At 45.1% G+C, this 144,179-nt stretch overlaps 1 protein-coding gene across 1 annotated transcript; it reads left to right on the top strand.

Annotated features, from left to right (window-relative positions):
• Positions 1-26,883: 26,883 nt before the first annotated feature.
• On the top strand, positions 26,884-138,811 carry LOC126184079 (tubulin beta-3 chain-like). The gene is made up of 8 exons (XM_049926439.1): positions 26,884-26,940; positions 61,859-61,967; positions 96,231-96,477; positions 109,334-109,460; positions 112,064-112,263; positions 113,973-114,225; positions 120,502-120,651; positions 138,686-138,811. Exons 1-8 carry the CDS (start codon positions 26,884-26,886, stop codon positions 138,809-138,811), a joined length of 1,269 nt encoding a protein of 422 aa, XP_049782396.1.
• Positions 138,812-144,179: the final 5,368 nt, after the last annotated feature.

Raw genomic sequence — 144,179 nt, 5'->3', positions numbered from 1 at the left:
AGTCATATCCAACAACTCCATACAAAATTTCATCAAAGAAACAGAAAATGACAGAATGTTAAATACACGAAAATAACACCAATTCTCCATAAGCACGAAACTCACCACCACTAACACAAGTATACACAAACTAGCTGGTTTCCGATACATGCTGTGCAGACTGAACGAAACTCCTCTCAGTGAAGACAATTTCAAAAAAGAATTACAAATAACCAAATATACTATAGAAAACGATATGACATAGACGCACAAAGTTATAACATATATATAGAGGGCACCTATCACACAAAAACAGTGTTCATCACCAAGACACAAACACACAACATAAATACACTTAACACACACTAAGGCACACATAAACGATAAACGCACACAATAATAAGTAAATGGTACACTCTCACTTTAAACAACCAAGCAGCCAAAGCATAGGCAATGTACTCAAAGAAACAAGAAATAATAATAGCCTGGAGAACAGGTAACTCAATAAACAGAAAACTAAAGGCAGCTAGTACAAATACAAACACAACACATCCGGTATTTACCATTTGACGAAGCAGGACTGCAAATCAAATTGTATTGGACAAAGAAGCAGAAACTTTAATAGCATATACACATAAGACAGAAAAGTATTAAAAGAATCAACTGTCATTTAACGGTTATCTGTACAGAAAAGCACTGAAAAGTAATAACTGTAATTTTACAATTTGCTGGACATCCTATGCACATGAAGCATAACCTAACAGACATCAACACCAACTTGAAACTTCTCAAGTACAGCAACAGCCCCCATGAAAACTAATAACGGAAAAAATACCTAATACAAAAAGCCAAAGTCAAAAGAAAAATAATAAACGAATACACTGCTCTGTGCAACGGAACTCTATTCTCTGCCCTCAAACAACTATCAGATAGCACACCCACCCACCCACACACACACACAATATTTCATATACAGTTAATTTGACCTTACCACAAAATTCCCAGTCGTAAAATTTCGAGGTAAATAACTGTCTACATGGGTTTCTATACGTTTGCAGATGGCAGACTGAGAAAGGAACACAGCTGTAACAAACAAAAACCCAGGGAAACTACGGCATCTGGTACCAAAGTATACGTACAAAATATTATTTGTCTTTCAAATTTGAAAATGTTTTCTTAACAACTCGAATTTATTTGTGTTCAAGTAGTAAAGAGCATTTTTCCTATTGTTTAATAGAAAGGAAGTTAAAGACTTAGAACTACTTAAACCTAACTAATCTAAGGACATCACACACATCCATGCCCAAGACAGGATTCGAACCTGCGACCGTAGCAGACGAGCGGTTCCGGACTGAAGCGCCTGGAACCGCCCGACCACAGCAGCCGGCTAGATAATAGAAGAAATGAAGTGTTTTGTTCAAGGCGGACACTTTTAAAAAGTGATAAAGTAATTAAACCGTATTTAATAACTTGATACGCTCTCTATCTAGTCTAGATAAGAAACTTATGGAAAATACGTTTAGACCATAATGAGCCATTTTGTAGGTGGAAATACCAGGTACTTTTAGACCATACCGAGACATTTTGTACGTGAAAATACCAGATCTCATTCGAATGATTGAATTTTGTTCCTCATGTTTTCTGAACCATTTTGTCACTGCTCAAAAATGGCTCTGAGCACTATGCGACTTAACTTCTGAGGTCATCAGTCGCCTAGAACTCAGAACTAATTAAACCTAACTAACCTAAGGACATCACACACATCCATGCCCGAGGCAGGATTCGAATCTGCGACCGTAGCGGTCACGCGGTTCCAGACTGAAGCGCCTTTATTCGCACGGCCACACCGGCCGGCTGTCACTGCTCAAAAGCAGTCATCCTTTGCGTGCTGGTATCTCTGTCAAATGTTGCCATAGCTCTTCAGTAACGCGAAATGCGTGAGGTATGCAATTGCTAACAATTTGCCTGCTGACAGCTCATGCATGCACAACGTTTTTAGCCTTACGGAGCTCTTAAACTTCTCAATATTCACATTTACCGTTAATTATTCTGGCAAAGTTCACAAATAGTGGTACAGTAAAATCCATTCGGTCATTTGGTAAAAGTTTTCACTGGCCCTTTGAAGCTCAAATTCTAATACTTTAAGAAGTGCAAATATCTGACTCCTCTGTCATGAGTACAATATTCCGAAATACACTCCTGGAAATTGAAATAAGAACACCGTGAATTCATTGTCCCAGGAAGGGGAAACTTTATTGACACATTCCTGGGGTCAGATACATCACATGATCACACTGACAGAACCACAGGCACATAGACACAGGCAACAGAGCATGCACAATGTCGGCACTAGTACAGTGCATATCCACCTTTCGCAGCAATGCAGGCTGCTATTCTCCCATGGAGACGATCGTAGAGATGCTGGATGTAGTCCTGTGGAACGGCTTGCCATGCCATTTCCACCTGGCGCCTCAGTTGGACCAGCGTTCGTGCTGGACGTGCAGACCGCGTGAGACGACGCTTCATCCAGTCCCAAACATGCTCAATGGGGAACAGATCCGGAGATCTTGCTGGCCAGGATAGTTGACTTACACCTTCTAGAGCACGTTGGGTGGCACGGGATACATACGGACGTGCATTGTCCTGTTGGAAGAGCAAGTTCCCTTGCCGGTCTAGGAATGGTAGAACGATGGGTTCGATGACGGTTTGGATGTACCGTGCACTATTCAGTGTCCCCTCGACGATCACCAGTGGTGTACGGCCAGTGTAGGAGATCACTCCCCACACCATGAGGCCGGGTGTTGGCCCTGTGTGCCTCGGTCGTATGCAGTCCTGATTGTGACGCTCACCTGCACGGCGCCAAACACGCATACGACCATCATTGGCACCAAGGCAGAAGCGACTCTCATCGCTGAAGACGACACGTCTCCATTCGTCCCTCCATTCACGCCTGTCGCGACACCACTGGAGGAGGGCTGCACGATGTTGGGGCGTGAGCGGAAGACGGCCTAACGGTGTGCGGGACCGTAGCCCAGCTTCATGGAGACGGTTGCGAATGGTCCTCGCCGATACCCCAGGAGCAACAGTGTCCCTAATTTGCTGGGAAGTGGCGGTGCGGTCCCCTACGGCACTTCGTAGGATCCTACGGTCTTGGCGTGCATCCGTGCGTCGCTGCGGTCCGGTCCCAGGTCGACGGGCACGTGCACCTTCCGCCGACCACTGGCGACAACATCGATGTACTGTGGAGACCTCACGCCCCACGTGTTGAGCAATTCGGCGGTACGTCCACCCGGCCTCCCGCATGCCCACTATACGCCCTCGCTCAAAGTCCGTCAACTGCACATACGGTTCACGTCCACGCTGTCGCGGCATGCTACCAGTGTTAAAGACTGCGATGGAGCTCCGTATGCCACGGCAAACTGGCTGACACTGACGGCGGCGGTGCACAAATGCTGCGCAGCTAGCGCCATTCGACGGCCAACACCGCGGTTCCTGGTGTGTCCGCTGTGCCGTGCGTGTGATCATTGCTTGTACAGCCCTCTCGCAGTGTCCGGAGCAACAAGTGTGGTGGGTCTGACACAGCGGTGTCAATGTGTTCTTTTTTCCATTTCCAGGAGTGTATTTCGAATATTTGTGTTTCGGTTTTAGGCAACACTGTGGACATGCTGCACCTTTTCTGTATTTCACAGCTATTACGTACCTCCAGTTGGGTGTATACATCTCTTTTCTTCTCATTCATGGCTAGACGTCGTACTGACTGCATTTTTATTTACACGGAATATTCTAAGTCCTGCTTCCATACTTCTGCTGTGTCAGTGGCACGCAGTTCTCACTGAGAAGGTGAGACATACGTGTGTGGTAACTGCCCTATAAAATCTTATGCAGAAACTGAAACTTCTCATGTGTAGTTTCTGCACTAGGTGGTATTACATCAAGATGGAAGCAACCGTAGTTTATTAACGGTGTCTTATTTTTCAAGACTACATCTCAAGAACACAATTATAATTTCCTTCGAATTTGAGACTCTTGGTGTGAATGTTCATTGTGTAGTGTCTGATATGAGAGGCCAAAATCAAGTTGTACGGGCAGAACTCGGAGTTACGGTAGGTAGGTTTTAAATTAGCTAACTCTTGTAAAGTATTTGTATGGAGTGTAGCCATGTATGGAAGTGAGACATGGACGATAACTAGTTTGGACAAGAAGAGAATAGAAGCTTTCGAAATGTGGTGCTACAGAAGAATGCTGAAGATAAGGTGGGTAGATCACGTAACTAATGAGGAGGTATTGAATAGGATTGGGGAGAAGAGAAGTTTGTGGCACAACTTGACTAGAAGAAGGGATCGGTTGGTAGGACATGTTCTGAGGCATCGAGGGATCACAAATTTAGCATTGGAGGGCAGCGTGGAGGGTAAAAATCGTAGAGGGAGACCAAGAGATGAATACACTAAGCAGATTCAGAAGGATGTAGGTTGCAGTAGGTACTGGGAGATGAAGAAGCTTGCACAGGATAGAGTAGCATGGAGAGCTGCATCAAACCAGTCTCAGGACTGAAGACCACAACAACAACAACAACTCTTGTCAGCATCCTTTTGATGATAAGAGGAAGCTAATTTTCCTACCTGATACACTAAATATTTATAAAAATGTGTGATATCACTTGAAGAATGGGCTTTCAGTCTTGCTTCCCAATCAAAAAATATGTCCCTCCATGTAACGTAGTACAACTTAGTCATTTGAAACGTTTATTTAAGACAGACTACGTTTAAGGCTTGAAGGTGACACCAGAACTGTGCGATGGGTTTTGATGCCAATGAACCGAGACAAAATGAAATATGGTTTGACTACTGTGCTAATTAACAACCAAACTGCTATAGCTGCTGCTGCTCAGTGTGCTGTCGAGACAGTGAAACTTCCAAGAAATGCTTTCACCACAGCATGACTCGTTGAGCCTCATGGTATCTAGAGCTGTAGCTATGGCTCTGAGTGGTACTAATAATCAAATCTACAGTGAGTCACTTTCCAATCTGAAGGACATAATTTCAGTATTCGAAAATCTCGAGATGGGATGGAAGGGCAATTGGAAACCGCTCCATTCGGGTGTGCTTTTTACCATCTGCAGAATTTCAAGCCTCTTTTCTGAACGACAATGGGCTTAAAGCTGTACTGACAGAGCTTAGAAAACCTTTTTTCAGTGGTCCACTTGAAAAATCCTGTTTCAACGCCACGTGAATTTCAGTTAGCAAGTAGAATTAGTACTCTCACTAAGTTTTTTACAGCTAGTTGTAATTATAGTGAAAAGCTGATAACAGTAGTTTCTCGGCAAGACTGATGGTGGAGACTATAAGTGAAAATGAGGAGAAATATGGTGAGGAAATTGATGAGCCACATTGTGGCCTTGTATGTGATGATGTGCATCAGTCTTTTGGGCAAGTTATGAAATGTTATTTACTTTGAAAATCATGCCAAAACAGCCTTCTAGCATCAGAGGAAAATCCTCATGTACCTATTAAAATGATTTTACATATGATGTCATTTACAGAAATCTCACTTTCTTATACGTCGAATACTGTTTTCAATCTCTGGCAGACAGGAGAGCTGTATGTGAGAGGCAACGAGTAAAAATTACTGGTCAGTGAAATGTTGCTAGCAGGTTTAGCACTTGCATTAAGTCAGTGAAGGAAAATCAATCTTCCCAGCCTTCCACATTGTGCAGGAGACGATAATTCAAAGCTTTTTGACACTGAAGATTCATCTACTTCCAAGAGAGTAAAATATTGTGGTTTAGAGGCACAGGGGAATAGAAGCACGGCTACGAGGAAAAGGGAACGGAAGTCATGACTGTCAAAACAATTTTTGTTTAGGATCTGAAACAATGCATTAATTCTTTTGAATTGTGAAATTTATTCTGTCATATCACTTCCATCACTAAGACGTGCATATGTGCTGTGTTCATGTACTGTATTATCCCTCCTAATGCAAGACTTCAAATATCCTGACTTTAGTATTGTTCAAGACTTTGCTGTAATATTTTGTATCATATTTATTTCAGTAAGGTTTGCTATGACATTCGTGACTTCGTAAATACACTCCTGGAAATGGAAAAAAGAACACATTGACACCGCTGTGTCAGACCCACCACACTTGTTGCTCCGGACACTGCGAGAGGGCTGTACAAGCAATGATCACACGCACGGCACAGCGGACACACCAGGAACCGCGGTGTTGGCCGTCGAATGGCGCTAGCTGCGCAGCATTTGTGCACCGCCGCCGTCAGTGTCAGCCAGTTTGCCGTGGCATACGGAGCTCCATCGCAGTCTTTAACACTGGTAGCATGCCGCGACAGCGTGGACGTGAACCGTATGTGCAGTTGACGGACTTTGAGCGAGGGCGTATAGTGGGCATGCGGGAGGCCGGGTAGACGTACCGCCGAATTGCTCAACACGTGGGGCGTGAGGTCTCCACAGTACATCGATGTTGTCGCCAGTGGTCGGCGGGAGGTGCACGTGCCCGTCGACCTGGGACCGGACCGCAGCGACGCACGGATGCACGCCAAGACCGTAGGATCCTACGCAGTGCCGTAGGGGACCGCACCACCACTTCCCAGCAAATTAGGGACACTGTTGCTCCTGGGGTATCGGCGAGGACCATTCGCAACCGTCTCCATGAAGCTGGGCTACGGTCCCGCACACCATTAGGCCGTCTTCCGCTCACGATCCAACATTGTGCACCCCGCCTCCAGTGGTGTCGCGACAGGCGTGAATGGAGGGACGAATGGAGACGTGTCGTCTGCAGCGATGAGAGTCGCTTCTGCCTTGGTGCCAATGATGGTCGTATGCGTGTTTGGCGCCGTGCAGGTGAGTGCCACAATGAGGACTGCATACGACCGAGGCACACAGGGCCAACACCCGGCATCATGGTGTGGGGAGCGATCTCCTACACTGGCCGTACACCACTGGTGATCGTCGAGGAGACACTGAATAGTGCACGGTGCATCCAAACCGTCATCGAACCCATCGTTCTACCATTCCTAGCCCGGCTAGGGAACTTGCTGTTCCAACAGGACAATGCACGTCCGCATGTATCCCGTGGCACCCAACGTGCTCTAGAAGGTGTAAGTCAACTACCCTGGCCAGCAAGATCTCCGGATCTGTCCCCCACTGAGCATGTTTGGGACTGGATGAAGCGTCGTCTCACGCGGTCTGCACGTCCAGCACGAACGCTGGTCCAACTGAGGCGCCAGGTGGAAATGGCATGGCAAGCCGTTCCACAGGACTACATCCAGCATCTCTACGATCGTCTCCATGGGAGAATAGCAGCCTGCATTGCTGCGAAAGGTGGATATACACTGTACTAGTGCCCACATTGTGCATGCTCTGTTGCCTGTGTCTATGTGCCTGTGGTTCTGTCAGTGTGATCATGTGATGTATCTGACCCCAGGAATGTGTCAATAAAGTTTCCCCTTCCTGGGACAATGAATTCACGGTGTTCTTATTTCAATTTCCAGGAGTGTATTTTTATCTCACTTTCTGTTTACATCACTCCACAAACATTCTGTTGACTGTATCACTAAATAGTGTATTCTTACAGCGAATGTACAAGTTTGCTCATTGTACTTTACCACCATCCCTGTCCCTTCCATATGTTTTGTTTCCCTTCTGTGCATTTGCTCTCTGGATTACAAGACACTTTTTACTGACAGTCCGTTATGCTATACTCTAGACACACACAAAATAAATAAATTCTTCGAGAATGGTTCAAATGGCTCTGAGAACTATGGGACTTAACGTCTGAGGTCATCAGTCCCCTAGAACTTAGAACTACTTAAACCTAACTAACCTAAGGACATCACACACATCCATGCCCGAGGCAGAATTCTAACCTGCGACCGTAGCGGTCGCGCTGTTCCAGACTGAAGCGCCTAGAACTGCTCGGCCACTCCGGCCGGCTAAATTCTTCCAGTACAGACTTCAGCCTTGCTAATATGAATATATCATAGATCACAAAGAAACAAGTCTCACTCAAAATCTGCAGAATTACAGTGTCCAGGCAGGTGCACAGTCTTTAAACAGTACAAATAATTTCTGGTAAAGAGCATTGCTCTTTTCTGATGTAACTGCAGTATCCATGTCAGTTCACAACGCATCCGTTTTATATATATATACCCCTTGTGCACTAATGGTAAGGAAGAAATAGCTTATAGCTGGTGTTCAAGTGGGTGCACAGTTTTTTTAATTGCACAGGTAATTTCTGGTAAATAGGTCTGATCTTCTGCAGTGTAACTGCTGTTTCTGTCAGGTCATGATATACCAGTTTCATCTGAGAAGCATGACTGTGATTTCTGAACAAATGCCGGGGGCAAAAGACGTCACAGACAAGATCGGAAGAGTTTTGGTGTTCGAGTAAGTGCAGCGTTTCCAATAATTTAGGTTTGCCATCATTGTAAATTGCGAAGATAATTACTGGTATACAACACTGTTCCATGCATAAATAATTGCTAGTTCTATTTTGTTCACGGGCTAGTAATTTGTGTAAAAGAGCATATTTATGAGATACATCATGAAGGCAAGTATCAGAAATGCTATATTTTTTACAGATGCAACATTTACGCTTTTGTTACTACTTTTATACCTACTTGGCCCTCCGTGTGTGCATGCTGCGTCCAGAAACAGGATGAGCTTGCTGTAGCTCTCGAACAGCTGAAGCCGGTGTTGGCCGCGATCAGCCGTCTGCAGGGGTGTTGCATGGGACACCTCAGGTTTCACTCATTTCGCCCACCGACTATTGCACCTTACAGTGACACAACGCAGATGATCCGCTCTCACAGCAGGATGACTGGCGGACTGTAACATGTTCGCGTCGCTCAAACAGTCAATATGGTAACTGGGGAGCCAGTTCACCCTGCAGGTGGACAGGTGGCGCTCCTTCAGCAGAGTTCGAGCAAGCACAGCGTGGGTTCAGGGCGCAGTTATCTGCAGGTTGTAGCTCAGGTCGGCACGAATGACCCCTGCCGCTTGCGTTCTGAGGCCATCGTTGGTTAGTAAAGGCGGCTGGCGAAAGTGGTGATGGCTAGCAGCCTCGCTCACAAGCAGAGCTCGGGAGATGCGTTGCCGTTCCAAGGGGGTGGGGGGTTTCTTCGGTTCGGAGTAGAAATGATGACCTCAATAAGAAACTCCATCGATTGTGTCACTTTCTTGGCTGTAGCCTTTTGGACATGCATTATGGTTTGGGGAACTGCAGGTTTTCCTTTGGTAGGTCAGTGGTGCATTACACCCACAAAGCAGCTACGAGGGTAGCACGGTACTTGTGGAGTGCACAAGGTCTTTTTTTTCTAGGTGATAGTCTGAGATCCGTTAATGAGTGCTCACGAGTCGATACGTAAAAAACGAAATTAGACAGCGTATAAAGTAAAGACACCCCAACTGTCAAAATTTTTAACAGTAAATTGCATCAGTATTCGAAACGAAGTTCCTGGATTTTGTGCCCTCTTGGAAACCTGTCACACTAAAATTATTCTCGGAACCGAGAGCTGGACGGAACTTGAAGTAGAAAGCTCCAAATTATTTGACGAGGCATGGATCGAACGAGTATATCGGAAAGATAGGTTAAACAAAGTAGGAGTGGGTGCACTCATTGTAGGCGACAAATACGTTGAATGTGTTGAGGTTGAAATCGAGTCTAAATGTGAAATTACTGGGTAACAATTATTCAACTATATGAAATAATTGTCATAACTTCTGAACGGTTTGCGTTAAGACTTTCAAACTGCACGGTTGTCCGAGGGACATGATGGGAATTAGTATGCGCATGCGTAGTTTGGTTTAGCGACGAAGCCCACTTTCATTTGGAAGGGTTCGTCAATGACCGAAATTCGCGCATTTGTGGGACTAAGGATCCTCATTTCGCGATAGATAAGTGTCTTCATCCTCAACGGGTGCCTGTGTGGTGTGCATTGTCCAGTCAGAGAATAAGCGGTGCGATATTCCTTAATGGCACGGTGACTACTGAACGGCACGTGGAGATTTTACAAGATGATTTCATCCCCATTATCCAAAGTGATCCTGATTTCGACAAGATGTGGATCATGCAAGATGAAGCTCGACCCCATCGAAGCAGGAAAGTGTTTGATATCCTGAAGGAGCACTTTGGGGACCGCATTCTGGCTCTGGGGTAACCAGAGACCACTGACATGGACCTCGATTGGCCACCATATTCTCCGGATCTGAACACATGCGACTCCTTTTTCTGTTGCTATGTTAAAGACAGGGTGTACGGCAATAACCTCCAAACCATTGCTGAGCTGAAAACATACATTCAGGAGGTCATCGACAGCATCGATATTCCGACACTACAGAAGATCACGCATAATTTCGCTATTCGTCTGTGCCACATGATAGCAGGTCTATCGAACATGTCATAACGTAGATCCGAATATCTGTAGTGACGTTTACATGTTGAATAAAGTGTGCACGCGCCGTATTTTGTAACTAATTTACGTTTTTTTTTCATATAGTTCAATATTTGTCATCCTGTATCTGGAAAAAAGTAACAGAATTAGGTGAGCTCAAGATAATTATCGAATGTTTTTACCGGTCACCCGATTCCGTCACGATGGTTATAGACTCGGTGAAAGGAATTCTAAGCTCAATAGTGCTGATGCATCCTGACTGTGCATTATTAGTTGTAGCCAACTTTAACCTACCAAGTACTTTGTATTGGCAGGGACGTCTATGGGTCCACTGCAGTTGTTCTGAACACAGTTTCTGAAAACTGTCTTGAGTAGCTATTTTGCTAGCCCATAGACAATGGAAATATTCTAGAATGTGTAACTATAAACAGGCCTGACTCTATCGACAGTGTAAGTATAGAAAGGGAATTACTGGTCATGATGTCATCATAGCGATGATGGTTGCTAATGTTAAAAAATCCATCAGGAAGGCTAGGAGTGTATTTATTGTTCAAAGAGGAGATAAGCAGTTGTTAGCATCCTATTTAGACAATGAATGAACACCATTTGGTTCCTGTATGATAGACGTAGAGAAATTACTGGCAAAGTTAAAACTGATTGTAAATCGCGCTCTGATGAAATATGTGCTAATTAAGTGGATTAAGGACGAAGAAGATCCACGGTGGTTTTAATAACAACATTAAGATAATGATGCGACAACAAAGATTGTTGTACTCCCTGGTCAAAAAAGGATGTGGAAATCACGGCAGGTAAAAGTTAGTACAAAGGTTTATGAAAAGATCAATGCGCGAAGCGTACAACAACTTCCACCGTCATACTTTAGAGAAGTATCTTGCCGAGAACCCGACAAAATCCTGATCCTAGCTAAAATCATTAAGCACGTCGACTCCTTCTATCCAGTCACTTGTCGACCAGTCTGATACGGCAGCAGATGACAGCAAATGGAAAGGTGAAGTTTCAAGTTTCGCGTTTAAAAAGCCATTCACCCAGGAGGATCGTACAGACATGTCATCGTTTGAATGTTGCACAGACTCCTGTATGGACGACTTAGAAACAGATATCGCTGGCGTTGAGAAGGAACTGAAAGAGTTGAAAACGAATTAGTCACCAGATCCTAACAGAATTCCAGTTCCGTTTTAGAGAGAGTCCTCTACGACACTTGTCCCTTATTTAGCTTACATTTATCGCCAAAATCTCGCTCAGCGCAAAATGCCAAACGACTGGGGAAAAAACCAGGTCACTCCTGTATGTAAAAAGGGAAAGATAACGGACCCGCAGGATTACAAATTCATTGAATTAAAGTCGGAAGGCTGTAGAATTCCAAAAAATGTTCTAAGTTGGAATATAATAAATTTTACTGAGACGGAAAAGTCCTGCCCGCAAATCAGCACGGATCCAGAAAGCATCGCTTGTGTGAAACTCTGCTTGCGATTTTCTCACATGGTATGCAGCGAACCACGGATGTAGGGCAACAGGTAGATCCCACACACTTAAATTTCCGGAAAGAGTTTGATGCGGTGCCTCACTGCAGGTTATTAACAAAGGTACGAGCACACGGAAATGGTTCCCAGACATGTTAGTGGCCTGAATACTTCTCAAGTAATAGAAATGGTTCAAATGGCTCTAAGCACTATGGGACTTAACATCTGAGGTCATCAGTCCCCTAGACTTAGAACTACTTAAACCTAACTAACCTAAGGACCTCACACACATCCATGCCCGAGGCAGAATTCGAACCTGCGACCGTAGCAGCAGCGCGGTTCCGGACTGAAGTGCCTAGAACCGCTCGGCCACCACGGCTGGCTCATGTAATAGAAGCCAGTACGCGGTCTTCGACGGCGATTGTTCACCAGAAGCAAGGGTATCGCCAGGAGTGCCCCCACAGAAAATTAATAGCACCTCTCTTGTTCTTTGTATACGCAAATGATCTTATGGACAGGGTGAGCAGTAGAACATACAACCATGTTGTCTATTCGCGTGGCTCGCACGGACCTGTAGTGTGCGAGTGAGAGCGCTAATACGTTTCGCGAACATTGGCAGAAATTACCAGAGATTACCGATGCTAATAACAGTTGGGTATTCGAAACATTATACAATTACACGAATAAAAACACTTATTCGCCATCTGTGAATAAAAAGCGTTAAGGATAATAGAGAAATTGGAAAGCCAGCTGCATTTATAGAGCCAATTATTTGCCGTTTATAAGAGAAATGCACTTTTCGTTTCTTTGAAATTAGTTTTTAGAACAAATCTTTTTTGAAGCGTCTCATCAGAAATATTATTCGATTTACATAGATTTAACATTGTGACACTAAAGAAAATACGATCCATACGTGCAATGCACTCATGTGATAATGATGATGAGGTCTCATACTCCGAGGAGAGTAGGAAACGATGCGGGAGGCCCACACCGCCGACTAGGCAAGGTCGTAGCGGAGGTGGTTTGCCATTGCCTTTCTCCGATCGTAATGGGGATGAATGATGATGAAGACATCACAACAACACCGAGTCATGTCGAGGCAGGGAAAATCCCTGACCCCGCCGGGAATCGAACCCGGGACCCCGTGCGCGGAAAGCGAGAACGCTACCGCAAGACCACGAGCTGTATTCGTCTTTAATCATGACATACATGATCAATTTTCAGCTCAAAATTGTCTACAGCAAAAACTGAGAAATCATCAGTTCTCCTGTAGTTTTTGCCTAATAATTCGTTGTGATTCCACTTTAACTTCACTTCTCAGATCACTCTCCTAATAAAATCTTCTTACCCCATAGTGTCATTCGAAACTCGTGACCCGATTTCTTTGGCTGTTACATGTCTGAAGTTTGTTGTAAGTCTTCCTTGCTCATGGACAGCAATAGATGTATAATATTTATTTTTAAATTGAGGACAAGGCTTTGCTAAGATAACTGCAGTTGGTACAGAAAGGCGAAAAACGTCTTGCAGTAGTCTCTTGACACTTTCACGATTCCCAAGTTCCATGTGTGGAACTCTTTTATATAGTAGGGCCAAGTGTCTGTTCCGAATTTTTTTAATCTCAGAGCTCTACATAATTGCATTGACGGATGTTGGACAGAAAAACTGTTCCATATTTTAAACGGCTAGCTCACTCAGATTTAATCCTAAAACACTTTGGATGACACTGGATGTACTGCAGCATTCCCTAAAGGATTTAGGAGAGTTCAGAGAGCTCAAATTAAAAGTCTGGTATTGTTAATCGTTAGGATACACCGAATTCTTGCTTGCTTCATTCATTTTTCATTACTAACGACGAATCCCCCCCCCCCCCCCCCCATGAACCATGGACCTTGCCGTTGGTGGGGAGGCTTGCGTGCCTCAGCGATACAGATCGCCATACCGTAGGTACAACCACAACGGAGGGATATCTGTTGAAAGGCCAGACAAACGTGTGGTTCCTGAAGAGGGGCAGCAGCCTTTTCAGTAGTTGCAAGGGCAACAGTCTGGATGATCGACTGATCTGGCCTTGTAACAATAACCAAAACGGCCTTGCTGTGCTGGTACTGCGAACGGCTGAAAGCAAGGGGAAACTACGGCCATAATTTTTCCCGAGGGCATGCAGCTTTACTGTATAATTAAATGATGATGGCATCCTCTTGGGTAAAATATTCCGGAGGTAAAATAGTCCCCCATTCGGATCTCCGGGCGGGGACTACTGAAGAGGATGTCGTTATCAGGAGAAAGAAAACTGGTGTTCTACGGATCGGAGCGCGGAATGTCAGATCCCTTAGTCGGGCATGTAGGTTAGAAAATTTAAAAAGGGAAATGGATAGGTTAAAGTTAGATATAGTGGGAATTAGTGAAGTTCGGTGGCAGGAGGAACAAGACTTCTGGTCAGGTGACTACAGGGTTATAAACACAAAGTCAAATAGGGGTAATGGAGGAGTAGGTTTAATAATGAATAGGAAAATAGGAATGCGGGTAAGCTACTACAAACAGCATAGTGAACGCATTATTGTGGCCAAGATAGATACGAAGCCCACACCTACTACAGTAGTACAAGTTTATATGCCGACTAGCTCTGCAGATGACGGAGAAATTGAAGAAATGTATGATGATATAAAAGAAATTATTCAGATAGTGAAGGGAGACGAAAATTTATTAGTCATGGGTGACTGGAATTCGAGTGTGGGAAAAGGGAGAGAAGGAAACGTAGTAGGTGAATATGGATTGGGGCTAAGAAATGAAAGAGAAAGCCGCCTGGTAGAATTTTGCACAGAGCACAACTTAATCATAGCTAACACTTGGTTTAAGAATCATGATAGAAGGTTGTATACATGGAAGAACCCTGGAGATACTAAAAGGTGTCAGATAGATTACATAATGGTAAGACAGAGATTTAGGAACCAGGTTTTAAATTGTAAGACATTTCCAGGGGCAGATGTGGACTCTGACCACAATCTATTGGTTATGACCTGTAGATTAAAACTGAAGAAACTGCAAAAAGGTGGGAATTTAGGGAGATGGGACCTGGATAAACTGAAAGAACCAGTGGTTGTACAGAGTTTCAGGGAGAGCATAAGGGAACAATTGACAGGAATGGGGGAAAGACATACAGTAGAAGAAGAATGGGTAGCTTTGAGGGATAAAGTAGTGAAGGCAGCAGAGGATCAAGTAAGTAAAAAGACGAGGGCTAGTAGAAATCCTTGGGTAACAGAAGAAATATTGAATTTAATTGATGAAAGGAGAAAATATAAAAATGCAGTAAATGAAGCAGGCAAAAAGGAATACAAACGTCTCAAAAATGAGATCGACAGGAAGTGCAAAATGGCTAAGCAGGGATGGCTAGAGGACAAATGTAAGGATGTAGAGGCTTATCTCACTAGGGGTAAGGTAGATACTGCCTACAGGAAAATTAAAGAGACCTTTGGAGATAAGAGAACCACTTGTATGAACATCAAGAGCTCAGATGGAAACCCAGTTCTAAGCAAAGAAGGGAAAGCAGAAAGGTGGAAGGAGTATATAGAGGGTCTATACAAGGGCGATGTACCTGAGGACAATATTATGGAAATGGAAGAGGATGTAGATGAAGATGAAATGGGAGATACGATACTGCGTGAAGAGATTGACAGAGCACTGAAAGACCTGAGTCGAAACAAGGCCCCCGGAGTAGACAACATTCCATTGGAACTACTGACGGCCTTGGGAGAGCCAGTACTGACAAAACTCTACCATCTGGTGAGCAAGATGTATGAAACAGGCGAAATACCCGTAGACTTCAAGAAGAATATAATAATTCCAATCCCAAAGAAATCAGAGGTTGACAGATGTGAAAATTACCGAACAATAACTATAATAAGCCATAGCTGCAAAATACTTACACGAATTCTTTACAGACGAATGGAAAAATTAGTAGAAGCCGACCTCGGGGAAGATCAGTTTGGATTCCGTAGAAATACTGGAACACGTGAGGCAATACTGACCTTACGACTTATCTTAGAAGAAAGATTAAGGAAAGGCAAACCTACGTTTCTAGCATTTGTAGACTTAGAGAAAGCTTTTGACAATGTTGACTGGAATACTCTCTTTCAAATTCTAAAGGTGGCAGGGGTAAAATACAGGGAGCGAAAGGCTATTTACAATTTGTACAGAAACCAGATGGCAGTTATAAGAGTCGAGGGACATGAAAGGGAAGCAGTGGTTGGGAAGGGAGTAAGACAGGGTTGTAGCCTCTCCCCGATGTTATTCAATCTGTATATTGAGCAAGCAGTAAAGGAAACAAAAGAAAAATCCGGTGTAGGTATTAAAATCCATGGATAAGAAATAAAAACTTTGAGGTTCGCCGATGACATTGTAATTCTGTCAGAGACAGCAAAGGACTTGGAAGAGCAGTTGAACGGAATGGATGGTGTCTTGAAGGGAGGATATAAGATGAACATCAACAAAAGCAAAACGAGGATAATGGAATGTAGTCGAATTAAGTCGGGTGATGTTGAGGGTATTAGATTAGGAAATGAGACACTTAAAGTAGTAAATGAGTTTTGCTATTTGGGGAGCAAAATAACTGATGATGGTCGAAGTAGAGAGGATATAAAATGTAGACTGGCAATGGCAAGGAAAGCGTTTCTGAAGAAGAGAAATTTGTTAACATCGAGTATAGATTTAAGTGTCATTTCTGGAAGTATTTGTATGGAGTGTAGCCATGTATGGAAGGGAAACATGGACGGTAAATAGTTTGGACAAGAAGAGAATAGAAGCTTTCGAAATGTAGTGCTACAGAAGAATGCTGAAGATTAGATCGGTAGATCACATAACTAATGAGGAAATATTGAATAGGATTGGGGAGAAGAGAAGTTTGTGGCACAACTTGACCAGAAGAAGGGATCGGTTGGTAGGACATGTTCTGAGGCATCAAGGGTAATGTTCGCAATTTAAGAAGGGATTGGAGATTTACAGTTTCTGTCGATTGCATTCTCATCGCTGGCTGCTTACGTAGAGTTCTTGCACCATGTTACCAGTGGGAGAGGGAGACATATGGGTAGGTCCAGAAACAGATTAATGTTGCCGAGTCGGTAGTGTAGTAGGACTGTAATGCACTGGATAGGCCGTGTGCGGCAACTAACAAAAAAATTACATACAGTGTAGCCAGCGTTCTGGGCCGTTGCGACAGCCAGCTGGGTCCACGTTGACAGTTGTGAGCAGGCTGTCTCATGTAGAACTTAACAGTGTCCTGCACTTGACGAAGCAGTCAGACCTCCGTTGCATCCAGAATTAAATTTGATGGTGGCTTTCGACAGCTTGAAGGACTCTGGACGGACGTACAATTTCTCTTCAAACTTACAGCCATCTCTTTCTGACACATTATTTTGTAAAACACAGCACGCTTTTATTACGGCAATTGCAAATTCATTTCGAAGATCCATTGGACGATGAAAATTCTCGTTCTCCGCCTCTTTGCCAGAGTGTATTCTATAAACCACTTAGTCCGAGACAGTTGGTTTTTAAAAGTTCTTCTATTGTTTGTTAAACTCCTTCCTCCATAAGGATGCCTTAAATTTTCAGATATACTAAATGCCTCATCTACGACAATGACAGATGGCATCGTTACCCTCTTGTTTGATATGTGGTTTTTCTCTGATGTTTGTAAATTTTTACAAACGAGGTTTTCATGCAGAATTGATTGCGTAATATCAACTGAGTCACTGTATTTTCCGTATGCTCTAACATTTTTGTAAATGTACTTATAATCCATAGCGCATAAATCAAATAAAACGACGGAAAAATAATTTTTATAATTATCGTAAAGTACGTTTGTGTTGAGAAAAATGGCATAACATATTCCACGTCCATCTCGCTCAGCTGATCAGTCATCACTGACCGTCAGCTGGCTTACTTAATTGGCTGCTTAGTGTTGCGTCTGACTAGTGCGTTATAGCCCAGCCTGCTGAGGCCGACCGCCTCAAAGCATTTTCATGTTTCATTTGTTATTCTGTAAATCAAGTAAAGCTGTGCTCAACTTGAAGAGTGGTTTCAGCACTGCAGTGCTTTAGTAGGCATGGTGGTCCGCCCTTGACTTCCTCCCAATTCTGATCAGACGTATATAGCCAGTTAAAGGGGATCTACATTTCAACACGTACTCCAAAGTATGGTGCCAAATGATTGGGCATTATTTTCATTGTTACAGGTGAAAGAAGCGTTAAATAAAAGAAAATCGTGGGACCAAATGGGGATCGAACCCTCAGCCTAAGTTTTATAGTGTGAAACTTAACTGAACCACAGAGGTACATTTTTGGACAAACCATTAATAAAATATTTATCAAACAGAAACTGTGCTGAGCTAGGGGAACAAATAATACTACTGTAGAAGAAGTAAACAAAGAAAGTATGGTGACATTATATGTTATGCCTTATTTAATTAGCAGATAATTTATTGGTGAATAAATTTCTTTGAATGACCTACTTATTAAAATACTTACGCAGACAGAAATTCATTCGAATAATACCCATCTCTTCTCACCACTACATCTTGTGCTTCCTTTCTCTTTATGTTCATATTATCAAATGTAATGTCATACCAGTTCATTTGCTCGATTTACTAACGAAAGACTATGGTTTAGCTGGACTGAATTTTTCTGTTAATTATGAACAAAGTTGAAAATTATGGTCTGGTGGCACACTTCTCAATGTCAATCTCTTTAATTTGTTCTGTTAAAATATGTCCAAAAGTTAGTGCGATTTTAGCTCCTGACTGAAAGCGAGCATTAATTCATAAGCTATTGTTTCACAGAAATATTTCAACAACATTCAATATTCGGTTACCACATTAATTTTCGTAACACCATTGCATCTCGGGTATACAGGGCACACCTTCTACATAGAAAACATGGAAAGTCGACAGATTAAACGAAATTCTAAATCTAGATGTATTTAAACGTTTGGTAGGCCCGCCAGTGCCCTACGTTGTGTCGACGTTGTATAGGTAGCGTCTACATTTTCTTACCCGCATGGCAAGGTCACGCGGCTGGTGCCCGTCCCTCTGTGAGTGATCGCCGCGTGATACCGAGTGAGCAAACTGCCAGCCGTTTGCGTGTGCATAGCGAGTGATGTAGACGAGCGCTATTCACGTGTATTCGCCATGTAGCTGCAGTGCTCTAGTGTACACATGGCTGACGCAGCCACGTGAGCCACGTGGATTTCTCGTACCTGCAGTCACACACACACACACACACTGCGAATCTGCAGAGTGCACATGCACTGTGCGCTTTGCTTAGCGTCAGACTTGGGCGAAATTTAAGTGATGACAAATGAAGAATACATATATAAATTACTATTCGTTTTCGTAAGTAACAAATATTATGTGAAACATTATTCACTTACACGAATAAAAACACTTGTTCATCATCTGGGAATAAAAAGTGTTAAGGATACCAGATAAATTGGAAATCTAATTGCATTTACAGCTCCAATTATTTGCCATTTATTAAAGAAATGTAATTTTCGTTTCTTTTAAATTAGTTTTCAGGACATCTCTTTTTTCGAAACGTCTCATCAGAAACTTTATTTGATTTACAGAGATTTACCATTGTGGCACAAAAGAAAATACGTTCTACACAAGCAGTGCACTAATACAATGATCTTTAATCATGACTCAGATGATTGAGTTTCAACTCATAATTTTCTTCAGCTTAAACTGAGAAATCATCAGTTCCACTGCAGGTTTTACCAAATAATTTGTTGTGATTCCACTTTAACTTCACTTCTATAAATCACTCTCCTAATGAAATGTTCTTTTTACGCCATAGTGTCATTCGAAACTCGTGACCAGATTTATTTGACATTTTTTTGTCTGTTATATGTCTGAAGTTTGTTGTAAGTCTTCCTTGGTCATAGACAGTAGTAGATGTGATCTACATGTATAAGACTTTGGTGCAATAATAGCAGTTGGTATAGAAAGGCGAAAAACGTCTTACAACCGTCTCTCAGCACTTTGACGATGAACAAGTTCCAAGTGTGCTACAATATTACGAACTTTCACTTACATTCGAAACCAGTGTCTGTTCCGAAATTTTTGAATCTCAGAGCTCTACATAATTGCATTGACGGATATCGGATCGAAAAACTATTCCACATCCTGACGGCAAGCTCACTCATAGTTAATCCTAAAACACTTTGGACAACTCTGGACGTCCAGCAGCATTCTATAAACGTTTTAGGACACAGATTAAAATTCTGGTGACGTTAATCGTTAGGAACCACTGAGTTATTGCTTGGTTCACTCATTTTGCAGCACTACAAGAACGAACTGCGTAATTATTCTAAAGAGACAAGCATATCCGATACTGTTAACAGCCTAAAAAAGGTTTGGAAGATTGCGGGTTTTTGTCGGCTGCATTCTCATCGTTGGATGCTTGGCTGCTTACGTAGCTTGTGCCATGTTAGCATTGGGGAGTGGGGGGGGACGTATTGGCAGGTACTGGAGACAAATGAAAGGGGCCGAGTCGGTAGTGTGATAGGGTTCTAACGCGCTAGGCAGGCCGTCTGCGGCAACCAATAAAAAAACGACGTGCAGTGTAGCCCGCGTACTGGGCCCTTGTTTAGTAGGGAGCTTTTCTCCAATATTTGTAAATTTTTTCTAACGAGATATTCATACAAAACTGATACAAATAGATGAGTCATTATAATTTCCCTATATTCCAACATTCGTGTAAGTGAAGTTACAATCCGCAGCGCATAAAGCCAGTAAACGAAGGGAAAATAATTTTATAACTGTAATAAAATATGTTTGTTATGACAGAGAAGGCATGAAATATACCATGTCCATCTCGTTCAGGTGATAAATCATGACTGACAGCCAGCTAACTGAGTAAATTGACTGCTTAACATTGCAGCTGCCTGGTGCTTTATAACCTAAACTGTTGAGGCTATCCACCTGCAAGCGTTTATGTTTCATTTGTCACGTTGTAAATCAAGTAAAGCTGTGCTCAATTTGAAGACGATTTCAGCGCTGCAGCGTTTTACTAGGCATGGTGGTGTGCCCTTGACTTCCTCCCAGCTCTGGACAGATAGAGACAGTTAGAGGAGGATCTACATTTCAACACGTACTCCAAAAGACGGTGCACTTGACTTGGCATTATTGTCATTGTTGTGGTCTGGAACTGCGCTATCGCTACGGTCGCAGGTTCGAATCCTGCCTCGGGCATGGATGTGTGTGATGTCCTTAGGTTAGTTAGGTTTAAGTAATTCTACGTTATAGGGGACTGATGACCTCAGAAGTTAAGTTCCATAGTGCTCAGAGCCATTTGAACCATTTTGTTATAGGTGAAACAAGCGATGAGAATAGAGAAAAATCACATAACCAACTCAGGGTCGAAACCTAAGCCGAATTTTTGTAGTGTGGAATTCAAGTCACTGAGCCACAAAGGCACATTTCTGGACAAACCAGTAATAAGTTATGTATAAAATAGAAACTGCACTGAGCCAAGGAAACAACTAATTTTATACAAGAAGTAAACAAGGAAAATACAGTGGTATTATGTGTTATTCGTTATTTAATTTACAGATAATTAATTGGCGAATAAAGTTGTTTGAATGATTTACGTATTCGAATAATTATTCAGATAGAAATCTATTCGATTAATACTCATCTCTTTCCACCAGTACACGTTACGCTTCATTTGTGTAACAAGTTCTAATAGTCCACTTGTTCTATTTACTCATGTAAGCCTACGGTGTAGCTAGATTGAAGTTTTATAGTTAATCATAAGCAAAGTTGGCGATTATAGTCTGTTGTCACACTCAACGTAAATCTTTCTAATTTGTTCTGTTCAAAATATGTCTAAATGCCAGTGCGATTTTAGCAGCTGACTGAAAGCGATCATTAGTTCATCAGCTATTATTTCACGGGAACATACAGTTCCACAACTGAAACAATGACCTTCAGTAACATTCAGTGTTCGGTTATAACTTTAATTTTCGTTAGATTGTGGTAAAATTTGGTGAATACCATGTATACAGCGCCCACCTTCTCCATAGAAAACATGGAAAATGAACAGCTAAAAAGAAATTCTAATTCTAAATTCATTTGAACGCTTGCCGGGCTCGTTAGTGCCACTGCGTTGTGTCGAAGCTGTAAACGAAGAGTCTGTGATTCCTTACTCTCATGGAAAGGCCGTACGGCTGTTGCCCGTCACTCGGTGAGTGAGCGCCACGTGATGCTAGTGAGTGAACTGGCAGCAGCGTGCTTCCGTGTGGGTGTGTATAGCGAGCGCTAGTCACGCGGATTGGCCACGCGGCAGGAGTGCTCTAGTGAGCAGCAATCCGGGACTGTTTGCTGCTGACACTGTGGTATACTGGAAAGTATCGTCGTTGGGTGTCTGTAGAAGGGTACAGGGTGACTTTGGATTCCTATTTGGTGTGTTGAATGAGAACTTGCTGTAAATGTAGGAAAATGTAAGTTAATGCAGATGAGCAGGAAAAAGAATCCTGTGATTTTCGAGTACAGCATCAATACAGCATTAATAGCTGCTTCATACAGTCACGTCGGTTAAATATCTAGGCGCTGCGTTTCAAAGCGATATGAAATGGAACGTGCACTTAATGACGGTATTAGGGAAGGCGAATGTACACGAAGGTTATCACGTGTAGAACATTTGTGCGACCCATTCTTTAGTACTGCTCGAGTTGTTTGCGATCTCCACCATGTCACGTTAAAGGAAGACATCGAATCGCTTCAGAGGCGTACTGCTAGATTTGTTACCAGTAGGTTCAGTCAACACAAGTCTTACGGAGATGCTTCGCAAACTCAAATGGAAATCTCTTGAGCGAATACGACGTTCTTTTCGCAATACACTGTTGAGACAATTTAGAGAACCGACATTTGAATCTGATACCAGAACGATTCTACGGTCACCAACGTATATTCTACATACCTCGAATTCAAGATAAGAGAAATTAGGATCGAACAAAGACACATGGACACAAGTTTTTCCCTCGCCTCATTTGTGAGTGGAGTACGTATATAAATGTAGAAAGGTGCAGATATACCTTCATATTTCGTGTATGAGTAGCATCATATCGTCAGAAAATTCAGAAGCTAAGCGTGGCTACAGTGGTCGGTGTACGACATTCATATCAATTAAACAATAGTCGAGATATGTATTTCTAGTTTGCTAGTTAAAGCGTAGATACCTCAAACTCTTCATGCCTAGGTGATACGTCTGTAAGGAGGTTATTGTCCGGTATTTTCCTCATTACGGACATTGCATTTATTTGGCTTCAATAAAATTTTTTTCCAACAATATAGTAGTATTACTACATACAACAGTATTTGATATACTGTGATCCTTCCTTGATAATAAATTAGTGAGCGTGAAAGTTGTGTAATAAAGTCAACCTTGCAAGACGAGACTTACAATCTCGTCTCTTATTTAAACTTTACTGAAGGAGGAACATTGCTTTTATACTAGCACATGGTTTGTTTTGAGTGATTACTTTTCAAGTGTCACGCAAACTGCTTTAGAATCCTGGTGTTTGTCATGCAGATTTGAATTTTCCTTGTAAAACCATGTTTTGTGACATACATTGGTTACCTTTTTCTGCTCCTCAGGAACTGAAATGATCAGTTGAAAGCAACACTAAGTATTTTAGCTTGTTGCTCTATCAGGAACTATAAAATCTATCGCTGTCGCTGTTGATGGGTCTTAACATAACTAAAACAAGTTTTACCTAATCAGAAAATGTATTTTTCCGACACATAATGCTACAATTTTTTTCACCTGAAGATTCAGACGTTCGCTTTGCCGCTTATACTTTTCCTTAGTAGAGTGTTACGTCCGTGTGCGCGCTTCTCTAACAAAAAACAAAAAAAAAGGCTAAAGACCCCCAGAAAACGCACCAAGTTATCGGCTGACCGACCAATTTCGTGGCAACCTACACACGTCCCGATCGATTTCACTGAGGGATTACAGCGCTGCCCTGTTTCTATCGCTGATAGCGAATAGGTTATGGTAAGTTCATAAGGTTATGTTAAACGAGATGCCGCCTGATTATACACAGAAACAAAACCTGGGATTTGCGTTGGCTGCTTCAGAGGTAAGAATGCCAAAAAAGTCGAAAGAAAGCTATGGGAAAAGAAGTGGCTAATGCATAGAATGTGATTCACTGACACTCTGTTACGTTAGGAGATGAGAGCCAATGATTTGCATAATTACATAAGAAAAGATGGAACATGCTTTTAGGAGCTGCTGAACATCATCAAACTATTCTTAAAGGGAAAGAATACAGTCATGACAGAGGTGGTAGGCTGCGAAGAGAGACTGTTAACTACATTTCGGTTTCTAACCACAATCAGGAGCTACGAGGACCTCAAATTCAATGCAGTTGTATCACCACAATTATTATTTAAAATGATACCTGAAACCTGCAATGTGATTTATAGTTGTATGAAGAAATACATCGCGCTAAAGCAAAGAAAAATAAAATATTCAGGTGAAAGTTATTAATTTATACAGATATGTAGAATAAAAGACGTTCCTGCAAGATTAATGAATTCGTTTCAGATTAGAAGAAAGGAAGACTACAGATTTCGCAATGTCTAAAATCAAACAAATACAACAGAAACAAAAGAATGAAGCATTTAGGAACAGTTATTACTGTAAAAGAAGTCACAGACATCGCTCTTCATAGCAGAACGCTTGGATATAGGTTGAACTTTTTAACACTTCTAACAACAAAGAAAATATATCTCATGAATACAAGATCTAATTTATATATATTTACATTTTTTAGATTTCCTCTCCCTTAAGCATCGTAAATAAAACCTAAAAATCGAAATACAGGCGGTCGAGGGGCTTTTATTCGTAAAATGTATACAATAGTTCCGTTACTTCCTCCATGTGTTATATGAAACCAATCTCCATTCGTTAAAAGTGAAACGAGTGCTTAATTTCTTGCATTGCTGTTGGTATAATCCTCACACGACGTGTCCTACAAACATATGCAGTCTTTAAATTTCATCAGAAACTGCCATTAAACTTTTGTCCCCATCGCACTCCGTCAAGTATGTTAGAAAAGCATTTAATTCCGCGCACATTGACAAAAGACGAACTTTTGTCGGCAGGTTGGCACGACAACGCTATGCAATGAAGTTGGGGGGGAGGGGCAGGGGTGTCTGCTGTCGAGTGATCATACCCAAGCAACAACTCGTCAAGAAAAGTCGGTCGGTTGGTGCATTTCTTCTTTTTTTTTTTTTTTCTTTGGTGATTTTCAATTCCCCCCGAAGAGGGCGGGCTCGCAGCAGCTTAGTACGCTGCTCTACAGCCTACAGACTTTTTTAAAAACGGAAGAAGAAAAACAAGAAAAATAGGCGATAAAACGGTGACTTAAAGTGTAAAATGGCGGGAAAATGCGGAAAGTTGTCGGTTGGTGCGTGTGTAGGGCCCTTAAATAACCTATAGCGGTCAGTGTATACCCAGCAGCACGACAGGCCAAGTACTGCCGCCGCCGGCAGGTTGGCCATACTTTCCCTATAGGCGCCTACATACGCTCCAAATTCATCGGCCGACCGACCGACCAATTTCGTGGCAGCCTACAGACGTGCCGACTGATTACACTCAGCGAGTACAGCGAAACCCTGTTGTTTTGATTTGTTTATCTTAAGTTCATTGAGTGTATATTCTACAAGACCCCGCACGGTTTTAGAGAGGCACAGAAACAGTGGTTTGCCTTGTTAGATTTAGAGGTAACAAGATAAAAAAAATCCGAGAGAAAGCTCTGGGTGAAGAAGCGGCTAATGCAAGGAAAAATATTCGCCTCGTCCTGTTACTTAGGGAGCTGATGATTTTCGTAATAATCTAAGAATGCATGAATCATTCGTTTCAGAGCTCTGGAACATCATCAAACAATTCTTACCGAAAAAGAATAGTCATGAGAGAGGCTATAAGCTGCGAGGTGAGCCTCTTAGCTACATTACGATTTCTAGCCGTTGGCAGAAGTTAAGAGAACCTCAAATTCAATGCTCTTATATCCCCACGAGTATTAACTAAAATTATTCCTGAAACTTACAATAAAAGACTTTCACCTAATTTATTTATGTATGTAACATAAAAGATGACCGGCAAGTAAGAGAAACTCACTTCAAATCCGAATAACAAGGACCACACATGTTGTCGCGCACAACACCTAATATACACAACAGATACATAAGAAATGAAGCATTTAGCGACTGTTATAACTGTTAGAAAGTCACACACTTTGATTTTCATAGAAGAGGCCTTGGATATAGACTGGACTTTTTTAACACTTACAACAATGAAGCAAATATAATATATAAATTAAAGTTCATTGATCGTCGATATTTCGGTTCTTAGCTTTTATTTCCGACAAGTACCGGAAATAAAGCGTAAAAAGAGAGATGCAAAAAAATCGATGGACTTTTATTCTCTATATACGCCACACGAAACCATTATGGATTCGTTAAAAAAATGAAAAAAGTGCTTCACTTCTTGCATATCTGTATTTCCTATACTCCTCGCATGACACGTCCCACAGACATCTGCAGCTATTAAATTTTTTCAGAAACTCTGTCCTTATTGTGTCGTCCGTCTCTCACTCTGTCACGTATTTCAGAACAACATTTAATCCCACAAGCATTGTCAAAAGTAAGATTTTGTCGGGCAGTTGGCACTACAGCGGTACACACTGTACAGTTTGTTGGGTGGAGTGGAGTGCTCGGAAAGGTCGCGGGGGCGGTCGGCTGTCTGGTGGTCCTTCCTGCCCGACATCCCGACAACAGGAAAGTTTGTCGGTCGGTCAGAACACCTACACACATCCAATTTGTCCGTCGGTGGATGTGCATGAGCCGATCAGAGCTTTGCCATCCCTCAGCAGTTTAGCCGGCGTGTCTTCAGCCAGCAGTTGGTTTCCGGCATCGCCTCAATAGGAACTAAACCTGGAAGTGTTTGTTTACGCAGCCAAATAAGTATGCGGGAAATTCTGCACATACAGTGTGGTCAGTGTGGAAATCAAATTGGCAGCAAGGTAAGCCGGCTCAGAATTACGTCTGAATTTTTCTTCGCGGTCACTATGGGAGAAATACGTGGTGAGGTTGTAGTACATTCCTCGGTTCCTCAGTACATACTGGATTTTGGAAACCTTTTGTGGAGAATTTCGCGTCATAGTTGGCATCTACCTTAAACTGTATGCCAGGTCAGGGTTTCCAGCGTTCTCTCTCGGGGGGGGGGTCTCAAAGTTACTGAGCTGCGAGTTCGTGTTCATACTATTTGCTGTAGCAGTATGGAAGACAGTTGGTTAAATTTTAGCTAAAACCTGTCGACGAAACGAACATTACTTCATTTGCTCTTTCTGTACATTGGACGATGTAAATTTCAGTGCTACTGTGTTTAGTAAACGTTGTTCGTTGGCTTCCCGCTTTCAGATATACTACGTACAAATAATGTATACCGATATCTCAGTACTAAGGGTTTGAAACGTCTTTTTTGCTACCGACCTGTGTAATGGAGTCAAATAATTTCCACCTACTTTTTAGATTCTCGTGGAAGCAGCTAATGTCGAAGCTCTGATAATTGGAAGTGTAAAGATGTTTGTAACCAGTGCAAGGTTTCCAAGAGTGACAAGTAATATAGTAAATAGTCGCTGTATCATATTAGCGAAAAACCACACTTGTTAAAGAAAAAAGGTCAAATGCTTTGTGTATGATTTGTTTAAAAGTAAGAAATAAAAATCAATAATGCTCGAAGTTATGCACAACAAATGAGGTGCTGATTGAGAATGCCCAATCCCTCTCCTGGTATCTGAATGACTCTCTCATATTTTAAACCGAAGAATCGTTGCAACTCTTACACCTTCGGGCACAGATGATAGAACTGTTCAGGCCACATAACAAAAGGTTTCGCGGTCCACACAGTACACCAAATATAAAGTATTCAAATTCTAATGTCAGATGCGTACCTTTAAACTATCAATCGGCTCCGCAATTGCTATACATAATGCTGAGCGACATTAGAGAGGGTCGCCAAATGTGTATCTAACCTGTTTTATTTCTTACATTTAAATTACACTCCTGGAAATTGAAATAAGAATACCGTGAATTCATTGTCCCAGGAAGGGGAAACTTTATTGACACATTCCTGGGGTCAGATACATCACATGATCACACTGACAGAACCACAGGCACATAGACACAGGCAACAGAGCATGCACAATGTCGGCACTAGTACAGTGTATATCCACCTTTCGCAGCAATGCAGGCTGCTATTCTCCCATGGAGACGATCGTAGAGATGCTGGATGTAGTCCTGTGGAACGGCTTGCCATGCCATTTCCACCTGGCGCCTCAGTTGGACCAGCGTTCGTGCTGGACGTGCACACCGCGTGAGACGACGCTTCATCCAGTTCCAAACATGCTCAATGGGGGACAGATCCGGAGATCTTGCTGGCCAGGGTAGTTGACTTACACCTTCTAGAGCACGTTGGGTGGCACGGGATACATGCGGACGTGCATTGTCCTGTTGGAACAGCAAGTTCCCTAGCCGGTCTAGGAATGGTAGAACGATGGGTTCGATGACGGTTTGGATGTACCGTGCACTATTCAGTGTCCCCTCGACGATCACCAGTGGTGTACGGCCAGTGTAGGAGATCGCTCCCCACACCATGATGCCGGGTGTTGGCCCTGTGTGCCTCGGTCGTATGCAGTCCTGATTGTGGCGCTCACCTGCACGGCGCCAAACACGCATACGACCATCATTGGCACCAAGGCAGAAGCGACTCTCATCGCTGAAGACGACACGTCTCCATTCGTCCCTCCATTCACGCCTGTCGCGACACCACTGGAGGCGGGCTGCACGATGTTGGGGCGTGAGCGGAAGACGGCCTAACGGTGTGCGGGACCGTAGCCCAGCTTCATGGAGACGGTTGCGAATGGTCCTCGCCGATACCCCAGGAGCAACAGTGTCCCTAATTTGCTGGGAAGTGGCGGTGCGGTCCCCTACGGCACTGCGTAGGATCCTACGGTCTTGGCGTGCATCCGTGCGTCGCTGCGGTCCGGTCCCAGGTCGACGGGCACGTGCACCTCCCGCCGACCACTGGCGACAACATCGATGTACTGTGGAGACCTCACGCCCCACGTGTTGAGCAATTCGGCGGTACGTCCACCCGGCCTCCCGCATGCCCACTATACGCCCTCGCTCAAAGTCCGTCAACTGCACATACGGTTCACGTCCACGCTGTCGCGGCATGCTACCAGTGTTAAAGACTGCGATGGAGCTCCGTAAGCCACGGCAAACCGGCTGACACTGACGGCGGCGGTGCACAAATGCTGCGCAGCTAGCGCCATTCGACGGCCAACACCGCGGTTCCTGGTGTGTCCGCTGTGCCGTGCGTGTGATCATTGCTTGTACAGCCCTCTCGCAGTGTCCGGAGCAAGTATGGTGGGTCTGACACACCGGTGTCAATGTGTTCTTTTTTCCATTTCCAGGAGTGTATTTGGCAAAACATTTGATACCGGTAGTTTTTCAAAAATTCTTAGTTTGTTGAGCAAGGATGGTCCTTTCGGCAGCGCACTTGCTTTCCTACTGTCTTGTCATCGAACTGTCTCGAATATAGTACGTGAGGTGAAGGAAGCAGTTTTTCATACGTAAATATCACACCAATGCAGCTCTTAATACCTGAAAGTGCTAGGACCTGAAGAGATTAACTTTTTGACACTCCATTTACATAACTATAAATAGTTAAAATTTCCTTCAAAGTTTTCATAATTAGCCTTCAGCAGTAATTAAACTTTTTTGTGTGTTTGTACTCTGTAGGATTACCAGCAGGAAGGGCTAGTGGATTGCGAAAATTTTCTGGCAAGCCTCGTTCCGCAGCAGAAAATACCCTTTCGCCTACGATCACAGCTGTTTCATTCACCGGCTCAGACCCGAAACTGAGTAAAACGAAATGTTTAATCGAAACTATTAAATGATCTAATGGATTAATTAAGCTTCACTGAAAATTTTTGGAGATAGGTTTCGCTAAATGACATCAAAAGTTTGTAGTGTGAACACAAGACAGTAACAGGAAGTACGTTGCGGAAATTTCAGTCTCCATTACCTAGCTTAATCATGCCTCAATAGACCTATGAGTAAACTACCCATTCTGACATGGGTATGAGCCGATGTAAAAGTAACGGTCCTAGGTAACCGGACAGTTTAGAATACTGGTTCCCGAGTAATAATTAGGACGTTCATCGAAAAGCTTTACTGTTTTCCACTCAGTGGAGTTTCTCCATCTTGTCGGCCTAATTTAGAAACGAATTCAGAATTTTTCTTTCCCCAGGAAAGCAGGTGTTGACAGATGTGAAAATTACCGAACTATCAGTTTAATAAGTCACAGCTGCAAAATAGAACGCGAACTCTTTTCAGACGAATGGAAAAACTGGTAGAAGCCGACCTCGGGGAAGATCAGTTTGGATTCCGTAGAAATATTGGAACACGCGTGGCAATACTGACCTTACGACTTACCCTAGAAGAAAGATTAAGGAAAGGGAAACCTATGTTTCTAGAATTTCTAGATTTAGAGAAAGCTTTTGACAATGTTGACTGGAATACTCTCTTTCAAATTCTAAAGGTGGCAGGGGTAAAATACAGGGAGCGAAAGGTTATTTACAATTTGTACAGAAACCAGATGGCAGTTTTAAGAGTCGAGGGGCATGAAAGGGAAGCAGTGGTTGGGAAGGGAGGGAGACAGGGTTGTAGCCTATCCCCGATGTTATTCAATCTGTATATTAAGCAAGCAGTAAAGGAAACAAAAGAAAAATTCGGAGTAGGTATTAAAACCCATGGAGAAGAAATAAAAGCTTTGAGGTTTGCCGATGACATTGTAATTCTGTCGGGGACAGCAAAGGGCTTGGAAGAGCAGTTTAACATATTGGACAGTGTCTTGAAAGGAGGATATAAGATGAACATCAACAAAAGCTAAACGAGGCTAATGGAAACTAGTCTTAAGTCGGGTGATGCTGAGGGAATTAGATTAGGAAATGAGACACTTAAAGTAATAAAGGAGTTTTGCTATTTGGGGAGCAAAATAACTGATGATGGTCGAAGTAGAGAGGATATAAAATGTAGACTGGCAATGGCAAGGAAAGCGTTTCTAAAGAAGAGAAATTTAACATAGAGTATAGATTTAAGCGTCAGGAAGTCGATTCTGAAAGTATTTGGAGTGTAGCCATGTATGGAAGTGCATGGACGATAAATAGTTTGGACAATAAGAGAATAGCTTTCGAAATGTGGTGCTACAGAAGAATGCTGAAGATTAGATGGGTAGATCACATAACTAATGAGGAGGTATTGAATAGAATTGGCGAGAAGAGGAATTTGTGGCACAACTTGACAAGAAGGGATCGGTTGGTAGGATATGTTCCGAGGCATCAGGGGATCACAAATTTAGCATTGGAGGGCAGCGTGGAGGGTAAAAATCGTAGAGGGAGACCAAGAGATGAATACACTAAGCAGATTCAGAAGGATGTAGGTTGCAGTAAGTACTGGGAGATGAAGCAGCTAGCACAGGATAGAGTAGCATGGAGAGTTGCATCAAACAGGTTTCAGGACTGAAAACACCACACATTTTTTAGTTCTCAGACGTGGAGATATAGATTAATTTTCCGCGAAGTAATATTTTCACTGCTGGGAATATACTGCATGTCGTGCTAGAAGTAAAAGTGAAAATATTCTGTTGATATTTGACGTATTAAACAGGGTGAAGTAGAAAGGCATGTGGGCCGTCGGCCATGTGTGCGGAGTGGACAGTGTTCACTGGCTAGATGTCGCCAAAACGAGAAATATTTTTATCCGTGACATTATATCCAGTCAGCTCTTCCAGGTTAATATCGAAAGAGCGGCCAGTGGGGTCAGTACCTTCATATGCTCTGATATTTTCAGTAAGCAGTGCCCCCTTACCACTGCACTAAAAGACGCAGTCGTTAGTGTCTGTCAGTTCGGATGACAATATGTAATGTTTATCTATCCCCAGATATACGTTTCCATTATCATGAACTGTTAGTGGCACAGCTCCCTGTCCCCTTCCTCTTGTTGGGGGACTTTAATGCCCATGATCCCCAGTGGGCTAGCGACGCTCTCTCTCACAGAGTACTAGAACACCACCTTTAAGAATTGGACGTCCACCTACTCAACACTGCAGCTGCAACCCATTTCAGTGTGGCCCACAGAACGTTTTCAGCTATTGATCTCGCAGTTTGCAGCCCGAGTATCTTACCCCTGATTCAGTGGCACGCCCATGGCGATCTTTGTGACAGCGACCATTTTATTGTTCTCTCATTTTCCGCTCGGACATCTAGATCATGTTCCACGTTGGTCGCTTAGGAAAGCTGATTGGCAGGCTTTCTCCTCTGCAGCTACTTTTGTAGCTTGTCGTGTGATGAATATCGACAAATTGGTACAGGATACTATTGATACTACTAATCATGCTACAGCAGCAGCGATATACTTCTCCAGCTCATCCCGACGGCCACCGGTGCAATGGTGGTCTCAAGATACAGCCACAGCTATCAGGGGACACCGCTTTAACAACACATGCGCAATCCCTCTATGAATGGTTTAACAGCATTCAAGAGACTGCGTGCGAAATGCGGTTTTTAATAAGGAAAAGGGAGCTGTCGTGTTGGGAGCAATATGCCTCAACTATGTGATCCAGCACCCCATCGTCCCAAGTATGAACTAAGCTCCGCCGCACTTGGGGCTATCCATCACCCATGGCAGTTCCTGGCATCCTTGTCAATGGTAACATCTGCACTGATCCCGTGGTACTTGCCGAATGTTTTGTAGCACACTTTGGTGAAGTTTCCGCTTTCAGTAATTACCATCCTCATTTCCTGGCCCTGAAACACCTTACTGTGTGCCGCCCGCTATCTTTCCATGCACATGGCTCTCTATTATACAATGTCCGTTTTAGTGAACGGGAGCTTCGCAGTGCTTTGGCAGTGTGTGGCAATATGGGACCTGGACGCAACAAAATTGACAGCTAAATGCTCAAACATCTTCATGCCGACAGCATGAAACATATCCTATGTCTTTTTAATTGCAATTGGCAGAAAGAAATATTTCCCTCCCATTTACGGTAAAGTATTGTTATTCCTGTCCCGAAACTGGGTAAGTACCCACATATTTTAACTAATTACCGACCATTCTCGTTAGCGAATGGGCTGTGTAAGCTATTCAAACAAATTGTCAGGGGCCATCATTGTTGGTGCCTTGAAGTCTGAGGGCATATACCGATTCCAAAGCGTTTCTGGTCCACCATAAATCATCTGGTTCGTTTGGAATCGGCAATGCTTTCGCGTATCGCCAACATCTGATAGCTGTGTTCTTTGACCTACAGAAGGCATACTATACCACCTGGGCGACATCACACTGCATTAGTGGAGTTTATGGGCCAGTTTACCCATTTTTATGCAGAATTTCCTATCTGTTTTTTTTTTCCAAATACTGTTAGCAACCTCTATGTGCAGGAAACTGGAGTCCCTCAGGGATCGGTTCTGAACGTAACGATGTTTGCTATCGCCATCAGTGGTATTGTAAATGCAGTGGGTCCCGCAGTTCCTCTGTCACTGTACATGGATCTCTGCCTGCGCTATGCCTCTGCGTCACTGTGCACCACTGAGCGCCAGCTTCAGGGGGCTGTCTGGAGAGTCCATGACTGGGTCCTGAAACACAACCACCAATATTCCCCTGCACAATCACTAGTTATGCATTTTTGTTGACTCCAAATTGTGCACCCACACCCAGAAATTTATTTTGGTGACCAGTTACTAGAAATGGTTAACTTTTGCCAATTCGTAGGCATTTCGACTACACGCTAACTTGGCCCTCGCATGTCAGCCAGCTTAACTTGCATTAAGAAGCTGAATGCTCTCCGTTTTCTTAGTCAATCCTCATAGGGCGCGGACTGTACAGTTCTTCTGAGATTTTACAAAGCACTTATTTATCCTGCTTGGACTATGGATGCGTTGCCTGTGGGTCGGCAGCATTGTCGGTACTGAGCTTGCTGGAGGCTGTTAACCACGCTGGCTAGCGGTTGGAGTTCCATACGAGCCCTGTGGAAGCCGGTATCACATCACAATGGGTTAGGAGACAGTAGCTTCTGGCAAGTTACACAGTCACGGTCTGTGAGATGCCTACCCACCCATGTCACTCAACACTGTTCCACAATCCCCACAGGAGACACATCACTCTTCAGCGGGTTCGTACTTGGCTACCGCGGGGCCTCAGCTTTTGCAACATTTTTCCCTTCCGTACAGCGTGTCTGTCGTCCTGCTATTCTTTTTCCCCTCCCTTGGGAAATATGTCTGGGGAATTCTCTACAATGTTCTGCATTCTGTCGCTGGTGTACGACCAGTCTCACCTTTATTTTTGGCTCCCTTTTCCTTTCTTTGTTTCCCTTCTCTCGTTCCTCCGCTTCAGCGTTAGAGAATGCTCTTTTTTTCTCTTTCCTCCCTGTGCGCTTCTGAAGGCTGGCCCACGGGTCTGACACGTAACGGATGACTAGGTAACGTGTAATTTAAAGCCCCAGGTCGACAGGTAGGGTTCACATGTACCGCCTGGTACAGGCCAGGCACAGGGAGGGGTAATTGCCTGAGCTGCAACCTTCCCAAATTGCAGATTAGTCGCTGTGTCAGATGTTCGGGAGGTGTGACCTGAGGTGTAAACAATCATCTAAGGCGGGTGCTCCCCCTTGTGGAGGGAGCCCCCAGTTGGAAGGAGCGCACCATCGGAGACGCTGCCAACCATGGGGATATTCTTGCAATGAGTCACTCATCTTCCCAATCAACGTCTACAAAACGTAAACGTAATGAAGCTATTGATTCGAAGACCCTTCCTGCTGCACTACAGTTCCGGTCAGTCCTTCACCACGGTCAATCCGTTTATTATTGAGGAAGGTGTTGATGCAATTGCTGGCCCTGTGAAATCCTGATCTCGTTTACAAACTGGCACTTTGCTTTTGGAGACTGCTTCTGATTCTCAAACACAACTTCTGCTTGCTGCCTCGCTTCTCCACAGCTACCCTGTTGATGTCAAGGCCAACAAAGCTTTGAATTCTTCCTGTGGTGTAATTAACACCAGGCTGTTCGACGGTCTAACCGAGGCCGAAACACAGTCTTAACCCTCTGGTCAGGGTGTCATCGCCATCCATTGTGTAATGAAAAAGGTAGATTATTCCTTAGAGCCCACGCATACTCTTTTCCTCACCTTTGATAGAGTGGTGCTGCCGTCAAAGATGAAAGCAGGCTATGAAATTATCACAGTCCGGCCATACATTCAGAACCCGATGTGCTGCTGTCAGTGTCATCGTTTTAACCACACTAGAATATCTTGTTGACACCAGCCAAATGTGTAACCTGCGGCAGGGATACACACGCGGACGATTGTCCACCTCCTCTTCCCCACTGTATCAACTGAATGGCGGCCATGCCGCCTCCTCTGGATTGTCCCATGTACCTAGATGAGTGGGTTGTCAAAGAGGTTCAGGTAATGGAAAAAGTGCCTTACCTAGTAGATCGCAAGTTACTGGCTTGTCGCAAACCCTGTGTTCTCCCGTCTGGCACCTACAGTTCTGTTCTTCTTACCCTCGATCCATGAAGGACATGGCCACGCAAACATGCGACCTGAAATTCGGCTCTGAGGTTGTGAAGTCGCCCAGTGTCAAGGTAGCATCGCCATCCCCCCGTCCTGCTGTGCAAAAAACGGTCAAACTCTCGCCTCAAGGGGCGAAGCGGCCAACTACACAATCAGTAGGCAGGAAAAGACAGAAGTAGTACTCCCATGACGACTTCCTCCGTCCCTCCAGCCAAACGCTCGAGACTTCCTCTAACCAGAAAGGCTCGAAGAAGTCTGCCAAAGGGAAACGGTCTTCCCCTTCACCAACTTGAAGATTCTGTTCGATGGTGTCGCCACGTGGTACTTAACCCAGCCACCCTCTGTCTCGTCGGTGCGCACCACCAACCGTTTTACAGCATTTGACTCTACAGACCGACGGCACGAGCAAGCCGATGCTTCTGTGGACCTCGTGGAGCAGGATCCTCCTGCTCCTGTGCCCTGTAGTAGCGACTCCACACCGGCTATCACTCGGCAACCACCGAGTTTACACGCCTCCATCTCTTCCTCCTCATGAATGTCCTCCAATGGAACGTCCACGGCCTTTGGTCCCACAGAGGATTAACGGCTGCTTTTAGCATCGCAGCATTCCCTTGTACTCTATCAGGAAACGAAATTTCGCCCTCACAACCACTTTGAGCTTTCACATTACTTACCGATTCGTTTTGACCTTCCCCTTGAGGTCGGCATTCAGTCCCAGTGGGGTGTCATGCTGCTCTTATGGAATGACATTCATAGTCAACCCATCTCCCTGACTACCTGTCTTCAAGCTGCTGCAGTTCGCCTTTTTCCTTCCCTGCCTGCCTTTCTCCTTTGAACCATTTATGTACCTTCGTCCTTCGATGTCACCAGGACAGACTTCCTTCAGCTTATTTGGCAGCTACATCCCCCGTTTTTGCTACTCGGTGACTAATGCGCATCATCCACTCTGGGATTCTCTCAGGACCTGTCAGAGGTGCCCTCTTTGCTGACCTCCTTAACTAACTCATCCTCTTTTGCCTTAACACTGGAGCACCCACTTTACTTTGACTCCTCGCACACCTATTCTCATTTTGACATTCTTCTTCACTGCCCATTTTTCCTATCGTCTTGAGTGGTCCGTTCTGACACTTTCTCGAGCGACCATTTCCTGTGTTCTCTCTGTTTGCTGACTCCTACCCTATCCACATGCACCCCCCAATGGTAGCTTACTAAGGCTGACTGGCAGCTTTACTACTCCCTGGCGACCTTCGAAGAACAAGATTTCCCCAGTTGTGATGACCAGGTGGATTATCTCACCAATGTTATCTTTACTGCTGCAGAACTTTCCATTCCTCGCACTTCCCCTATACCACGTCGTGTTCCTGTCCCTTGGTGGGCTTGGGCATGCCGCGATGCAATTCGCGCATGGAGACGAGCTCTCCACGTTTTTCACCGTCATCCTATGATGGAAAACTGCATTCATTGTAAACAGATGCGTGCAAAGTGTCGCCGCATCCTTCGGGTTAGGAAACGAGATAGCTGGATTTCATTCACTAGTTCTTTTAACAGTTCCACCACTTCCTCTGTCGTGTGGGCCAACCTCCAACAGCTCGCTGGCACAAAGATCCATTCTCCAATTTCCGGCCTGACAGTAGCAGACGATGTTATCTTGGACCCTCTTCCTGTCTCCAACACCTTGGTCCACCATTTTGCCGAAGTTTCGAGCTCTTCCCATTATCACCCTGCCTTCCTCCATTGGAAACGAAGAGGACCTGGCTTGGGCGGTACCCTTCTCTTCTACGAATAGTGAGTACTTCAATGCCGCCTTTACGATGAGTGGCCAGATCATGCTCTCAGTTTATCCTGATCCTCTGCCCCAGGGCCAGACGCCATCCGCATTCAGATGTGTAGCACCTTTCTCTTGCAGGGAAGCAATTTCTGCTTAACACATACAACTGCGTCTGGTTAGAGGGCACATTTTCCAGACGCTGGCCTGAAGCCACCGTCGTACCCAACCTAAGCCCAGCTAGGACAAAAATCTTCCTTCTAGCTACCGCCCCATCTCTCTTACCAGCTGCGTTTGCAAGGTGATGGCACGTACGATTCATGCCTGGCTGGTAATTTTGCTAGAATCTCGCAATTTACTGACGAATGTACAGTGTGTATTTCGAGCACGACGTTCGGAAGTTGACCATCTAGTTACTCTGTCCACCTGTGTCATGAATGGCTTTCTGCGGAAATCAGACACCGGCCGTGTTTTTCCATTTGGAGAAGGCCTATGACACCTGCTGAAGTACTGGTATCCTCCATACTCTTTACACGTGGGGTTTCCGTGGGCACCTGCCATGTTTTCTTCAGGCATTTTTACAAGAGCGAGATTTCAGGGTGCGAGTGGGTTCTGCCTTGTTGGACACATTTATCCAGGAAAACAGTGTGCCTCAGGGTTCTGCCCTGAGTGTCGACCTCTTTGCTATTACTATTAACCCTATAATGGCCTTTCTCCCACTGGGCATCTCTGGCTCCCATTTTGTTGACGATTTTGCCATCTATTGCAGTTCTCCATGGACCTCTCTCTCTGAGTGACGTCTTCAGCGCTGTCTTGATCGTCTTTACTCCTGGAGCATCGACAATGGGTTTCGCTTTTCCACTGACAAAATAGTCTGTATGAATTACTGGCAGCGCAAATGGTTCCTCCCACCATCACTACATCTTGGGCGTCTTGCCCTTCCATTCCTTGAAACTACTAAATTCCTGGGTCTCGTGCTCGATAGGAAGCTCTTGGTCCTCCCATGTGTCTTACCTGGCAGCCCGCTTTACATGGTTTCTCAATGCCCTACGTGTTCTCAATGTTACTTCCTGGGGTGCCGATCGAACCATCCTACACTGTTTGTGCCAGTCCTTTGTCCGTTCGAAACTAGACTATGGGTGCTTTGTTTATGCATCTGTACGCCCATCCCTCTTAGCCCGTCTCAACACCATCCACCATCATGGCATACATTTGGCCATGGGCGCCTTCTACACCAGCCCAGTTGAGAGTCCGTATGCTGAAGCTGCTGAACTACCACTGTCCTGAATGAGATTTTCACTCTGCAGCGGATTGTGCGCTGATATGAAACTTCCTGACATATTAAAACTGTGTGCTGGACCGAGACTCTAACTCGGGACCTTTGCCTTTCGCGGGCAAGTGCTCTACCAACTGAGCTACCCAAGCATGGCTCACGCCCCGTCCTCACAGCTTTACTTCTGCCAGGTTCGCAGGCGAGCTTCTGTAAAGTTTGGAAGGTAGGAGACAAGGAACTGGCAGAAAAGCTGTGAGGATGGGTCGTGAGTCGTGCTTTGGTAGCTCAGTTGGTAGAGCACTTGCCCGCGAAAGGCAAAGGTCCCGAGTTCGAGTCTTGGTCCGGCACACAGTTTTAATCTGCCAGGAAGTTTCATACCACATTGCTGGAACTTCCTCCTCAGCTGGTATGCGTACCGTTGGTCTGCCATTCATGGCCACTCGTCCTATGCCACCTTTGATGATTCCTTTGACCATCACTATGGGGCTCGTCGTTTTTATCTGTTCCCTCCTGGATTCCACTTTCGGCACTTGCTACGGCGGTTTAACGTCACGCTACCTGCACCTTTCCCGGTGGGTGTGAACCCTTCACCACCTTGGCTTCGTGAAGTGGCCCCCTGTTAACCTTGGCCTTCATTCGCTTCCTAAGGACACTACGGCAGCCTCGATCTATCGCCTCCAATTTCATGACCTTCACATGAAACTTCGCCATAGTACTCTTGTCTACACTGATGGCTCTCGGACTGGCCATGGGGTCGGGTGTACCTTCGTCATTGGCACCTGTGTCTTTCGATATCAGCTTCCTGCACACTCCTCAGTATTTACAGCCGAGCTCTTTGCCTTGTATCAGGCCACGCAGTACATCTGGCGACACAGCCTTTTCAATTGTGACTCACTCAGTGCCCTCCAAAGGCTATGTGCACTGTACACTGCTCATCCCTTAGTGCAGCAGGTACAGGAAACCTGTCACTTGCTCACTATTGTGGAGCCAGTGTCACGTTTCTGTGGGTCCCTGGTCATGTCGGTCTGCCAGGAAACGATGCTGCTGATGTAGCTACCAAGGCTGTGGTCCTTGTACCTCAGCCCGCGAGTACCTATATTCTCTCCGATGTTATCTGCGTTGCTGTCGGGAGGTGGAGTCCCTTTGGCATCGCCAATGGTCCTCTCTTCACGGGAATAAGCTTATTAAGCCTCTCCAAGCGCTTTGGACGACCACCTCTCGGCCCTCCCTCTGGGAGGAGATTATTTTAACTCGGCTGTGTATTGGGAACTTCCTTTCTAGCTATCGTCATTTGCTAAGTGGCGCTACCCCACCACTTTGTGAATATAGCGCCTAAATTTTAACTATCCGCCGCTTTCTCTTGAATGCCCTTTTGTAACAATTTACATTACAGCTCGTGATTACCATCTGATTTATGAGCCTTTTTAGTGAATGACCCGCGGGCGCAGTTGTTTTTGCGCTCTAAAGCAAAACAAAACACCTGTTCCACAATCTGCTGTTCAGACTGTTTGTGCATAGGCCAAAACTGGAAAGACCAACTGGGATCAGACTGTTTCCCACTGAAGAACCTCCTACAGCGTCTGTTAGCCTCTGTTAGTCTGTGTTCCTACAGTTCCCTCTAGACACCCCCCATGGGCCGTACTGTCTCCTGCGATGGGGATGGACCTCTTGTTGCCCCAAGAAGGATGTTAATTCTACCCTTCTCAGACAAGTTTCTTTCAATCCTCCACTATTTTAATTCGGTATGCATTTACACAAATGGATCGAAAGTTAACAACAGTCGGTTACTTTTGCACATGCAGGTAGACACGAGAAAAACACTCTGCTGAGTGCCTGCAGTGTGTACGCTGTAAAGTTGATTGCCGTATCTCAGGCTTTCCAGTATGTCCAATGCCACGTCACGACGATATTTCTGATCTGCAGTGATTCCATGAGTTACTTAAAAGGCATAACCATGTGCTATCCCATAAATCATTTGGTCACAAACATCTGGAAGCTACTGCCTGACATCTACGGCTCTGGACAGATGGTGAGCTGCATCTGGACGCAGTCACATAGGCATTCCAGCAAATGAACTCGCCGATCGTCTATCTAAATACGCAGCTGCAGGAGATCTGCTGGACATCGGGATATCAGGCCCAGACGTCAGATTACAACTCCAAGGCAATAATTTGCGGCTCTGGGAATTGGAATGGCAGGCTGCTACGACCCAAAACAAATTGAGAGCGATTGAAGGCTCCAGTAAGGCTCTCGGAAAGATGCCATTGTGTCGTGCCGACTACACATTGACCATACGACTCACCCACAAGTTCCTTCTGTGTCAGGATGGTGGTCCTCACTGCAGCTGCGGTAGCATACTGACGATGGCGCATGTTCTTGTTGAACAACCATTCTGGTTGATCTGCGGCATGGTCTCAGCTTGCCTATCTCACTACCTAAGGTGCTTATGGATGCCGTGCAACCACTGCCAAAGTGTTGCATTTCCTGAGGGAGAGTGGATTTTATCCTAACATATAATACTCTTCCACTTCCAATGTTTAAGAGCGGTTGTCGGGGCGACTGCCTTCCCCTTTGGCGGGCACCCATCGCGCAACCACAGATTCCTTTCCCCCCCCAGGGGGTCAACAACTCTGTTGTGGATACGTGCGTAGCGAGCACGGGACCCTGAGCTAATGTGGCCCTCCTTCCTTTCCGGGCTGCATACCTTCCCTTTCCTCATCCTTCCCCCTCCCCCATCTTCGCCCCCCCCTCCCCTCTGGCTCTTTCCTTCCCTTTCTCCCCCTCTGGGAGTATGGTTTGTGCCTACGTCCAGAGACGGACGCTCTAAACTATTACAAATTCCTTGCTTTCTATACTTGCAAGTCTTCGTCCTTCCTCTGTCCTTCTCTTTTCCTTCCCGCTTCTCTCTGCACTTTTCTCCACTGCGGCGTTTGAGACCCCTCTTCTTTCCTTTCCCTTTCTCTTTTTTCCTCCCTGTGCGTGTCTGAAGGCCGACCCACGCACATCAATGCGTAGCCGGTGACGGGGTAACGCGTAATTCCCCGCCCCGGGTAGAGAGGTAGGACACGTACGTACCTCCTGGTAACGGCCAGGCCCAGGGAGGGGTGATTACCTGAGCTGATACCTTCCGAAAGTGCCGATTGGTCCCTCTGTCCGTTTGTCGGGAGGTGTGACCTGAGGTGTGAACAACCACCTAAGGCGGGAGTGCCCTCAGAGAGGGCCCCCACAAGGGAGGAGCGCGCCATCGGAGTCGCTGGTAATCATGGGGGATTCTTGTGCAATGGTTTCCTCACCTTCCACTATGTCTGCTCACAAACGTAAGTATACTGAGTCTCAGCCACAGACAGTTCTTCCATCGTTGCCACAGTTCCTTGTTGTTTCTCGGTCTGACGAAGGTCACGACTTCTCCACGGTCAACCCTTTCATTATTCAGAAAGGTGTCGACGCAATTGCAGGTCCTGTAAAGTCTTGTTCCAGACTACGGAATGGCACCCTGTTGTTAGAAACAGTCAGTGCTCTCCAGGCACAAAAATTGCTGCGTACTTCTCTGCTCCACACCTTCCCTGTCCGGGTGGAACCACACTGTACCTTAAATTCCTTGCATGGAGTCGTTTATACACGCTCCCTCGATGGTTAGTCTGACGAAGAAATTCAGCACTACCTGTCTGACCAGGGCGTAACGGCTGTTCATAGAGTTATGAAAAGGGTTGACACGAACATCATTCCAACCCGCACTGTCTTCTTGACATTTGACAAAGTTCAACTCCCATCGAAAATCAAAGCAGGCTATGAGATAATTTACGTTCGCCCTTATGTCCCAAACCCTAGGCGTTGCTATCGGTGTCAGCGGTTCAATCACACCAGCCAGTCCTGTTCCAATCCGGCCAAATGTGTTACGTGTGGCAAGGATGCCCATGAGGGTGCTTGTCCACCTCCATCCCCTCACTGCATCAACTGTATGGGTGACCACGCTGCTTCCTCTCGAGATTGCCCCGTTTTTAAGGACGAAAAGCTAATCCAGGAAATAAGAGTGAAGGAAAAGGTGTCGACCTTTGCTGCTCGAAAATTATTCGCCAGTCGACAGCCCACCGTGCCTCAGGCAGGAAAATACAGCACTGTCCTTGCTTCTCCTCGGCCAACAAAGGTGGCGGCCACGCAGACTTGCGACCTCACCCTTAGTGCCACGGTCGTCAGATCGGCCAGCGCAAAGATCGCCCGTTCAACCTCACCACTTTCGCCTGCCCACTCTATGGGTCACCCTTCATCAGGTTCTGCTAAATCTCGAGCCCAAAAGTCAGACACAAAGTCTTCGAAAAAAGAGCATACTCGTGAAGAGTTTTTATGTTCCGCAACTTCACAACCATCGGTTCCTCCTTCCTCTAAACATCATACTTCCAAGAAGGCTACAAAGAAACCCAGTTCCTCTCCTTCTCCGCCAAGGCGTGTCCCATCTACAGCACCACCTGGCGGAAATCGCCCTCGGCCGTCTTCTGTGTCGCCGAGGCGCACTGCTGGTGGCTTGTCAACCGGCCGATCGCTGGTGGCAGGAGCTATTCCTGACCAACCTATGGATCAGGATCTTCTGCCTTCGGCTGAATGCCACTCCATGCTGTCGGTCGCAAGCTCTGAGCAGTCGTTCACTTGACAGCACCCTTGGTCACATTCCTCCATTTTCTGTTCACCCTATGTCCATTATCCACTGGAATATCCGCGGCATTCGAGACAATCGGGATGAATTGTCGGTCCTCTTACGATCCTACTCGCCGGTCATCTTCTGTCTTCAGGAAACAAAGCTGCGTCCCCATGACCGCTTTGTTCTCCCTCATTTTCAGTCCGTCTGATACGACCTCCCTCTGTTGAAGGCACTCCAGCCCATGGAGGACTCATGATTCTTCTCCATGATACTCTCCATTATCACCCAATCCCCTTAAACACTTCCTTCCAAGCTGTCGCCATCCGTCTTTCCCTTTCCGGTTACACGTTCTCTCTTTGTACTGTATACATTCCATCGTCCACACCAATGGCACGAGCTGATCTCCTTCATCTTCTTGGTCAGCTTCCACCCCCCTATTTGCTGGTTGGGGACTTCAATGCCCACCACCTGTTTTGGGGATCTCCACATCCTTGTCCACGTGGCTCCCTATTGCTAGACGTCTTCCACCAAGTGGATCTAGTTTGCCTCAACACTGGGGTCCCCACATTTTTGTCTGCCTCCACAACAAATTTATCTCATTTGGACCTTGCGGTCGGTACTGTTCCGCTAGCTCGGTGCTTCGAATGGTTCGCCCTTGATGATACACACTCGAGTGACCACTTTCCATGTGTCCTTAGACTGCAGCCTCAACTGCCATATATGCCCTCGCGACGCTGGAAGTTTGCCCAAGCCGATTGGACACTTTTCTCGTCTCTAGCGACATTCGATGACCGTCGCTTTCCCAGCGTCGACGCTGAGGTCACACATATTACCGACGTTATTCTTACAGCTGCGGAACGTTCAATACCACGCACCTCCGAATTGCCCCGGCGCCCCCCAGTTCCTTGGTGGAACGAGGCATGCCGTGACGCAATACGTGAGCGGCGACGTGCTCTTCGCATTTTCCGTCACCATCCTACTTTGGCCAACTGTATCCGCTATAAGCGGCTCCGTGCGCGATGCCGTCGCGTCATCCGCGATAGCAAGAAGGCAAGCTGGAAATTCTTTATTAGCTCATTTAACACCTTCACTCCCTCCTCAGAAGTTTGGAGTGGGCTTCGACGGTTCTCAGGCGCGCCTAGTTTCTCCCCGGTCTCTGGGCTCACTGTTCCTCATGATACATTAGTGGACCCCGTCGCAATTTCTAACTCATTGGTTCAGCACTTTGCTGAGATTTCGAGCTCTTCCAATTACCCGCCAGCGTTTCTCCCGAAGAAACGTGCAGCGGAAGCGCGACCTCTTGCTTTCTCCTCTCCAATTCGCGAAAGCTACAATACTGTTTTCTCCATGCGGGAACTCCAACATGCACTCTCTTCTTCTCGCTCCTCCGCCCCAGGACCGGATGGTATCCACGTCCAAATGTTGCTGCATTTATCAACCCATAGTCTGCGTTACCTCCTTCGCCTTTATAATCGAATTTGGACCGACAGTACTTTTCCCCGACGATGGCGGGAAGCTGTCGTCGTTCCTATTCCGAAACCTGGAAAGGACAAACATCTCCCCTCTAGCTATCGCCCCATTTCTCTCACGAGTAGTGTCTGTAAGGTTTTGGAGCGTATGGTGAATTACCGTTTAGCTTGGTGGCTGGAATCCCGCAGTCTTTTAACACCAGCCCAATGCGGATTTCGGAAGCATTGTTCTGCAGTTGACCATCTTGTTGCTCTCTCCACTTCTATCATGAACAATTTTCTCCGGAAACGCCAAATGGTAGCAATATTTTTTGATCTGGAGAGAGCATACGATACCTGTTGGAGGACAGGCATCCTCCGTACACTGTTCTCTTGGGGCTTTCGAGGCCGGCTGCCCCTTTTTCTTCGCGAATTTATGGCAGAGCGCACATTTAGGGTGCGGGTGAACACTACTCTCTCCCGTACTTTCTCCCAAGAAAACGGGGTACCCCAGGGATCCGTGGTGAGTGTTGTACTGTTTGCCATCGCCATAAATCCAATTATGGATTGTCTCCTTCCTGATGTCTCTGGCTCCCTCTTTGTGGACGATTTTGCGATCTACTACAGCTCTCAACGGACCAGCCCCCCTGCGGGTCCGGGGATTAGAATAGGCCCGAGGTATTCCTGCCTGTCGTAAGAGAGGACTACAAGAGTTCATCCCCCTCACGGGGGTAGTTAGCGCCTGCGTCCGGAGACGGACGGTTCCACGACCTATAACTGTGGTCTTTTTGGTTTTTCACTTCTCGTTTCTTCCTTCCTTTAGTTGGTTCCTTTCTTTGCTCTTCTCCACCTCACTGTCTTCCTTACTCTTTCCCTTGACTTCTCCTTGCCTTCTCATTGCCTTCTTCTCCTTGCCTTCTCATTGCCTTCTTCTCCTTGCCTTCTCATTGCCTTCTGTCTCCTTGCCTTCTCATTGCCTTCTTCTCCTTGCCTGCTCATTGCCTTCTTCTCCTTGCCCGCTCATTGCCTTCTCCTCCTTGCCTTCTCATTGCCTTCTCCTCCTAGCCTTCTCATTGCCTTCTTCTCCTTGCCTTCTCATTGCCTTCTTCTCCTTGCCTTCTCATTGCCTTCTTCTCCTTGCCTTCTCATTGCCTTCTTCTCCTTGCCTTCTTCTCCTTGCCTTCTAATTGCCTTCTTCTCCTTGCCTTCTCTACCGAGCGGGGTGGCGCAGTGGTTAGACACTGGACTCGCATTCGGGAGGACGACGGTTCAATCCCGCGTCCGGCCATCCTGATTTAGGTTTTCCGTGATTTCCCTAAATCACTTCAGGCAAATGCCGGGATGGTTCCTCTGAAAGGGCACGGCCGACTTCCTTCCTAATCCTTCCCTAATCCGATGAGACCGATGACCACGCTGTCTGGTCTCCTTCCCCAAACCAACCAACAACCTTGCCTTCTCTGGTCTCCGCCTCGGCGTTTGAGACAGTCTGTCCTCTTTCACCCTCTCTCTCTTCTTTTTCCTCTTCTTCCTTCCTCCCTGTGCGTGCCTGAAGGCCGACCCACACGTTCGCACGCGTAGCCGGTGACGGGGTAACGCGTAATTCCCCGCCCTGGGTGGACATGTAAGGCACCTGCGTACCCCCTGGTAAAGGCCAGGCCCGGGGAGGGGTGATTGCCTGAGCTGATACCTTCTGACCATGCCGATTGGTCCCTCCGTCTGTTTCTCGGGAGGTGTGACCTGAGGTGTAAACATTCACCTAAGGCGGGAGTGCCCTCTGTGAGGGTCCCCACAAGGAAGGAGCGCGCCATCGGAGACGCTGGCAATCATGGGGGATTCCTCCGCAATGGATTCTACTCCGTCTCTCTCGTCTTCTGCCCAAAAACGGAAACGTGACCAGCCACCAGTGACAAAAGTACTACCGCCTGCCCCACAGTTCCTCGTCGTTTCTCGATCTGAGGACGGAAAGGATTTTTCCTCTGTCAACCCTTTCGTTATCCAGAAGGGCGTAGATGCCATAGCCGGATCTGTCAAATCTTGTACCAGGTTGCGTAACGGTACCTTATTACTAGAAACTGAGAGTGCCTTTCAGGCACAAAAACTGCTTCGGGCCACACTCCTGTACACGTTCCCTGTCCGGGTGGAGGCCCACCGAACTTTGAATTCGTCTCGTGGTGTAGTCTATACTAGCTCCCTCGACGGATTGACTGACGAGGAGATTCAATCTTTCCTCGCTGAGCAGGGCGTGACGGCTGTCCATAGGGTCATGAAAAAGGTCAACAATGACCTTGTACCGACCCGGACACTTTTCTTCACCTTCGATAGTGTTAAGCTGCCATCGCGCATCAAGGCGGGCTACGAGGTTATTTCTGTTCGCCCCTATGTCCCGACACCTACGCGCTGCTACCAGCGTCAGCGTTTCAATCACACTCGACAGTCTTGTTCCAATGCGGCTAAATGTGTCACTTGTGGCAGGGATGCCCATGAGGGTGACTGTCCCCCTCCGTCTTCTCGTTGTGTGAACTGTCAGGGTGACCATGCCGCATCCTCCCGCGACTGTCCTGTCTATAAGGAAGAACGCTGTATCCAAGAAATTCGGGTCAAAGAGAAAGTGTCCACCTTGGTTGCTCGCAAGCTATTGGCTAGTAGGAAGCCCGCGCTGCTCCCAGCGGGGAAATACAGTACTGTCCTCGCCTCTCCTCGGACTACCAGGGAGGTAGCAACCCAGACATGCGGTCTGACCTTCAGCACCACGGTCGTCCGTTCGGCCAGTGCTAAGATCGCGCGGTCGACGTCTCCTCTTCCTCCCATCACCCCACAGACACCAGCCCCTTCATCAGCTTCTGCTAAGACGAAGACCTCGAAGTCAGATGCACGGGCCTTCAAGAAGGAACCATCCCGTGCAGAATTCCTACGTACCTCGACCTCCCAGCCTTCGACCAGTACTTCCACCAAACGTCCTTCCAAAAAGGCTCATAGGAAGCACAGTTCTCCTTCTCCGCCACGGCGCATTTCTTCTCCTGCGCCACCCAGCGGTTGCCGCCCCAGGCCGTCATCCGTTTCGCCTGGCCGCACCGCTGGTAGCCGAACATCTGGCCGTTCACCGGCGGAGGAAGCTCCCCCTCCCGGCCATCCTCCCGAGATGGCCGATGAACCTATCGACCCAATGGACGATGACTGTCCGCCTACTGATAGCGGCGGCAGTGCTCGCTCGAAGCCAGGCCCTCAGCGGCCTTCGAGGTGACCCCTTCTTTCATCTTCCTTTTCTTACGATGGCACTTATTCACTGGAATATTCGCAGCATTCGCTCCAACCGAGAGGACTTGAAGTTGCTGCTCCGCTTGCACCGTCCGCTCGTCGTAGCCCTCCAGGAAACGAAGCTACGCCCATGCGATCAAATTGCCTTGGCACACTACACCTCTGTGCGTTTTGACCTACCCCCTATGGTAGGTATCCCAGCTCATGGAGGGGTTATGTTGCTGGTCCGGGATGATATTTACTACGATCCCATCACGTTGCACACCGGCCTGCAGGCAGTTGCCATCCGCATTACTCTCCCCACTTTTACGTTTTCCTTTTGTACCGTTTACACTCCATCGTCAACTGCCGTTACCAGGGCAGACATGATGCAACTTGTTGCTCAGCTACCTGCACCATTTTTGTTAACTGGAGACTTCAATGCCCACCATCCCCTTTGGGGCTCTCCAGCATCCTGCCCGAGGGGCTCCCTGTTAGCAGACCTTTTCAACCAGCTCACTCTTGTCTGCCTCAATACTGGCGCCCCTACTTTTCTTTCGGACACATCTCACACCTATTCCCATTTAGACCTCTCTATATGTACTCCCCAACTTGCACGCCGGTTTGAGTGGTATGCACTTTCTGATACATATTCGAGCGACCACTTCCCGTGTGTTATCCATCTCCTGCAGCATACCCCCCTCTCCGTGCTCCTCTAGTGGGACCATCTCCAAGGCAGACTGGGGGCTCTTCTCTTCCAGGGCGACCTTTCAGGATCAAACCTTCACAAGCTTCGATCGTCAGGTCGCACACCTCATGGAAGTCATTCTCGCTGCTGCTGAATATTCCATCCCTCACCCTACTTCTTCTCCACGTCGCGTACCGGTCCCCTGGTGGACCGCAGCATGTAGAGACGCTTTACGTGCTCGTCGACGTGCTTTACGCACATTTCAACGCAACCCTACAGTGGCGAATTGCATCAATTATAAACGATTACGTGCTCAGTGTCGTCGTATTATCAAAGAAAGCAAGAAAGCCAGCTAGGCTGCTTTCACAAGCACCTTCAACAGTTTTACTCCTTCTTCTGTTGTCTGGGGTAGCCTGCGCCGGCTATCTGGCACTAAGGTCAACTCACCAGTTTCTGGCTTGAAGGTCGCGAATGACGTCCTTGTGGCCCCTGAGGCTGTCTCCAATGCCTTCGGCCGCTTTTTCGCAGAGGTTTCGAACTCCGCTCATTACCACCCTGCCTTCCTCCCCCGCAAACAGGCAGAGGAGGCTAGGCCACCTAACTTCCGCTCCTCGAATCGTGAAAGTTATAATGCCCCATTCACCATGCGGGAACTCGAAAACGCACTTGGCCGATCACGCTCCAGGGCCTGATTCTATTCATATTCAGATGCTGAAGAACCTTTCTCCTGCGGGTAAAGGTTTTCTTCTTCGTACATACAATCGCATGTGGATTGAGGGACTTGTTCCCGCATGCTGGCGCGAGTCTATTGTTGTCCCAATTCCTAAGCCGGGGAAGGACAAGCATTTGCCTTCCAGTTATCGACCTATCTCGCTTACCAGCTGTGTCTGTAAAGTGATGGAGCGAATGGTTAACTCTCGATTGGTTTGGCTGCTCGAGTCTCGACGCCTACTTACCAATGTACAATGTGGATTTCGTAGGCGCCGCTCTGCTGTTGACCATCTGGTTACCTTGTCGACCTTCATTAAGAATAACTTCTTGCGGAAGCTCCCGACCGCGGCTGTGTTCTTTGATTTGGAGAAGGCTTACGACACCTGTTGGAGGGCTGGCATTCTCCGCACCATGCATACATGGGGCCTTCGCGGTCGCCTCCCTCTTTTTATTCGTTCCTTTTTAATGGATCGACAGTTCAGGGTACGTGTGGGTTCTGTCCTGTCCGACACCTTTCGCCAGGAGAATGGGGTGCCACAGGGCTCAGTTTTGAGCGTCGCTCTCTTCGCCATCGCGATCAATCCGATAATGGATTGCCTCCCAGCTGATGTATCAGGCTCCCTTTTCGTGGACGATTTTACCATCTATTGCAGCGCGCAGTGTACACGTGTCCTGGAGCGCTGTCTTCAGCGTTCTCTTGACCGTCTTTCCTCCTGGAGTGTCGCCAATGGCTTCCGTTTTTCTGCCGAGAAGACGGTCTGTATTAACTTCTGGCGCTACAAAGAGTTTCTCCCACCGTCCTTACGACTCGGTCCCGTTGCTCTCCCAATCGTGGAGACAACCAAATTTTTAGGCCTTACATTTGACAGGAAACTTAGCTGGTCTCCACATGTGTCATATTTGGCCGCCCGTTGTACCCGTTCTTTAAATGTCCTCCGTGTTCTCAGTGGTATGTCGTGGGGAGCGGATCGAACCGTCCTACTTCGTCTATATCGGTCGATCGTCCGCTCCAAGCTGGATTATGGGAGCTTCGTATACTCCTCTGCACGGCCATGCATCTTACGCCGCCTCAACTCCATACAACATCGGGGTTTACGACTTGCGATCGGAGCATTTTATACTCGTCCCGTAGAGAGTCTTCATGCTGACGCTGGCGAATGCCACTCACCTACCTGCGCGATATACTGCTTTGTCGGTTTGCCTGTCGGCTACTGTCAATGCCCGACCATCCGTCTTATCGTTCCTTTTTTGACGACTCTCTCGACCGTCAATACGGGTTGTATGTCTCTGCCCTGCTACCCCCTGGAGTTCGCTTTCGTCGCCTCCTTCAACACCTTCATTTTTCACTCCCTGCAACCTTTCGAGTGGGCGAGAGCCACACGCCACCTTGGCTCCAGGCTCATGTCCGCGTTCACCTTGACCTCAGCTCGCTCCCAAAAGAGGCTACCCCCGGTTCGGTCTACCACTCCCGTTTTTTGGAACTTCGTTCGAAGTTCATCAACATGACTTTCATTTATACAGATGGCTCTAAGACCAATGACGGGGTCGGGTGTTCCTTTATTGTCGGGGCACAAAGTTTCAAATACCGGCTCCATGGCCTTTGTTCGGTCTTCACAGCTGAGCTCTTTGCCCTCTACCAGGCTGTTCTTTACATCTGCCGCCACCGACATTCTGCTTATGTCATCTGCTCCGACTCCCTGAGCGCCATCCAGAGCCTCAGTGATCCGTACCCGGTTCACCCTTTTGTACACCGGATCCAACGCTCTCTTCAGCAGCTGGTGGACGTCGGTTCTCCGGTTAGCTTTATGTGGGTTCCTGGCCATGTCGGTATCCCTGGGAACGAAGCTGCAGATGCTGCGGCCAAGGCTGCGGTCCTCCAGCCTCGGACAGCTTCTTGTTGTGTCCCTTCGTCCGATTTTAGCAGGGTCATTTGTCGGCGCATTTTATCGCTGTGGCATGCCGATTGGGCTGCACTTACAGACAACAAGCTTCGGGCCTTAAAACCTCTTCCCGTGGCTTGGACGTCCTCCTCACACCCTTCTCGGCGGGAGGAGGTAGTTTTGGCCCGGTTACGAATTGGACACTGCCGGTTCAGCCATCGCCATCTGCTGACGGCTGCGTCGGCGCCGTTCTGCCCATGTGGGCACTTGCTGACGGTTCGACACATTTTAATGTCCTGTCCAGATTTTAACACACTGCGTCTAGATCTTTACCTGCCAAGTACTTTCGATGCCATTTTAGCGGATGACCCACGAGCAGTTGCTCGTGTTCTTCGTTTTATCAATTTGACAAACCTCTCTAAGGACATTTGATGATGCTGTTTTTTAATCCTATGCCTGTCAGTCTGTCTTTTATCGTGTTTTCCCTTTTAGTTGTTGTCAACTTGTGCCTCGCGGTGCATTCTTAGAGTAGTCAGGGCGCTAATGACCATTGAAGTTGTGCGCCCTAAAACCACAAAAAAAATAACAACGGACCAGCCTTCTTGCACGACGTCTTCAAGGATGTCTCGATCGCCTCCACTCGTGGAGCATCGAAACCGGCTTCCGTTTCTCACCTAGTAAAACCGTTTGTGTCAATTTTTGGCGACGTAAGGAGTTTCTTCCGCCCTCCTTACATCTAGGTCCTGTCAACCTTCCGTTTTCAGACGTCGCTAAATTCTTGGGTCTTATGTTTGACAGAAAACTGTGCTGGTCCTCCCACGTTTCCTATCTTTCGGCTCGCTGTCTGTGATCGCTTAACACCCTCCGTGTCCTGAATGGTACCTCCTGGGGAGCGGACCGAGTGGTCCTTCTCCGCCTCTATCGCGCCTTAGTGCGCTCGAAATTGGATTAGGAAGCATAGTCTACTCCTCTGCTCGGCCGTCTATTCTTCGGCGTCTCGACTCTATCCACCACCGTGGATTACGTTTAGTGTCTGGAGCTTTTTACACTATCTCTGTGGAAAGCCTTTATGCTGAGACTGCTGAACCTCCGCTGTCCAATCGGCGAGCAGTCCTCCTGAGTCGTTATGATAGCTATCTGTCTTCCATGCCTGCTAATCCAGCCCATGACCTTTTTTTCGACGCCTCCTTTGATGTAGGGTATGCAGGCCGCTCCTCCTCCCTACTACCCCCGGGAGTCCGCTTCCGTCAACTGCTCCATTCTCTTTCCTGCCGCTTTCCTAAAACCTTCTTGACAACTTGGGGTACAGCACCGCCTTGGCTCCGTCCCCGGATCTGCCTGCTCCGTGACCTTTGTCAATTTCCCAAGGATGGTACCCCTACACTTGTTTATCGTCGGGCATTTGCTGCTCTATGTGCAGAAATGACGGACGCCACATTTATTTACACCGATGGCTCGAAAACATCGTTAGGTGTAGGGAGTGCCTATATTGTTGGCGACACCCCAAATCGCTTTCGGCTTCCCGACCAGTGTTCGGTTCATACTGCGGAGCTTTACGCTGTTCTCCAGGCTGTCCACTACATCCGCCGCCATCAGCGGATACAGTACGTTATCTGCTCAGATTCTCTCAGCTCTCTCCTCAGTCTCCAAGCTCTTTACCCTGTGCACCCTCTGGTCCACCGGATTCAGGACTGTCTGCGCATGCTCCACCTGGAGGGCGTCTCGGTGGCGTTCCTCTGGCTCCCGGGACACGCTGGTATCTGTGGGAATGAGGCGGCCGATATAGCGGCCAAGGCTGCAGTCTCTCTTCCTCGGCCAGCTATTCAGTCGCTTCCCTTCACTGATCTACGGAGCGGTTTATGTCGCAAAGTTGCTCATTTATGGCATGCGCATTGGTCAACACTTCCCCGTAATAAATTGCGGGAAGTGAAAGCCCTTCCTTGCGCTTGGACCTCTTCCTCCCGAACGCGTCGTCGGGAGGAGGTAATTTTAGCTAGACTCCGGATAGGGCACTGTCTTTTTAGCCATCGACATCTTTTAAGCGGTGATCCTCCCCCACTCTGTCCCCACTGCTCTCAGCTGTGGACGGTAAGACACCTTTTAATTGAATGCCCCTATTTTAATCCGTTACGCTCCCGTCTACAGCTATCGCCTGATCTATCGTTGATTTTAGCAGATGACACGCGCTCAGCCGACCGCGTTCTCCAGTTTATTAGTGACAGTAAAATGACGTCAGTCATTTGAACCTTTTTTTTGGGACAACCACCCCCTTTCTGTAGTGGATTTTAAGCATTCCTTCTACTTTTAGTTTCTCCAATTTTATGACTTTGTTCCCATTGCTGCTGGTTTTCAATTTCGGTTTTTTACAGTCTTAAGTCACGGGCTGGGCGCTAATGACCATAGAAGTTTTGCGCCCTAAAACCACAAACAAACAAAAAATTCGGCTTTGTTGCGTAATCATCTCCTTTTGGCATTCCTTGGTCCCCCTCTGGGTTTTGACCTCCATTACTAAATTTCTCCTCCGTAGTGAGAAGAAGGGATCGGTTGGAAGGACATGGTCTGAGACATCGAGGGATCACCAATTTAGTACTGGAGGGCAGTGCGGAGGGTAAAAATCGTAGAGGGAGACCAAGAGATGAATACACCAAGCAGATTCAGAAGGATGTGGGCTGCAGTAGGTACTGGGAAATGAAGAAGCTTGCACAGGATAGAGTAGCATGGAGAGCTGTATCAAACCAGTCTCAGGACTGAAGACAACAGCAACAACAGTGTGAGCCATTTGGGGAGGAGCACCTTACCTAGTTTCTCCGACGTGCGCCCTCCTAGTACATTCCACCTTCTCTTTCACGTCGTTGTCTGATGCTAGGGTGCATAGCCAGCACGGTAGCCAGCCCGTGTGGTGGGGTCGCTATGTACCCTTTTGGTTGAGCCCCCTGAATACAGGGATTACACTTCTGATACCTGAGCTGTGACCTCCTCATGCATGCCTTGGAGTAGTTGCTCGTCATCCTGGAGCATCGGAACTCCCGGCAATGGCCGCCGTGCCAGACTGTTGTGGCTGGGAGAGCCCCTGATCGGAGTGGGTGGTATAAGGGCGGGACACTATGTGAATGAAAAGCATACGGGTCCAGAACTCTGGCCGTTCTTCTGCGGTCGTCTCTCTGCGTGGAACTGATTCTTCAAGTGCTGCTTCTCTTGCCCTTTGGGCCTTCCCTTCCATGGCTACCCCCTGGGAAGAGGGTCAGGCCCGTCGGCTAGGGGCGAAACCTTTCCCACGTTATCTAGTTTGCACCAGGACTGATGGAGATACTTTCACCAATACCAAACCTTTATTCTTTGTGGAACGTATTGAAGACAAGTTTGGCGAAGTGGACTCCCTGAGCAAGATGCGACCGGGTTCGTGGCTGATCAAAACTGCTTCAGCTGCCCAATCTGCGGCCCTTCGTGCCTGTACCCATCTTGGCACAATTCCTGTGTCTATTACCCCCCCCCCCCACCAGTCTCTAAATATGGTACAAGGTGCGATTTTTCATAGGGACCTCATCCTTCAAACTGATGAACTTCGGGAAAATCTCGGACGGCGGGGTGTTCACTTTGTTCGGCGTGTTCAGAAGGGTACTAAAGACAATCGCATTGATGCTGGTGCCTTTATCCTGGCCTTTGAAGGGGATACCCTCCCTGAGAAAGTTAAGATTATGGTTTATCGATGTGATGTGGAGCCGTAAATCCCACCTCCCATGAGCTGTTTTAAGTGCTTGCATTTTGGACACATCTTCCCGATGTTCACAGGCCCCTCTGTGGTGACTGTGGACCTGTGGACGTCCACTCCATGAGGGGAGTCCCTGTGTTCCCCCTCTTGTGTGTGTAAATTGTCATTGTAGTCATTCTCCACGTTCACCAGATTGCCCAGTATATAAGAAGGAAAAGAAGATACAGGAGTATAATTCCCTCGATCGTTTAACCTACACAGAGGCCCCGTAAGAGATCTACACGTCTGTGTCCATGACATCTAGTTACGCCTTGGTTACATCTTCACCCCTTCCTCCCTCTTCCTTACCCCCATCCCGGAACCCTCTCCTCCCTCCCTCCCTCTCCTGCGGCTCCCACACCTTCTCCTATGGGCGCTGCTCCCCCTCCCCAGCTGGAGAAGTGTCCCACTCCTTCAGTGTCTGCCGGTCAAAGGCGCCTCTCCCGTATGCCCCTTCCCAGCACCTTCCAGGCCAAAGGTCTGCTGCCACGCGACGACCGCGAGAGCCGCGGTCTGTCGGCCCCCAGGTCGCCCGGTCTCTTTCTGTTCTTGATCTTGCTGCAGCTGGCTCCTTTATGCCACATAGCCCTCCTCGATCTCAGCCTCAAAAGAAGAATAAACATAAGTCCCGGGACAAAGAGCCTCTGGTGTCACCAGAGGTCCCTTCCCCGACTTTACAACCGAATTCTGACCTGTCGTTCATGGATGTCGCCCCCTCCTTGTCGGTGACGGGTGGGGACCCGGCGGTATGACTGGCTTTAGCGTGTTCAGCCCCCATTTAAATCATCGTTCTATAGTTCTCCAATGGAATTGTAATGGATACTATCGTCACCTTCTGGAATTGAAATCCCTTCTTTCGTCTTACTCTGCAGCTTGGGTGGTTCTCCAGGAATCTCATTTTACTGATTCTCACTCACAGACCCTCCGTGGGTTCCATGTTTTCTGTCGAAATCGGGTCGGACCTCTATGGGCTTCTGGAGGAGTTTGCACGTTGGTCCGTACAGACATTGCTTGCACGTGGATTCCTCTTCAAACTAAATTGGAAGTGGTTGCTGTTAGGGTCCACCTAGACTCTGCGGTCACAGTTTGCAATCTTTATCTCCCTCCTGACAGGACTCTTACACCTGCTGCCTTAACTGCCCTTCTTCAGCAACTTCCTCCTCCCTTCCTCCTCCTTGGGGGATTTTCATGCTCATCATCCCTTGTGGGGCAGTGCCTTTTCATCTAGACGAGGTCTTTTTATAGACCAGTTTATTGCAGACCACGACTTGTGCCTTCTTAATGATGGCTCCCCTACTCATTTCAGTTCCGGTCATGGTACCTTTTCTGCCATTTATCTTTCTCTTTCTTCTCCCTCTCTCCTCCCTTCATTACACTGGTCGCCACACGAAGACCTTTGTGATAGCGACCATTTCCCGTTGATTATCTCGCTCCCTTCCCGCTCCCCGATGGACGGATTACCTCGTTGGTCTTTCCAACGCGCCGATTGGCCTCTATATACTGCACAGGTCGTTTTTTCTCCCTCTTTGTCGGGTTGTATTGATGACTTCCTACGTGACGTGTCTGATGCGATTGTTCGCGCTGCTAAACTTGCTGTCCCGCGCTCATCTGGACCTTCTCGTCGCCGGCAAGTCCCATGGTGGAGTACAGCCATTGCCATTGCCATCAGAGATCGCCGTCGAGCTTTGCAACACTTCAAGAGGCACCCATCCATAGCCAGCCTTACTACCTTTAAACGCCTCCACGCTATAGCCCGTTATTTAATCAGAGCAAGTGGATATGTTGGGAACGATTCGTTTCTTCCCTTGGTTCTACTGTCCCTCTGTCACGGGTATGGGCTACACTTCGCTCTCTCTCCAAGGTTGCCATCGGTAGTCCACCCTCCCAGGCCTTCACCTCCCAGATGGCCTTTGTACGGACCCATTAGTTCTTGCAGAACATCTTGCGACCCATTTTGCAGTGGCCTGAGCATCAGCCTCCTATCCAGCTGCTTTCCTTCACCAGAAACAGCGGGCTGAAGCTTCCACCTTATGTCTTACCCCTTGTGAGTCAGAATCTTACAACGAACCTTTTACTGAATGGGAGTTTCCTTCTGCTCTATCTTCTTCTCATGATACGGCCCCTGGCCCAGATTCCATTCATAACCAACTGTTTCAACATCTCAGTGCTCCACAACGGCAACATCTTCTTCGGGTGTTTAACCATATCTGGCTCTAGGGTGACTTCCCTTCTGAGTGGAGGGATAGCATTGTGATTCCTGTCCTTAAGCCTGGTAAGAACCCCCTATCTGTTGACAGCTATCGGCCAATTAGTTTGACCAGTGTTGTTTGTAAGTTACTTGAACGGATAGTAGCCCGTCGGCTCAATCAGGTCCTCGAATATCGGGATCTATTGTCCCCTTACCAGTGTGGCTTTCAAGAGGGACAGTCTCCAATCGATCATTTCCTTCGCTTGGAATCCGCAGTTCGGCAGGCTTTTTCCCAGCGCTGCCATTTGGTTGCAGTGTTTTTTGACCTTCGCGAGGCCTATGACACGGCCTGGCGCCATCACATCTTACTTACCCTTCATCAGTGGGGTCTTCGGGGACCACTCCCGATTTTTATCCGCCAGTTCCTGATCCATCGGTCATTCAGTGTTCGAGTTGGTACTGTTTTTAGTTCTCCACGGACCCAGGAGACGGGCATCCCACAGGGATCTGTCTTGAGTGTCCTTTTCCTCATTGTTATCGATGGACTTGTGGCTTCTGTCGGTCCTTTGGTCGCCCCTGCCCTGTATGTGGATGATTTCTGCAGCTGGGTTAGTTCCTCTTCGATGGCATCTGCAGAGCGGCAGCTCCAGGGAGCTATACGGCGTGCCTCTCCATGGACCCTCTCACATAGGTTTCAATTCTCTCCTTTAAAATCGCGGGTGGTCCACTTCTGTCGCTGTACAACGATCCACTCTGATACAGAGCTCTATCCGATGCCAAACGATTGCCTGTGGTCCCACAGTTTCGTTTCCTGGATCTTCTTTTTGACAACAAGCTTACTTAGCTGCCCCATATCAGACATCTGAAGGTAGGATGTTTTCGTAAACTCAATGTCCTTCGCTTCCTTGCCCACTCCTCTTGGGGTGTGGACCGTTCCCTCCTTCTCTGTCTTTATTGTGCTCTAGTTCTGTCTCGCTTGGACTATGGTTGTCAAGTTTATGGTTCAGCTGCTCCTTCCACACTGCATGTGCTGGATCCAGTCCACCATCGTGGTACCTGTTTGGCCATCGGTGCCTTCCCTACTAGCCCTGTTGATAGTCTCCTGGTTGAAGCTGGGATCCCCCCCCCCTTTCTGTTCGGCGGTCCCAGCTTCTGGTGTCTTATGCACTCGCTATCCGTTCCTCTCCCACTCATTCTTCCTATTCTATCCTGTTCCCAGACCATGGACGTCGCCCACCCGACTCCCGCCCTCGGGCGTGTTTACTGGTTGGGCTCCGCCTTGCGTCTCTTTGCCGTGATTTTCAGCTTCCTTCTTTGTCCTGCCTTCCTCGCTCCCTCCCCTCCACCCCCCCCCCTTGGTTAGTTCCTCGGCCTCGAATTTGGATGGATCTCCGCCGAGGTCCAAAAGATTCCATTCCCCCAGTGGTTTTCCGTTTCTTTTTCCGCCAAATTTTATGGGAGTTTCGGGATGCTGTTGTTTTTTACACTGATGGCTCTAAATCTGCTGATCATGTGGGGTATGCCTTCACGTCCTCTGTCGGAACGGAAAATCATCTGCTGCCACCTACATGTGGGTTGTTTACTGCGGAATTGATGACAATTTCCCAGCCCTTTACCTTCATTAAACAGTCCCAACACAACCGCGTTTTGTTATGTACGGACTCGATGAGTGGCCTTCTTGCTATTGACCGGTGTTTTTCGCGCCATCCCTTGGTCTCTGCCATCCATGACCATCTCGCTGATATTCACCGTGCTGCTTGTTCCATTGACTTCCTTTGGGTCCCTGGCCATATGGGTATCCCAGGTAATGAGCTCGCTGATCGTTTGGCTGGGGGAGCAGTCACTTGCCCCCGTTTTCTGTAACCTCTCATGCAGCGGATTTTCGGCTTCACATCAAATCCCACTTCGCACAGTCATGGGCCAATTCTTGGGAGGCTACTCCCCTGTCTAATAAACTTCGTGCGATTTAGGTGACACCAGGCCCGTGGCGTTCTTCCTTTCGCCTCTCCCGAAAGGACTCGACCACACTGTGTCGTCTCCGCATTGGCCATACCAGGCTGACCCATGGTTTTCTTTTGCGTGATGAGCCACCCCCACTTTGTGGGTGTGAACCCTTTCAGTCAGTAGCCCACATTTTGGTTGAATGCCCCCTTCTTTGGCTCTGCGTGCTAAGTACAGACTCCCCCACACTTTACCTTTGATGTTGGCTGACGATTCCTGGATGGTCTCTCTGGTTCTCGGTTTCCTTCGGGAAAGTGGTTTTTATTCTCAGTTTTAAGGTTTTTAATCTCTCTGGTATTGGGGGAGGGCGGTGAGTGTTTGGGTGTCTCCCACTGTAAGCAGTGTTCGGAGATTCCCGATTCACCTCCCTGACCGAAATCCTCTTTTCTTCCCCTTTTACTTTGGTTTTACCTTTTTTAAGGATTGGTTAGTCTCCTTTTCCCATACGTACTTCTACATTCCAGCGGTTGTACCTTTTAAGTCACAGGTGGTCTTGCCTATGATGCTTCAGCATAGCGTTGCGTTCGTTCTCTTGCTGACTTCCCTCGTTTTGTTTTTACCATTGACAACATGACTGCCCCTTTACGATTTTAGCCTTTTCCCTTTTATTGTTCTGACTTTCCTGAGATGTCACATTGGCGGAATGGACCACATTTGAAACAAGGGACTGATGACCTTGCTGTTTGATCCCTTAAACCTCAAACAACCAACCAACCAACCAACCGATTCCTTTCTTCCCCCCTCACCTTTTTGTGCTCTTAGCCCCCCTTGTGCAAGATGCTAAGTGGTTTTTCTCTTTTCTTTTACCTGTTTTGGTACAACTACTGTCATGACGTTTTAAACTCTGACTTGCTTATTTAGTTTTAGCAGCCTAGTCACATTGTTTTCGATTCTTAACTATGAAATGTTTCTCTCGTAGTGAGGAGGGACGGGTGGCCCCGTTGTTTAGCCCCTTAAACACACAACCATCGACAACAACATTGTACCGTCAACGGGAAAGTGTATCATCTCGACTGAGGATATTATGCGTGACATGACTCATAGACTTTGGTTATAGTAGCATTGTTTGTAAAGGCATTTGCTGATTAGATCCATAAGTTAGTTTTATGTGGGATCGGTTCAAAGTACTTGGTTTCTAGACCATTTCCTGAAACCCGAGTCTTGGGTTGTCAGTGTGCATGCACGAAGATACGCTGTAAAATAGGAATCAGCCAGGAAAATGCTTTATACCGGCTTTCATTCGCGGAGCTCCATCTGAATGCGGCTTCGGGAAACGTAATTCTCGTTGATCAGAAGGTGTTTTCCAGCAGCTACGACGATCGAAGAATAGTTTACAGACCGCTACGGACTAGACATCGTGAAGAATACGTAGGAACGACAAGGAGTTGGTGGCTATCTGTCTCAAGCTAGGGATGGGTTTCTGGGAAGGTGCTAAGAGTGATTCAGAATTGAGGGAACTGTAGAAAAATATATTGACGTAATTGATACTGTCTTCAATGGAAATACTAAACAATGAACGAGAATTCACATTACGAGATCATCATTGTCTTTTTGTATAAACCGCATTCGTTCGGCAACAGCTGTCCAACATGGGCATTAATGTTATGAACTCTCAACGACACTAGCTGTCGATTCGAATCGCATGGAGAAACTGTGTGCTGAGGTATCTTAATCACTGTCAGATAACTAAGATACCAATTGGCTACAGCTAATGCCCATTGACACTGCATTCTTGAAGCCTGGGATGAAGTAGACATCTATGACTATCCTCCAAAAACAATGCAAAAGATATCTTCTAATATTTACTCACCTTGAATTTCCACTTCCACCTCTTTCTCTTACACTCTCGTCTCACTTGCCTGTCACTCCATCCTCCGAAGATTAATAAAAAAATGTTTTCGTTGAAATTATATTTTCTTGTAATGTCTGCCTCACGTCTCACTTTTTTCCTTACTATCCTCTATCAATCCTACCGGTACCTATGAAATAGTTCTTTTAAATCCCCATTTGGTTACTGATTCTTCGTTCTGAAAATATCCTTTCCGTTCCCATTTTCTCTCTCCCCTCTAAGTTAAAAGACACTGTGACATACTTTCCTAAACGATCTTTTATTCATGTGTCATTTATTTTGCTCTTCTACCCTCCAGCCTGTTCCTTGCTCATTCAATCGTAATGATTTTGCTACAGATCTTTCTTGACGTTCACCATCTGAGAACAGAACAGAGTGGGAGGAGGGTAGAAAATAGTGATACTCGATATACCCTCTACCACACAACGTCTAGAGACTTAATGAGTACCTCTGTATGTGTAGAGGTGCTCTTACGTGTCTCGTGAGAAATTTCTGCTCAGCAGAAGGCGCGCCGATGAAAGTTTAGACACTGATCCAATGATGGAAACTAATTATTATTTCAGTCTAATTTGGTGGGGGGAATTGACTGACAAATGTACTAGCAACTTTCCACGTGTTTGACATCGTGATGCAGCTATCGAAATAACTGTGCTTCCTCTCTTCATTGGCAACGTAACTGAGTTAAATTACTGTATGGGCCTGTATCGACAGTTCCTCTACAGGTGCAAACAAGGGCCAAATGACGGACACAGTCTCTAGTCTCTGTTCTCCGCCACGTACCACTCCATGGCCCGCAAATTAAATACATAGATGTGAAAGTAAGTGTAAATGCGGTAAAATCACACTGTTACTTATGACAATTTTTACAGTGTGACGTGTTTTGCCCGTATTTCAGTTCTGGGAAACGATATCTGAAGAGCATGGCATAGACTCCAATGGTGTCTACGTCGGTAACTCCGACCTGCAGCTGGAGCGAATCACTGTTTACTACAATGAGGCCTCAGGTGAGTTTTTAGATTTTTTAGCAGCCGATACCAGGTATAGCACAATGAAAATTATAAATTCTTCGATGTAACGAGGGGGCAGCATGTGTAGGGATATATCAGTAACTCCAGGGTTTCAGAATACATACGGAAAATATCCACTTCAGTGGATAGAGAATCTCTCGAAGGTTTTAGCACGCCCTACAGGGGCTCAATGAGGGCACTGTTTGTGACGTGGAACCATCAATACGTGCATGAAATTGACGTCGGTGCTGCTTTTGCTGGAAAGGCGAAAAGACGGCAAATCACTTTGCTTATCTGCAGGCGAGATCTAATTAGATGTGGCAGTATAGAGCTGATTCAGGGTGACAATTATTGAACTACACTCCTGGAAATGGAAAAAAGAACACATTGACACCGGTGTGTCAGACCCACCATAATTGCTCCGGACACTGCGAGAGGGCTGTACAAGCAATGATCACACGCACGGCACAGCGGACACACCAGGAACCGCGGTGTTGGCCGTCGAATGGCGCTAGCTGCGCAGCATTTGTGCACCGCCGCCGTCAGTGTCAGCCAGTTTGCCGTGGCATACGGAGCTCCATCGCTGTCTTTAACACTGGTAGCATGCCGCGACAGCGTGGACGTGAACCGTATGTGCAGTTGACGGACTTTGAGCGAGGGCGTATAGTGGGCATGCGGGAGGCCGGGTGGACGTACCGCCGAATTTCTCAACACGTGGGGCGTGAGGTCTCCACAGTACATCGATGTTGTCGCCAGTGGTCGGCGGAAGGTGCACGTGCCCGTCGACCTGGGACCGGACCGCAGCGACGCACGGATGCACGCCAAGACCGTAGGATCCTACGCAGTGCCGTAGCGGCCGCCGCTCGTGGTCTCGCGGTAGCGTTCATGCTTCCCGAGCACGGGGTCCCGGGTTCGATTCCCGGCGGGGTCAGGGATTTTCACCTGCCTCGAGATGACTGGGTGTTTGTGTTGTCCTCATCATTTCATCATCATCCCGTAAAGTGGCGAAATTGGACTGAGCAAATATTGGGTAATTGTACGGGCGCTGATAACCACGCTGTTGAGCGCCCCACAAACCAAACATCATCATCATCATCAGTGCCGTAGCGGACCGCACCGCCACTTCCCAGCAAATTAGGGACACTGTTGCTCCTGGGGTATCGGCGAGGACCATTCGCAACCGTCTCCATGAAGCTGGGCTACGGTCCCGCACACCGTTAGGCCGTCTTCCGCTCACGCCCCAACATCGTGCAGCCCGCCTCCAGTGGTGTCGCGACAGGCGTGAATGGAGGGACGAATGGAGACGTGTCGTCTTCAGCGATGAGAGTCGCTTCTGCCTTGGTGCCAATGATGGTCGTATGCGTGTTTGGCGCCGTGCAGGTGAGCGCCACAATCAGGACTGCATACGACCGAGGCACACAGGGCCAACACCCGGCATCATGGTGTGGGGAGCGATCTCCTACACTGGCCGTACACCACTGGTGATCGTCGAGGGGACACTGAATAGTGCACGGTACATCCAAACCGTCATCGAACCCATCGTTCTACCATTACTAGACCAGCAAGGGAACTTGCTGTTCCAACAGGACAATGCACGTCCGCATGTATCCCGTGCCACCCAACGTGCTCTAGAAAGTGTAAGTCAACTACCCTGGCCAGCAAGATCTCCGGATCTGTCCCCCATTGAGCATGTTTGGGAGTGGATGAAGCGTCGTCTCACGCGGTCTGCACGTCCAGCACGAACGCTGGTCCAACTGAGGCGCCAGGTGGAAATGGCATGGCAAGCCGTTCCACAGGACTACATCCAGCATCTCTACGATCGTCTCCATGGGAGAATAACAGCCTGCATTGCTGCGAAAGGTGGATATACACTGTACTAGTGCCGACATTGTGCATGTTCTGTTGCCTGTGTCTATGTGCCTGTGGTTCTGTCAGTGTGATCATGTGATGTATCTGACCCCAGGAATGTGTCAATAAAGTTTCCCCTTCCTGGGACAATGAATTCACGGTGTTCTTATTTCAATTTCCAGGAGTGTATATGAAAAAAAATTAGAAACTACGGCATGCACACTTTATTCAACGTATACGTGTCACTACAGATATTCGGATCTAAGGTGTTATATGTCCGATACGCCTGACATCATTGGCGATGATGCGGCTCAGACGAATAGCGAAATTCTGCATGACCCGCTGACGTGTCGGAACATCGATGCTGTCGATGACCGACCTCCTGAATGAATGACTTTTTTCAGCTCAGTAAAGGTTTCGGAATTATTGCTGATCATCTTGTGTTGAATACAATCCCACAAAAAGAAGTCACTTGTGTTCAGATCCGGAGCATATGGTGGCCAATCTAGGCCCATGCCAGTGGCCTCTGGGTACCCCAGAGCCAGACTGCGGTGCCCAAAGTGCTCCTCCAGGACACCAAACACTCTACTGCTTTGATGGGGTCAAGCTCAGTCTTGCACGACCCACATCTTGTCGAAATCAGGATCACTTTGGGTAATGGGGACGAAATTATCTTGTAAAACCTTCACGTACCGTTCGGTAGTCACCGTGCCATCAAGAAATATCGCACAGATTATTCCGTGACTGGACATTGCACACCACACAGGCACCCGTTAAAGGAAAAGAGACTTCCCAATCGCGAAATGCGGATTGTCAGTCCCCCAAATGAGCCAATTTTGCTTATTGACGAACCCATCCAATGACCCCCCAGGGGGTCCACAACTCTTTTGTGGATACGTGCGTAGCGAGCACGGGACCCCGAGCTAATGTGGCCTTCCTTCCTTTCAGGGCTGCATACCTTCCCTTTCTGCATCCTTCCCCATCCCTCTCTTCGCCCCTCCTCCCCTCACCTCTGGCTCTTTCCTTCCCTTTCTCCCCATCTGGGAGTATGGTTTGTGCCTATGTCCGGAGACGGACGCTCGTAAATGTACTGCATTCTTCGCCTTCCTTGACTTTATGTCTTCTTCCTTCCTTTGTCCTTCTCCTTTCGTTACCTCTTCTCTTTACCCTTTTCTCCGCTGCGGCGTTTGAGACCTCTCTTCTTTCCTTTCCCTTTCTCTTTCTTCCTCCCTGTGCGTGTCTGAAGGCCGACCCACGCCCTTTGTGCGTAGCCAGTGACGGGGTAACGCGTAATTCCCCACCCCGGGTAGACAGGTAGGACACGTACGTACCCCCTGGTAACGGCCAGGCCCAGGGAGGGGTGATTACCCGATCTGATACCTTCCGAAAGTGCCGATTGGTCCCTCCGTCCGTTTGTCGGGAGGTGTGACCTGAGGTGTGAACAATCATCTAAGGCGGGAGTGCCCTCAGAGAGGGCCCCCACAAGGGAGGAGCGCGCCATCGGAGACGCCGGTAATCATGGGGGATTCTTCCGCAATGGTTTCCTTACCTTCCACTATGTCTGCTCACAAACGTAAGTATACTGAGTCTCAGCCACAGATGGTTCTTCCATCGTTGCCACAGTTCCTTGTTGTTTCTCGGTCTGACGAAGGTCACGACTTCTCCACGGTCAACCCTTTCATTATTCAGAAAGGAGTTGACGCAATTGCAGGTCCTGTAAAGTCTTGTTCCAGATTACGGAATGGCACCCTGTTGTTAGAAACACACAGTGCCCTCCAGGCACAAAAATTGCTGCGTACTTCTCTGCTCCACACCTTCCCTGTCCGGGTGGAACCGCACCGTACCTTAAATTCCTTGCGTGGAGTCGTTTATACACGCTCCCTCGATGGATTGTCTGACGATGAAATTCAGCACTACCTGTCTGACCAGGGCGTAACGGCTGTTCATAGAGTTATGAAAAGGGTTGACACGAACATCATTCCAACCCGCACTGTCTTCTTGACATTTGACAAAGTTCAACTCCCATCGAAAATCAAAGCAGGCTATGAGATAATTTCCGTTCGCCCTTATGTCCCCAACCCTACGCGTTGCTATCGATGTCAGCGGTTCAATCACACCAGCCAGTCCTGTTCCAATCCGGCCAAATGTGTTACGTGTGGCAAGGATGCCCATGAGGGTGCTTGTCCACCTCCATCCCCTCACTGCATCAACTGTATGGGTGACCACCCTGCTTCATCTCGAGATTGCCCCGTTTTTAAGGACGAAAAGCTCATCCAGGAAATAAGAGTGAAGGAAAAGGTGTCGACCTTTGCTGCTTGAATATTATTCGCCAGTCGACAGCCCACCGTGCCTCCGACAGGAAAATACAGCACTGTCCTTGCTTCTCCTCGGCCAACAAAGGAGGCGGCCACGCAGACTTGCGACCTCACCTTTAGTACCAAGATCGCCCGTTCAACCTCACCACTTTCGCCTGCCCACTCTATGGCTCACCCTTCGTCGGGTACTGCTAAATCTCGAGCCCAAAAGTCAGACACAAAGTCTTCGAAAAAAGAGCATACTCGTGAAGAGCTTTTACATACCGCAACTTCACAACCATCGGTTCCTCCTTCATCTAAACATCATACTTCCAAGAAGGCTACAAAGAAACCCAGTTCCTCTCCTTCTCCGCCAAGGCGTTTCCCATCTACAGCACCACCTGGCGGAAATCGCCCTCGGCCGTCTTCTGTATCGCCGAGGCGCACTGCTGGTGGCCGGTCAACCGGCCGATCGCTGGTGGCAGGAGCTGCTCCTGACCAACCTATGGATCAGGATCTTCTGCCTTCGGCTGAATGCCATTCCATGCTGTCGGTCGCTAGCTCCGAGCAGTCTTTGAGTTGACAGCAACTTTGGTCACATTCCTCCATTTTCTGTTCACCCCATGTCCATTGTCCACTGGAATATCCACGGCATTCGAGCCAATAGGGATGAATTGTCGGACCTCTTACGATCCTACTCGCCAGTCATCTTCTGTCTTCAGGAAACAAAGCTGCGTCCCCATGACCGCTATGTTCTCCCTCATTTTCAGTCCGTCCGATATGATCTCCCCTCTGTTGAAGGCACTCCAGCGCATGGAGGACTCGTGATTCTTCTCCACGATGCTCTCCATTATCACCCAATCACCTTACACACTTCCTTCCAAGCTGTCGCCGTCCGTCTTTCTCTTTCCGGTTACACGTTCTCTCTTTGTACTGTATACATTCCATCGTCCACACCAATGGCACGAGGTGATCTCCTTCATCTTCTTGGTCAGCTTCCACCCCCCTATTTGCTGGTTGGGGACTTCAATGCCCACCACCCGCTTTGGGGATCTCCACATCCTTGTCCACGTGGCTCTCTATTGCTAGACGTCTTCCACCAAGCGGATCTAGTTTGCCTCAATACTGGGGTCCCCACATTTTTGTCTACCTCCACGACACATTTATCTCATTTGGACCTTGCGGCCGGTACTGTTCCGCTAGCTCGGCGCTTCGAATGGTTCGCCCTTGATGATACACACTCGAGTGACCACTTTCCATGTATCCTTAGACTGCAGCCTCCACTGCCATCTATGCGCTCGCGACGCTGGAAATTTGCCCAAGCCGATTGGACACTTTTTTCGTCTCTAGCGACATTCGATGACCGTCGCTTTCCCAGCGTCGACGCTGAGGTCACACATATTACCGACGTTATTCTTACAGCTGTGAAACGTTCAATACCACGCACCTCCGAATTGCCCTGGCGCCCCCCAGTTCCTTGGTGGAACGAGGCATGCCGTGACGCAATACGTGAGCGGCGACGTGCTCTTCGCATTTTCCGTCACCATCCTACTTTGGCCAACTGTATCCGCTATAAGCAGCTCCGTGCGCGATGCCGTCGCGTCATCCGCGATAGCAAGAAGGCAAGCTGGAAATTCTTTATTAGCTCATTTAACACCTTCACTCCCTCCTCGGAAGTTCGGAGTGGGCTTCGGCGGTTCTCAGGCGCGCCAAGTTTCTCCCCGGTCTCTGGGCTCACTGTCGCGCATGATACCTTAGTGGACCCCGTCGCAATTTCTAACTCGTTGGGTCAGCACTTTGCTGAGATTTCGAGCTCTTCCAATTACCCGCCAGCGTTTCTCCCGAAGAAACGTGCAGCGGAAGAGCGACATCTTGCTTTCTCCTCTCAAAATCACGAAAGCTACAATACTGTTTTCTCCATGCGGGAACTCCAACATGCCCTCTCTTCTTCTCGCTTCTCCGCCCCAGGACCGGATGGTATCCATGTCCAAATGTTGCTGCTTTTATCAAACCATAGTCTGCGTTACCTCCTTCGCCTTTATAATCGAATTTGGACCGACAGTACCTTTCCCAGACGGTGGCGGGAAGCTGTTGTCGTTCCCGTTCCGAAACCTGGAAAGGACAAACATCTCCCCTCTAGCTATCGCCCCATTTCTCTCACGAGTAGTGTCTGTAAGGTTTTGGAGCGTATGGTGAATTACCGTTTAGCTTGGTGGCTGGAATCCCGCAGTCTTTTAACACCAGCCCAATGCGGATTTCGGAAGCATCGTTCTGCAGTTGACCATCTTGTTGCTCACTCCACTTCTGTCATGAACAATTTTCTCCGGAAACGCAAACGGTAGCAATATTTTTTGATCTGGAGAGAGCATACGATACCTGTTGGAGGACAGGCATCCTCCGCACACTGTTCTCTTGGGGCTTTCGCGGCCGGCTGCCCCTTTTTCTTCGCGAATTTATGGCAGAGCGCACTTTAGGGTGCGTGTGAACACTACTCTCTCCCGTACTTTCTCCCAAGAAAACGGGGTACCCCAGGGATCCGTGGTGAGTGTTGTACTGTTTGCCATCGCCATAAATCCAATTATGGATTGTCTCCTTCCTGATGTCTCTGGCTCCCTCTTTGTGGACGATTTTGCGATCTACTACAGCTCTCAACGGACCAGCCTACTTGAACGGCGTCTTCAAGGATGTCTCGATCGCCTCCACTGGTGGAGCATCGAAACCGGCTTCCGTTTCTCACCTAGTAAAACCGTTTGTGTCAATTTTTGGCGACGTAAGGAGTTTCTTCCGCACTCCTTACATCTAGGTCCTGTCAACCTTCCGTTTTCAGACGTCGCTAAATTCTTAGGTCTTATGTTTGACAGAAAACTGTGCTGGTCCTCCCACGTTTCCTATCTTTCGGCTCGCTGTCTGCGATCGCTTAACACCCTCCGTGTCCTGAATGGTACCTCCTGGGGAGCGGACCGAGTGGTCCTTCTCCGCCTCTATCGCGCCTTAGTGCGTTCGAAATTGGATTACGGAAGCATAGTCTACTCCTCTGCTCGGGCGTCTATTCTTCGGCGTCTCGACTCTATCCACTACCGTGGATTACGTTTAGTGTCTGGAGCTTTTTACACTATCCCTGTGGAAAGCCTTTATGCTGAGACTGCTGAACCTCCGCTGTCCAATCGGCGAGCAGTCCTCCTGAGTCATTATGATAGCCATCTGTCTTCCATGCCTGCTAATCCAGCCCATGACATATTTTTCGACGCCTCCTTTGATGTAGGGTATGCAGGCCGCTCCTCCTCCCTACTACTCCCGGGAGTCCGCTTCCGTCAACTGCTCCATTCTCTTTCCTTCCGCTTTCCTAAAACGTTTTTGACAACTTGGGGTACAGCACCGCCTTGGCTCCGTCCCCGGATCTGCCTGCTCCGTGACCTTTGTCAATTTCCCAAGGATGGTACCCCTACACTTGTTTATCGTCGGGCATTTGCTGCTCTATGTGCAGAAATGACGGACGCCACATTTATTTACACCGACGGCTCGAAAACATCGTTAGGTGTAGGGAGTGCCTATATTGTTGGCGACACCCCAAATCGCTTTCGGCTTCCCGACCAGTGTTCGGTTCATACTGCGGAGCTTTACGCTGTTCTCCAGGCTGTCCACTACATCCGCCGCCATCAGCGGATACAGTACGTTATCTGCTCAGATTCTCTCAGCTCTCTCCTCAGTCTCCAAGCTCTTTACCCTGTGCACCCTCTGGTCCACCGGATTCAGGACTGTCTGCGCTTGCTCCGCCTGGGGGGCGTCTCGGTGGCGTTCCTCTGGCTCCCGGGACACGCTGGTATCTGTGGGAATGAGGCGGCCGATATAGCGGCCAAGGCTGCAGTCTCTCTTCCTCGGCCAGTTATTCAGTCGCTTCCCTTCACCGATCTACGGAGCGGTTTATGTCGCAAAGTTGCTCATTTATGGCATGCGCATTGGTCAACACTTTCCCGGAATAAATTGCGTGAAGTAAGAGCCCCTCCTTGCGCTTGGACCTCTTCCTCCCGAATACGTCATCGGGAGGAGGTAATTTTAGCTAGACTCCGGATAGGGCACTGTCTTTTTAGCCATCGACATCTTTTAAGCGGTGATCCTCCCCCACTCTGTCCCCACTGCTCTCAGCTGTGGACGGTTAGACACCTTTTAATTGAGTGCCCCTATTTTAATCCGTTACGCTCCCGTCTACAGCTATCGCCTGATCTATCGTCGATTTTAGTAGATGACACGCGCTCAGCCGACCGCGTTCTCCAGTTTATTAGTGACAGTGAAATGACGTCAGTCATTTGAAGCTTTTTTGGGGACAACCACCCCCTTTCTGTAGTGGATTTTTAAACATTCCTTTTATTTTTAGTTTCTCCAATTTTATGTCTTTGTTCCCATTGCTGCTGGTTTTCAATTTCGGTTTTTTACTGTCTTAAGTCACGGGCTGGGCGCTAATGACCATAGAAGTTTTGCGCCCTAGAACCACACAAAAAAAGAAAAATCCATCCAAATGAAAGTGGGCTTCGTCTCTAAACCAGACCATCCTAATTCGCATCATGCCCCATGTACAATCGTGCAGTTTTAACGTCCTGACGTAAACTGTTCAGAAGTTATGACGATTGCATTTCATATAGTTCAATAAATGACATCCTGCATTTGTCTAAATGTGCTGACAGGCCTGCCTGCTGTATCCTCTAGAGTCCTGATTGTTGTTACAAGGGCCGGCCGGAGTGGCCGAGCGGTTAAAGGCGCTACAGTCTGGAACCGCACAACCGTTACGGTAGCAGGTTCGAATCCTGCCTCGGGCATGGATGTGTGTGATGTCCTTCGGTTAGTTAGGTTTAAGTAGTTCTAAGTTCTAGGGGACTTACGACCACAGCAGTTGAGCCCCATAGTGCTCAGAGCCCTTTGTTGTTCCAAGGTTTGATTTTATTGAAGCTGATATTCACAAGCGATAAGGACACAAATAAGACAAAAATAAGGAGGAGAAAATTTATTTTCATTTTTCCATACTTTTAAGGTTTTTTCAGTTGGTATCATAGATCGAAGATCACTGTGGATGGAGACATCTGTATGAAGTTTCAACTGCGTAAGAATGAATGAGGCAATGAGGTCAAGACACTAAGCAATGAGTAAAATGATTAATGAATCATATGTGATACCCGCGGCCTAAGTTAATACAAAGAAATACATATGAGCGTTAAAACAAAATTTTTAACATATAAAATAATCCTAATTTTGAAACTTCCTGGCAGATTAAAGCTGGGTGCCGGACCGAGACTCGAACTCGGGACCTTTGCCTTTTGCGGGCAAGTGCTCTAGCTCTAGGATTCTGTGAATCCTATTTTTGTCTGAAAAACGTAACATAGGTTCAAATTCAATTCTTGTGAACAAGAAAAAACAATTTCTTTTAGACGTAAAGCACAGGAACATTTGACACGTGCTACATCGTACAAACTTTAGACCTCTACAACCCTCTAATCAGCATTTTGATCTATTTTCCTATGTTGTTCATCTGAGGCATGTGCTTAGCATTTGATACCCTGAATGAATGGCAGAGATGGTAAAGTTTTTGGTACTCTTGCACGTTTTGCTGGTAGACCTTCATCACCACCACCCTCATCATAATCATCGATTGAGTCTGATCTTTGCTCTTGCTGACAAACTGTAGAAAATAAGACTTTGTGCAAACAGCAAGCTTGAAAGCTTAATATTGCATGATGTCCGTTCTCATAAATTTATTACTTTGCGTTGTTTGGCTATATTCTAGCCAAACTGCTGCAACAGCAAAATCTATGAAGTTGTGGATCACGTGTACTGTCCATTTGTCAGTTCTGCTTGTCATTGGGTATTTTCCCTCCAATATCAAGGTTGTCAGGTACTAGAATTTTTCCAGACACGATATCTTTACCCTTTCTTGGTATATCAAAAAGTAGTATACCGTTAGATGTAGATAGCACAGCGTTCTTAAAGCCAACTGGGTGAGGTTTGACCCTTACATACTGTCTCTTTCTTACTTGACCTTTAAACTGTACCATCTGCTCATCTATACGTGCATGAATTGGTCGGGTATGATTTCGAAATGCGTTTCTTAGTCGGTCAAGGAGTGGTCGTATCTTCCAATAACTGCCAATTTGTTTGATTTCCTCTGATACAGCATTATCATTAACTAGTTTGAGATTATTTCTTACCAGGTAAAACGTGTCCCTGATAATTGTATCTGCAATCAATGGATGTGTTCTCCTTTCCCAAGACATTCTCAATCTAGGGAACCCCAGTAATGCAATCAGCATACTAACCACTCAAAACTTTAATTCTGCTCCAGTACCGTTCATTGAGTCTACTGTTAGTGTAACATGACGTAAATTTATTTAATAAGCCATATCATCAAATAATCTTTGGTCAATATATTGCATGAAATATTCAAATGGTGACTTCACAGTTGGAATTTCAGGTGTTGCAAATTCTGGTACTTCAGGATTAAACCTAGAAATTAAAGTAAAATAACGTAGTATTTTCAAACTATACGTTAAATATGACATAAAAATTTGTATCTAGCAACTAATTACTGTCATGTCTCTCCATTTTGCACCTCTGTTGAATCTCACTCAAAGGTACTCCATTGTTATCTGATTCGGATGATGACTCATCAGCTGCTGGAGTTAGTGATCTGACAGATATATCACGCTCATCTTCAGACAAATCAAAGTGAGAAATATTTGGATCTTCGACTGCCAAAAGTTCATCTGTTAGGTCTACAGCAAGGAAAATTGGGATTACTGGGTTCATTATTTTCATTAAAGTAACACAATAAATACCCAATATATTTACATGTAAGAGAAACACACAATTTAATACAGGATAACGACAGCAAAGAGAACAACATTTAGCAAAAAATGAAGATACAAACACACGCGCCACCATAAGCAAGTAAACAATGGCAGGAGATCTATAGTAATAGTCCCGAGGTATCAGGGATGATACCTGCAATTAAGGAGAACATTTTGTTCATGAAGAGTAGTTTCTTGGTAGTGATATTTATTTACAGGTTAAATGAAACCATTTGCGAATAAAAGTATCCTTCTAAATGTGTGAAATTGCAAAAGATAAGAATACTTACCTTTTTTAATTCCCGACATGCTGCATGCCATTGTAACACTCACTTTCCTGATGCTGCTACTGCTGCTGCCACTGCTGCTGCCACCTGTTGATGGCGTGAAGAAGTTTAAACAAATGACGAACAGCATGAGCTGAATGTATACCCTGTGATACCGGCAGGAGCTCTCGCTAAAGCGGTCGAAAAAAAGAGTAAAAATATATTTTAGACTATAGGCATCTCCCATACCTACGGACGCTAGAGGATATAGGAAGGTGAGTATTGGGCCAGGGCCAGCTGAATAGACAATCTGCACTAATAGTGGAACAGACAGTTCAAAGACAAGATCACAATGCAACCCATCGATACATCTAAAGCAATCGTATGTGGTGAATTCGACATCACGATACAAGCTAATACCTATAACGAGTCAAGGTAAGGATGCCCTTTCTGCCATTCATGTATGTAGGCCAGTTCTACGACCTAACTAATGGTGTGAAAATAGTCATCCATCACACTGAACATACGAAGACAGAGTTGATCATCCTTCCATTGATCTAGGCCAGTAGGATGACATAAAAACGGCGCGAAAACAAATTCCTTCCCTTCACTTACCCTAAAAGCTATGGCAAATACTTAATACCACCAATTATCCAAAGTGGCCACCTTAAAGCTTCTAGATCAGCACACTTGGCAGGAGAGTATTCGTCATTATCTGTAAATACTCAAACGTAAGATCACTTGCCATTGCTATTTACAGTTTTGTGATAATTTGCTATATTTTTGACCTTGTCCCACTTTCGAGAATGGTCAGCCCAGAATCCACGTAAATACTAGACCGAGGGGTATCTGTTGAGAGGCCAGACAAACGTGTGGTTCCTGAAGAGAGGCAGCAGACTTTTCAGTAGTTGCGGGGGCAACAGTATGGATGATTGACTGATCTGGCCTTGCAACACTAACCAAAACGGCCTTGCTGTGTTGTACTGCGAACAGCAGAAAGCAAGGGGAAACTATAGCCGTAATTTTTCCCGAGGGCATGCAGCTTTACTGTATGACATTGTAATTCTGTCAGAGACAGCAAAGGACCTGGAAGAGCAGCTGAACGGAATGGACAGTGTCTTGAAAGGAGTATATAAGATGAACATCAACAACAGCAAAACGAAGATAATGGAATGTAGCCGAATTAAATCGGGTGATGCTGCGGGAATTAGAGTAGGAAATAAGACGCTGAAAGTAGTAAATGAGTTTTGCTATTTGGGGAGCAAAATAACTGATGATGGTCAAAGTAGAGAGGATATAAAATGTAGACTGGCAATGGCAAGGAAAGCTTTTCTGAAAGTATTTGTGTGGAGTGTAGCCATGTATGGAAGTGAAACATGGACGATAAATAGTTAAGACAAGAAGAAAATAGCTTTCGAAATGTGGTGCTAGAGAAGAATGCTGAAGGTTAGATGGTTAGACAATGTAATTAATGAGGTATTGAATAGAATTGGAGAGAAGAGAAATTTGTGGCACAACTTGACTAGAAGAAGGGATCGGTTGGTAGGGCATATTCTGAAGCATCAAGGGAATACCAATTTAGTATTGGAAGGCAGCGTGTAGGGTAAAAATCGTAGAGGGAGACAAAGAGATACACTAAACAGATTCACAAGGATGAAGGTCGCAGTAGCATGGAGAGCTGCATGAAACCAGTCTCTGGGCAGAAGATAACAACAAGTGTTTAATGATTACAATATTGTAATATTGTAACAAATACACAGATATTCCCCTATAAACAATTTTCAAACGTCAACAAATACGCTCTTGCTACGTACTAAGTTCGTTTCACTGTAAAGATCATATTCCTGCAGGTAAGAGATATTTAAAAATTGCACTCGAAAAAATTTCCTGTCCTTGTGCTGCTACTATCACTACTAGGGACAGTATCAGAATAGGATAGGGACGTAATTTATTTCAAACCACCTAAAATACAATGTAATAGTCCAAATCATGTTCATAAAGTCTGTTATCACGAATTGCTCTACACATAGTCTGCAGTGTCTAAACTGTCGCCACCCCAGCCTCTCGTGTGTGCTAACAGCATGTGGCAAGAGGAACTACAGCTCGCCTAGAGAGATAGATCTGTGCTGAGACGCTGCCCCGACTGCTCAGTTCAGAAAACGGGGCCAGCATCTCTGTGCCTCACACGAGAATGACTCTTGCAATGATTGGCCAGCATCCATACTGAACTAAAGTGTAAGTCCTACCTCCAGCCGCGATAAGGCTGACTTGACAGGTGCATGGAACATTCAGCAGAGGAGAACGTAATGACTATAATCTTAAATTGCTCTAATATTTTTATTATATGTCTAATTTTCGAGGCTATTTCCAGTAATGAGTCATTAACATTCAATCACTTTAACGTAATATCAATGCTAGCAAAGTTCTCCTGTACCGTAACAATTTTTTCAAGTCGACTGTTCTAAAAAATGTACTAGTAGCAGTCCCAAATGAGTCTAGTTAGATACTCATTTGTTCGCTATGTATTAACAGGGACATCAGAAACACGAACAATCGCCAGTACTCACAGGGAATAACTATCTATCCTTGTCAGCTTCCCAATTTGATTGTCCTTATACAGCGCCTCCACCTACAAGTCTTCCTCGTTTCTAACCTTAGCATTTCCTAGTATAGCATCTCATAATGCTCCACGTTTTTTTCTTTCTTAATAGATTACTTTCTTGAAGTTACTCTAATATTATGGCTGCCGATGTCATGTGTGGAGTTTTGAGGTATCAAGTACCCTCCATGTACAGGTGTACTGTCGAACGATCGCGAAATTGTGCTGTGACAGTCTGAGATAAAAGCACTTCATATCTCAAGGCCAGCAGTTTTTGATGGCAATAATATAAGGAAGGCTGATTAACAGTTTTCTAGAGCAATAATCAAATAAGCATCATTTCTGCGACTTTAATTAAACATTACTTAGTTTCCTGTCACTGTTGCACATTTTGCTTCGTATGTAGTAGTAGTACTATTCTTATCCTGACTTCATGTTTCACAGAGAAAAGGCAAACAATTGCCCTAGGCTCTACGAACTGACGTTACATTACTGTTAGTCACCATCCAAATACCACATGTAGATCACTGTAAGTAGCAGACTTTTTAGAATCTCTTCTTATGGCAGGGTAAACTATGTATTTTGCATATATAGTCACACACAGTGTTTGCTTGGTATAGTTTTAAGAACATCCAGCTTTCTTTTAACTTAAAATTTAAATCTAAATCACAAACGTCTAATTCTTTCCCCAACAAATAATTTGACAAATACGAAACGGGTATATTCTCGTATTTCAATAAATATCTACTTTTTCATGTAAATTATCTCTTTATAGCTTCAAAATTAGCTCTGTTCCTTCTTGCAATTCTTCTAGCTGAGAGATTTGGCAAATTTATAACACAAATATTAACATTCCACATCTTCCTGTGTGTTGGCAGCTCTTCCACCCAACATTCTCGAATTTCCGTACTGAGTATGGTCTAAAACTTCTGCAAACGAGTGCCCATCAAATGTAGATAATCAGGGAGTTTTAAACCCGGCAAACGCTTGTCCAGTTTATAGGTGCACAGTGTCAGTTAAATCGCATTTAGGCAGAATGTAAGAGTCCTTTCTAAGCTGCTCCAAACAGGAAAAGAAGTTCGGAAATCATTGTATATCCTGTAATATAGTAAATTTTCATGGGTCTATTGATTTCTGAAAGTTCTTAGGGGTGGAACTTCTTAAATGGGGTATGGTTTAAGTCTGCTCTATCCATTGGTTCCTTCAGTTATTAAAAGTCTCGATACAGAATTTTGATACATGGTACATTACTTTGTGGTCCTTGGTCGAGGAAAACATATGTCCGCCATTTTAATGTACCACCTGTTCGTAACACCTGTGTCATCTGTGTTTGTCAGTGTTAACAAAGATCGTCCACACTACGCCTGTAAGCCTCTTTTTTTTGGTAGATTGTAGTTTTGTAGGGCTGTTACTCTTTTTAGCAGACCATTGCTGTGTGGTACTGCCTCCCACCACTAACAAATGTGCATTAAGAAAGACTAGTCCCACACAGTACATACACCTAACATCGATTCTGATTCTGAAATGCAATTTCCTTGTGTAGCACGTAATACAGCCGAGCAATGGAATCAGTTGTGTAACATTGATGTTCAGAGTTTACATTCAAATAATTAAAACTATAGGCGGACAGAGCATAGTTTAACCTTTCCCCAGACTTGATTGCCTGTGAGGTGTACTTTATCAGTAAATTTCCGTCTGATCACAGTACTCTAATAGGCTAATTGCTGAATGGCAATAGTACAATAGTGCTATATATGTTTTATATGTTTTATACTGACAAGAGCCAGTTCTAATTTGTCAATACGTAAATTTTTTATGGTTCTCAGTAGTACATCCCAGACTGAGAAAGTTTCTCCAGCTTCAGTAATATGACACGTTAATTATAATACTTATCATGTAAAGTGATAGTCGTTGACGTGAATGTTGCAATAGTTCAGGCAATTAGCACACACATTTTAACATCTGTCTCTTCCACTTCGCGATGAGTGTGTATTCGTCAAAAGAATGTGCTGTGGCAACTAATAAACATTAAATCATGGAACACTGACACACATGCAGACTGTAAGACAGCATTGCTGTACTGATGTGGAATGGCTCCAGTCAGCGATGACGGCCTCATCAACCATACAGTATTGGGTTCAGGCAGGCGCAGTTAAAAGCGTAATGTAAAGCAGGATTCTCAAGGTGGTGGTTTCCATCGAGCATTGTCAATATCCAGGGAACTGATTGTAAAATTTAAGAATGCAACTTAAACTATGAAGAATATTCAAAACACCAACTTACCCACTATGTTAATGTCTGAAACATCGGGTAGTGTGTGTATGGTAAAAAGTGTTGAATCGATATTTATGCAAGTACCCCAACGTTTGGTCACTCTTTTCAAAAACCAGTCGCAAACTGAGATCAGTGACTTTTCCACCACACACACACACACACACACACACACACACACACACACACACACACAGGGAGAGGGAGAGGGAGAGGGAGACTAAAATTCAACAAACTCTTGGCAGTAGTGTTACTTGCTAATTTCATGAAGATGAATGTAGACCAAATATTTATTACAATATATCTATTGTGGGGATGGTAACAAATTTTTTGTGTAAATTCATTTTATTTTTTACCGTCAATTGCGCTATTGCAACGAATGTATTTGTTTTACTTTGTCTACCACCTTACCAGCTGAGCAATAACTTGTACACATATCTATAGCCTTTATGTGTATTCTCTCTCCACAGCTCCACAGATAGGAAGTGTCCTACGTGGAAAGCGAATAGAATGTGGTTATAGGCAAAAAGTTTAGTTACTCATTCAACCGCACTTTCCACGTTTTATGTGGAAATGTACATGAATATCTCTACTCTTAATGCTTACCATACCGTTTTCCTTAGCAGCTATCAGTGATTGGATATTCACACCAGGCAAGAAATAATCTGCAGTGTCTGCATGATCACTTGATATTCTTCCTCTTCCACATGTCAACGCAAAAAACCTTCTGCCAACACAATGCTAACTGCCAAAATCCAAATCTTACATGCACTAAAACACGCATGGGCAGTAGTGGAGGTTGAGTTCTGAATTTAGCCATATTAAATACAGCTTTATGCCTACCTACTGATCTTTACACAATCTTGCTCCTTGTTCACCTAACAATGATACCCGTTTGTCCCTTCTTGGGAGTTGGTAATACCGAATGAAGTCAAACTATGGTTGTTGGTTTCGTATATACTCTAAAGATATAAAACGTAACGTGGAAATTTCATAATACAGATTAACTGGAGCTCTCACAGCTTCTTATATACATCAAAGATCCAGGCAGTATGTCACCTCACATTTTTAGTTTTTCAAATAAAGTACGCATCTGTTGTACTCAGATACTGCCCTAGTGGTGATGGTAGCAGCACTACTGCACAAAATTGTTTAGTGTATTTTTAACGAGGTTTTGTCTTTAGAAACGTTCGTACTGATTCCCTCCTCTTACTTAAGTCTGCTGTAATCTTAGTATCAGACTCCTCTAAAACAGCCTGATAGTGACATTTTTACCCCACTAATAATGCATAAACAAATTCTTTACAGTGAAACGTAGACTTCGTAGAACAAGGGCGTCTTTGTTTGTGCTCATTAAATAATGTGGGATATCAGTATATATGTTATAGTAGTACATTGTGAAAATTGTCACACATATAAAGCCTAGTATTTCCGTGTGTTTGGTTGACGATCTAGGAAGCGGAAAAATCAGTCAAAAACGCACCAAATTACCCCAAAATTGTAAACAGCAGTGGGAGATGATCATACAGAAAAATCCAACATTCTTCTATCTGTTGTAATTAAGGGATTTGAAGATCACCTTTTTTGACCATTCGGTATGGTAACATTGGCTACCATTTTAAATAGGATAACATCCTGTCACACTTCGCCTAGAGGAGTGTGTGGAGGGAACAACATAACAGCACCTGCTTATTCTGACAAGAGGCGGTGGCCAATCTGATGACAGTAGTGATCCTTTCACTATAGTATACGGACCTCAAAAGACAAGACACAATTGGCCTAGAGAAGGGAGGGGACTCGTTTCACTGCCATTTTTAAGTCCTCCTATTGACCTAGGCCAGTTTTGCCCTAATCCACACAATGTGCATGGGTGATTGTTTTCATGTCATATTTGTCGTACAACTGGCCTACAGGCATGGGCAATGGAAGGAGGTTGGACAGCGCTTATCTAAACAGGTGATACGCATCAGGTTATGTGATGACATTGAACGTAGCAACGCAATTGCCCTAGAGGCGTGGGCAGTGCATGAGGTTACATTAAGACCTTGTCTTCGGACTGGCGCTGCTCTACTCGTGGAAGTTGCTGACCCAGCTGCCCCTGGCACTTTACCTTCCTTCCTTCGACAACCTCTATATGGGCTCTCTATCCTTCCTATACTACTCCTGCTCTATAGTGGTGGACTTTGAATCTATACCGTAGCAGCTATTACGAATCGCAGGTTTCAGAATGGCTTTTTTACTGATGTCTTTTTCGTGTGTCTTGTTTTAGTGCAATAATCGACTAAATGCAGAGTGATACTTAAAAATAACTTCGTATTTCGTTAAAAACTGTCTAATACGCAAAACAGGAAATGTAAAAAAGTACGTATTTTCAGAAGGGCGAAAAGAATCTAAACCTAATTTGCATTTTAAGTAATCAGGTCTGCACTAAAATAATACGAAGATTATGAATAAATGGATGACTTCCACTATTAGTTGCCGATATGGTTGAGAAAACAATATAACTGCTTTAAACCTACAGCACGCATAGTTCATCTAGGTGGTGGATGACACTAAGAAGCGATATGTGAGACGATCACATAAAATCAGAAGGAAGGTGATCGGAGGAATCAGATTTGTAGTATTATTCTGGGGAAGCAACTTGTATATGTAAGAGAAACAGCACAATATTGTTCAGCGTTAAGTCACAGTAAAAATGGGAGTAATTCTGACACACCGCTTTGTTAGTAATAAGTCGACACATCCCATACGAATGTGTTGTGGGTAACGGGGGAATCTTTGGGAAGAGATTCTCGCGAAATCCTGTTGGATAAATTTACAGAACCGGTATTCGAGGAGTAAATACCAGTCCATTCCTAAATAGATTTTCAAGTGAACTGTAAATACAAAGTTCCAACTGTGAACTAGATGGTAGTGGTAGATTTTTGAATGCCCTAAAAGTTGAAACTTGCAGATATACCCTGTCACCAAAGATAGTATGTAATGATAGAGTAATGAATAAAAGAAATGAAGCTAGTAAAAGTGGTCTGAATTGTTGAACAATGTACGAAAAAAGTGTACATTACGAAACTCTAGCTTGATGGGTATTACCATAATCAGTTATATATTATATGAGTAGGTCCTTCGCATCTCCATTTCTTGCGACCTATTCCTTTTTTCTTAATGCTGCTGTATATGTTGCCGTCCATCACATTCAGCATCTGAAATCTCTTCCTACCTCGCCTCTTCTTCCTACCTCGCCTCCTCTTTCCCTTCCACATCTCTCTTGGACTGTTTTATAAACCTTCACTTTCTTAATGTTTGTCCAATGCAGTTCAGGTTCCTTCTGTATATTACTTTCATTGTCTTTGCTCTCTCACTCTTCTGAATACTTCATTTTTTACTAGATCCATCCAACTTACTATTTCCGCCCTCCATATCCTCATCTCAGGCCCCTGCCTGGCTCTTTATACCTCAGTGTCCATGTTTCAGCACCACACACGACCCTCTTCACAAAATATTTTACTGATCTTTCCCACAAATTTTTGTCTATATTGCTACAGAAAATTCTCCTGTTCTTCTAAAGACCCTCTTCCGCCATCGATATCGTCTTTGTGCTGTTCTTTCAGTCAATCTGTTTCCTGTTTCCGAAGTAGTCAAAGCTTTGTTCCTCTTAAATATTCCTTCATTCGGAATTCATCTCTTTTTCCCTCGTAGTTCAATTAAAATTGTCTTTATACTGATTTTAACTCCATAAACCTTTCCTTCCGCTTCAGTCGTATCCATTATACCGTCTGATCTTTTTAATGTATTCGTAGGACGCTCATAATCGTCTGCAAACCTCAAACACCGTATTCTTCCTTTAACTCCCTTTTCACTTAATTGGTAGTGGTAAAAAAACGCAATACCAAAATCAATTGTACAGTAACGAAATTTCGGGAGTAAATTTGTCAAGATACAATATGTGGTTAACATCGCAAGATCACAGGTTACTGTGAGCGCGAGATAAGCTATAGCAAATGTGAAATGCTGGTAAATTAATACCCGGTGTAGCTGCCAGAATATTGAACACAATGCATGCACGTCTGTATGCTTCCTTTCTACAGATGCCAGATGCTAAGTTTGTGGGATGGAGTTCCAAGCCTCGCGCACTTGGTCACTCAATACAGACGGTTAATGCTGTTTCTGGATGACGCTGGAGTTGTCGTTCGATGATGATGTCCCGTATGTGCTCGACGGGAGATAGCTCTGGTGGTAGTCATTCTGCAGAGCATGTTGGGTTGCAACAGCGGTATGTGGCGAGTGTTATCTTGTTGGAAAACACCATCTGGAATGCTGTTTATGAATGGCAGCACAACGGGTCGAATCACCAGACTGACGTACAAATATGCAGTCAGCGTGCGTGGGATAACCATGAAAGTGCTCCTGCTGTCAAAATCGACCCTATAACTAAAGGTATAGTTCCAGTGTGTGTATCACGCACAGGTTGGATGCATACCCTCAACCGTCCTCCTCTTAACCAACACATGGCCATCACTGGCACCGAGTCAGAATCAGCTTTTATCAGGAAATACAACATACCTCCACTCTGCCCTCCAATTAGCCCTCACTTGACACCACTGAAGTCACAAATGGCGGTGGTTTGGGATCAGTGGAATGCACGATACAGGACGTCTGGCTCGGAGCACTTGTCACTGTGGTGCCAACTGCCGCTCAAATTGCTGCAGATAGAGTACAATGCGCCAGAACCGTACGCCGAACACGATGGTCCTTGCTCTCGGTAGTGACGTGTGACCGTCTGGAGCCGGTCCTCTTTTGACGGTATATTCTCCTGATCACCGCTTTCAGCAGTCATGTACAGTGGCTACATTCCTGCCAAGCCTTCCTGCAATAATGCAGAAGGAACATCTAGCTTCTCGTAGACCTATTACACGACTACGTTCACTCAGTGACGTATTTACACTGGGATCTTTGTCGCCCTAAAAGCATTCTTGACTAACATCAACTCACTACGTTCATTCTCAAACGTAACTCAAGCTCACTACCATTACAGCGTGAATTTTACCCATTCAGACCCTCTGGCTGCAGCTAAATATATTAACTTCTACTGTATCTTAGCTGCAACAGAAGTATCTTTTTCCCAATGGAAACCTGAGGTGCAAATTCGTGAATGTTCATCCTCTACAACATACGCAAGCGCTGCCAACTGTTCGGCATCACTATGAAAATCCCAGCAAGTCAGTGTGACAGTGCTAGTAACTCGTGTCCTCCAGAATACTCGGATGTGGTTGGTTCGCTACATTCCGTTATATAATTTAACATTATTATTTTGCATGGTAATTATTGATCATTTTACTATTTATTAAATTAGAATATTTCGCAATTACTGACTTCAATTCATGTATTGAAATCGGGGTACATACTTATGTATAAGTCTTGCATCTAAAATTGTTAAAAACAACCTAAGTGCATTACCAAATAAAGAACAGTTTTCCTTCCCGAAAAAGTCAGTCTAAAAGGATTAATGCAAACCTCATTTGCATCCTCATAGTGGCGCTATTAGTGCATCTTACGCGACTGCCGTGAAATTTGAATAAACATCTTTCACACACAGACGCACACCTACCAACTTTCGTTCATGCCGCGCAACTCCTCCTTAGCATTGCGATTTTTTCAGTCGGTGTACTCTCCAAGTATAGATTGGAACGAGAGGTAGACAGACAGCAGCCTTGCTCTACTCCTTTTCCTAGTTCTATCCAGATGATACTTTCTCCTCTCACTTTCACTGATTCCTTTTAATTTAAATAACTGATAAGACTGGTGTAGCCGGTGACAAATTCGCAAACTCGTGTTAAGCCATAGTATACGCATAGGTGCCCCCTCTTGGCTCTATTTAAACCACGTTAGCAGATGGCTGCCTTGCCATTCAGTTATATCTCATTTCTTCGATACTACTGAGATACAAACGCGAACATTAACAAGTACTACATCGTCTTTCCACAAGCTTTTAAGTGCCACTACAAGCGTACACTGAAGAGCCAAAACCTTATCACTGCCCACCGCGACGTTGGATGCCGTCTGGTGGCGTTGAGGGCACGTGACGCGACAACAAAATTATGTAAGCGGAGCAGACACGGACTGCGGATCACGCTAGCGAAGATATGGGCTGCAAATAGGGAAATTGAGATAAGCGACACTGATGAAGAGTACATTATTATTATTCAGCCTGTGAACGAGTATCTCAAAAACGTCGAAGCTGGCCAAATGTTCATGTGCTACTGGCACGAGCATCTACGGAAAGATGTAGGGACAATGAAACTACAATTAGGCGAAAAATTGTTGGGCGACCATAACTCTTTGCAGAACGTGGGGTTTCGAAAAGTTCTGCTCTGTGACGTAGGATAGATGATCAGTGGCAGCTCTGCCGAAAAAGCGCAATAATAGTACACGCACGAGTCTTCAGAGGCACACCGTTCCTCGTGTGTTCACATGTTGAACCAACGACAGCGTCAGTTAAGATCGCAGTGGCCACGGGACCAACGGGATTCGACCGTCGACGCATGGAAACGTCCCCCTGCGGGTTCGGGGATAAGAATAGGCCCGAGGTATTCCTGCCTGTCGTAAGAGGCGACTAAATGGAGTTTCAACCGTTTCGGCCTTCCATGTGATGGTCCCCCTTGGGGTTTGACCTCCTTTTTTCAAAATTCTACAGAAGTATGAGCCTTTTGGGGAAGGATGCCTTACGTGGTGTATCACTGGTCCTCAGTGCACTAAGACCACACCCATTATTCCTCAAATTGGGCCTAAACGCCTGATGGGTTGCACAAGTTACGCCCATAGTGCGTCCCCATTTGCACCTACAATCATGATGGACTTTCCATGGCACCCAAAATCCAGCACGGTAGCCAGCCCATTGTGGTGGGGTCGTCATGTACCCTCTAGGCTGTAGCCCCCTGACAACACAGGGATCGTACTGCACCCTCCCCACGTCGGCCAAGGAGTAGATGCCCGTCTCCTTGGGGCATCGGGACTCCCGGCAACGGTCATCCTGCCAGGTGGCCCTTGCTGAGGCCGGGTGGCGCCCGTGGGGAGAGCCACTGGTCGGAGTGGGTGGTATTGGGGTGGACGTTTTGCATATGAAATGTCAACATGTATCAGGTCGCTCTGCGGCCGAGTCTTTTAAAAAGAAAGGTACTGTCTCTGGTTCTGGTTCTCCTGCCCTTTCCCCCTTGGCCACTCCCTGGGAGGAAGGACAGGCCCGCCGGCTTGGGGCGAAGTACTTCCCCCGCTATTTATTCTGTTCTCGGACCGATGGGGGGGGACGTTTGCCACTTCCAAGCCCATGTTCTTTGTCCAGCACATCGAGGACATCTTCGGGGAAATCGAGGCTCTCAGTAAAATGCTCCTTTAACAGTTTTACTCCCTCTTCCGTCGTCTGGGGTGGCCTGCGCCGGCTGTCGGGCATTAAGGCCCACTCCTCGGTACCTGGCCTGACTTCAGGTGAAGAGGTCCTTGTTGATCCTATGGATATATCCAACGCCTTCGGCCGCTTTTTCGCGGAGGTTTCAAGCTCCGCCCATTACCACCCTGCCTTCCTTCCCAGGAAAGAGGCAGAAGAGGCTCGGCGACCTTCCTTCCACTCGCTGAATCTGGAAAATTATAATGCCCCCTTTACTATGCGGGAACTCGAACGTGGACTTGCACTGTCCCAGTCCTCTGCTCCGGGGCCAGATGCCATTCACGTTGAGATGCTGGCACACCTTTCTCCGGCAGGCAAAAGCTTCCTTCTTCGTACCTACAATCGCGTCTGGACCAAAGGTAAAGTCCCCATGCATTGGCGTGACGCCGTCGTTGTTCCTACACCCAACCCCGGGAAGGATAGACACCTTCCTTCTAGTTACCACCCAATTTCTCTTACAAGCTGTGTCTGCAAGGTGATGGAGCGCATGGTTAACGCTCGGTTAGTTTGGATTCTTGAATCTCGACGGCTACTTACCAATGTTCAATGCGGCTTTCGTCGCCGCTGCTCCGCTGTTGACCACCTTGTGACCTTGTCGACATTCATCATGAACAACTTTTTGCGAAAGCGCCAAACGGTCGCCGTGTTCTTCGATTTGGAGAAGGCTTATGATACCTCTTGGAGAGGAGGTATCATCCGCACTATGCACAGGTGGGGTCTACGCGGTCGCCTGCCCCTTTTATTGATTCCTTTTTAACAGTTCGAAAGTTTAGGGTACGTGTGGGTTCCGTATTGTCAGACGTCTTCCTCCAGGAGAACGGAGTGCCTCAGGGCTCCGTCTTGAGCGTAGCCCTTTTTGCCATAGCGATCAATCCAATTATGGATTGCGTTCCACCTAATGTCTCAGGCTCTCTTTTTGTCGATGACTTCGCGATCTACTGCAGTGCCCAGTGAACATGCCTCCTGGAGCGCTGCCTTCAGCGTTGTCTCGACAGCCTATACTCATGGAGTGTGGCAAATGGCTTCCGGTTCTCTGAAGAGAAGACGGTTTGCATCAACTTTTGGAGATATAAAGCGTTCCTTCCGCCATCCTTACATCTTGGTCCCGTTGTTCTCCCATTCGTGGAAACAACTAAGTTTCTAGGGCTCACACTGGACAGGAAACTTTGTTGGTCTCTGCACGTCTCTTATTTGGCTGCTCATTGTACACGTTCCCTTAATGTCCTCAGAGTTCTTAGTGGTTCATCTTGGGGAGCGGATCACACTGTCCTGCTTCGCTTGTATCGGTCCATAGTCCGATCAAAGCTGGATCATGGGAGCCTCGTCTACTCGTCTGCTCGGCCATCCCTCTTACGCCATCTCAACTCCATCCACCATAGGGAGTTATGTCTTGCGACCGGAGCTTTCTACACTAGTCCCGTCGAGAGTCTTTATGCTGAAGCTGCCGAATTACCATTGACCTACCGGCGCGATGTACTGCTTTGTCGGTATGCCTGCTGGCTGTTGTCAATGCCCGACCACCCCTCTTATCAGTCCTCCTTCGCCGATTCTCTCGACCGTCAGTATGGGTTGTATGTGTCTGCCCTGCTGCCCCCTGGAGTCTGCTTTCGTCGCTTGTTTCGACAATTGGATTTTGCCCTCCCTACCACCTTCAGAGAGGGTGAGAGCACGACACCACTTTGGCTCCAGGCTCCGGTTTGGGTTTATCTCGTCCTCTGCTCGCTCCCAAAGGAGGGTACTCCGGCTGCAGTGTATTGCTCACGGTTTGTCGAACTTTGTGTGCGACTTGCCAGTCACACCTTTATTTACACTGATGGCTCCAAAACTGACGATGGTGTCGGCTGTGCCTTTGTCGTCGGGGCCGTCACCTTTAAATACTGGCTCCTCGACCAATGTTCCAGCTTTATAGCCGAGCTTTTTGCTCTCCATCAGGCCGTTCAGTATGCCCGCCGCCACCGCCATTCATCGTATGTACTCTGCTCTGATTCACTCAGTGCTCTTCAGAGCCTTGGAGCTCCATATCCGGTCCATCCCTTGGTGCAACGGATCCAGCAGTCCCTCCATTCTTTCGCTGAGGGTGACTCTCCTGTCAGCTTTCTGTGGGTTCCCGGCCATGTAGGAGTGCCTGGGAATGAGGCTGCTGATGCTGCAGCCAAGGCTGCAGTCGTCCTGCCTCGGCCAGCCTCCCATTGTGTCCCGTCATCTGACGTTCGTGGGGTTGTTTGTAAGAGGCTTGTGTCCCTGCGGGTTCGGGGGTAAGAATAGGCCCACGGTATTCCTGCCTGTCGTAAGAGGCGACTAAAAGGCGTCTCAAATGTTTCGGCTTCATGTGATGGTCCCCTCTCGGGTTTGATCTCCATCTTTCTAAATTATTCCGAAGAGCGAGCCAATTGGGGAAGAGCGCCTTACATGGTGCACTGTATCCGTCGTGCATTGAGACCTTTAGCCGGCTTTTTCGTCGTTGCAATGGTGTCCCACTCGTTTTCCATCTCTTGGGCGAGGATACGTCCCTGGGTGCGATTCCCACGCTGCACTCTGCAGTGTTGCTTTTAACTGCGACGACGACCTTGGACATTTCTGCACCTACGATCCACAACGGTAGCCAGTCCATTGTGGTGGAGCCGCCATGTACCCTGTTGGTTGTAGCCCCCTGACAACACAGGGATCGCTCTACTGATGCCTGCGCCGTTAACTCCCCACGTATGCCAAGGAGTAGATGCCCATCTCCCTGGGGCATCAGGACTCCCAGGAATGGCCATCCTGCCAGTAGGCTATTGCTGCGGCTGGGTGGCGCCAATGTGGAGGGCCCTTGGTCAGAGTAGGTGGCATCGGGGCGGATGACCCGCAATGAAGCGTGGTACATCATCTCTCGCTGGTGGGCCTCCACCAGCAGTCTCTAAGCGATCGAGGTCTAACCTCAATGGAAAGAAATTTGATCAAAGATCATTTCCCTCCCTGGCCACTCCATGGGAGGAACGTCTTGCTAAAGAAGGCAGTGGAGACTATTCACCCCGGTACCTCGTGTGTACGCGGGTTGATGGAGAATCGTTTATGTCGACCAAACCCCAGTTTTTTGTGGAGCACTTAGAGGACAAGTTTGGGCAGGTGGAGGGCTTGTCCAAAAAGCGCTCTGGTTCTGTGCTCATCAAAACGGCATCCTCTGCCCAGTCACGGATGTTGCTCAATTGTGACAAGTTGGGGGATGTTTCAGTTAGCATTACGCCACATAAGAGTCTCAACATGGTGCAGGGTATTATATTCCACAGGGATCTTCTTCTGCAGTCCGACGATGAATTACGCGCCAACCTCGAACGACGATGTGTTCACTTCGTCCGGCGCGTCCATCAGGGTCCGAGGGATAATCAGGTAGCCACGGGTGCCTTCATCTTGGCTTTCGAAGGTGATGTTTTACACGAAAAGGTCAAGGTGATGGTTTACTGTTGTGATGTGAAGCCATATATCCCACCTCCGATGCGGTGTTTTAAATGCTGGAAGTTCGGGCACATGTCATCTCGCTGTACTTCCAGCATCAATTGTCGAGATTGTGGACATCATTCGCATCCCAATACTCCATGTGCTCCGCCTCCCATCTGTGTTAACTGCGGAGAACACCATTCACCCTGCTCACCGGACTGTCGGATCTTCCAGAAGGAAAGGAAGATAATGGAATATAAGACCCTGGACCGCCTGACCTACACCGAGGCAAGGCGGAAATATGAGCGGCTACATCCTATGCCTATGACGTCTACCTATGCCGCTGGTGCAACACCGGTTCGAACCTCTACAGTGTCGTCACCTGCAGTTCGCTCTCAGCTCTGTCAGAATTCACCGGCCCCCTTGGTTGTGGGGGGCACTTCACTCCCTGTTGCTCCTGCTCCATCTTCTTCAGGAGCAGCACCCTCCCAAACATCGGGGACATCAGCTCCCCCTTCCCAGCCGGAGAAGCGTAAGACTTCTTCGGCTACTCTCGCCAGGAAGGGATCCCTTGGGGACCTCTCTTCGCAAGTTCCGACCAGTGGAAAAGCGGACACACGAAAGTGGCTGAAACAACCACCCGTCCCTGGTCGTAGGGCCTCCCGGTCATCGTCTGTCCCTGAGACTGACCCAGTGAAGCCCATGAAGCCTGACCCACCGAAGGCACAGCGCGACAAGCAGAAAAAGAAGAAAGTCCCCACGACCAACGATATTGCGGTGGCACCCGTCCCACCGCCTCCTACCAGCTCTGCGTCTGAGGATGAGGTGGAGCTTCTGGCGTCCGCTGATGACCTCGCTCTCACCGGTCCCTTGGACACGATGGATAGCATTTGCATGGGTGCTCCATTGGAGGCAGCAGGTGACCCAGCGGCGTAATCTGCCTTCCCAGTCCCGTCACGCCTTTCACAGACATGTAAAATACCATCTTCAAGTGGAACTGTGGCGGTTATTTTAGCCATCTACCTGAGCTATGTCAGCTTCTAAGCATGACACCTGCTTTATGCATTGCCCTCCAGGAAACCTGGTTCCCGGCAATGCGGACCCCTGTCCTTCGTGGATACAGGGGTTATTACTGCAACCGTAGCACTTACAATTGTGTGTCAGGTGGAGCCTGCGTGTATGTCCTTACCTCTGTATATAGTGCTCCTGTGCCCCTTCAAACATCATTGGAAGCTGTGGCTGTCTGCGTAAGGACTACCCAGGACATAACCGTCTGCAGTGTCTATCTCCCTCCAGGTGGTACAGTCTCCCTGACCGAATTGGCTGCACTTGTCACCCAACTTCCCACGCCTTTTCTTCTCCTGGGGGATTTTAACGCCCACAATCCCCTGTGGGGTGGAACGAAGGTTACTGGCCGAGGCAGAGATGTCGAGAATCTCATCTCCCAACTGGACCTCTGCCTCTTAAACACTGGCGCCGCCACACATTTCAGTGTGGCGCATGGTACGTTCTCGGCCATAGATCTGTCGTTGTGCAGCCCAGGGCTTGTACCATCGGTCCACTGGAGAGTCCATGACGACTTGTGTGGTAGTGACCATTTTCCCATATTCCTTTCACTACCCCAGCGTCGCTCCCATGAACGCTTGCCTCGATGGGCATTTAGCAAGGCAAACTGGGAAATGTTCTCTTCTGCTGCCACTGTTGACTCTCTCCCCCAAGGTACCATCGATGTGGCGGTTGAGACACTGACTGCAGCGATTGCTTCCGCTGCGGAACGTACCATTCCTCGTTCATTAGGGTGCCCCCGGCGCAAGTCAGTGCCTTGGTGGTCTCCAGCGGTCGCTGAAGCCATTAAAGAACGTCGGCGGGCTCTTCAGCGACATAAGCGGCACCCGTCTTTGGAGAACCTAATTTTTTTCAAACGTCTCCGTGCTCAGGCACGGCGGCTCATCAAAAGGCGGAAACAGGAGTGCTGGGAGAGGTACGTTTCCACCATTGGTTCCCGTACTTCACCCTCCCAGGTTTGGATGAAGATTCGGCGCATCTTTGGATTGCAGCACTCTACAGGTGTCGCAGGGCTTACCATCAACGGGGCGGTATTCACCGATGCCGATGCAATCGCAGAGCATTCCGCCCAGCACTATGTTCGGGCCTCTGCGTCGGGGAATTACCCGCCCGCGTTCCGCGCGCTAAAACGCCAGGAGGAATGCAAACGGCTTTCTTTTACTTCTCGCCACCCTGAGGCGTATAACACCCCATTTAGTTTGTGGGAACTTCAAAGCGCCCTGCACAGTGCCCCGATACAGCCTCTGGGCCAGATGGAATCCACAATCAGATGATCAAACAACTGTCCCCGGACTGTCAGCGGTGTGTTCTTGCCATCTTCAACCGCATATGGAGCGATGGTGTCTTTCCGTCGCAATGGCGGGAGAGTACCGTCATTCCGGTGCTGAAGCCTGGTAAGGACCCGCTTAATGTGGATAGCTATCGGCCCATCAGCTTGACAAATACTCTGTGCAAGCTATTAGAACGTATGGTGAGTCGACGGCTGTGTTGGCTGCTCGAGTCTCGGGGTCTTCTGGCTCCGTGCCAGAGTGGCTTCCGTCAGGGCCGTTCCACCGCCGATGCTTTGGTCTTTCTTGAGTCTGCAATCCGCACTGCTTTTTCCAGGCGCCAACACCTCGTCTCCGTCTTTTTCGACCTCTCCAGAGCATATGACACGACGTGGCGGCACCATATTCTCGCCACGTTGCACGGGTGGGGTCTCCAGGGCTCTCTCCCCATTTTTATTCAGAATTTTTTATCTCTTCGGACATCCCGCGTTTTAATTGGCACATCCCATAGTTCGCTTCATATCCAGGAGAACGGCGTTCCACAGGGCTCTGTATTGAGCGTGCCTCTTTTCCTTGTGGCCATTAATGGCCTTGCAGCAGCAGTAGGGTCGTCTGTCTCACCCACGTTATATGCTGACGATTTCTGCATCTTTTTCAGCTCTTCCACCATTAGTGTTGCAGAACGTAGGTTGCAGGGAACCATACGCAAGGTGCAGGCGTGGGCCCTAGCCCATGGGTTTCAATTTTCTCCTGCGAAGACTTGTTATGCACTTTTGTCGGCGTCGAACTGTCCATCCCCTCCCTGAGCTCTATCTTCAGGATGCCATGCTCAGGGTTGTTGACACTTACCGTTTTCTGGGATTGCTCTTCGATGCCCGGCTTACTTGGCTTCCACATATTCGTCAACTCAAGCGTCAGTGCTGGCAGCATCTGAATGCCCTTCGCTGCCTCAGCCACACAACTTGGGGTGCAGATCGTAATACGCTGCTGCAGCTCTACAAAGCCCTTGTGCTGTCCCAGCTTGATTATGGGAGTGTAGCGTATGGCTCAGCGTCGCCCTCGGCGTTGCAACTGCTGGACCCCGTTCACCACTATGGGGTTCGACAGGCGACAGGAGCATTCCGCACCAGCCCTGTTCATAGCCTCCTTGCTGAGGCTGTGGTTCCCCGCTTCGTATTCGGCGTCAACAATTGTTAGCCAACTATGCTGCCCACGTCCGTTGTTCTCCCCGTCACCCTAACTACCGTCTCCTTTTCGCTAATGCGGCAGTCCATACCCCACACCGGCGGCTTCGATCAGGCCATACCATTGGGATCCGTGTTCGGTCACTCCTTAGTGACCTCGAGTCTTTGCCTCTTCCATCTGCTTTTCAGGTCCACCCACATACACCACCTTGGTGTATTCGTCGGCCACAGCTTCGGCTGGACCTCTCACAATGGCAAAAGGATTCAGTTCCTCCTGCAGTCTTGCGCCGCCAATTTCTTGCTCTCCTCGATGCATCCCGCGACTCGGAGGTTATCTATACAGATGGCTCGATGGTTGATGGCCGTGTGGGGTATGCTTACGCTCATGCAGACTATGTAGACCAGCGCTCCTTGCCGGACGGCTGTAGTGTTTACACCGCAGAGCTAACAGCCATTTTTCGTGCCCTTGAGCGGATTCGTACCAGCACTGGCGAGTCTTTTGTCGTTTGCAGCGACTCTCTCAGTAGTCTACAGGCTCTTGACCAGTGCAACCCACGCCATCCCATTGTTGTTGCCATCCAGGAGTCCGTTCATGCTCTTGCACAGCGTGGTCGTTCAGTGGTGTTCATATGGACCCCAGGACACGTTGGGATAGCGGGAAACGAACACGCCGACAAGTTAGCTAAAGAAGCCACCTGCAAACTGCCGTTGCAGATCGGCCTCCCGGCAACTGATCTCCGATCGGTGTTACGCCGTCGGGTCTTTGGGCTGTGGGCAGACGAATGGCGCACTCTGTCTGTACCCAACAAGTTGCGGCCTGTAAAAGAGACCACGACCGTGTGGGGTTCCTCCATGCGGGCCTCTCGCAGGGATTCCGTTATTCTCTGCAGGCTCCGCATTGGTCACTCTTATCTGACGCATGGTCATCTGCTGCGTCGAGAGGACCCCCCTCATTGTCGCTGTGTTGCAACCATGACGGTGGCCCATCTGTTGTTAGAATGTCCTCTTTTAACTGCTCTCAGGCGTGCTTTTAATCTCCAGGGTGATTCATCATCTCTTTTAGGTGACAATGCCTCTATGGCAGATCGTGTTTTAAGTTTTATTCGAGAAAGTGGCTTTTATAGGTCCCTCTAATTTTATTGCGTCACACTCTTTTGTGCTGTATCTTTTACTTTGCTTTGTGTTGTAATTCGACTCCACCCTAATCTTTTAGGCTGGAAGTTTTAATGTGTTGCAGAGTGGCTGACTCATCCTATTATTTTCGTGATCAGCCAGCCACAGTCCTCTGCTGTGCGTTTTAATTCCTTCTGCTTTTCTTCTCTATGTTATTTTTGTTGCTGTGCTCCGTTTTCCATGTTTCTTTATTATTGACCTTGGGGATTTTCTTCCCCTGGAATTTTTATCTTCTGCTTCGAATGACTAATGGATGGTTTCCCTGTGCTCTGTGTGTTTATGAAACAAGGGACCGATGACCTCTGCAGTTTGGTCCCTTTAATCCTCAAACCAACCAACCCAACCATATCGGCGAGAAGAGGTCCTTCTGACCAGGTTGCGGATTGGGCATTGCCGGTTTAGCCACCGCTACCTGCTCTCCGGTGACCTAGCCCCGCAGTGCCCTTGTGGTCATGCATTAACAGTGCGCCATGTTTTATTGTCGTGTCCCCGTTTTAGTCAATCTCGTGTTGTCCGGTCTCTGCCATCTACTTTACAGGATATTTTAGCGGATGACGCTCGAGCAGCTGCTCGTGTTCTTCGTTTCATTACTGTGACTGGATTGTCCAAAGACATCTAACTCTTTCACTTATTTTATCTGCCTCTTCGTAAGAACTTTCTGGTGTCCCCCTCCCCCCCTTGAGTTTTACTAGATTCTATGTGCTCTAACAATTGTGACTGGGCGCTAATGACCTCAGTAGTTGAGCGCCCTTAAACCCCAAACAAAAAAAATGGAAACGTGTCGGCTCTGTGGGTGAATAGCATTTTTACTACACTAGATAGACGGTCGTCTCAACAAAAGCAGTCATCGGGGTGAACGGTGTGTCGAAACGTGCAGGGCGCCGCGGCCGCAACCTGTTGGGAGCAGTAATATGTTATGGAAGACTTTCCTAGACTTGCATGGAATCTGTGGTAGTAAACGAAGACACGCCCGACGGCGAGGTCATGTTTCAGAAGGCTAATGGTCCGTGTCTCGGACCCAGAACCATGCTACAGTGATTTGAGGAGCATTATAGTGGACTTAAGTTTGTCTCGACAACCAAAGTCGCCTGATCTAAGCCCTATGAAACGCATCTGCGTCGCTATCGGGCCCCATCACGGGGTACGCAAATCGGCAGCCCGTTATTTACGAGAGTTACGTGACATGTGCGTAGACACATAATGACAAATACCTCCACAATCCTACCAACAAACTAGGATCCCTGTTACGCTGAATCGGTGATGTATTTCGTTCCAAAGGCGGACAAACAAGCTATTAAGCAGATGGTAATAACATTTTGACTCATCAGTGTATATCGTTAATCAGCTGCTTAAGGATGTCGGTTGTTAAACAGTGCAGAGGATTAAAGATAAAACAACCTAGTTTGGATATCTTCAGCGGTTCACAAAGCACCGGCTCCTTGGTCGTTTACAGCGAAGATGTTCTCCCCCTGAGCCGCTGTCTATTGGATCACTCAAAGGAATGGAAAATAACTGTCTGGTTCTGTTGCCAGATAAAAGCAGAAAACTGGAGCTTAAGGACAGGTGAATTAAAAAAAAACTGTCGGGACTAGGACATGTCAAGACAAACGGACGTATTTTCAACTATTTTCTTAAAAAATTATTAGTTTCATGCATGTTAGGATTTTTCATTAGTCATCATGGTATCTAAAACCTATAAGACCATCCCCAAAAAATTTTAGTACAAAGAAACCACGCATTAAATGACAGTGATGAAGACACACGCGCTTAATAATTCTGCACTTTGCATTTCTGAAGAATATTAGCGTAATTACAAAAAAGACCGGTTCATGTTTGAGATTGTTAGTACATCATCCTAGTGTGTAGCTCCATCCAAATTGTTTATATTTAGCGTTCCGAAACAAACATATATTATACATTAGTTACATCCGTATTTACACACAGTGAGCTGATAATGTCGATGGGCGTTGTGCGCACATTTGCCTCTCTCGTTTTACTACAAACAAAAGTACGAAATGAAAAAGTGGACGTAAAGGGCTGTCACTGCAACGCAACTGAAGTATTAAACGTCGTGTCAAGATGAGTTGTCAGTGGACTACAGGAGGCGAAAATTTGAAACACTGTTCGAGAAACAGCGGCATTTGTAAGCCACGCAAATAAGTTTCCGAGATGTACGGTTCCAGCTGCGACGAGACGCCCCATTTGGTTCATGGAGTGAGTATTTTACGTACTTTTCTCATCTCAATCGAAACATTCAGGAACTCTTCTCGGCACTTCAGTGTGCTGCAGCATTTCTGAAGTGAGACGCATATTTAGAATTATCAGTGTCCAAAAGTCGGAACATACTGCGTCCAGCCTAAGGCCGACACGTGACGGGTCATGACATCACCTAAAAATGGACATCTACCGGAAATCAGGATACATGGCAATACTATCACTTTCTCAATTAAAAACCAAATCGGACAATAGCTTCTGTGAAATCTCGTCGCTCTGCAGACTGAGAATTCTCACTTCCGCCTTCACCACAGTTCCAACAGCACCAAGGGGCACTATTTTATTAGTACATGCAGTTCAGAGTTAACTAGTTACTGATTTGTGTTCTGACAGCTGGGAGCCAATCGTGCAGCAGCAGGTACGTGCCGAGAGCCATTATGCTGGACCTGGAGCCTGGTACGATGGAAGCGGTACGCTGCGGGCCCTACGGACAGCTCTTCCGGCCTGACAACTTTGTGTACGGTCATGGCGGCGCCGGCAATAACTGGGCCAAAGGCCACTACACCGACGGCGCCGACCTCGTGGACTCGGTACTCGACGTGGTGCGTAAGGAGGCAGAGAGCTGTGACTGCATCCAGGGGTGAGTACACTCCATCACTACTACATTCTTTTTCTTGCAGGGACTACTCGTACTTTGGTCTTCATCAGTCATATCCATTCCTTGATTCGGCACGCCAAGACTTTCTCTCCTGTGCCAATCTCATCTCAGGGTAGCACTTGGACTCAGCGTTCTGTATTAGCTAGATATATTTCAGTCTGTCCATCGCCTAGAGCTCTTGCCTTATGTGGCTTATTCTAGCACTGTGGAAGTTACTCCCGTCGTCTTCATGCATGTCCCTTCTCACTGGTTTCTGCATATTACGCTCTTCGCAAAAATTCTGCAGAGGACCACCTCATACAACAATTTACAAAGTCGTACCGAGAGATGATCTTAGAAAATTCTCCTCCTGCGTAATATCGCTAAGCGGAACAAAGACATCAACTCACTCGTCGACCAGTCTGGTGTAACTTAAGCTTTGATTTTGTCGTTTTCTATTGCTACACACACTTCCATGCAACTGGAAAAAGAGCAGGTAACTCTCACATATAAGGTGGTCAGAAAGAGTCTGAACAGCTTTGTTAGGCTGTTGCACGGTAGGCTGCGCTGAGACATAACTGACAAAAGAGACACTTTGCGCCATTTACGGTTTACTTAGCATTAAAGATAGCCAATCAGGTAACTGCGCGAGCAAAATCAAGCAGCCGGCTTGGGACAGTGTCGCCAAACCCAACAAAAGCATCTTTCGCTCACGTTTTAACAAGTGATAATTCACGGACCCGCAGATGTGCGTTTCAGCATGTGCAATTGCGAGCATCTGCGCGCGCCACTATCTGACTAGCTAAAGTCAATGCCAGTTTAATCGGAAACAGCGCAACGTATCGATTTTTTTTCTTTACAATTATTTCTCAGCACAATCCACCCTGCAACACCCTTAAAAGCTTTCCAGACATTGACTATCCTGTATAAGAATAATAGGGTAATTTTGGATATAATCTGGTAGCTAAGGAGAAAGCTAGATAACAACGATCTTCATTTTTTTGGACGCCAAATTTATTTCAGTGAAAGATAGACACATAAAAAACTTAAGTTACATACCATACCATACGATACAATACCATAACCTCCCAGGGGGTCCACAAATCTTTTGTGGATACGTGCGTAGCGAGCACGGGACCCCGAGCTAATGTGGCTTTCCTTCCTTTCCGGGCTGCATACCTTCCCTTTCCGCATCCTTCCCCATCCCGCATCTTCGCCACTCCTCCCCTCACCTCTGGCTCTTTGCTTCCCTTTCTCCCTATCTGGGGGTAAGGTTTGTGCCTACGTCCGGAGACGGACGCTCGAAACTCTTCCAAATTCCTTGCTTTCTACACTTGCAAGTCTTTGTCCTTCCTCTGTCCTTTTCTTTTCCTTTCCTCTTCTCTTTGCCCTTTTCTCCGCTGCGGCGTTTGAGACCCCTCTTCTTTCCTTTCCCTTTCTCTGTTTTCCTCCCTGTGCGTGTCTGAAGGCCGACCCACGCACTTCAATGCGTAGCCGGTGACGGGGTAACGCGTAATTCCCCGCCCCGGGTAGAGAGGTAGGACACGTACGTACCCCCTGGTAACGGCCAGGCCCAGGGAGGGGTGACTACCCGAGCTGATACCTTCCGAAAGTGCCGATTGGTCCCTCCGTCCGTTTGTCGGGAGGTGTGACCTGAGGTGTGAACAATCACCTAAGGCGGGAGTGCCCTCAGTGAGGGCCCCCACAAGGGAGGAGCGCGCAATCGGAGACGCCGGTAAACATGGGGGATTCTTCTGCAATGGTTTCGTCACCTTCCACTATGTCTGCTCACAAACGTAAGTTCACTGAGTCTCAGCCACAGACAGTTCTTCCATCGTTGCCACAGTTCCTTGTTGTTTCTCGGTCTGACGAAGGTCACGACTTCTCCACGGTCAACCCTTTCATTATTCAGAAAGGTGTCGACGCAATTGCAGGTCCTGTAAAGTCTTGTTCCAGATTACGGAATGGCACCCTGTTGTTAGAAACAAACAGTGCCCTCCAGGCACAAAAATTGCTGCATACTTCTCTGCTCCACACCTTCCCTGTCCGGGTGGAACCGCACCATACCTTAAATTCCTCGCGTGGAGTCGTTTATACACGCTCCCTCGATGGATTGTCTGACGAAGAAATTCAGCACTACCTGTCTGACCAGGGCGTAACGGCTGTTCATAGAGTTATGAAAAGGGTTGACACGAACATCATTCCAACCCGCACTGTTTTCTTGACATTTGACAAAGTTCAACTCCCATCGAAAATCAAAGCGGGCTATGAGATAAGTTCCGTTCGCCCTTACGTCCCAAACCCTACACGTTGCTATCGGTGTCAACGGTTCAATCACACCAGCCAATCCTGTTCCAATCCGGCCAAATGTGTTACGTGTGGCAAGGGTGCCCATGAGGGTGCTTGTCCACCTCCATCCCCTCACTGCATCAACTGTATGGGTGACCACGCTGCTTCCTCTCGAGATTGCCCCGTTTTTAAGGACGAAAATCTCATCCAGGAAATAAGAGTGAAGGAAAAGGTGTCGACCTTTGCTGCTCGAAAATTATTCGCCAGTCGACAGCCCACCGTGCCTCAGGCAGGAAAATACAGCACTGTCCTTGCTTCTCCTCGGCCAACAAAGGAGGCGGCCACACAGACTTGCGACCTCACCTTTAGTGCCACGGTCGTCAGATCGGCCAGCGCAAAGATCGCCCGTTCAACCTCACCACTTTCGCCTGCCCACTCTATGGTTCACCCTTCGTCGGGTTCTGCTAAATCTCGAGCCCAAAAGTCAGACACAAAGTCTTCGAAAAACGAGCATACTCGTGAAGAGTTTTTACGTTCCGCAACTTCACAACCATCGGTTCCTCCTTCCTCTAAACATCATACTTCCAAGAAGGCTACAAAGAAACCCAGTTCCTCTCCTTCTCTGCCAAGGCGTGTCCCATCTACAGCACCACCTGGCGGAAATCGCCCTCGGCCGTCTTCTGTGTCGCCGAGGCGCACTGCTGGTGGCCGGTCAACCGGCCGATCGCTGGTGGCAGGAGCTATTCCTGACCAACCTATGGATCAGGATCTTCTGCCTTCGGCTGAATGCCACTCCATGCTGTCGGTCGCAAGCTCTGAGCAGTCGTTCACTTGACAGCACCCTTGGTCACATTCCTCCATTTTCTGTTCACCCTATGTCCATTATCCACTGGAATATCCGCGGCATTCGAGCCAATCGGGATGAATTGTCGGTCCTCTTACGATCCTACTCGCCGGTCATCTTCTGTGTTCAGGAAACAAAGCTGCGTCCCCATGACCGCTTTGTTCTCCCTCATTTTCAGTCCGTCCGATACGACCTCCCCTCTGTAGAAGGCACTCCAGCTCATGGAGGGCTCATGATTCTTCTCCATGATACTCTCCATTATCACCCAATCCCCTTAAACAGTTCCTTCCAAGCTGTCACCGTCCGTCTTTCCCTTTCTGGATACACGTTCTCTCTTTGTACTGTATACATTCCATCATCCACACCAATGGCACGAGCTGATCTCCTTCATCTTCTTGGTCAGCTTCCACCCCCCTATTTGCTGGTTGGGGACTTCAATGCCCACCACCCGCTTTGGGGATCTCCACATCCTTGTCCACGTGGCTCCCTATTGCTAGACGTCTTCCACCAAGCGGATCTAGTTTGCCTCAACACTGGGGTCCCCACATTTTTGTCTGCCTCCACGACAAATTTATCTCATTTGGACCTTGCGGTCGGTACTGTTCCGCTAGCTCGGTGCTTCGAATGGTTCGCCCTTGATGATACACACTCGAGTGACCACTTTCCATGTGTCCTTAGACTGCAGCCTCAACTGCCATATATGCGTCCGCGACGCTGGAAGTTTGCCCAAGCCGATTGGACACTTTTTTCGTCTCTAGCGACATTCGATGACCGTCGCTTTCCCAGCGTCGACGATGAGGTCACACATATTACCGACGTTTTTCTTACAGCTGCAGAACGTTCAATACCACGCACCTCCGAATTGCCCCGGCGCCCCCCAATTCCTTGGTGGAACGAGGCATGCCGTGACGCAATACGTGAGCGGCGACGTGCTCTTCGCATTTTCCGTCACCATCCTACTTTGGCCAACTGTATCCGCTATAAGCAGCTCCGTGCGCGATGCCGTCGCGTCATCCGCGATAGCAAGAAGGCAAGCTGGAAATTCTTTATTAGCTCATTTAACACCTTCACTCCCTCCTCAGAAGTTTGGAGTGGGCTTCGACGGTTCTCAGGCGCGCCTAGTTTCTCCCCGGTCTCTGGGCTCACTGTTCCTCATGATACATTAGTGGACCCCGTCGCAATTTCTAACTCATTGGTTCAGCACTTTGCTGAGATTTCGAGCTCTTCCAATTACCCGCCAGCACTTCTCCCGAAGAAACGTGCAGCGGAAGCGCGACCTCTTGCTTTCTCCTCTCCAATTCGCGAAAGCTATAATACTGTTTTCTCCATGCGGGAACTCCAACATGCACTCTCTTCTTCTCGCTCCTCCGCCCCAGGACCGGATGGTATCCACGTCCAAATGTTGCTGCATTTATCAACCCATAGTCTGCGTTACCTCCTTCGCCTTTATAATCGAATTTGGACCGACAGTACTTTTCCCCGACGATGGCGGGAAGCTGTCGTCGTTCCTATTCCGAAACCTGGAAAGGACAAACATCTCCCCTCTAGCTATCGCCCCATTTCTCTCACGAGTAGTGTCTGTAAGGTTTTGGAGCGTATGGTGAATTACCGTTTAGCTTGGTGGCTGGAATCCCGCAGTCTTTTAACACCAGCCCAATGCGGATTTCGGAAGCATCGTTCTGCAGTTGACCATCTTGTTGCTCTCTCCACTTCTATCATGAACAATTTTCTCCGGAAACGTCAAACGGTAGCAATATTTTTTGATCTGGAGAGAGCATACAATACCTATTGGAGGACAGGCATCCTCCGCACACTGTTCTCATGGGGCTTTCGAGGCCGGCTGCCCCTTTTTCTTCGCGAATTTATGGCAGAGCGCACTTTTAGGGTGCGGGTGAACACTACTCTCTCCCGTACTTTCTCCCAAGAAAACGGGGTACCCCCGGGATCCGTGCTGAGTGTTGTACTGTTTGCCATCGCCATAAATCCAATTATGGATTGTCTCCTTCCTGATGTCTCGGGCTCCCTCTTTGTGGACGATTTTGCGATCTACTACAGCTCTCAACGGACCAGCCTTCTTGCACGACGTCTTCAAGGATGTCTCGATAGTTAGGTGTAGGGAGTGCCTATGTTGTTGGCCACACCCCAAATCACTTTCGGCTTCCCGACCAGTGTTCGGTCTATACTGCGGAGCTTTACGCTGTTCTCCAGGCTGTCCACTACATCCGCCGCCATCAGCGGATACAGTACGTCATCTGCTCCGATTCTCTCAGCTCTCTCCTCAGTCTCCAAGCTCTTTACCCTGTGAACCCTCTGGTCCACCGGATTCAGGACTGTCTGCGCTTGCTCCACCTGGGGGGCGTCTCGGTGACGTTCCTCTGGCTCCCGGGACACGTTGGTATCTGCGGTAATGAGGCGGCCGATATTGCAGCCAAGGCTGCAGTCTCTTCTTCGGCCAGCTATTCCATCGATTCCCGTCGCCGATCTACGAAGCGTTTTATGTCGTCGTGTTGTTCATTTCTGGCACGCGCACTGGTCGACATTTCCCCAAAATAAATTGCGGGACGTAAAAACTCTTCATTGTGCTTGGACCTCTTCCTCCCGAACGCGTCGTCGGGAGGAGGTAATTTTAACTAGACTCCGGATAGGGCACTGTCTTTTTAGCCATCGACATCTTTCAAGCGGCGATCCTCCCCCAATCTGTCCCCACTGCTCTGTTGTGGACGGTAAGACACCTTTTAATTGAGTGCCCCTATTTTACTCCGTTACGCGCCCGTCTACAGCTGTCGCCTGATATATCGTCAATTTTAGCAGATGACACGCGGTCGGCCGATCGCGTTCTAGAGTTCATTCGTGCCAGTGAAATGACGTCAGTCATTTGAAGTTTTTTTTGGACAACCAACCCCCTTCTGTAGTGCATTTTTAGCCTTCCTTCTGCTTTTAGTTTCTCCAATTTTATGACTTTCGTTCCCATTGCTGCTGGTTTCTGTTTTCGGTTTTTTACTGCTTCCTAAGTCACAGACCGGGCGCTAATGACCGTAGCAGTTTTGCGCCCTAAAAAAACCAAAACAAACAAAAAAAATACCGTAAACTTTGTGATCAAAAGTATCCGGACACCTGGCTGAAAGTGACTTAAAAGTTCGTGGCTCCCTCCATCGGTAACGCTGGAATTCAATATGGTGTTGGCCCACCCTTGTCCTTGATAGCTTCCACTCTCGCACGCACACCTTCAATTAGGTGTTGGAAGGTTCCTTGGGGAATGGCAGCCAATTCTGCACGGAGTGCTGCACTGAGGGGAGGTATCAATGTCGGTCAGTGAGGCCTGGCACGAAGTCGGCGTCCAAAAACTCCCTAAGGTGTTACATAGGATTCAGGTCATGACTCTGCGCAGGGATGTTACGATCGTGTAACCACTTCGCCACAGGCCCTGGGATAAGAACATGTACTCGATCGTTTTGAAAGATGCAATCGTCATCCCCCAATTGCACTTCAACAGTGGGAAGCAAGAAGGTGCTTAAAACATCAATGTAGGCCTGTACTGTGATAGTGCCACGCAAAACTTGTGCAAGGCCCGTCCATGAAAAACACAACACCATCGCTTCCGATTTTTACTGTTGGCACTACACACGGTGGCAGATGACATTCACCAGGCATTCGCCATACCCACACTCCATCGGACACCACATTGTGTACCATGATTCGTCACTCTAAACAGCGTTTTTCCACTGTTCAAGCGTCCATTGTTTACAGTTCTTACACCAAGCGAGATGCCGTTTGGCACTGCCGTTTGGCACTGCCGTTTGGCACTGAGCAGCTGCTCGACCATGAAATCAGTTTCCACACCTACCGCCTAACTATAATAGTACTTACAGTCGATCCTGATGCAATTTGGAATTCCTATGTGATGGTCTGGATAGATGTCTGCGTATTTCACATTACGACCCTCTTAAACTGTCAGCGGTCTGTCAGTCAACAGACGAGGTTGACCTGTACGCTTTTGTGCTGTACGTGTCCCTTCACGTTTCCACTTCACTATCACATCGGAAGCAGTGGACCTAGAGATGCTTAGGAGTGTGGAAATCTTGCATACAGACGTATGACGCAAGTGACACTCAATCACCTGACCACGTTCGAAGACGATGAGTTCTGCAGAGTGCCCCATTCTGCTCTCTCACGATGTCTAATGACTATTGAGGTCGCTGATACGGAGTACCTGGCAGTAGGTGGCAGGACAGTGCACCTAATATGAAAAAGTATGTTTTTGAGGGTGTCAGGAGACTTGATGACGTAGTGTACTTTGGAGTAAAAGCACGTACTCTGTGGGGGCACAAATGATCAATGTTATGTTGTCCGTCTGAGGCATGCAACACACTGATACTCACGCCAGTCATCTTCAGTCCACCCTGTACATTCTTCATGGAACCCACTTCTAACACTTAGAACACTTTACCCAATTAACTGATTTTCTTGTTGACAATTTGAACTCCTTACAATGAAGGCAAGGCATTTCACTCTCAACTTAAGAGGTCCCAGACGAAGTGCATCACGCAGGTTCCATATTCCAGAAAGTGTGTTCAAACTACAGATTGACGAAGATCCGAGAATCAGGAATATGTTCTTACGTATGTGAGTGGCTCGAAGATTTAATTAATAGAACCTGGTATGTTTTCTTGGATGGGGAATGATCTCAGCCAAGGGTATCATCAGCAGTATATCCAATCTGCTTTTCAATTCCGGATCACATTAATATGTTTCTTGAAACGTCCACCGAATGTAATGCCCTTTCTGTACAAATTTTAGATCCATGAACTCTTAAAACGCTTACTAAACTTTTCTAGAGGAACAGAACAGGAATAGCTCATTTTGTTCAGCGTAATGTTAATGTACACAAGTACATATGAATTACATGAATATTATAAGTTGGGATAAGCACATAGGCTATCATTAACAACGTCTAAGTAACCTAGCTTGTAACACAGGTACGTGGAGTGGACACGCTTGGCTCAGTATGTTAGACTGTCTTTGTTCAATTGCCTTTGTTCATTGCCTAGTGTATTTCTTTTCTTTCATTATTACTCCCAAAATAGCACAGCAACGATGGCCAGATTCAGTGTCAGTGCTGAATGTCTTCAGCACTGTTTGCTTCGTGTATCAGTATGATACCCTTCTTTCAGTAAGCTTCTGTATGGTTAAAATGGTTCTGAGCACTATGGGACTTAACATCTGAGGTCATCAGTCCCCTAGAACTTAGAACTACTAAAAAACCTAACTAACCTAAGGACATCACACACACTCATGCCCGAGGCAGGATTCGAACCTGCGACCGTAGCGGTCGTGCTGTTCCAGACTGAAGCGCCTAGAACCGCTCGGCCGCACCGGCCGGCTAGCTTCTGTATGTTCGCAGTTGAGTGGAATATGCCTGAATACGACTCTTATTTTGGTTGTGTTGTAAGTTCCTCAGCTGTCCTTTATTTTCCGATTGTAGCTTTAATCACGTAAATCGTCCTTAAGCAAAGTTTTGGGCTTAATTCTCTCTCCAGCAGGAAAGGGCAGGTGACATCTTGGTCATGGTCAGGACAGGGAGCAATTGTGCTGTTCCAGCGATAACACGGGGAGACCATAGTGGGCCCAGTGTTCTTGCTACATGCAGTCGCGGCTGCTGCCTCTTAGTCCCCTCTGCTGCTGTGCATTTTGAGTTACTATCTCTCATGGATTTCTTCGCCTTCCTCATCCTCTTGCTACCCAACCTGCGTTACCTCCATAGACCTTGGCAGGCCCTCTTTAGTGGCTGAGCGTATCTAACACTTCATCGTTCCTCATGGATATTCTTGTCTAGCTTGATTCCATTGTTCCTACTTAAGTGTTTTTAGTCGTGCCCCTTCTAGTTTCTATTTCCGAAAAAACCTTACTGTGTACGGCTTGCCCGTCTCTAAACCAGGGTAGGCCGGCGTCGATCTGTGAAAGATTTGAAGGCAGAGTACAGTGCTGGCATAGGCACCAGTGTTTTGGAGCACACCGTTCAGCGCACAGTGTTGAACACGGTGTTCCGCAGCAGAGGACCCCTGTTTGTTCCCATGTTGAGCCAACAGCAGCTTCAATTGCGATTACAATGGGCACTGCGTCATCAAGATTGGACCGTGCTATTAAACCAGGTTGAAGACGAACGGTTGCTCGAAACATGTAGCACGCCACGTACTCAGGCCAGTGGGAGCTGCATTACGTTATGGTGCATATCCAAGTGACTTCAGTGGGACCTGCGGTAGTATTCCAAGGCACCATAACTGTCGATTACGTGAACATTATTAGGAACCACTTGTAACCCCTAAAGCTTGATGTCTGCCCCAACAGCGATGGCATCTTTCAGCTGGATAACTGTCAGTGTCACAAGACTAAAATCGTTCTTCAATGGTTTGAGAAGCGTGATAGCGAACTCACGCTGAAGTCTTGGCCATAAAGTTCGGTTTATCTGAACGCGATGAAACCCAACTGGAACGTTATCGGGCGCCAGCTTGCGCCCACAAACTAACCGCCTGTAGTGATTCTTCTGTTTCTCCCGGCGTATTTGTTGCTCGAACAGTCCACGGGTATACTGCCGGTTCATAGAGTCCGACGGGCACAATATTTCGGTAATTAGACATGTCGCCATCGTCAGGTGCGCTGACGTTAGAGCACCTGACGATGGCGATATGTCTGATCGCCGAAATATTGTACCCGTTGGACACTATGAACCGGCAGTATACCCCTTCGACTGTTCGAGCAAACCGCCTGTAAATTACGGGAAGTGTGTGGCCTGCTACGCATAGGTATCTGGTGCCACAAACTTCTGGAAACCTCAAGTATTTATCGAATCAATGGCACGCAAAATGACTGTTGAATTGCTTTCCAGAGGTGGACCAATACGCTTTTGCGTAGGTTGTCATAATGTTTTTGCCGGCCGCGGTGGCCGAGTGGTTCTAGACGCTTCAGTCCGGAACCGCGCTACTGCTACGGTCGTAGGTTCGAATCCTGCCTCGGGCAAGTATGTGTGAGATGTCCTTAGGTTAGTTAGGTTTAAGTAGTTCTAAGTCCAGGGGACTGATGACCTCAGATCTTAAGTTCCATAGTGCTCAGAGCCATTTGAATCATTTCATAATGTTTTGGCTCATCAGTGTATGTAGACCTACAGACAACATACTTTTCCCATGACACTTCGCTTGTTAAAGTTATCTAGCTGCCTTAAACGGTCTGCTGCTCCCAATTATTCCTCGTTTTTTCTCATATTCCCTTCAAAATACTGACGTTAACAAAGCTGTTGCTTTTGCTTTTGACGCTTCATTTCTCTATTTAACGTAAACTCTTCTGTCCAGAATTGGATGTTTGTTTTTATTGTCTGTAGTGCCGTCATTTACTAGTGCGGAGAAACCGAACGGGTCAATTGACAGGCCTTTCATCTGATAATTTAGAATGGCCATCATAAAAAGCTAGTATATTACCTACGCCTGGACTTAGAGTACACCAGTAACAGGAATTATTTGTCTGCTCGAAATTGTATAATTTATGTTCTTAATGTTAAAATAAAACGTAACTCGCAAAATTTATTTAGTGTCCTTCCAATCTAAGTTAACTGTACAGTAACGATGACACATTACAACAGGCTGTGAAATGAAATGTCGACAAGACAGTCTGTCAGACCTCGTCAGAAAGAGCTACTCACGATGGGGTACAAGGGAGAAAATAAATTCTGCCATAATGAAACACTGCTGATGAAAGTTTGTTATACTTCAGACTTGGTCATTTTTCTAACTTAAGCGTACGGTAGGTTGAAACAGACGTTTTGCCTTTGTTAAAAAAAAGCATTCAGTGACTGTAGAGTAAAAATTACGAATACATACATGTTACTGTCAAACAGTTAAGATACTTGTCCTTCCAAGTAATAGTATGTAAAAAAGGATTATGTACTCGCATAAAGATGTAGTCTGACCATACAGCGTGCTCTGAAAAGTTACTGGATGTCATTCTTTCAACAATTTGCAGCAAGCTTAAGACTAAAAATTACCAATAGCTTTGGCAGTTGTTGCGGGTTACAGATGCAGATTTATTTTGTTAATAAATAAGATTTTTCGTTAATGCTTTGCGTCCTTCACGCAAAAAAAGTGTTTCAGGTGGTAAGTTAGAGCAGTTAAAATGCTTAAATACAAGCAGACTTGTATTCACAATGAATAGATAATCGCCAAACATGACATTCGTTTGCTGCAGATAACGTATGGTGGCTGTACCTCGTTTAAACCGAAACATGAAAGGTTTCCAATTTTCTGGAACCAAGCATATAACTCCTTGGATTCAAATTATGAACTGACGTTCCTGTTAGACTTCATTTCTATTGGCCAGTATTGGCAAAGCGCAATAGGAGTGCACGTGAAATCATCTGGCAAGTGTGTGTGTGTGTGTGTGTGTGTGTGTGTGTGTGTGTGTCAGTTAACCAATATGACAGCACCGGTCTTCATTCACTCAAAAGTACGTAACAACTTCGTTCAGCTAATACACAGTTAGAGACCTCGGGCTCAGTCTCGAATGAAGTAGTGAAACTGGAAAGTGAAATGCCTCGTTTCTTTAATCGCGACCGGAAAACTGGTCACAACCACTTCCAGATCATAACGATGCAAGAAGTTAGGACGGCAATGGATTCTGACATACTCGTAATACTGTCGGAGCTCTGTGTGGCCTTTGGGGGAAATCTGTAATTTCAGAAAGCGCAAGCTGAACGTAAGAGGGTCGAAGACTGATGGAATAATGCAACATATTGCACATAAGGCACATAAGGCACATACGGCACATAAGGCACATACCTGTTACCGATAGACTACACTACAAGGATAATTCACCGGACACAGTAACAACGGTAAAATACGAAAGCAAAGGGACCTAAGGCGGAATGACCACATGGAACGTGTTTTAGGAAATGCGGATGCTGGCTGCGATTGGTTGGAAGAATTTCAAGGAACTGTAATTCATTCTCCAGATAAGTTACGTACAAAACACTTTTATGGTAGATCTTAGAGAACTATTAGTCAGTCTGGGAACTTTACCAAATAGGATTAAAGAAAGATCCATCGAAGAGAGGTACATGTCGTCAGATGTAAGTTCAGTAAGTGCGAGATTGTAGATTCGAAAAAGAGACAGGCAAGGTATTGTTTCCACCCAAAGAAATCGTGAAAAATGACCGTGATGGTGAAACAGAAATCATGGCCCATAGGAAAGCTTACAGTTATTTTTCACACGTACTAGTAGAGTGGTACAGGAAAGGGGGAAATAATCGTATCCTTAGGAACACACTTGACCTGCGAAGTATGGACGTAGACACGTAATGAGTGGATTGCACTTTTTGGACTTGAAGAATACTGAGGTTAGTACGATCCAGGCGCAGTCCGTGCCCCTTTAACGTAAAAATAAGATAACTCCAGTCCCAGAGAATCATGAGATGTCGACCGGCCCAAGGCGTCATTTCAATGCAACATGAAAATGTCACACCGATCTCCCAGCGGTTGTCTGTGTCCCAAATGCTGGAGTTATAGCTGAATAAAGTAGCTGCCAATTGGCCTGAAGAGGGTAGTTAGCCCACAAAGGAAAATAACGGCAACTGAACCCGATTCCTCCAGGTGAGAGAGATGTGCTACCTTCTCATATTCGTGAACATAACAAAAAACATGACGTAACTACCAGCATTAACTGTGTTGGACTCGTTTGTTGCAGATTCCAGCTGACTCACTCCTTGGGAGGTGGCACGGGGTCCGGCATGGGAACACTTCTCATCTTGATGATCAGGGAAGAATATCCAGATCGCATCATAAAAACATACTCGGTGCTGCCGTCGCCAAAGGTGAGTACCCAGCTCGTCTGCTCTGTCGGTCAGACCCTGGTTTCTCAATACCCTCTGAACTTTCAAGATATTAAGAACTGCTTATTACCCAAAATATGAAAATGCAATGTATTGGTTTACAAACACATCGCCTTTTAAGATCAGTCTGTGTTCGCCATATTTGCGGTATCGGCATAGCGTCTTTTAGTCTATAAAATGTCCCGAGTCTAGAGTTCGATCCCAGCCACTGCTTTCATGTGGAATAAGATCAACAATGGTGGTAAAATACTTTCGGCATAATTCACCCTCGTTCTGCGAACGTCCTTAACAAAGATCGCGCAGAGGACAGATTCCGGACAACTTTTGTCCTTGGGGTGAAAACTGCATCTAATAGGCGAAAGAATCACTCACGATCATCGCCCTGAGGATGCAGGAGCCAATGGAAAGCATGCATCAAAAACACACACTGTGAATCCACGGGACATGTGCCCAAGTAATTGAAGAGGGGCCAGGAAAACTCCATTCGCAAAAGATGATTCTCGAATAGACCTACATCCTGAACTCCGGGAAGGACTTCCAAAGGAGAGGTGACAACAAGAAAAAGATTGCATGACTATCGAAAGAGCAACACTCTAAGGGGTCGAAGCGTGGAGTGTCAGAAGTTAGAATGTGGCAGGGAAGCGAGTAAATCTGAAAAGGGAAATTCAAGGGTTAAATCTGGTAACTCCTTTCAAATTTTGATTTTGAAATCCTTATCAAAATAATCTCAATCGCTTTTACTCAGTTCATTAGTTTCAATGTACAAGGTAACAGTTACTGAACTATATGAAATAAAACGTCCTAACTTTTGAGCCGTTTGCGTTAGGACGTCCAAACTGCTCTGGTGCCCGCGGGGCATTACGTGAATTAGTATAGTTTGGTTTAGCGACGAAGCTGACTTTCATTTGGATGTATTCGTCAATAAGCAAAATTGGCGCATTTGGGTGTCTGACAATCCGCATTTCGCGATCGAGAAGTCTCTTCACCCTCAACGGGTGACAGTGTGGTGTGCAATGTCCACTCACGGAATAATCGGTGCGATATTCCTTGATGGCACGGTGCTACCAAATGGTATGTGAAGGTTTTGGAAGACTATTATCCGAAGTGACGCTGATTTCGACACGATGTGATTCATGCAAGACAGAGCTCGACACCATCGAAGCAGGAGTGTGTTTGATGTCCTGGAGGAGCACTTTGGGGACCGCATTCTGGCTCTGGGGTACCCAGAGGCCACTTGGATGGGCCTCGACTGACCACCATATTCTCCGGATCTGAAGACTGCGATTCCTTTCTGTGAGACTGTACTGAATTCAAGGCGTACAGTAATAACCCTATAACCGTTACTGAGCTGAAAACAGCCATTCGGGAGGTCGTTGAGAGCCTCGATATTCCGACACGTCAGCGAGTCATGCAGAATTTCGCTATTCATTTGCACCTTACATCGTGGCAATGATGGCAGACGTATGGAACATATCATAACCTAAATCCGAATATCTGTAGCTACGTTTACATACTTAATAAAGTGTGTGCCGTAGTTTGTAACTAATTTACATTTTCTCTCATATAGTTCAATACTTGTCGCCCTAACTTCTAATACTTTGTTGAATCATTTTAATCATGGTATTAACTTTTTGTTCTTTTTCATCTGCAGTTTTTCTCCATCTGATTTTAATCCCCTTATGTTTTAACTGTGATTTAAGTTCTTCCGTTTTACCATTTTGTATTTTTCATGTTCCTCCATGTATTATTTCTAGTCATTTTGACTGATGTACTGTAATCCCTACTTTTGCTTGAATCTGCATCTGTGTTATTTTGTCCATACTTCACTTAGAATATGTTTTACATGTTTGTATAACTATCAGCATCCAAAATACGTACGTCTTCCTCCGAAAAATAAATTTGACTACATTGCACAGATAATATAAACTTCGTTTGTTTTGTAACAGTTAAGGATTTTGAAACGTTGAAATACCATAATTAAAATAGCGTGTACAAAGATTTCAAATGTAAAGAGAATAATAATAAAAATAACAAATAAACTGTAATTAAAATAACCACAAAAGATTAGCGATAAAAAGTAATACTTACCCCAATTAATTGAATAATTATCTAAGTTATTCCAATAAAAGCTTGAAAATACAAATTGTAAAAGCTCACAACAGAATTCTAACCCAAAACCTTCAACATGTCATGTATGTCTTAATCACTACACTACGCTGCCACGTCAGAAAATAGTATTTTACGCAAAATAGTGCACGCATTTGTATCGAACTATTCTTTCGCATTGCAGTTGCTCACCTTTGGGAAAACAGTGATAAATGTTGCCGTTTTTCAAGTAGTATTAATGCATTGTGCCACGCAGCTACTGCTGACACTTGCTCATATTGACACGAAAAGAGTTATTTCCGTTTGATGCACACCACAACGTGCGTGTTCCGATGAATGCACAGAAACTACTGTTACAGTACCTGTGTGACGCCAGTGTTCGCATTGGCGTCTGGGAATTTTTTCTCGCCAGGGGTTAGAATGGCATTTCTCCTTTTTATATATACCTCGAATGTAGCCACACATTGTTCTTTCCGTAGGTGTCGGACACGGTGGTGGAACCGTACAACGCTACATTATCAGTCAATAGGCTGGTGGAGATTACAGACCAGACTTATTGCATAGACAATGAGGCACTGTACAACATATGCTTCCAGACGCTGAAGGTGCCTAATCCCAGCTATAGCGACCTCAACCACCTCGTCTCACTCACAATGTCAGGAGTCACAACGTGTCTCAGGTACGACTATTAATAAACAGGAAGAACTGTTGATGGCTGCGATGTCCCACTTTTCTCGTCACGGTTGAAGGTGTGTTCAGCCGAATTTGTATTTCCCTTTTCGCACAGCATAACTCGCAGCACCTGGATAAGAATACTGATTAGATTGTCGAAACAGTACGAAAATGGATACAAACTCGGCTGAAAATAAAATAAAGCATTGGCGGTTAATTGTTTCTCTCTCTCTCTCTCTCTCTCTCTCTCTCTCACCCAAAGGTATTTTCCAACCAATGCCGATGTTAATCCATCGTCCTAATTTTATGTCGGTCTCTTCTGATGATAAATCGACGCACTGTTGCTGCTAATGCATCCTTAATTACGTATCCATCTTCGTAGACTTCTCAAATTTTTCTTGGTTTCTTAGGAAATTTGTATTAGACGTTTCCCACTCACCCTTCTCGATGCATGTATGGCGTGCTATCTAGGACAAAATAGTGTGGTAGGGTGTTCATACATCTCTTGACCCTGGTGTGAAGTGCGAAAATGTAAAATTAATCGAACATGACATAGGTTAGCGTCGAATACATAGTATCAAGTTTATCCAGCATAAGTGTTATAATGGATTGATAAAGTACTTTATATTTCCTATACTGTATTTATACTTCCAAAATTTGTAAATAGTTTTCACAATGATTGAATTTATTTTCCTGTCCAATAAGGTATGTAGGTAACCAAGCATTACCAGTTAATCATTTCGCAATCAAAAATTTGAGATAGTCTTATCACCCGGTTCTTCATCAACTTGGGTTTCATAGTACAAAAATGGACTATTCCATCAAAATAAACTGTGTCTTAGCACAATCCTCTATATCATCGAAGCACTAGTTTTGAACCTGCAACATTTTTAGGGATGCTTCAGCTGGAAATTGCAGAAACATTGACGAATTAGCAATTCTTAAGTGCAAACAAGAGCGTCCTCGACTGAAGTGTTGGCACTGCTACCCACATAGTGACTATTTTTTAAAGAATAAATACATAGTTTACCATATGTAGCACGATATCGATCACAACGATACGTAAGATGTCAGATTTTTCGGTGTACTGAAGTTTTGCTATAACGAAAACAATGATTCTCATTTTAAATACTTCGAAACAGGAAACAGTTTTAAAGCTATTTCATGACAGTTGTTACTTATTTACAAAAGTTCTGTCAAGGAATCTAATTATGAGAAACCATACCTCTACAGCTTTTAAGTAAAATAACATTTATAGAATTGGTCAACTAAACAATCTACATTAACGCTGATTTTTAGAGAGAATATTTCACATTACTTGACTAGTATGGATATGTTGATAGGACACATTTAGGACACATTAGAGGCATCAAGTAACAGTAAACTTCGAAATAGAGGAATGTGTGTGGTGGTAAAAATTGTAAAGCTGAGCAAGGCTTGAGTACTGTGAGCAGGTTACAGTGAATATACGTTGATGAAATTAGAGACGGTTTCCTCAAAAGACAACTAACGGGTTACAGAGCTGCCTCTTAAGATTCTCATAGTGATACCATTTCACAGAACGTATGACAAATAGGTATCACATATAACATTGGTCTAGTAAAAGTATATAAACAGTAGAATGATGGTATGCCAACAAATAGGAAAAATGTATCAAGATTATCGCTATTGATGTTTTTCCTTTGGCATATTGATACATCGTTGTCACTTGTACAGGTTCCCTGGGCAGCTGAATGCGGACCTGCGTAAGCTTGCTGTGAACATGGTTCCTTTCCCGCGTCTGCAATTCTTCATGCCGGGCTTCGCTCCGCTTACATCACGCGGTTCACAGCAATACCGCGCGCTCACCGTGGCGGAGCTCACACAGCAAATGTTTGACGCCAAGAACATGATGGCCGCCTGTGATCCAAAGCACGGGCGATACCTCACCGTTGCCGCGATCTTCCGCGGCCGCATGTCCGTGAAGGAGGTAAGTTACGGGCTCTTCTAAGTGTATGTAAACCTAAAAAGTTGAGACAAATAACATAAATTTAAACCGACATGTTGATAACAGAAAAGATATTTCAGCCTTTGATTGTTTTGAGAAAGAGGTGAAACACGCTGCTGCTGCTGCTGTTGTTTTCGTCGACCATCTCGTCACGTTTTGCGTTGGTACTTATCTGTTAAGGCATGTGTACGCGAGTGCTTATGTTTGCAGGCATTTTTACGTATACCTCTGTCGGATTCCCTTGGCGCAATTACTAGCTTCCTACGATAGAAGTCAATCGTATATTCCCTCGACTGGTCAATTTTCCATGGGTGGCGTTCATTCACAAACTTAAAAAGATGTCACTGTCAGCATTAACTTTCTAAATCACTTACAAAATTGGCAGTTCCGGTTTCTGGAACATAGCTCAACAGAACATGTCAACTAACATTTATGCTCTTATTCATAAAATGGTCTGTACTGGTGTAAAATTCAGAGCTGAGCAGATCGTGGCAAATTGATTATACTTCTGCCTTCAAAAATGTGTAGTACGATCTGGCTCTAAGTAATACAATTGACAATGATCGTTAACTGTTGAATGGAGCAAACTAACAATACGCTTAAATCAGACAGCGACTGCAGCTGCTGTGAACGTGTAATGTAGTGAGGGAAATTCACTCTGAAGATTCCTTGTGCTGGTGCTCTGAAATGCTCATCAAGCACATGGAGAAATTTCGAATTCAGTGGCCAGCGTGGCTCTGCATCGTGTTCAACGATTGACGTCCATATCCTCGTTCGGATCAACTTCGCGCCCAGACTCATTGGTCAAAGCTCAGACACTTACCTCCAACATGACACAAGATTAGACTTCTCTGCTCCACGGCACCCGAAGGAATTCTGCTAATCTCGTCCACGACAGAAGACTGAGCCCCCACTTTCTCAAACGTTATGAAAGTCCACGAACACGACGTGTGAATTATGTGCCAAAACGTTAAGAACCAGCAATCGAAAATGGTAGTGCTCTCTTGCACCAACTGCACATCACCCCTTGTACTGTACAGCCTTCTTCCACAAGCTGGGGAAAAACTATATCCCCATGCTAGCACATCTCGAGGCATCGAACAGGAGTTCACTGTCAAGTTTCCTGACGTCACGATCGGTGTCCGTCGACACCTATTTTGCGTGCACGGGAAACAGTGGCACCGGAAAAACGCAACAGCCCTCCGAGAGACACAGCGTCAGGCGTACAGCAGAGCCGCCCCATTTCGGATATTTCGGCGACCTGTTTTCACAGGTCCAGCTGATAACGGTCTTGCAGGGACGTTCTGTGGAAACATGAGGACCCCTGCAGAAACGATGGAATGAACATATCCTTGGCCAAGAGAAATTGTCAGTGCCTCGGCTTTTTGCAGCTCGGCGAAAGCAGTCGTCAAGAGTTCTGCCTCTGGCCTATGGAACAATACGCTGTGGCGCGCTCTGGGCTCACCGCTTGCCGTAGGCAGTGGACCTCCCAAACCCCATCACCTCTCCAGTGCCTTAAGCCATGTCCGCTGCCTCTGCTTCCGCTGTGCTGACCAGTCGCCCTTCACTCTGTCTATACCTATTTTTAAGACCCATAGTGTTCTCCGAAGTGGAATCAGTAAACCTCATCTGCCACAGCCATGGCTTCCGACAAAGCAAGCGCTCAGTTCCATCAGCTCTAATAACTTCACGCATCTAGCTAACAATTAATTCAGTGTTACAATCACAGACAACTCTCTTTAGTAGCCTCATTGACCATAGAGCCTTCCTAACCTAATGAAAGTACCTTAAATGTATGTGTCTGCTTGAATGAACAATTAAAGCGGAAGAAAGGCAGGACCGAAAGACTTGCCGTCTTTAAATTTTTCTGTATGTTGAGTAGTTTTTGCAGTGTCGTCTTCTGAAACAGAGGTACTTACGAACAACACTATCATTTTCATCGTCATATTACAAGCTACCAAGATTACATTCGATATAGTCATCAAGGTAATTACTTAACGCAAGATGCCAAATTATCAGTGCAGTGTTCTAAATCTTAATGAGATTTAAGGGAAGGAAGTGGTAATTTGAAGTGGTATGACGTAGCAAAACTGAGGATGCCAGTAATAACGTGTCAGATTAGTTCATGTATTCACAACTGCCAACAAACCTGCCAGTAATTGACCTAGTCTCGTTTTCGCTTAATGTGGGCACACTTTCACACCTGTGAAAACCAACAATGAAGATGGGCCATAGAACATGTGTACATATGATGCTCTTAAAAATGTGACACATGCGGAGGCATGAAGTGTCAGTAATGTGTCGTTTCATATTGTAGCTGCCATTTGCGTGAGGCCATGTGAATTAATTGATGAAATTCTATTTGTATAATGTCGTTGCGTTTCTGTATTCCACTGCAAATGACGAAAGGCTGAAATAGCTTCCGGACATTCTATAAACATAATCTGAAGTCAACATTCTCAACAACCATCGTTCCAGTCTAAACTGAAATGAACAAAAATGCTGTATCGTCATAATCGTAAACAGCATTTAGATAGGTCGGCGCACTATTGCGCAATAAACTTCGTCTGCTCCTATTTGCAGCTTCATTGTACAGCAACTGCTAAGTCATGGAAGCTGTAGAGACCAAACGACAAGCTTTGCACGAAGCGTTCCTAATGTGATTTTCCACAATGATATGTTAGATTCTGCAGAGTTTTCGTGATATCGATAGTAAATCGAAAAAATTGTCTATTGTCGAGTTAATGGATTTCTCTAAACCTTCCCCCCCACCCCTACCCCCCAAACTCGGCTAATGTGAAAACTAATCTCCCAGATCTCCCAGGATGGTGAGAGAAACGTCGTTCCCCTATCATCTACTTCTCTTAACGTGATGCTGCTACTTAGAATAGCATTTCAGCACTCTTGGCAGACAACAGCTACTGGCTCATTAAAACTGTTTTGGCCTCTAGGAACGGATTGGCACAGGGTGATACGGATTCCACTGAACATAAAACTGCGTTACTCATACACAGATTAAACAAGTGTGGCAGGGGCCTTCGTAGTCCAGTGAAAAATTACCAATGAGTGTTGCACGATGCGCAAATATTTCATTTTTGCTGTGTTTCTGTTGATAATGATTTGCTTACGTAACTGGTGACTCGGGTGAATGCGGAACCAAAAGGCTAAAACTAACACCTAAAAATAGTGTTTCTACGCTTATATCAAAGTTCTATCCTCGTTAATAAGTAGCAAAGGCAGATCTACCAATCCATCTCTAACGTCTAGCTGTCCCAGAAGCATGTGTGTATCCCAAACGCGATTGCGAAGTGCATTTCATTAATTGTAAAATATTCAAAGAACAGCAATCCGGTCATACGGCGAATGTCCCAGTATGTGGTCTGATTGAGACAAGTATATTATTGTTTAAATCATCGCTCGTATTGTCAGTCTGTCTTACCTCTACCTTTATCAGCTGTTACTTACTAACGATAATTGTGATTAGATCTGAATCACGTTTATTCCTATCACATCGCTAATTTACTGGATGGCCAACAAAACTTACCTCCCACTCCTGGCGAACCACTGTCTAACGTCCCCCGCTGTATGAGGATGGATTCATCGGAGCCAGGGGTCTGTCTGGTATGAACTCTTGCAATACTAGCAAAGAAGACAGCAGACCACCAGCCAAGTACGATCAGCGAACTTCTACTGTCTTTACCTGGAGTACTGAAAATCGGCTTCCCCTTAGTGTCATTCAAATATCAAATTTTTAAAGTGCATGGGACACCTGTACCCTTAATATTATGCATGTATATAGCTACCACAAAATGTCTTTCATATGAGCCGACAACCAAACAAATGTATATGGTCGTATTTTTATGCAAAAATAGGCGCGATAACTATCTCAAGTACTATAGGCAAAGACAGTGTGAATGACGTGGTGAGTGAATCTTAGAAGAATCTGTAAAGTGCTAAATCGAAAATATTTTGTAGAAACAGCACATACGGGTATGATGCAGCTCTTTTTGCTAGACTAACCCCTGCAAGTATATCTTATCTGCATAATTACTGCAACCCACATCAGTGTGAATCTGCAGTTTTATTTATTCCGTGGTCTTCCACTACAGCTTCTACACTCCTTTTTTTCCCCCTCCTGTATAAAACTAAAAATTTGTTGCATTACTATTTGTCCCATCAACCGACTCTTTTAGTCAAGTAAGATATTTCGTTTCCCCCGATTTGATTAATGTACATTATTGGTTACTTGATCTACCCATATAATCTTCAGCAATCTTCTGTAGCACCACATAAACACGCTGACTGCCACAAGGCCACATTTGGCGTGCCAGGGCCGCTGACAGCGCGCCCACCAATGGCCTCTTGGCAGTCAATGTACTGAATGTGGCGCTACAGAAGAATGCTGAAGATTATATGGGTAGATCGAGTAACTAATAATGCAATTAATCAAATTGGGGGAAACGAAATTTAAGAGTTAACTTGCCTAAAAGAAACGTTGATGAGAGACATGCTGAGGCATGCCCGCTGCCGGCGGCAGTCAACATGTTAACGTGCTATGTTCTTTACACGTCACTTCCTTTACAGGTTGAACTCACGTCAAATATCTTCTGGAAATGGAAATAATTTCTAATTTTCAAATTTGTTTTAGGTGTAGACTAATTTCGTTCTGAAATGCTTTCCTTGCTACAGCCATTTCGTATTTTATATGATCTATAATTCAACCATCATCAGTTTCTTAGCTGCCAAAATAGCAAACCCCATTTTTTTTAATCCTATTCCCTCAGCGTCACTTCATTAAATGAGGTTATACCATTTCCTTTGTTTCACTTTTATTGATGATCATATTATAATTACCCTTTCTAGGCACTATGCATTCTGTTCAAACTGCCGTTCAGTCGCTAGCCTTAATTGACAAAATTACAGGCTCATCAGAAAATCTGTTTTCATTTCTTCTACTTCAACTTTAATTGCCTCTCCAAAATTCTCCTTGGTTTCCTCTACTTGCTCAATGTGCGCATTAAATATTGTGAATAGACTACCTTCTTCTTCTCTCTCTCTCTCTCTCTCTCTCTCTCTGCAACTGTAGTCTGATTTCTGTGCAAGTTATTAATAACATTTCGCTTCCTATCTTTCAACTGAGCTGCCTTCATAATTTAAAAAAGTTTATTCCAGTCAACATTGTAAATCAACAAATGCTATAAACGTAGATTCTCCATTCTTCAACCTATCGTTCAAGAAAGTCGGCAAGTATAGCGCTACGAACTTCCTAATTTCTCTCGATAGCCTAAATTCTCAGGATACCTTCAACCACTGTTTCTATTCAGCTTTAAATAATTGCCTTTGCAGCTATGGCTTGCTGTACTGGTTGTACCTTCGTCAACGTAATATCATCGATGCATTTTCTTAGTACATAAGCTGTTCAAAGCCTATTGTCTTCCATTTTCACTAGGTATTAAGGCATATACTGAATGCTGATACAGCATGGACGAATTACATCAAGGTGAACTGTTAAGAGGCATTTACCGTATACAGATAACCACAGCACGAGTGACAGTAATTTGTACTTGCGACATACAACCCGACACAGGATGCGCACACGTAAATGCTCAGATATCTCCTACATATATTCTAGTGCACATCAAACAACTGACGTATGAAACAAAATTAGATACATATTTGCGAAATGTCTTGGAGTTCGATCAAGTCTCTACAGCAGTTACTTCCCAGTCTAGAAATATTTTTTCTATTTGCTATTTCGCATTTTTTGCGCAAAATTTTAATTTATTCTGACAGCATTTTCAGGCGATTTTTAAAAAATTTATTCGAAAATTATAATTCGATATTTATTAACGAACATCTCCATTTAATAATTCAGAATTTTATTGAGAGTACGTAAAATTTTCTGATAGCCAGATCATAAACAAGGTCTTAAAAATAACGAGACTGGTAAGCTATCGGCAGCTATATTAATTAGCCTGAAATATTTTGATCTTAATGACACTCTGAAGTCTTGTGGTCTTCAAAGGCGATTTGCTTGGAGTTCTCGTGCGAATTACGTCGTACTGCTGTAGCAAACTGGTGCCTGGTCACTGATCTCAAAATTTTATACTTAAGAAGGAAATCGAAGAAGACTATCTTCTAAGGTGGTCTTGTCGGTATTATAATGGACTTGTTATTCTGCCAAATTGGCACTATTAACACAAGTTTATGTAGAACATATGCTGTTGTCCCAGTGAAAGCACCCGAAATTGTTTACAGGTGGACGAGCAGATGCTGAGCATGCAGAACAAGAACAGCAACTACTTCGCTGAGTGGATCCCTAACAACGTGAAGACGGCCGTGTGCGACATTCCGCCCAAGGGCCTCAGCATGTCCTCTACGTTCATCGGCAATACAACGGCCATACAGGTAAAAAAATAAAGAACTAAAACGGTGTGTCCAAAGCACGCTGAAAACTAATAATCACAGTGTGGTCCAGATTAAATAAAAAGAGTGCATATATTGTTAACGAAGTGCGAAATCCATTCGCTTATAGCGCACTGCAACGTGGCGGACGGCAGCTTCATTTAAGTCATATAACCGCCCCACCACTTTACTCACTTACTTAACACTGGAATACCTCTGACAGTAAAGTCTCATAGGCTCGATGCATACGAACGAGTCAGCAATGTGCTCGCAACGTCAGATATTGTTTCGGTACATACAGGGCCTCATAATACCGGTAATCCCGCAGTAATAGTAGTTCGTATGGCAACGGGTATGGACGTAGGCAGAAGAAAGCAGATAGATAATGCTCTCCCCCGGGATAAAGTCATTTGCTGGTTATAGCAATTTCACGTTTCTAACACGCATATAGACATAAAAACTGACGGCCGGTCGGCCGGCCGTCACATCGACTAAGTCCGAGTCGTTCACTGCAGGTGGCCAATAAAACCGACCGCCTCTGACAAAGCTAAGTCCGGCCATATGCACACTATGGCAACGCTTTAAGATGCGGAAGTTTCAGGAGAAAGTGTTGTGTACTTACGAGATACACTGCGGTTGCGTTAGCCCGTGGGCTAGTGGTAATCGTCGTGCATTCTAAACTTAGTCGTGTAAAGTTATGAACATCGAAGATAATTCGCATCACATTCTGCCCACTTGTAATAAAAATACCTTCAGAAACAATTCCGCAGGACAGCTCGTGGTTGCGTCGCTATCAATGCCGCTTATGCTCGAGCGTTTCCTCGCGATGCATCAGCAACCCGCCACCGGTCAGACGCCACCCGCCGCCTGAAATCGGTCGCCGCCCAGTTGAACGCGGCGCCACGCTGTCGGAGTATGTATCAACCGTCATTTTCGAATTTGGAGTTCTAGTTCTCATCTTGCAGTTAAGCATTGGATTTTGCACACTTCAAAATAATGAACTACCGTTAAGCATTGTAAAATTAGGTCGCAAGTCGAAAGAGGTGTAACATCTGCAAACCAATACTTACTTTTGGTATAACAGGGGGTGAATGCAGAAGAGGCAGCTCGAAAGATTTGAACTGTATGTGGAGCGAGTGCTTTTGGGAAATATGCGCCAGAAAAAAAATTCTTGTTTCAACAAAGATCTTTCTAGCAGGATTGATTTTCCACATTAAGAAAGTCTCGACTACTGATAAAGTGATGGATTGCCATATAACCACCATACGACATTTGCATTCAACAGGCAATCTTCAGAAGTTTGGTGTAGGAACCCTGCATGCTCCGATTCGAAACAACTGAAATCAACGAAGTAACTATTACTGCAGTTTTGCTTGATCATTATCAGGTCGCTCATTGAGCATTCCTGTGCAATACTGTTACTGGTGACGAGTTATGAAGTTCTTATCGTTAACTTCCTAACCAGAAATGAAAGTCTGAGCCCCCAAAAGACGTAAACTCGAGAAAAGAGTAGTGTGAACATAATACTTTCCATCTGGTAGCTCCAAAAGTGCAGTTTGCTCTACGAATTCTTCCCCAAGGGTGTGTCCATCACAGCTGGAATTTGTTGCCAGCAATTGACACCTTTCAGCGGCAGTGTAAGAAAATCGACTGACAAAACATAACTACATGTGCTAATGCATGATAACGCACTCTGTTAATTTGAGACACACAACTATCCAGGAGATTAATAGGGAAGTCATTTCTCAGGAACTTGTATCGATGGGGAAGTCATCTCTCAGGCACTTGTCCCTCTCATCGTATACTCGTAAAATTTTACCTTTCCCGCTCTTCATCGATCAACCGTCAAGGCAATTCATTTCGAGATGAAAATGCTCTTTAAATTACACTGGTTTAATAACTTTCTTAGAACCAGTAGGTTTCTACAGACGAAGCATTTGGAAACTACTTCAGCGTTGTCATACTGTGAAAGGATATACTGTTGCTGATATAACTGGGTTTTCCATTACTTTATTGAACACAACTGTATTCACTTTACTAATACAAATTAAATTCAACTTACTACGGAAACATCACGACGGTAGTCTACCTTAATAAAGCATTACATGCCTGTAAGAAGACTGTGCCCATTTTAACACAAATTAGTAGGATATTACCGACTTTTGACTTCGAAAAGGTCTCTATTTACTTCGTCTTGTATCATACTCAAATATTATGAAAATGTGGCGGATCATAGGTAGAATTATGTTTTCACAGCAACAAAAAATATGTCGGCAGAAAATAAGAGTGGCATTACGAATTTTTCAGTACCATAAGGTTTTCGCTGTGACACTAAGGGGCACTGAAAGTAGCAAGACAAATTTTCTCGAGCGTTGTCATACGATTTCCATAATGAGTTTCTATCTGCCTGCCTGTAGCTCTGCCACAAAAGAATTAAAAGTACGGCTTTCAGTGAGACTCGAAAGGCGAACGAAAACAGCTTGTAATCGGCAGGCAAGCACGTTACCTCGGAGCTAGCGAAATGGTGCGCCGTGTGAGAGTTTTTATCGGCACAGTAGCTGCTATGACAGATAAGTCGCAACATTTGAGACGAGAGTAGTTGTACTTCCCGTTTCCAACGACTTTCGTGGACTCAAAAGCATTAACTGATATCCTTATATCACTTCGCAAGAGAAAATCACATGATTCAATTGAAACGACAGCATAATATCAAGTGAATTTAGCGGGATAGTTCTGTGCCATCACGGAAGTAACTCGTCTGTCACAGAGTTGCCAAACATATTCTGCGTTGTTGCCAAGTTTCAGTTATACTCTCAGGAAGGATACCAGCTGATGCGTTCTGTGAGTGACACCGGAAGTGGCTATAGCTTCATCTCAAAGTTGTGGCTCGCAAGGGCCGGAATATACTCATAATATTTCAATGAGTCTTATTCGCGTTTCTGTAGCTAGGTTTAGGGGCTGGAGTGGAATTACCTGAAACACATCGAAGCACTGAATGCAAAGGAAACGTCATAAATAAATAACTGCGACGATTATTTGTTTTACTGTCTTAATCGGACCGAAACCTTGAAAGCGTAATCACCAGATGCGACTCACAATTTTGGAACTTCTCCAGTGTTTGAGTTGACAACGTATCTTTCCTATACAATATTGTTATTGAGATCACTGTCAGTGGCACATCTGCCAGAAGACAGGCATGACCTGGCTTCTTCTTGTCAGCTTTTCTGGCGTATATTCTCCCGTTGCTCGAAACGTGAAGACTTAAGGTGAATTCGAATATTCCATATGGCGAAAATCTGATGTTTCTTTTCTTCCAGCTCTAACATTAAAAAAAAAGTTACAATAAGCAGCAGGAAAGCGCCTGTGAACCAACAATTAATAATGCAGTCATAATCAGTGGAATCTGACAAACTCCATCTGTCATCTGATAATTGTGAAAAACTACTTTTTCATCTGCACAGCACCACAATATGAACTCAAGGGTTTCGTACGATTCCTATACTTAATTTCGTTGTGATCGTTTTCAATGACATGAGAGGAGAAGCAAAACCATCTGACTTGAAACATACTTTTCCAGCGGGATTGGAATGTTTGGCTACAGTTCCAATAACACTTCCAGTGTGGTATCAAGAATGTGACCAATCACTCACTGCTATAGTATAGGCTAGGACAGAAAGGAGCAGGTTTCCCACAAAGTAAACGAAGAGAGACCCTGTCGCTGTCACTTATTAAACATGAATGGTTCAGAAAATTTCAAATATATCTAGTGAAATGAGTAGGTTAATGCAGCTCCAGTCTGTCATTATCAGTGAGTCGCCAAACATTTTCCGAATAGCACTGAAGATAGAAGTGTGTGTGTGTGTGTGTGTGTGTGTGTGTGTGTGTGTACATTTGCAGGGTTTTTCAGGAGGAATAGTAGATATTTTAGCAGGTGGTGGTATAGATGAATTGCATAAAAGAATTCCATACAAATGTGTCCACTTTTATTGAGTACAGAGATACAGCTGTTAGTACGTAACCCTAAAAAACTCAAAGCAAAGGCAATTGAGGACGTTCAAAGTTCATTTTCAAAAAATTCTCCCCCGACTTCAATCCAATTTTGACTTCTCTTGATAGCACCAAGTGTAGCTCTTCCGAGGTCGTCTTTGCGTTCTTTTATGAGGGCTGCACTATTCTTAATCCGAACGGTCAAATCGGCTCTTGAGTTAACTTTTACTTTGTAGATTTCACCTTTTAACCATCCCCACAGGCAAAAATCAAAAGAAATAAGGTCTGGGGACCTCAGTAGCCAAGGAAAGTGGCCATATCTACTGATCCATCTTCCGGGAAATGTTAGGTTTGGATTGTCTCCTGATGACTAGAATGTGCAGGAGCCCCGTTATGCTGGAGGAACATAAGCATTCTTGGAGCAAAAGGAACCTCTTCCAATAATGCTGGAATCTCATTTTCAAGGAATTGTAGACAACGGGGTCTTGTAAGGACCAACAAATGAAGCGAAAATGCATTGACCCCAGCTGTATGTACTCAATAAATATTGGACACATGTTGTATGGCATTTTTCTGCGATTTATCTGTACTACCACATCCTACAATATTTACTATTCTCCTGAAACATACTGTATAATTATTCAGGTCTCGACGGGACATCGAAAGTTTTCAGTGCTAGATGCACGTCATCATCCGAAACCTCGCCAGAATACAGAGTAGATGCGGGCGAATGGCATAATTGATGGATTGGGGGAAGGGGGGAGGGAGAGGGAGGGTACCGCGTATGTGGTATGCGGCAAAGATGAGAATTTTCGTCAGACGAGGCGCGTGTATAGATAGGTGCTGCAGGCATCTTGGACGTTGTGTCCCGATAGTGCATCGGTCAGCGCTTCTGCCTAGTCAGCAGGAGATCCCATTTCGAACCCCTTGCGGTCACGCGTTTTCATCTGCCGCCGCTGCTGTATTTCAACGCCCTGTGTAGTGTGGAGGTCTGTCCTTCGATATTTAAGATGAAATTGTTTTTTGGGGCAATACTGTGATTTGTGAACATTTGTCTTGCCATCAATGTAATGGGACTTCAACGGCATCCATTATTGTAGCGCATATTTAGTCAAGTAATGAATGATAAGAATACAAGCATTTACGAACAGTCGAAGCAGGAAGCAGCTGATCACTTATCCAAGTGCAACATAGTAATTTCAGTTGCATAGCTGATGGTAATATTTGTCACACAATTCACTGTAGAATTAATGTAGTACCTGCACGATTATCTCTGTAGACTTACTGTATCATTAGCAGCCTGTGAATGGAGTACTATGTTCGTTAAATCAGATTACTCGAGCTGATGCCCAATAAAGAGAAGCGACGACGCCACCATACTATCTTTATTTACGTAGGTAGTCAGCGCTAGATTATGTGCGATACCATTAACGTTACTGTAAGCAGTAACACCATACATCCACTGCAACCCAGACCATTATCATGCAGTTGTTACTCGCAGTGATGTTCGTCGCTGATGTTCGTCAAGAATAGCGTAAAGCAACTCTTGAATGTGAAGTTCCATTTGTATTCCGCGTAGGACAGAGAGAATCCTAAATAACAGTAAGAGATCACCCAGAGAAGTAAGAGTCCACGTATTGTCTCAAGTTGTTGCAGTTTGATATTAATGTAGTTCCCGATGGTTTCACACTAACGGTATCTTTTGGCTATCGGAGTACTCATATGCGAATTATCAAAGTGTGATTCCTAGAACGCTCAACTACCCTAATAACACCTCATTTTGGAGTGAATATAGCTAGGAAAGCAACGTTAGTTTGTTTCCGTCCGTCTCCTGACGACTTAAGAATGAAGTCTGAAGTGCACTCACAGTTGTCTGCCGCATGAATTCTGTAAAGTATTTCTGAATACAGACATGTGCAAATATCTTCATGGCTCTAGGGAAACTCATCTTCGTTGCATTTTTTTTCCATATCGTAATTAGCACAGTAACATAAGGCTCATTCTGTTGAACTTGATGCCCACAAATCCATATATAAGAATCTGCGAGCGGTAATAATGTATGAAACAGACTGTTGGACAAAAAATAGAGCTCCCTGCTTTTTGAGTTTCCGATAGGGTCTGCGATAAGACTGCGGTGCCATATTATGCTTCAGAACACTTCATACTACAACAAAAGCTATTGTATGAGAAGAGGAAATGACATATGCTTCTCAGAAACTTGTTTTTTATTTTCTCACTTCATACTAAAACAAGGGCATTGATATGAGAGGAGGAAATTAAATACACTCTTCTAAGACATAATTTTTCCTAGTGTGTTACTACTGCGTGCATGAAAGCTCTGCAGTAAATTTTTGTGTATTGGATAATTTTGATATCACCTTACATTACTTTGGGAGATGGTTCCTATTTTCTTTGGATCCAAATAGTGGAGATTTCCTCACTGGTTAATATTCTGATGACTAATGACATGATACCCATTCCAATTGCTCCATGGCACCTGTTAGTAGATTGTCACGCTGGTTACTATAAGAACATGCAGGCAGTGATGTCCGCTCACTGCAGCCAGAGCAAGGTGATTTCTTTATGTTTACGGCGAAGCGTCTGCTGCAGTATCCACGCTCAGCCAACATAAACAAATCGCGGTGGCACTGGGTGAGATTTTCTATTTACTTTGCATTGTAAGAATTGAGGAGGAGACTTACAGTAAATGGACTTGTACGCTAAAGAGCTGCGACAAAGCAAAGCTTGCCCGATTATCAATCAATTGTCCACATGGGTTTTGTGGACGAATATACTTTCAGTAACCAACCCAACCACAATTATTACGTAAGATTTCTCGAAGGCGTCAGGGCATTGATTCCATTAAGGTCCTCGATAGTGTAGCGTGATGGTTTATTTCCCACCATACGTTTTCTATATTCGACCAAAGGTCGCGTACATTTGTAGGTTCACATAGCAATGACTTCGTTACCTCTGTCCACATATTCTCTATCGGGTTGACCGTGGGACGAACGGCAAAAGCTTTTTCCGCTCTTGGCCCTGAAATCAATCTTGCACTGCTCTGCTCTGATGAATGGGGCTCTGCTCCTGTAAATAAACTTATCTCGTTACTTCATATATTTAAATAAGGTATTTGTAATAAGCACATTGTATTAGTATTTTCCATAGTGTTTAAGAATGCATGCCCTGTCATAATTAAGAAATCTAGATTCAATAGTCCGATTAGGAATGTGGTTTATCGAATCAATCATGTGATGAGAGTCGTAGTCGGAAATCCACATTAAGACTGACTGGCTGAATCCGATTAGAACGATCTGGCATCGAACTGAAACTACAGAAATGGGATAATTTGAACGTCTGTATTGCAATAAAGCAGCGCTCACAAATTCCTTTGGTGGAGTAACAGGTAGCAACTGTCTAAGAAAGTGAGGAATATGTCTACTAGCAGCAACGTAACGTAATTATAACCTATATTTATGTGATGCAAATCCTGAATCGAACAATATACATCTATTTCAGTGGTAGGAAGACACACCATATTGAATTTGCTGATGACAATAATAATAAAAACACGACTATGGAAGAGTTAAAACTACTGGTGTATATAGGAGCACTCACTACACTAAATATACACACTAAGCAGAGATCAGAACCAACCAACACACAGAAGAAACCCACAAAACCAGCATGGCAACACAGGCTACAGATCAGAATATAAAAACTGAGAAAAGACATCGGACAGCTAGCACAATTTATAAGAAATGAAATGTCAGAAAAAAACGAAAAAGGTTAGGTAAAATCTCACAAGAGGCGATGGAGCAATTAGATGAAAAGAAGCAGAAATTAAAAGCATTGGCCAAACGACTTAGAAGATACAAAAAAAGTGAAAATAGAAGGAAACAAAACCAAACATTCAACACAAACCAAAAGAAATTTTACCAGACAATAGATAACACACACACTAAAATAGACAATCCACCAAGCATAACAGACATGGAACACTTCTGGAGCAACATATGGTCAAACCCGGTACAACATAACAGGCATGCACAGTGGATACAAGCAGAGACAGACACATAAAAGATGATACCGCGGATGCCTGAAGTGATAATTTTGCAACATGAAATCACCCAAGCAATTAATTCCACTCTCAATTGGAAAGCCCCTGGAAAAAATAAAATAGCAAATTTCCGGCTAAAGAAGTTCACCCAAACACATTCACACCTAACTAAATTATTCAACAGTTACATTGCAGACCCATACACATTCCCTGATACTTACACATGGAATAACTTATCTGAAACCTAAAGATCAAGCAGACACAGCAAACCCAGCTAAATATCGCCCCATAACATGCCTACCAACAATATACAAAATATTAACTTCAGTCATTACACAGAAATTAATGACACATACAACACAGAACAAAATTATAAATGAAGAACAAAAAGGCTGTTGCAAAGGAGCACGAGGATGTAAAGAGCAACTGATAATAGATGCAGAGGTGACATATCAAGCTAAAACTAAATAAAGGTCGCTACACTATGCATACATTGATTACCAAAAAGTTTTTGATAGTGTACCCCACTCATGGTTACTACAAATATTGGAAATACACAATGTAGATCCTAAATCGATACAGTTCTCAAACATAGTAATGAAAAATTGGAAAACCACACTTAATATCCAAACAAATTCAAATAATATCACATCACAGCCAATACAGATTAAGCGTGGAATATACCAAGGAGACTCATTAAGTCCTTTCTGGTTCTGTCTTGCTCTGAACCCACTATCCAACATGCTAAAAAATACAAATTACGGATATAATATTACTGGAACATAACCACACAAAATCACACATTTGCTATACATGGATGATCTAAGACTACCGACAGCAACAAATCAACAACTCAACCAATTACTAAAGATAACAGAAGTATTCAGCAATGATATAAATATGGCTTTTGGAACAGACCAATGTAAGAAAAATAGCATAGTCAAGGGAAAACACACTAAACAAGATTACATATTGAATAACCACAGTGACTCCATAGAAGCGATGGAAAAAACAGATGCCTATAAATATCTAGGATACAGACAAAAAATAGGAATAGATAATACAAATATTAAAGAACTAAAAGAAATATATAGACAAAGACTAACAAAAATACTGAAAACAGAACTGACAGCAAGAAACAAGACAAAACCTATAAATACCTATGCTATACCAATATTGACCTACTCATTTGGAGTAGCGAAATGGAGTAACACAGACCTAGAAGCACTCAATACACTTACACGATCACAATGCCACAAATATAGAATACATCACAGACATTCAGCAACAGAAAGATTCACATTAAGCAGAAAGGAAGGAGGAAGGGGATTTATCGACATAAAAAACCTACATTATGGACAGGTAGAAAATTTAAGAAAATTCTTTCTAGAACGAGCAGAAACTAGCAAAATACACAAAGCAATCACTCATATAAATACATCGGCTACACCACTGCAATTTCGTAACCACTTCTACAACCCTTTAGGTCACACAACATAAACAGATACGAAGAAAGTAAATTGGAAAAAGAAAACACTACATGGCGAGCACCTGTATCATCTAACACAGCCACACATCGACCAAGATGCATCCCACACATGGCTAAGAAAAGGCAATATATACAGTGAGACAGAAGGATTCATGATTGCAATACAGGATCAAACAATAAACACCAGATATTAAGGCAAGCATATTATTAAAGACCCCAATACCACAACAGATAAATGCAGACTTTGCAAACAACAAATAGAAACAGTAGATCACATCACAAGCGGGTGTACAATACTAGCAAATACAGAATACCCCAGAAGACATGACAATGTAGCAAAAATAATAAATCAACAGTTTGCCTTACAACATAAACTTATAAAACAACACGTTCCCACATACAAGTATGCACCCCAAAATGTACTGGAGAATGATGAATACAAATTATACTGGAACAGAACGACTATAACAGATAAAACACCACATAACAAACCTGACATCATACTCACCAATAAAAAGACGAAATTAACACAACTAATCGAAATATCCATACCCAATACAACAAATATACAAAAGAAAACAGGAGAAAAAATTTAAAAATACATCCAACTGGCTGAGTAAGTCAAGGACATGTGGCATCAGGATCAAGTTGATATTATAGCAATTATACTATCAACTACAGGAGTCACACCACACACTATCCACCAGTACAGCAACGCAATACAGCTACATCCAAACTTGTATATACAACTACAGAAATCTGTAATTATTGATACATGTTCAATTACCCGAAAGTTCCTAAATGCAATGTAACATATACCGTACAGTTAAAAGGAGGCCACGCTTGATCAAGGTCCACGTCACTTTCCATTTTTAACCAGACATAACGTCTGAGAAAAGAAGGAATATTAATAATAAAGGCGCCTCCCCAGGTGGCGAAAAGGAGAAAGCGTCCCAGATATGGATGGTACTGAGGAAATCGCCGTTTAACCCAAAATCCAGACACGTCTGAGTGAAAAATCAACGGTACTCTGGTCACCGTCTGTTAGCTCAATGAGCTTGGCTGAAAATATTTGGTTTCAAAGGCTTTGATACAAGCAGACATGAACTGTGCAAATAAATTAAACTTGCAGAGAATATCTGAGATCTCTGGTAAACTTCCCTGCAAGCAGAAAACATTCATTTGAACGCTAAATATCAACACACTGATCCAAGCAGGAAAATATCATCTCACATAAGAATTCGACCGACAAAAAATTCTCATCCTTGCTCTTCATGAAACATGACTAACTCATAACGAAATTTTGCATTACGGAAACTATCGCATCTTAACGAGAAAAACACAGCAAAAGATAACAAAAGGCTCACAAACCTTCGGCATGGTATATCTCATACACAGATCCGTCGTCAACTCTGTCAAAGAAATCACACCCATTAACAATCGACTTACCACTATGCGCATCCAGAGCGTCAATAAAAAATATATATTCTGCAATGCACATGGCCCCACCAACATCGAAAATAAGAAAAACCCCAAAAAATCTGGAACACGCTCGAAAAAACCACGAGAAAAATTCACCAAGAAAACGTGAAAATGCTAATGCGAGACTTCAACGCTCAATTTGCGACAGCAAAAACCTATAGAAAAATCATTGATAAAAATTCTACACATAGAAACACTAAAACCAACAGAATACGTCTGATATTTGTCAACAATTCAAACTCAAAATTATGTCTACCCACTTGAGGAAAAAATCAGCTCCGAGGTAACATGCTTGCCTACCAGTTACAAGCTGCTTTCGTTCGCGTTTAGACACTTGCTGAAAGCCATATTTATCATTCTTTTGTACCAGAGTTTCAAGCAGACAGAGAAACTCCATAAGACAATCGTAAGACAACGCTCCAGCAAATTTTCACTAAACCAGTATAGTTTAAAGAGCATTTTCGTCTAGAAATGAACTGCCTTGACGGTTGATCGATCAAGAGCAGGAAAGATAAAATTTTAAGAGTATACAATCATAGGGACTTCCCTATCAATCTCCTGGATAGTTTTGTTCCTAAAAATGGTCCAAATGGCTCTATGGGACTTAACTTCTGAGGTCATCAGTCCCCAAGAACTTAGAACAACTTAAGCCTAACTAACCTACGGACAACACACACATCCATGCCCGAGACAGGATTCGAACCTGCGACCGTAGCGGTCGCGCGGCTCCAGACTGTAGCGCCAAGAACCATTCGGCCACCTCGGCCGGTTTGTTCCTAAGATCAACAGAGTGCGTTATCATGCATTAACACACGTGATGTAGTTTTGTCGGTCGATTTTCTTACGCTACGACCGAAAGGTGTCCATTGTTGGCAACAAATTCCAGCTGTGATGGACACATGGTTGGGGAAGAATTCGTAGTGCAAAATGCACTTTTGGAGCTACCAGATGGAAAGTATTATGTTCACACTACTCATTTCTCGAGTTTACGTCTTTTGGGGGCTCAGCCTTTCATTTCTTGTTAGGAAGTTAACGATAAGAACTTCATAACTCGTCACCAGTAACAGTATTGCATAGGAATGCTCAATGAGCGACCTGATAATGATCAAGCAAAACTGCAGTAACAGTTACTTCGTTGATTTCAGTTGTTTCGAATCGGAGCATGCAGGATTCCTACACCAAACTTCTGAAGATTGCCTGTTGAATGCAAATGTCGTATGGTGGTTATATGGCAATCCATCACTTTATCAGTAGTCGAGACTTTCTTAATGTGGAATATCAATCCTGCTAGAAAGATCTTTGTTGAAACAAGAATATTTTTTTCTGGCGCATATTTCCCCAAAAGCACTCGCTCCACATACAGTTCAAATCTTTCGAGCTGCCTCTTCTGCATTCACCCCTCTGTTATACCAAAAGTTTTGTGTTGCTGATGTTACACCTCTTTCCACTTGCGACCTAATTTTACAATGCTTAACGGTAGTTCATGATTTTGAAGTGTGCAAAATCCAATGCTTAACTGCAAGATGATAACTAGAACTTCAAATTCGAAAATGACGGTTGATACACCGACAGCGTGGCGCCGCGTTCAACTGGGCGGCGGCCGATTTCAGGCGGTGGGTGGCGTCTGGCCGGTGGCCGGTTGTTGATGCATCACGAGGAAACGCTCGAGCATAAGCTGCACTGATAGCGACGCAACCACGAGCTGTCGGGCGTAATTGTTTCTGAAGGTATTTGTTATTACAAGTGGGTAGAATGTGATGCGAATTATCTTCAATGTCAATCAGGTGTAACTTTAGACTAGGGCCAAAATGTATTTAAAAAAAGACAGTTGGACACGAACACGCGATTACTGGTTAAGGCTGCACGATTGCCACAAGCATGAATTGATGAGCATGAATGAATGAATGAATGAATGAATGAATGAATGAATGAATGAATGAATGTGGAATATCAATCCTGCTAGAAAGATCTTTGTTGAAACAAGAATATTTTTTTCTGGCGCATGTAAATTTAGACTAGGGCCGAAATGTATTTAAAAAAAAGACAGTTGGACACGAACACGCGATTACTGGTTAAGGCTGCACGATTGCCACAAGCATGAACGAACGAACGAACGAACGAACGAACGAACGAATGAATGAATGAATGAATGAATGAATGAATGAACGAACGAACGAACGAACGAACGAACGAACGAACGAGTGAGTGAGTGAGTGAGTGAGTGAGTGAACGAACGAACGAACGAACGAACGAACGAACGAACGAATGAATGAATGTCGTTGATGAGTGACATTGCCAACTAGCTGTTCAAGAATCAAATGAATCTGATCCGTGTTTGAGTTCCGCAGACTGACCATGTAGCTACTTCTGTCTCCAGTTTGTTGTAATAATAATGTCCGCAACTCGTGGTCTTGGGGTAGCGTTCTCGCTTCCGACGCACGGGGTCCCGGTTTAGATTCCCGGTGGGGTCAGGGACTTTCTCTCCCTCATCATTGACTCGCAAGTCGCCGAAGTGGCGTGAACTAAAAAGACCTTGCAATACGGCGGCCGAACTTTCCCGCATGGGGCCTCCCGGCCAACAATGCCATACGATAATTTCATTTCATTTTTAGTAATAATTATTATGAACCAGTTGTACAAAAGACGAAACAGAATTAGTATCTCGAACTACGAAACTATACTCAGATGTTGCAGATGTAGCCCTATTCTTGCAACCAGTGGTTTCACTATAGCTAAAACGAGTTAGTTGTCTGAACAGCAAGTGTTGAGAAGTCTTATAAGGTAACTTCAACATTTGGTATGTGTGGGTTAGCATTATTGCAAAAAAAAAGTAATTCACGTGGTATTTTCCTTCACTCTCATCGTCATTTTCGCAAATACGGTTATTCGTGAGCAACAAATTACTATAAATACTTGTATGTGTCCTCGAAAAACTCCACGATGTCACAAAATAATGTACATTTTTTGGAACTGAAGCCCTTCAGTGTAAATCGGACAGAACTGTAAAGTTTTTTGTGTTGTACGGGTTAAGATGTAAAGTAGCGGTATATATTCTGAAATAAGACTACGGCTAAGGTTACTGCTGCTCAGACAGTGACATAACTATTGTATTTTTTATAATGGAATAGTATCGAAAGCTTGCTAGATTTGACCTCTTAGATAAGTGTTTGTATTCTTGCGGTATACATTGTTTTCTTGCTAATACCCAAAAGGTTGAACATAAAAGGATTAAATGTGGTGATGGAACGAGTACCCTACAACACTTCCTCTTTGCCCTATCCATCTCGGAGGGACTTGGTGACTCAAATTTCCTGTTGCAAAAATAAACTTAATTTTCAAACATTTCGTTAAGTCCTGTAGTTCTCAGATGCAACATTTATTGTTAAGTCACCTGCTTCGACTGGGCGGTTTCTTGTATCAGTCATCCATCTACTTAGATCATGGTTCGGCCTGAAGGTCTTTATTTCTTGGTTTCGGTGCAGAAATTTGTCCACCTACGCAGATAGGCTTGTTCATGCCCATTCACTTCACTCTGTGTTGATACATGCTAGTTCAGTCGATTCAAAGCGCCATTAAAAAAACAGACTAGGTAGCATAACTCAAGCTTAGTGGTAGTATCTGTATATTTTTAGAAAAGACCTGACGTTCGGAATTAAATTGCATTAAACGTTCAAAGTTCAATTAATGAGCCTTTAATGTGTCTGAAAAATCATCTTAGTGGCAATCAAATCCATATTCACTGCCTAAACTATTATTATTGCAAGCTTGTTACTGTTTTACTAAGTGTCTTCACACGCAAAACAGCCAGCATTTGCACGTCCAACCCGAATGAATTGTGTGTTCTAAACAATCAGTGACCCACAACTATCTGCGAGTTAAAGTAGTTCAGTCCTCTTCTTTTAAAGAAGTGCTCGCCGTAATGCTCCATGAATGTTCATGACACACCATGTGGAGTTCTAAAACGACCAGTAATTTCACACGCAAATAACTTCCAAAGTAATTCAATAAAGAATTCTCAAACATTTCACTAAAAATTTTTAAATTTGTACTCTATTCATATTTAGGGCAAAACATCTGAACGAATACATGATTCTCATCTTAGCCGAAATTTGTGTGGTACTGGTCCACACGTTCCGTTCACTAAGACGGCTGACGTTCGACAACTCGATACACAGGACTGCAGCACAGTGCGCTCCGCAAAGTGCGTAGAATACTTAAATCTCTTGTGCTGATAGTCTGTCCAGATAATCAGAAAAGCTCCTGCCTTCAAATGCTGGCGATAATCAATAACTCGTCCAACAGGATTATGAATGAATTTATGAAACGAAATTCAAATAAAATGAACTCCGAATTATCGGCAGCAATTAAACATTTTCTTTCGTTTTGGCTGTTTTTACACAAAAGAAAGCACAGTGGACACGAGTCTCATGACTCGTGACTGCACAAGATTTTTTTCCAAGTATACTTTTCCATAGTTTTCAGTAAAATAAAACATTCACACTTCACGTATGTCCTCTATACGCTCACTCTAACCACAACATAATTAAATAATTTTGAAACGACTGTTTCTACTTCAAGCAACTATCGTAGCTAAAACATAATTTTAAAGAAATTTTATGTAATAATCTTTTTAGTCACAGATTATGGAGCGTAAATATCTTAGAATCCATAGCTCTGTTTCGTGGCGAAAGAAGTTATTTTCAGATTAAATATATCTCCGAAAGTATTGAAGATCATGATCTGAGGTGATGAAAGTACAGTCGTGGCAGCGACAGGATTACAGTATGTGGAGTACGAAAAAACGAGTTTCCCCGGCAACAGAACCAGACACTGTTAAAAATCGCGTACTTCACTGCAAGGAATATTAACTCGGGATAATGTGCTACGTTAGACTGTGACAGGCTCGTCAAAGAAGCGGGCGGGGCCTGATAAACCGTCCGGACGGCAAACGCCAGAATGATATCCGTGGTAGGCTAACGTGCCTAGCTTCAGTTACGTATGGATTTTCTTTAGCCCAGTGCACGCAGCTTTCGCAATTAATTGTTCCGTAAAATTTAAAGGTTACGTCATCCGGCAAAATACTTAGGTCCTCGAAATATTTAACTTCTTCACAAATTTTGAAGAACTAACGAAATTAATTTCCCGTTTTGGCATCAGCTACATTCAGAATGTGTGTCGGAATGTAAGCCTTTAAGATTTGGCTCTGCTAATCTCGATCCAACGAGAGCATTGTCCTTTGTTGTCAGTGTGACCGACATTTTTCTTCCGCTATATGCCTTCACGCAATCTACTGTTCCCTAGACTTCAACCATGCCTCGGATTCTTGTAACTCTTAACTGCAAAGATCAAAGGTGGTACTGCCCAAGTAAAATTCTTAAATGTCGTTTGTTTCCTAAAAACACCACAGCATCCGCTTCATACCTGCAAACGATGTCACATCTATTTAGAGTCCTGCAAGAAATGGAAGCGTTGCTAAGTTTTGCACTTCATTCTGATTCAGTGCCCAGAAACATATTTCCCTTTTTTAATAAACATTTTTGGAACAGTGATCAAAAATTCTTAAAATTTTTCTTTCAAAAATTCAGGCTTGATCACACCACTTAAGTTTCAAGAACATAGGTGACTGGTTTCGGTCATATCCCATTATCATCATCAGACCTGTAATTTAATTTAGAAAGTAATAGAAACCTTACTAGATTGACAATAAAATGACAAAATGCTTATAAAGATAAAATACAATAAGACTTGTTATACCCATGGCAACCTTCGAAGATGGTAGATGGAGCACTCTTCTCAGCTACTGTGATGTCAACTGGTGCCAGCAAGTGACGGGCATACGTTTAAATACGAAGATGCTCCGCCTACCTCTTCTCCCTATACCTCACGTCAACCAGTGTAAAACGGGTTCACATAATCGTCAAAACGTAAAAAAAGTACAATAATAACATAAAAAGTTATGTATAAAATATCTTTACAACCATGGAACTACTTAGATATTGTATAAAATACCAATTAAAAGCTTTAAAAATAACTGTACAGACTATGAATACTTAGTGTGCCCTCTATGGGCTAAGGTGGTACTACCACAATGGTTTAAAAGTCAACGATGTTGTGAAGGTCTTTGGCATTGTGGCATCATATCGATATGAGTTGTGACTTGACTGCAAGTATACACCTATGCTAGATTCAGTTTGTCTTATATTATCATTATTTGGCACTGGAGATATATGTAATAATGAAATGATCAGCTGACGAGTGGTATATTACATTTTTTAAATGTCATAAAACTGGTTTATTAAAAATGGGGTTATATTTCGTAATATTTCTAGTTGGAAGTTTAAGATTATGATATAAATATTTATGTACTGTTCTGAGGTACATTTCTGCCATGGATAGAACTGGGTCCTACGATTTTCTGAACAAAAGAGTACATACGTGTTCATAGAATTTCGTCAAAGAGATGATAAAAATGTTTCTCACGAAAATCCAGCTGTTCATTGAGAAGCACTGATGGTTCATCTCTCTAACGGGCATATATCTCGATCTCCTCCTAAATATTTAATAATAAGCCTTTATTAGCGCAATGAAGGACTTGCAAATTGTTGTACCATCCCTTCAGCATGCTTATTAAAAGTTACATGATGGCCGAAGACTGATTTTGTTCGTGCGGTGCTATTCTGATGGTCAAGTGATATGACCGAAACCGGTCACCTATGTTCATGAAACATAAGTGGTGTGATCAAGACGGTATTTTTGAAAGAAAAATTTTAGACATTTCCCTGCTTTTAAAAGATAAATTCAGTTCCATAGAGTTCATTTTGCGACAAGCAGGAGTAGTTGGGTTGAAGTGAACTTGAAATGCAAACATTTTAGGTTAGGCTTTACCGTGACTTATTGACATTAAATGAAACAAGTAGTTTACTGTAGCCAGTCAACGGTGACTGGTAACAGTAAACTTGTTTCATTTAATGAACTGAACTTGCTGTGACAGCCTACTAAGATATGCGTTTCATCTGCAGGAGGCGACTGCAGAAGACGACGACGACCAGGGAGATGACCAGGACGACGAAGTAGAAGAGGCTGCCGAGGATGAGGTGACGGATGTCTCCGCGTACAGCCTGGAAGACACACGGGTTGTGGGCTAGTCATACCATAATTACGTTTAATAAAATCAAAATATCGATTGATAGTGGATGTTGCAGTCACAGATATAGTTATGAGCGCAGAACTAAGTATTGCATGCATCAATAAACATGTTTAAAGGGACTATTTTTGTTTGATCTGCCGTAACGATTGGTACCCTGAAATATGTTCTATGTAATTGGTACATTAGTTTATTTACGAGAAGAAATGATGAAGATGCAAAATTTAGATTTAATCAAAGTTTTTTCCATTGAATAGTTGTATTTGGTCTTCTGTTACAGTAATCTCGTTCGTCTTTGTTCTAAATTTCATATCGAAAATCACAACTGCGAAGTTACACACAAAGAGCGAGAAAACTATGGCTTGTGTGGTCAGTAAGAAATACAAGAACATAGTTTATTCATCTCTTAATGAAAACATTTTTCCAGCCGTAATACAGTATTTGAATCGTTAAAGGCACAAATAGCGCTTCTCCACTTTTTTTACACTGAGTCATTTAAATTTTCGTATTTTTGGAGACAACACACACAGTTTTATGTAGAAATAACGTATCTATCACATACTTATGGCCTACAGGCAAGGTTTAAAATTTCAGTGTAATTCAGAAACGACTCTTCTCCTGCAGAGGTGCTATTTATGCTTTGAATGTGTGCATGGAAATGTTCTGTCTGTTCAGCACGTGGTGTACCACTACCATCCTTTGAATGTCAACCGGCAGCATGGCATCTGATAATGAGAAAGTGTTTTGTTCGAAGTGAAAAAAACGTGAAAAGGAACTTAAAAATATCGAATACAAATCAGAACATGTGAAGGAAGCAAAAGTAAATAGTTCGGCATACATCAACTTCAACTGTGCTTCTAAGGTCGTCACAAAGAAGAAAATTGGATACGATTGCAAATCAGTGTGCTGCAGTTTCACTGTAAATTTTGATTATGCAAAACGTTTGCTGTTGAAAACAGTGCTTCAGTGTGTCATTAACAGTTCCATAATACATCACATGTGTAAAAAGGTTACGGGGCTGTCAGAGGGATCATGATGAGATATCCACAAACTTTTGTAGCAAATAAAGATGAACACGATTAGTATTACAAGCACTGGTGAAGTGGTAAAAGTTAACAAGATAAGGAAGCAAAGATATTTCGCACATGATATTTCATGTATTATGTTACATAACGTTTAGTAAGATGTCAAATATATGCCAAGGCATTTCAAAATAGAAATGTGACAAAAGCTCGTGCTCGCCTTTTGACATGTTTTCTTTTTCTGTCTGGAATGTCTCTAAAGAACATAAAGGGTAAAAATGTCACTAAATGCAACTCCAAGGGGCCAGTAGTCGAGCAGTTACGCTCATATCCAACACAAAGGGTCATTATACATAACGAAATGAAAATATTCGACTAAGAACCTTAATATCAAAATAATGAATAGCATTTTTGTGGAGAAGTATCCTGAACAGGTTTCCTATTTGTTGAATATTATTTTTGGAAGAACGGTTCACACTGGTACTCAAAAGTCCACAAATTGCTATTTCCTGTAAATGTAAAGCTATAGCAATAAACTTAAGTCCATTAGTAGTAGTAGTAGTAGTAGTAGTAGTAGTAGTTGCAGAGTATACAGTCCATACGAGGAGACCAAAAACGTTCCCAAGCAAAATGGAATCCTTGTATAATCTAAGTAATGAAAACAATGAAGTTGCTATAATATATGTAATTACATGCAGAATCTGCAGCTGCCGAAGATGTCAGTACAGGAAGCGCTCTGCTGCAGGCAACTTCCCTTCAAGGTATTATATATTCACAATATGAACTGCATTGCAAAACTTTACGTACAGGTATATCATGAGGGATAGGCCAAGAAACATCTGGATGAAGTTGCTCTTCTTTCTTAGACTACATTAATAGTGAAGTACAAAGTTCTACTATGTAACTACAAATTTCCTGGTGGTTTTCCTGGTCAGAACAAAAATAAGTGTTGGATTTCTTAAAAACACTGGTTAGCACTGAAAGATTACACAATTTAGACCATTATTTTCCCATACGTGGGCATTCTTACACGCCTCCTGACTGTAATAAATTTCGATGTTACAGAGAGATTCGCATATCAGATAGAATATATCCATTGCATGAGGAAGTAGTGTTAATATTATCTTGGAACAAGAACAACATATTTAGTATTAAAATTTACAGACTGCAAACATTTTTGATTTTCGTAACTGGTGACAAAAATAGGTCTCCTTCAGGAAGTAAGTATTTTCGGTTGAGTCTATGCGAATAACGGTGAAAAAAATGAAAAGTAATATTCTATGTATGTGAATTTATGGAGTTTAGATATGAAGAGCATCTTGTCGTAGGAAGGAGTATCACTGATGGACTGATTGTGCAAAGCAACAGTTGAAAATTATGAACAATCAACCGTCCATTGTTGCCATGTGCTCCTTTTCTGCAGGGCTATGTGGAACTAAATGAGAAGAAACCAACCGATATACAGAAACTGAAACCATTCATACCAACAGTATATTGTGACTACATAATTAACTGGTGATAAATTCTATTGATAAGGCTTATTCCGCAAGATACTTTTGTTTTCTTTACTGAATTTCTAACATTTGTGTACCCTTATGATGTGACAAATACAAGATTTTCATTTTATTTCAAACATGTTTTGCGTAGATATTTGAGTACTCAAAATTGTTTGTTAAAAGGGAAGCACCCCCTTCCCCTCCCCCTCCCCCTCCCCCTCCATTAGATTTAGTGGTAAGATGGTCCTGTGGATATCCCGTCAAAAACTGAACACAGATCAAGCATGAATACAGAAATGTGTACTATACTTTGAAAAAATAACCAAATCGAAGCAGTGAATGATCGAACTTTAAGATTAGAAACCTCGAAGGAAATGTGGAAAGCGAAGTGTCGTGGTTGTGTGGTCATGGTGTTCGAATGCTTCGCTGGAGATAAGAGTTCAAATCTCCCTCACGCTCTATTTTTTTTCTCAAATTTATGTCCGTCCAGTCAATGACATGTCTGTTTCCACTTCTGTAGTCTTGGTAATAGTTGTACCCTACATCGGTTATACAACATGAGTTATATGGTAAGAATACGAGTATATTACCGTCGTAAGCGCACATAAGGTGAGAGCAGGCGAGATGCCGCATGACCTCTCACGGAAATGAAAACAACAAATACATGGGTGAACAGTGTTACAAGGAAAGGAATTAGTCAAAACTTTCAAAATTGAACTAAAGAGTCATAACATGTGGTACTTGCGTAGAAAAAAATAGACATGTACGTCTGGAGGTCAATTCATTACACTTCGTTGTTGTAAGCAGAAGTTACAGCACAATAGACACATTAATGACCCGACGGACAGTTCATAACTTTGTGAGAAATAAAAAAAATATATGTTCGAAATCGGATCTCTCCTTTGCAGTCCAACACTGTAATCAGATAACCACGACACCATGGCTGTGTACATTCGGTAGATGTTGCACATTTTGAGCTTGGACTGCTCGTTTTTATTTTGCTGATTTTTTTCGTAGTTCAGTACATCTTCTTTCTGTTTTCATGCTTGATCTGTGTTAAGTTTTTGAAGGGCTATCCACTGGGCCATCTTACCACTGAATCTGAGGGGGCTGTGATGGGGAGTTGCCCTATGAACCCCTAGCACAGGATAGGAAGAATGGGTCTCATGATCTGCTACCAGAGTAAAACTTTCCTAATAAACAGATTTATTGCTTTAAGTTTCCTAGTTTACTTCTGAAAAATGTAGGCTTTTGTCTTGGTTTCATGTTATCGACAGAATGTATAAATATTTGCACTTAACACTAGATAATCAAAAGAATTCCATAGCTCTCGGCACCATATTAACGCCTATGCTTACAGTGCTTGGTAGAGTTCATTTAACCACATTCCCACTAATTCTCTATTATTCCATTCTCGAACAGCGCCTGGAGAAAACGAACACCTATATCTTTCTGTGCGTGCTCTGATTTCCCTTATTTTACTATGGTGATCTTTCTCCCTCTGTAGGCTGGCATCAATAAAATACTTTCGCATTAGGAGGAGAATGTTGGTGATTCAAATTTCGTGATAAGTTCCCACAGCAACGAAAAAGCCTGTGGTTTAACGATCTCCACCCCAAATCGTGTATTATGTCTGTGAAGTTCTCTCAACTATTAACCGATAATAGAAAACGTGCTACCCTTCTTCGAACTTCCTCCATGTATTCTGTGAATCTTACCAGGAAACTATACCACACTGTGCAGCAGTACTCGAAAGGTATAGTGTAGGCACTTTCATGTTGCATCTTCTAATGTTCTGCCAACAAAACTCGATCTTCTGTTTTCCTTCACCAGAACATATTCTGTGTGCTCTTTCCAATGTAAGTTATCTATAATTGCAATTCCTAGGTATTTAATTCAATTTACGGCCGTTAGATTTGCCTGTTTTATCGAGTAACCGAAGTTCAACGGATTCCTTTTAGCACTCATGTGGATGACTTCACACTTTTCATTATTTAGGGTAAATAGCCAAACTTCGCAGCATACAGCTATCTAAATCCTTTCGCAATTGGTTTCAATCTTCTTATGACTTTGCTAGTGATAAACGACGGCATTATCTGCAAACAACGTAAGATGGCTGCTCAAATTGTCTCCTAAATTGCTCATGAAGGTAAGGAACAGCAAAGGCCCTGTAACACCATCTTGGTGAATGCCAGAAGTGACACCTGTTTTATTCGCTGTTTTTCTGTCAGTTACTGCAAACTTTACTAGTATAGAATTATTTTTTCATTTACTGGAAAATGACAGAGCGCAGAAGTATTGTTGCAGAAGTAAGATTCACTGGGATCGTGTTCTAATTTTAACGCATGTAAATACGCTGTTCCAACAAATACGATAATTCCATCTATAAAGTACGGAGGAGGCAGTGCTCGTTCGGGGCCGGATAATAATTTGCTCTGGATCCAGATTCTTAAATTTTTTCAAGCAGAAATACGCAACATAGCCGATCGATATAAAACACAGACAAACAAATAATTGCAATTTCAGAAAAAAATTGGGTAATGTATTCTAGATAAACAGGTTCACAAATAGAGCAAGTAGCTAACTCGTTGGTCCAGCTCTGGCCTTCATGCAAACAGTTTTTCAGCTTGGCATTAGTTCAGAGTTGGTGGATGTCCTCCTGAGAGATATCGTGTCGAAGTCTGTTCATTTTGCACATTAGATACCCACAATCCCGAATTGGCTGGAGGTCTTTGCCCATAATGCCCCAAACGTGATCAATTGGAAGTGATGGGGCAGCCTTGGTGGCAAATGTAGGGTTGGGTAGCACGCTTTTACTGGTCAGCGGGGCTCAGTTCCAACCAGGACTCAT

The sequence above is a fragment of the Schistocerca cancellata genome, chromosome 4 (genome assembly GCF_023864275.1).
Source record: "Schistocerca cancellata isolate TAMUIC-IGC-003103 chromosome 4, iqSchCanc2.1, whole genome shotgun sequence".
Taxonomy (NCBI): domain Eukaryota; kingdom Metazoa; phylum Arthropoda; class Insecta; order Orthoptera; family Acrididae; genus Schistocerca; species Schistocerca cancellata.
This window is presented reverse-complemented; position numbering and strand designations above follow the sequence as displayed.

Excerpts from the sequence above, each read along its gene's own strand:
- LOC126184079 (XM_049926439.1), top strand. The coding sequence starts at position 26,884 with ATGCGGGAAATTCTGCACATACAGTGTGGTCAGTGTGGAAATCAAATT. Across the intron at positions 61,968-96,230 it reads TTACTACAATGAGGCCTCAG|CTGGGAGCCAATCGTGCAGC; the intron begins GTGAGTTTTTAG and ends GTGTTCTGACAG. Across the intron at positions 96,478-109,333 it reads AGCTGTGACTGCATCCAGGG|ATTCCAGCTGACTCACTCCT; the intron begins GTGAGTACACTC and ends CGTTTGTTGCAG.